General features: G+C 44.4%; 1 protein-coding gene across 2 annotated transcripts; it reads right to left on the bottom strand.

The window, feature by feature from the left end:
- Window positions 1-7900: 7900 nt before the first annotated feature.
- Window positions 7901-90548, bottom strand: PPP3CC (protein phosphatase 3 catalytic subunit gamma). Of its 2 annotated transcripts, XM_038746816.1 has the most exons (14): window positions 90434-90548; window positions 46573-46770; window positions 45620-45744; window positions 35450-35561; window positions 31461-31606; window positions 28986-29125; window positions 27084-27161; window positions 26887-26981; window positions 20077-20202; window positions 19041-19118; window positions 16943-17024; window positions 16414-16511; window positions 12941-12970; window positions 7901-11618 (listed from the first exon to the last, which is right to left on the bottom strand). In XM_038746816.1, exons 1-14 carry the CDS (start codon window positions 90483-90485, stop codon window positions 11440-11442), a joined length of 1539 nt encoding a protein of 512 aa, XP_038602744.1. In that variant the 5' UTR covers window positions 90486-90548; the 3' UTR covers window positions 7901-11439. The 2 variants fall into 2 exon arrangements, with proteins under 2 accessions (XP_038602744.1, XP_038602746.1); XM_038746818.1 differs by lacking the exon at window positions 12941-12970.
- Window positions 90549-117181: the final 26633 nt, after the last annotated feature.

The following is a 117181-nucleotide window of genomic DNA, read 5'->3' as shown; positions in this document are numbered from 1 at the left end:
CCCCGCCACTTGTCTGCTGTGTGACCTCGGGCAAATCACTTCACTTCTCCGTGCCTCAGTTACCTCAGCTGTAAAATGGGGATTGAGACTGGGAGCCCCATGTGGGACAGGGACGGATTTGCTCGTATTCACCCCAGCACTTAGTGCCCGGCCCACAGTAAGCGCTTAACAAAAACCACAGTTAGTATTCTCATAATACAACGGAGTTAGCGGACACGTTTCCTGCCCACAATGATCTTATAATCTGGAACAACAACTTCCTCTGCCACTGGTCCCTTTGTGGTGCCGTGGGATTCCCACAGGCCTGGTAGATACTTATCCCACCCACTGCCAGGGGCTGCCCTGCCTGCCTCCGGGGCCTCTCCTGAAATCACCACTTACATAACCCGTTCTATTTCTGCTTGGCTACTTGATCCCACAGTCACAGGTGCCCTTCTCTCCCCCGTCCCCACCCCTTTCCCAACCCCATGGCTTTCTTTTCTGCTGATTGTCCCTGAGATAGCATGTGTGTAAACAGAAGTTTGACTCCTCCTATCTGTCCTTCCCCCACAACCAGGGGTCAACGGAGAAACATCGTACCCGACTGGCACTGAGAGACTTTTGAGGCCATAAATAGGGGGATGACAGCTATAGCGAGCTGGAGCAGAAGGGGAGGCGGGCACGGGCGAGAAGCTGATCATACGGGAATAACAGGTCGCCCTGAAAACCAACCTCTGCGACCACAGGGAAGGAAGTATGGAAAGAGGACGTAATAAATGGCATTTCATTACAATAGGGCTGGTGAAAGGGAGTGCAGAAGCTCTTTCCTGGGGTTGGGCTAGGGAAGGGGGTGACGGGGCTGTTGTTAACCCGGACTTCAGGATCTGCTTTCTGGTTTGGGAAGAGTGTGCTTATCCTAGCTAGGAGCCTGTTGGGAGCCTCCCAGGAGTTTCCTTGCTCCAGAAGTGTTTCCCTCTGGAGAAGGTGGGAAGGGATGGGCACTCAGGTGAGTCCCACTGGAATCCTGGGGTAGGACTAGGAGAGAGCTTCCCCCGGCATTCTCAATCAATCGATTGTATTTATTGAGCGCTTACTGTGTGCAGAGCACTGTACTAAGCGCTTGGAAAGTCTCAGTCAGGAGCTGGGCTCTGCTCCCACAGTGACCTCCCCGTGGGCTCGGGAGCCGGGGGAGGGCCGTCCCATCCATCACTTGGCCAATGTGAGGAATGTTCAGGAATGGAAACTTGTTTGGATGGGAGCTAGTCAGATTGATAACTGAGGCCCAGAGAAGTGAAGTGACTTGGAAAGAAGACTGAGCCCATTGTTGGGTAAGGACCATCTCTATATGTTGCCGACTTGTACTTCCCAAGCGCTTAGTACAGTGCTCTGCACACAGTAAGTGCTCAATAAATACGATTGAATGAATGGGAACCCACATCACCAACCCCCTCTCTGATCCAGGGGCTTCTTTGACTTTTCTTCCCAAATCTGCCCAGGGGTAGTTTCTGGCCATACCCTTGTAATAATATTAATGATATTTGTTAAGCGCTTACTATGAGCCAAGCACTGAACTAAGCTCTGGGGCAGGTACAAAATAATCAGGTCCCACATGGGGCTCATGGTCTAATTAGAAAGGAGAATCGGTATTGAATCTCTAATTTGCAGAGGAGAGAACAGGCACAGATAAATTAATGATAATATTGACGGTATTTGTTAAGGAGTTACTGTGTGCCAGGCACTGCTCTAGGTCACGTGACTTGTCCAAGGTCACACAACAGATAAGTGGCAGAGCCAGGATTAGAAACCAGGTCCTGACTGCCAAGTCCATGCTCTTTCCACTAGGCCAGGCTGCTTCTCAACGTGTCCACCTCGGCAGCAGAGGAAAGAGAAGGGGAGAGCAAATCAATCAATGGTATCTATTAAGAGTTAGTAGACATGATTTCTGCCTTTCAGAAGCTTACAATCTGTCGGGGGAGAAAGATGTTAAAATAAAGTACAGATAGAAGGAAGAGGTGGGAATAGGTACGCGAGTTAATGTTTAAATAATAGTGTTTTATGAAATGTATACAAGTGCTATAGGAGGTGGAGAGTATGTATGTGGTTAAGATGGCACAAAAAGGCTGAACTGGAAGTGTGGAGGGGTATAACTTGGGAGATTGCAAATCATTTGAGGAGGGTCTCCTGAAGAAAATGTAATTTCAGACTGGCTTTAAGATATGGAGACCCGGTGGTCTGTTGGATAGGAGCAGGGAAGAAATTCCTGCAGCAGGGACCTAATTTACCAAACTTCCATCTCAACACCAGGCACAGATTTCATTTTCAAAGACAAGCAGTTAATTCACTGGTTAGAAATCTGTAAGGTGATAACTTGAGGAGAGGGGCACCCTGAGGGTCTCCCAAAAAGCCCAAGTGTGCTTTTCGGTTAAGGATGGTGAGCAACAGAACTTGGCAGCTGGGGTGAGTGAAATTCATGGGGTTGTAATATTATTATTATTATTATTTTTATTATTGTGGCATTTGTTAAATGCTTTTCTTTTGTGCCAAGCACTGTACCAAGCAGATACAAGACAATCAGGTGGGATACAGTCCGTGTCTCATAAGGAGCTAACAGTCAAAGTAGAAGGGAGCACAAGTATTAAATCCCACTTTGCAGATAATAATAATAATAATAATGGTATTTGTTAAGCGCTATGTGCAAAGCACTGTTCTAAGCACTGGGGGGATACAAGGTGATCAGGTTGTCCCATGTGGGGCTCACAGACTTAATCCCCATTTTACAGATGAGGTAACTGAGGCACAGAGAAGTCAAGTGGCTTGCCCAAGGTCACACAGCTGACAAGTGAGCCCACTGTTGGGTAGGGACTGTCTCTATATGTTGCCAATTTGTACTTCCCAAGCGCTTAGTACAGTGCTCTACACATACTAAGCGCTCAATAAAAATGATTGATGATGATGAAGTGGCTGAGCGGGGATTCAAACCCATGACCTCTGACTCCCAAGCCCACGCTCTTTCCACTGAGCCACACTGCTTCTCTGTTTCCCTCAGGTGGGAAACTGAGGCACAGAAGCACTCAGGCCTGAGAGTCAGAGGACCTGGTTTCTAATCCCAGCTCCACCAACTTGTCTGCTGTGTGACCTCAGGCAAGTTGCTTAACTTCTCTATGCCCAGGTTCCCTAATCTACAAAACAGGGATTCAATACCTGTTCTCCCTCCTTAGACTGTGAGGCCCACGCAGGACCTGATTATCTTGTGTCTACCCTTTTCTTAGTACAGGGATGGGCAGATAGTGCTTAAATGCTATTATTATTATTGTTGACCGGCCCAAGGTCACTGCAGGCAAGTGGCAGAGGCAGGATTGGAATCCATGTCCTGACACCCTAGGCCTTTGCTCTTTCCACTAGGCCACCATGCAAACTGTTTAAAAATGAACAGATATTTGACTGGGAATAATGACAATCTTTTCCTTCCCCCCCTTAAGAAATGGTAGCATGAGAGAATGCGGGATAATACAGCCTTGTGCTTTCTCCAGCCTCTCTCCAATCCCGCCTCTGCACCGACAACCTCGTTCACCCTCACCCCACATTAGCGAGGCTTGTGACTAACTAGTTCTTCGTTTTTTTTTTTTTTCTTTTTACAAATGGAGAAACAAGCACAGAGGAATAAAGCAACTTTGATCAACCGGGCCGGAGACGATGTCCTCCGCACAGACCTCACTCGGTGCTCCTGAGCTCTAGAGAAAGTAACAGGGTGAATGCAGCCGGGCTCACACGCTGAGCCGTATTCAGAAACGAGAGAATGGAACGGGTGACATCAGCGGGGAAAACTGTAAGTTATCTCAGCTGCGAAGGAGGAAGCAAGAAGGTTTTGAGAATAGTGTCAACCTTCTCTTCTAGCTCAGACGAGTGGGGATCAGATAAGGAGCAGATCTGTTGGACAGTAGCAGGATGAGCTACAAAGAGTTGCTATTTAGCTCACATGACATCGCATATGGATCGGAATCGGACAATCTGCAAAATGGCCTAACCTCACTACACCTGGTCACCCTCCTTTGACTTCACCTTCATTCGCCAACATTAAAAATCGATTAATCTCGTTGGCAATTGTTTCCAAACCTAACAAGTTGCACCACACAGATGAACACCACCTTAAGAGGGAGTTGAGATAAATTTCAGCAACCCTCTCCTATGTAGCGCAATTGGGAGTGATGAGTGAGAAGCAGTCTGGCGTAATGGAAAGAGAATGGGCCGAACTGGGTTCTAGTCCCTGCTCCACCGCTTGTCTGCTGTGTGATCTCGGGCAAGTCACAACTTCTCTGTGCCTCAGTATCTCATCTGTAAAATGCAGATTAAGAGACTCACGTGGGACACGGACTGTGTCCAACCTGATTAGTTTGTATTTCCCCCGGTGCTTAGTGTCTGGCACACAATAAGCACTTAAGCAATGCCATCAAAACAAGATTAAGCTCGTTGCGGGCAGGAATGTGTCTCTTGTTACGTTGTACTCTCCCAAGCACTTAGTACAGTAAGTGCTCAATAAATGATGAATAATAATAAAGTATTTAAAAACCTAGGGAAGAATGACCCCATTGGTTCTCAACTCCTTTTAATAAATAAATAAATATTACTCTAATTTGTACATATTTATTCTATTTTGTTAATGTTTTGTTGTCTGTCTCCCCCTTCTACACTGTAAGCCTGCTGTTGGGTAGGGACTGTCTCTATATGTTGCCGACTTGTGCTTCCCAAGCGCTTAGTACAGTGCTCTGCACACAGTGAGTGCTCAATAAATACGATCGCATGAATGAATGAATCTCCGGGCCCCTGGCAACCTACGGAAGCAATGTGAACTGACAATTCTTTGGGGTGGGGCAAATGTGACACACATTTTACCACCGGGGAGAATGAATGTCATCAAGGAGCCGTGCAGTCCACCCAAGACCGCACAATGGTCCAGTGATGGGGGTCAGGACTTGAACCCAACTCCGGCACGGCACTGCTGTCCACTGCGCTTACTAATCCCTTAACATCCGGTCCGGCTTCACTGTTACGAGGCTGCAATAGTTAAAAAAACCCACCAGCAAAAAACCGACCACATTCAACCAAGACTTTCCTGCTTTTTGCACCGGGGCTGAGGCCCGTAAGTTTATTTCTCTTGTTCTAAGAGCAGCCTCTGCTGGACAAGCTACAAAACGGGCTTGGCACGAGTCCCTGAGGGCTGGGGCAATGTGCCAGCTGAAAAACTAGGACGGGCACGGCGGGGTGGAAAGGGAATAGACCCTTGAAAAATAAAGGGCCAGGTGAAGGAAAAGAGGCTGTGGTGGCAACCTTTAGTTGCGTAAAGCTGGGGATCCCATTCCTCAGGGGTATTTCTGATCCACAGGGTCCCGCGGGGTTTAGGAAGGTCAAGTGTGAAGGGAATCCCCTGCCTTCCCTCCCTCAGAGCGCAGGCCAACTCCCAGACAACACAGGCCGGGCTGCTCCTCCAGTCCCTCAATTCCACGACAAGGCAAACCTCAATACCTCCACCACCAGGGAGTAATAAAGACACCGGGAAGCCAATAGAGTTGTCATTTAATTGTAAGGTTTTTTTTTTTTTTCCGTTTTTCCTTAAAGATGACTTCCAATTTACAGAAAGACAATTCTAACAAATTCATTCCTTTTTCACAAAAAAAGAGAAATTATATTAAATAATTTCTGCCAATAAATAACATTTTGTCACCATGTTCTGTAACATAACTAAAAGCAAGAAAAAGGAGGCAGTCTCTAGGCAACAGGCATGTAACCCAACATTCAGGAGAACCTAAAAATCACACACCACTACCTAGTCTCGTGTGTTCTCACCGCCTCGTGCAGGCAGGTCAACCCCGAGGGCGGGATGGGGTCTCATTTAGGAAAATTACCCCATGGGTCATGGGGCACTGAGAAAAGGGTAAGAGAAGTGTTCACGATGGCACCACCATAAAGGTTCTCTGACAGAAGGCGGATGCACCTTTGTCCCCCACACCATAAACCCATTGCAGGCTCCCTCCTTATTACATGCACCTTGCTATAACATGCAGAGACGGGTCGCTGGGGTAGCTTTGCGGAGAGAGGGAAGAGGGCAGGACACGCTGCCATGTGTTGGGTGGAGTTGCGTGAACAGACGGCGCTCCTTGGCTCTGTGCGTTTTGTGAATGTGATATTCAGCACAGGTGCACACGTCTCATGTCCTCTGTAGCTGGGCAGTCAATGGGGGTGTATTGGAGGAGGAGGAGGAGGAGGAGGGGAAGGAGAAGAGGGGACTGGAGAGCTGGCTTCATCCCAGTCTGAAACAAAATGGTGAGAGGCGAAGCTTAGGCTTCTTCTGGGAAACACTAAAGCAGTAAAAGCAGGCAATATGTACGTCGCCTTCACATTTGTGACGGGAGCGGGGGAAACCACACTGCACCTTCCATGCTCTGACAAACCAATTTGCCCCTCACTCTCTTGTTGGCTAAGCACGGGTGGGTCACGTCTCCCAAAGGATGAGTGAGCCTTCTTTCTACATCGCGTTGGTGGTAAAATGTCCTATTGTAAATAAAGTCCTTTGTGCTCGCCAGAGGCAGATGGCAATAAGAAGCCTGTGCTCTAATCAATCAATCAATCGTATTTATTGAGCGCTTACTATGTGCAGAGCACTGTACTAAGCGCTTGGGAAGTACAAATTGGCATCACATAGAGACAGTCCCTACCCGATAGTGGGCTCACAGTCTAAAATCTCTAATCTCTCCCACTCCCTTCCAACCTCTTTCCAGCTCTCCCCAGAGAGGGTTTGAGGACAGCAGGAAAGGGGCGAAGAGGCTACAACCTATATGCTTCCACTGGGGCTGCCGGGTAACCAGATTCCTGCCCTGCTTACTTCACAGAAAGCAGCAGCATGAATATATTTAGGAAACCACCGTAAGGGTACAGAATAAAACAGTTCTTCTGATCCCTAAGTCTTCTAGTACGCCTTACTCCACTCTTAGACGGGCACTTAATTTTCCCTGGACAGCTTTAATTCTGGGTAAGGGGCACTGACCAAATCCCAGGCAAAGTTAGGGCCTAGGGTTACCAACGGAGGTAACGCCAAGAAAATGAAGTCTCCTGTGTGTTTAGAGGGAAGACTGATGCATACTGGGCCGAGACAGAGCAGAAACTCCTTTCTCTGTTTCCACAGCAACTGGAAGCACGGTTGGGGACATTAGGATGTTATCTCAACAGACCTGTGGGGGGACAGGGAATACATTTCCATCACAAATCACGGGAAACAGGGAAAGACCTGGTCACTCGCACATGGGAAAGCCATGAGTCAGTCAGACTTCCGCTCCCAGGGTAGCCCGTTGAATCGGCATCTGCTTTCAAATGACCTCCAGCTTCTCGGCTAAAACTTCTTCCAACAGTTTGGTGATTCCTAACTTGGCAACGGGCAGGACTGTTTTTTCCCTATTCGAGAAAGACACAACTCAACAAGTCCTACTTCCACGAGCAAGGAAGAGTTCAAATTAGCTGCGACTCTTCATTAATGTGAGGGAAAGGGCAGGGGAGCTATAATAATTCTATTGGCACTGGGCCTTGAGAGGTGGCAGTGTATGGGGAACATGAAATGCACCGCCACCCTAACATTAAATAAGGTCTGTGACTTTCCTTGTTACCCCGTGGTACTCTCCCGGTATCGTGGTAGTAACTGCCTTCTTCACTTGTTCCTGGAATTGCCCAGAAAGGGTTTGCCAAAATTGCTGGGCTCCCAAATTGGCCTATTTATATACTTAAAAAACAAAACAAAAAACCCCAACAAAAGACAAAAAACCCTCCCAAGGCCAGGGCCAGATAATGCTGTCTGCCAAAATAAATGCCTTTCTTGTTTTAAAATGGGCCAGGAAACCAGCCCTCATGATTAAGACAAGAATACGAGAATACACGCTGAAGGGAAGCAGGACTTTATTATAACATCCCAGTGTTTAATGGGCATGTAGAATACACATGGGTGGAAAAATACTGGAATTTGACAGCCCTGTCCCCTACTCCCTGAGAAAGGAGCCACCAAAACCATAGAGCATTAAGCAACCCAAAGCTAATGCCCATCTTGGCCAGAGGCCTTCTGGGCAGAAGACACAAGAGGGAATCAGTAATGAGGGATTCTAGTGGAAACGTTTCTACAAGGTAAAGAAAAAGATTTGCTGAGAAGAGAACAGCTTTCTCTTCCTAAAAGTGGAAGTTAGTTTTAAAACTAACAAGGGCCCTCTTTCAAAGTAAATGACATGATTGAGGGGGCTCTCACTTTGATAAGAAACTCCGTTTGCCAAATGATTTAATGAGGAAAAAATGGAGTCACACCCTTCCACTCCCCAAACTTTCGGAAAGTCAAAATACAAAGTTGGGTGGGGTTTTTTTCAGTAGGCTGATAATTTAAAAAAAAAAATCCACTAGTTCAATGTTTCATCTGAAGTGAGACAAATTCTGAAATTGTAGTGCATGTAATGCATCATTTTAAAGGGACATTTCAAAAACGGTGGGGTGTATTGTTTTGTTCTGCTTTACAGGTACAAGTAAACGCTTTGTGTGGTGGGGCTAGAAGTAGCAATTCGTACCAGGTGGAGAAAGGAACCACAAGAGAAAGGAAATCCCCTTTGGACTATACAGAGGGAGGGAGAGGTATTACTCTCATTACCCTCAGAGGGAGGTATTACTTGGCACATTCAGAGTGGAGAATGGTTTTCAGGCAAGCAAAGGGAGACTCGAGCCCGTTCTCCCAAGGCTGCTGAGACGGGCAAAAGGGAAACCCTGGTGTATGTGGGAAATTCAGCACATGACACCTTTCCGTTGGGGGACCGTGACTTGGATAGATGAGACTTAGAAGTGACGTGGAGGATGAAAGGGGGACTTTCTGAGCCGAAATTCTCCCAGAGAAATGGAAATTTCCAAGACTGGATGGAATCAAACATGGAAGGGCTTTTATAAAATACGAGTATCTTAGATCTCAACTTCTAGGTGCTACCCAATGTTTTTTCTTCCAAAAATGAATGATTTCTCCAGAACTTCAGGAGGTAAACTGCCAAAACATCTTTAACTAAAGCAACGTCTTTCAATTTCCAACGACCCTTAAGATTCCACCGTCAACTTCTCAAAGCTGACTTCGCCTAAGACCCAATCTCCTGTCTGCACAGGCCCCCTGACAAAACCACCGCCGACAGCTCAGAAACGAGATAACTCTGCACATCAGTTCCCCTACCACGACTCCCAGGGCCAAACCGCTACCAGAATTACTTCCAAGTCACTGCTTGAAGGCAACAGCACCACTTCTTATTCTCCGCATCCTTCTTTAAAGAGCTGATGCATCATTTGAAATGGCCCTGCCCTTAAACCTGGCCTGTCTGTGGCTTGGTCTGATGAGGTCATGGCCACCGTGAACAAGAGATAGGGGAAACGATCCTTTGGCTCCATATTCTTTCTGTTGCTGGTGATTGCCTTTCTCATTACTCCAGACTCTTGGACAAGTGAGACTACCTAACACTGAAAAGATCCATTTGGAGACTGTCTAGCTGATCGGTTTCTAACATGGACACAAAAAAACAACAATATGTAATGAAACACCTAAACTATACAGTGAAAGCTTACTCGTTCCCGCTCCCCATCACCAGGTTCAAGTAAGGGAAGCAACCCACAGAACTCAATTTAAGAGATGCGCAACATACGCTTCCTGCCGGCTTTCCAAAGGCAGAAAACACCATGGCACCCAATTCCAACCACTAAACATGTCTTAATTTGCTTAGATCACCGGGTATAAAGCAGGTATAACTGGTACAACTACCATTAGGTTAAAAGAAAAAGATGCATTAAGATCTCAGACTGCTAACGGAAGCCAAGAGCCTATTTGGGAATACCTTCGGCCATCTCCTTTACAAGGAGTAACAGGTTCTGCCAAACTGAAGCAGTCAGTACTGTCTGAGATACTGCTATTAGTGCTGGAATTCCACAACTACAGGACATTGCTAGGGAAAAAGCCTGTATTTTGGGGCACTGATAAGGGTGCACCTACCAGTTGATTAAACTGATGTTTATGAGTTGGCAGATGCCTCCCCGCCGCCTGGGGAAAATAAATAAAGTGCCTTGAACTCAAGAAAAATTCAGTTAAGCAGATGGTGAGCTCGAGGTTGTGGAGTCCACGCTCAAGTCATTCGCTTGTAATTTCCGATCTCATACCCTCAAGGTTCAAACTACGGCAATCACGGTGGCTCATCTGATATTCCACATAGAGTGCTGAGAAAGGTAGGAAAACACTTTACTGGCCGAAGCAGTAAGAGGAGAAGCCTCTCTTTGGACTCGCTCAGGGGCCTTTGGCAAATATTACGTTTCACAGGGGGAAACTGACAATCAAGAATCAATTTCAATGACTCCTGCTTGGGTCTCATGATATGGAAAGACAGGGCAAAAGAGAGAGGGAGAGAAAGGAAGGAGGTGGTGGGGGAGAGAGAGTGGGAGGAGAGGGATAAAAGGCAAAGGCAGGGGAGGGAGAGAGAAAGAGAGAGAAAATGAAAAATTCAGGTTGTGGGATTTTAATTAGAGGGCACTTAGATGCACTTTCAGGACACATGGACATATGTGGCTCTTTGCAGATGGAGCAGTCGTGCAGCTCACCGGGGATATGGACAAGGAGGCAAAAGTCTCAAATGTTTCGGCAACAATTACAGCTTTTCAAGAATCACCCCCCCACCCCCCCAAAAAAACCCCTATAGGGAAGTCTTACACCAATCACATCTGTTGTTCGATTGAAAAGTTTAATTCATTCTAAGAGCATCGTTTATTCATATTACTTTTAATTTTGCTTCACTAGTACACACTTAAAGAAACTGGGAGTCTTGAAGAGAGTTGGCCATTCTGGGAAAAAAACACACCTACTGGGCTTTTTGGGGTTGGGGTTCTCCACTTGGGTTTCACCCCCTATTCAAGTCTTCCACAAGTAGAGAAATGGGCTCAGCCCACCACATCCTACCAGGTCTTCCCCAGAAACAATGGCTAAAGAAGCAGGCGCACCTACGCGGTAAGTGGAAGAAAATTCCTTCAAGTGCGGGGAGGAAGTAGCCGGTCTTAAATGAAAAAAGAAAATAGTGCCTTTCAAAAGCAGAGGACTAATGGAGCATTTGGGGCCAGATAACCAGGGCTGCGGTTTCCAGAGGCCCTCTAATTGTTGGGGGAGATCAGCCTGACGGCACAATATTTCATATATGTTCTACTGATCAGGTCGATTTCTAAAAATTTTTTTTTTTTAAAAAAGAAAAAGATGGACTTTTTTATATATTGAACATAAATAAAAAAATTTACAAAATGGTCACCTTTCTTACAGGATAAATGCAGACTGCATCATGAATGTGCCTCCAGGTTTAAGTTTGTTTTTGCTTTCCAATAATAAATAAATAAAATTCGTTTTTAAGTTTCGGATCCGTTCGTGGTGCCGCGGCAGGATTACTGGGCCTTCTTCCCAGCGCTGTTCTTGTCCGCGGAGTTTGTTGAGGTTACCAAATTCACCGGCCCGTCGGGGTGGACGTTGTCTTTGCGGGGTGGCATGCGCTCGTTGATTCGGTCTAGGCCGCGCGCCTCCTCGAAGCTGCGAATCTTATGCTGCGGCGAAAACCCTCGGATGGCTGGGGAGAGCGGGATGAGAGGGACAGAGGTTATTCCTGCTGCAGGCTCGGGAGCCGGAGAGAACGGCCTGGCGGCACACACGAAACTCCTAGAGAGCGACACACAGGTTGGCTACCGAGCACATGTCTGGTCAGAGGGAAGGGAGAGCAGTCGGCGACGGGCCCGTCTGCGATCTTTCAGCCTTGCTGGAAGTTACTGCTCCCTTAACAGGCTAAAGGGCAGATGGGCTCAGAAATGCTTTAACAAGCACCCACACCCCCCAAAACCAGAAACCCGATTCGATTAGTCGTGGCATTAGTACACCTGGGCACGGCCGACGGTCTTTTTCTACTACGTCTGGACGGGAACCAGATACGTGCTCAATGTTATCACAAGTTAAAGGAAGTACACAGTAACACCTTGAGAGCCGGAAAAAAAGGCAACACTAGAAGGATTCTGGACGAACCAAACATGGGGAGAGATCACTCTCAACACAAGCACTACACACGGCAACACAAAATGGTAAAGCGCTACTCTTGGATCAGAAAAAGAGCGTTTTATCTTGCACGACCAGGAGCTGAACACAACTTTGGCCATTTTAAATGGGGCGATCACGAGCCGCTAGTGTGGCACTTAGAGATTTCCCTCTGTTGATGCTTTTTTCTACAAAGTCAGGTTAAAAAAAAAGTCTTCACCAGGAGCTGCAGTTCCTCTCCTTGCCCCGTCCCTCCAGAGAAATAATTACCCTCCACGTTTTGATAATGTTCAAATTTATAGTTATTTTATCTCCAGAACAATTTACACCATAAACCGTCTTCCAATTTAAATCTTTTAATTGGTTATCTTTCAGAATGGAGGTAACTAAGCTCAGCTTGGTGCCATGGGACACTTCAAGAATCAATCCATCCAAATTGCCCATTTTCCCTCCTATTAACAGCTCCAGAGAAATTTGGTCCACAGGTTGATAGGCATGAATCTGATAGCACTCACTCAACAGACGAGTGCCACAAAATGGACATCTCAGGGGTCAGATGAAACACTGGAAAAAACATTTGAGGGCTCAACTCACAAAAACCACCACCTAGGCAATTAAGCCATTAGACTAACATGATACGAACCCCAGGAAAGCTGGGTTTCCCTCAGCGAGGGCTGCCTGAAACAAATTAAATGCAGATCTCCAAGAAAATGTTGGCTTGGGAGCAGGCCTAAGTAAACTCTGTCCCCTCCCCTCACTGTTCCAGTTCTGGTGATGCAACAATAAAAGATTTCAAACTGTTGATAAAGCTCTAAAAATTAGCAGACAACACAAATGATCACATCTCTTGGAAGAGTCTAGCCATACCTTCCCGTGCCTCTACCGCTTCTACTGTGGCTGTAAGACAGCAGGAGCAGTGGCATGCAAAATGAAGACAGAAAGAGAGTGAGTGAACTTTAACAGCATCGCTGCCACTTCAGAAACCTAGAGTTCCACGGCGTCCATCCCAGCCCGGCCCGTCGTTGACAAAGACCAATCGGAGGAAGAAGCGAGAGGAATAATTAAAAAAGGCTGAGCGGAGCAGCTCTACTTTCTTCACTACATCATGTCCTTGGTAATCTTTAAATTCCTCTACCGCCAATCTTATAAACTACAGTCCAACAATGGCCGGCAGCCATTTCTTGACAACCACCTTCTGTCAGATTACTTCATCAGCTAAATAACTGGCATCTGGATGAAAGGATCCCAAAATACCAATCTGCAAAGCTCAGATGGAATTAAACTGCGGGGGCCCTTGGTCCCGTCGGATCTCCTCAGCAAATGGAGGAGGAGCCTGCTGAGTCTTTGGTTCGAGGAAGATGGCGGGGAGGCAAGCCATCTAGGTGGGGCCACCTACTCTTTCATCACTAAAGTAAATGAGACCGATCTGAAGTAACGGATTAGTGTTTGGAAGGATTTGAGAAGGAGAAGAGAGGGAGAGGTTGCAAATTGAGAGCAGTTCTTTTTCTGGAAATGGAAGACTAAACTGCCTGACCACTGGGTGGTTCAACTGCTGATGCACATCCCAAATTGAGTCTGGAATTAAAAGCAGAGTTGCGGCTGACATTTCAAACTAACCTAACTTCCAGTCACTAGGGCAAGAAGGCCAACAGGACAATACGGATCACCTGAGACTCCCACTCCAGGAAAAAGGGGTGGTTAAAAATGAACCCTAACTCAAAAAACTCTCGGCATTGGGTTCTAGAGCCAGTAAACTTAAGCTAACACAAATGCACAGGGAGGTGGGGAAAAGCTTGAGGGGAGTCTCCGGGGCCTCTATCGTGCCAGTTTCTTAAGAGCAGGCACGGAACAACACCAACAAGGAAGTCATGGTCCACTGAAACCTGACACTTGGGAGATATACGGCAGAGAAATGGAGCGATCTCTCCAAAAGGACTGCAGGAATTGGGTATCCCTGGCATCAACTTATAGCATTTATTAAGTACCTATATTATAACATACAAAGAGCTTCCAAGAACATTTGGGCACAGTTCCAGTGAATCCTGGTCCTTCAATATTATCTTGCAGCAGGGTCGGTTTCTCCAATCCTCTCAATACGGAGGTCAGCTCGTTTGAAAGAGTGCACTGTGTTAATCAGAGCTGTAGAAATATTGCCACGTGGTGAGGTCCCAAGCTCCTCAGTTAAGGATGACTGTGAAAAATAATGGACTCACCCTCTGGCCAACTGCTTTAGTTTTGCAGCTGGATCTGTTGAACTGAAACGCTGCAAGTGCAGTGGATGGAACAGCCCGAGTCCTCTATTCACAAGCGAGGGAGCTAAGAAACCATGGAAATTTGCCCCAACTTTCTTCCTACTCAGTGTAACAATAGTTCACACACCATTCTTCAAAATCATACCAAATGCTGAGTAAAATACACACACTCTATGGAGGAAGTGAAAACTGGCAGGAGGTAAGGAGTACAATGAACAAAAAACCCTCCAAACTCCCAAGTTCTCTTTGACATTATAATTCACCCTTGCAGTTGGCCACTCCCAGCAGGGCCATTTGTGGGGAATAACAATTTAGATTAACTTTCTGCCTATGTATTGTCTGGGGAAAGGGTCCGTACGTCAATAAATGGTAATCTGGTTCAGCGCTTAACTTCTCAGCATTTGTTGCTGTAACTTGTTCACACTGCATTGGTGGCAAAGATTTCTCTCCTCTTCTCCCACGCCCTTCTGCGCCGCCCTGACTTACTCCCTTTACTCAACCTCCCTCCCATCCCCATGGCACATTTGTATATATCTGTAATTTAATTTATTTATTTACATTAATGTCTGTCTTCCCCTCTAGACTGTGAGTTTGTTGTGAGCAAGGAATGTGTCTGTTGCTGTACTGTACTCTCTTATGCGTTCAGTACAGTGCTTTGCACACGGTAAGCACTCAATAAATACAACCGAATGAACGAATGAAAGATTTAAAAACTACACAACTCCTCGTCTGGGAGGATAGTCCAGTCTTTCCTTTCAATCGTATTTCAAAATTAAATAAGGTTACTCCATCTAGTGAAAGAGTGTCATTTATTTTTATCCAATGATCAAGGTTCTCCCCACTCCAGTCCAGACTCCATTCTGCTCCATTCATTTTCCTTCAAAAACGTTCAGACCACGCTTCCCCGCTCCTCAAGAAACTCCAGTGGTTACCCATCCACCTCCGCATCGAACAAAAACTCCTCACCTTTGGCTTTAAAGCATTTAATCACTTTTCCCCCTTCTACAATCCAGACCGCACACTTCGTTCCTCTAATGCTTACCTTCTCACTGTACCTCAATCTCATCTGTCTTGCCGCTGACCTCTCCCCCACATCCTAGCCAGAGGTAAGCTCTGACCTCTCCCTAACAGACAGATAATTGCCCTTTCCCTTCAAAACCTTATTGAAGGCACATCTCCTCCAAGAAGCTTTCCCTGACTAAGCCCTCCTCTCTTCTCCCACACCCTTCTGAGCAGCTCTAACTTGCTCCTTCATTCATCCTCCCTCCCATCCCCACAGCACATCTATATATACCTGTAATTTATTTATCTACTCATTTATATTAATGTCTGTCTCCCCCTCTAGACTGTGAGCTCGTTGAGGGCAGGAATGTGTCTATCTGTTGTTGTACTGTACTCTCCCAAGCGCTTAGTACAGTGCATTGCACACAGTAAGTGTTCAATAAATGACTGAATGAACGAATGATCTAGGTTCTGACATTCCAGGATCAGAGTTAATAGGGAAGAATTTACAGCCATGAAAAGAAAAGTCTCTAGATAATGACATTCGGTTTGATTTTTTTTTTTCCTGTGTTCATTAATGGTGATAGCCAGAAACACAGAACATTTAGGTAGTGAGCAGGGGGTGCCTACAGGAGGCAGTGCTAGCTTAGATGAAAATCTTGATTGGAAAAGAGATGTAATAAAAAAAAAAAGGGAGACAGAACAGAACAGTGCCTGAACTGGAGATTGGACCACATTCCGTTTCAGTTCTCCCACCCTGAATTTACTGTCAGGTGACATTTTTCATCAGCCATCTCCTTCCTTCCCTGATCCCATTTTTATGCCTGCTTTCAGTAAATCAACTTCCTCCTTCCAAGACCTCCCACACCCATTCCCTGGGGACTGCCTTTAGACTGGGCGCTCTTGGCTGAGGAGGCATTTCAGGTCCTGGAGAACCTGGCTGCTCGCCAAAAAGCCCACGATCTTCAGCAGGCCACCAGGAAGGGGACGGCGGGGAGGGGGGTTGGGCCACCCAGACTGAGAAATATAGCTCTCTAGGTCTTCACAGGTGCACACCCATTCTAGGATGAGGTATTTCATACTTACCTGTCTGTAGAGTCTGCTTTCCCCCTGAGAGGACCCCCAGGGGCAGTGTACCTGTGGGAGTCAGGCCCTTGAGAGTTAACACACTTTCACTCTCCTCTCTGGAAAGGAAGAAACGGGAACTTGGTTAATTCTCCAACATCAAATGTCCAGCCCATAATAATGATGGTATTTGTTAAGCGCTTAAATAAGCACACACGTACTCAGAGGCACCCCAAAGGAGAGAAGCACATTCACCACATCACCAAGAAGGCCAGGATGCCTTCTGGTAATAGTTAGCTATCCATTCACCATCAGCAAATTGTAGGTTATTCAAACGCTCAAAGCTAATAAAGAGTGCATAAAGAGAAGCATGTTTCAATCATTTTCCTTTAAGCCTCACTGAAAAATCAACCACCTTTTCTGGTCTCAAGTTAAACTGCAATTCAAAAAAGTTTCATTTAAGTCTGCTTCGATTACATTTCAGATACAGATTACCATTAAATCGGAGCTCCCCTTTAACGGATAAAAGATCTCTGGAAAACGTTCTTACCGAAGAACCGAAAAGACACGTGCCATCTTTCCAATGGCTCTGATCTTATTTCTGATGATCTCCTTACGGACAGTTGTACCTCCTAAGGCAGGGGGGAAGAGATGACAAATGATTGGATTTTTCCATATATTTACTGTCAATGGATTGATTAAAAAAGGTCAGTATAAGTATCCTATCTTGTTTAAAAGAAACTATGAATTAAAAAATTCACAGCTTAAGTTGCTTGAAAAAAAATATCACATGGGAGGATGAGGAAAGCAAAAGCAGGAAAGATACAGGGCAAAACACAGAAGAGAAAGGGAGAAGGAAGAGGGCAAGGGTCAGAATCACAGATCCGATAGGTTTGTCTCAGGCACGAACCTTTTAACGGAACTCAGCAGAAGAATATACAGATCTGTACATCCATAAACACTCCCACACCTCAGTCATACAAAGACAGTTAACTGCTGCAAGGTCCCCTTATCTGAGTGGTGTCAAACATCTTGGAATTCAGGGTTGTGCCTGCCACGTGGCAAGTGATCAAACAGCTTTTTCGTATCTCTGTCACTCTCTCTCTCTCCCTCCCTCTCCCCACACAGAGCCTTATGGTGAATTCTTTAACTTCCACTCACAAACTGATCAGGTGTTTTCTAATACATAAATTCCGACACAGTCTACATGGTGGGAGAAAGAGTGTAGAAGGTATTTTTGAAACAAATAAAATAGGAGATGCAAGGTCTTATGTGTCCATTTCCCAACCATGATTTATGAAATGCTCCACACATTACAAGCCAAACATTATATCTCACATGCACTGAGGGTCCAGACATGCACTAGGTGACTGCATTCGGAAGTCAGAAACAGAAATGTGATTCCCTGCCCTAGAAGAACTAAATTTCCTGAAGGATCTTAGGAGGGTTCTCACATACTCAAAGCATTTGAGTTAAAACTGAAACGGGGGCAAAGGGGAATGAGGAGACTGCCTAACTTATTCAACTATTAACTGTTCAAAAAAAAATCTACCCCAGGGACGCTGGTGGTACAGGCAGCGCGTGTTAGCTTTTAGCACATTCTAGTTGGGTACCCTTCTGAAAGCTTGAAATGTAGTGATCTTCAGGGAGAAGAGACATCAAGAAACAAGAAGATGAAGGTAGAAATAGGAGAAGGGAAATTTAAGTTTTCATGGGAGGAAGAAAGAAAAGTCAAGATGAAATGCAATGGGGCAAGCAAGCTACTGCGTTTTTCAGCTCACAAAAGGACACATTTTTGCAGTACGGTGAAACAGTAAATTGCAGGCTTCTTTGCTACGTTTTCTTTGTCAAATTTTTCCTCTTGAAATTTCTCATTTCTCACTTTATCAAAAACCCATCCTCATAATCATTTCTTCTATTTTCACCCATAAAAAAAGATCACTAACCAATGCCAAAATAGGGTGTTATTCCTAATAGTAATACTGCTAGTAATCAATCAGAATCAAAGTTTACCACAAGCAAAGATTTATCTGGTGCAGTAAGCCAGAAAAAAGGTGCAAAACAAAATCCACATATTTAGTTTTATAAGGAAATTTTCCAGTTCCTTCCTTTTGCTTTAATCCAGTTTCAAGAATCCTGAGCTTTTAAGAACTAGTTTGTGAAAGAGTGGACGACAGTGGTTTGACAAGCATTTTATGATAAATAACATTGTGGGCAAGGAATGTGTCTACCAATTTTGTTGCGGTGTACTCTCTGAAGTGTTTAGTACAGTGCTCTGCACATAGTAAACACTCAATAAATACCATTGACTGATTCATTGATATATAAAAAGGTTCACTATCAAGACACCTGGTAATGATCTTGAAAGCAAATCTCGACCTAGCTCTAACAACTGAATATATGTATATATGTTTGTACATATTCATTACTCTATTTATTTTACTTGTACTATCTATTGTATTTATTTTACTTTGTTAATATGTTTGGTTCTGTTCTCTGTCTCCCCCTTCTAGACTGTGAGCCCACTGTTGGGTAGGGACTGAGAGTCTCTGTATGTTGCCAACTTGTACTTCCCAAGCGCTTAGTACAGTGCTCTGCACACAGTAAGCGCTCAATAAATACGATTGATTGAAGAAAATAGAAATTACCTTCTAATGACTCCTCACCATCTGAAATCAACTCATCATCAGAACATATGTTGAGAATGTTAACCAGCATTTCTGTGACTGTGCGATGAGATAAAAAGAATGGGGAGAGGTTATTCATTTACAGAAACATAATGTCAAAGCATTTGGGTTTTGGGGGAAACACATAGGACACTGAAATGCTACTTGGCTTACCCTTATCTAAGGGGAGCACGTACAGTTGAAATGAAAGCAAAATCTCAGACTTTGAGTGGATTTCATCCTCTCCATTAAAAATCTGGAAAAATTAATTTCTCTGGTTTTTATTATTCGTGAGAAGAATTTCTTCAAAGTTCTCACTCTCTAATGATTACAGTGTGTACATAGAAAGCACCTTTTCCCCACTTCAAGGAATATAAGCCAATAAGCCTATTTGTTTCCTTGTCTGTGTTGTTGCGGCAACGTAGTTCCGAGAACGGAATATCTTGCTTAATCATATGGGCAGTAAAAAAGTCGTTCTGGAGATCTACGTAAATGCGTGACTCAGTGGAAAGAGCCCGGGCTTTGGAGTCAGAGGTCATGGGATCAAATCCTGGCTCCGCCAACTGTCAGCTGTGTGATTTTGGGCAAGTCACTTTTAACTTCTCTGTGCCTCAGTTACCTCATCTGTAAAATGGGGATTAAAACTGTGAGGCCCCCCGTGGGACAACCTGATGACCCTGTAACCTCCCCAGCGCTTAGAACAGTGCTTTGCACATAGTAAGCACTTAACAAATCCCCCCTGCCCCCCACAAAAAAATTTTAACTTCTAGATCACAGTGGAGTGATTCCCTTAAGCATACATTTAAAATATTGAGCCTATAATATCCAAGACCATCAATTACTTATGTCTTCTGCAAAAACCTCAGAGGGAACTGGAACAAAGCTTCAAAAAATCTTTCTTCGATCCAAACTGCTTTTTTAAAAAAACATTTTTAAATTGTCAGGGGGCTCCAAGCCTATCATGCTGTGTTCAATGACTGTTCAGGCAGCGGGAAGCTTGACATCTTATTTCTCTTACCTTTCTCCCCGACAAAAGGCAACGACCACGTAAAGACATCCATAAAGTTTGGAAGCCAGTAGGGGTGAGGAGAACAGTTAAACTGCCTGATGTTCATGACATTATTTTCATACTTTAGCACAGCAGCTGGAAGAAAAAAAGCCAAGAAAATCTGAGTACACGGGAATATAACGTGGCAGCTGGCTTTAAACACCCACTACTAAGAATTCAGAAGCTTAACTACACTATTTTCTATTTGTTAACCCCAGTGTTTATGATTGGAAGGGTGGGAAATCTTATGCATTTTACAGTGGTCTATCTGCTTGAAAACTCTCCCAAGGAGCTAAATTACCTGTGGAGTTTAATATACTGAATCACAAAGCACAACAGACTCAGCTCTAAGACTTTAAAAGGTCACTGCCTAGTAACCATAAAATAGAAACCTTAGGTACCACCTAAAACCAACAATAGAGGGAAAGTTTCCCCATAATTTTCTTTTAAAGCCCGTATGGCTGAAATTATAGTTCCTTTTTTGGGGCAGCTACAGTATACTATAAGAGCTTAGTGGGGTGTGCTGATCTGCAGAAGTCTACAACAACAATTATTAAATGATAATTGGGAATTCAAACTGTTGGGTTGGAAGGAACAATTTGTAATCAATGGTTCATGTCCATTAGCCGTTTCTGCAAGCAAATGGATATAAGACCATGCCTAACTGTTCTGTACAATACTGAGTGAACTCTTGGCATGTCATAAGCATATATTACTAACAAGTTAGTGTGGTTGTGCTTAATACCCATACTTTAGTACCAAATTAAAAAGGCCTAATCTGAAAGGATTAAAATTCCAGTCAAGTCTTCCTAACCAGAAACACTGCTTTGCACAATACTTCTGACTATTCCTTATATAACCTTAATACTACGGTATAGTATGATGGTTCTCTACAAATGAAAGTTGTGATGGATTTCGCTTCTGCTGTGAGGGCCTTTCCTTGTAGTGTGTTCTTGATGATAAAATATTTTGTGTGCATGCAATTACTCAACAGTTCAATGCAACTCAGAAGATAATTTTGGCAGTTAGGCTATGCAAGGGGATATTCGCATAGCAATTTCCCTCCGGTAGAAAACACAGCCTCTTGGGAAAATTTAAGAGAAGCGACCTCTAAGAGAAGCTGAAGGCCAGATAGAAGAGAACTAGAAGATGGTAACTAGAAGCTTAGATAAGACAGTCATGGAAAAGAGGATGACTAACAATGTCAGATGTAATGGAAAGGTCTTTGTATGCCTTTTTTTGGTGAGAGTCTATCAGATATAATGGAGGGAGGAAAGGGGGAAGAATAATAGGAGGAGAGAACAGAAGACAAAGTAAAAATTAAGGAGTGTGCTCTGAACACAGTTAGTGCTCAATAAATATGACTGAATGAATGAGTGTGGGTGATAAAAAGAAAAAAAAAACAGGCCTAAGTGGTATATATGAAGTAGATCCTTAAATTATTTGTTGACGATGACAGCAATACTGCGGTAGAGAGTGGGAAGTAGCGTCCAGCAAAGGTTCCAAGAATGGGGAAGAGCAAAGTGTGCTTGAATATGAAAGGAAGACAGAGAGGGCAAATGTAAGAATCCCTTGACAGGGCCCATGGTTCACAATCCAGCTTTGCCCAGACCCAACTAGAAACACAGTACCTGGTTTGCCTGGCCCTGAAGCCTTGAGCTGGAAGCTGGCCTTTTAAATGTTTGCCCATCAGGGGTGTGCCCATATGGGCTAACCACGTTTATGGGTCTATAAAACTCCAGCTTCATGGTTCCCTCTCTTTTACCTTAAGCCCACGTCAAGTACAGACTGAAAAAAAAAAACATTTTTCCCACCCCACTGACAGCTTTCAGCAGCCTCTGCGGTGTTTAGCTAAAAGTAGTTGGTCTTTATATGCGCAGATGGGCACCTGATCCAGCATGCATTAATGGAACTTCCTGCCACATTAAGGACCACAAATTCCAATCCTTTTACAGCCCTGCTGAACTGTCTGATGCTCATTCCACCTGAGTTAATACGGGTTGCCAGAGAAAAAAATCCTGGACCGGAGAGAGCACTGGTTCCCCTGAATGACATCTCTTATGTTCTTGAGATTTGGGTATATTTTGAGATAGACCAGCTTCAGGGCAAGGCAGTTAACATAATTAGGAGGTAGAGTGAGTTCTGAAAAGAACAGGATTCTTCAGCCTGTAAAGGCGAAGGCTGAGAAGAGGTCTGACTGAAATGAAAGGTCTAGCCCAAGGGAGCCCGGAACCGTTGTTTGCCAGCTCCCACACTGCCAGCCCCCGGGGGCACTGACTGAAGCTTGAAAGTGACAAGTTCACAACAAAGAAAAAGAAATACTTCTTAATCTAGTAGGAGGAGAGTATTTGGAATTTGTTGCCAGATGAAGCTGTTAAGGACAAAAATAATAATAGGTTCAAGAAGGGTTTCAATAAATTAATGGGTGAGAGTATACGCATCAACAATATTCACTGAGTGCTGGCATAGAGTACTGGAGTAGGTGTTTGGGCAAAAAAAAGAAACACGAAAAAAAGCCCTGCCTTTGAGAAGCTTACAGACTAACGGGGAACAGAGTAGACAAATGACAACAATATACAGAAGTCACAACTGAATAACAAATAAAAATAGGAATGCTGAGATGATTGGTGGGATGACATGACTGGAAAGGGGGAGGGATTATCACAAGAATGTCTTGGAAAAACTGGGGCAGGAAGGTGTTTGAGGTAGACGGGTGAAGCCGCAAGCAATGGACTGGAAGTGGGTGTGCTGAGAGTGAGGTTGGCTTTGGAAAACTAAGGACTGGTGCTGAGGTACAGCAGGAAAAGAGAGTAGATAGGTAAAGGGTGTCAACTGATGGTCCAGAGTTTTTGTTTTACGTGAGAAATAATGAAGAGCTATGGAGATTTTTCAAGAGGGAATGTTGATTGAAATATTTGTAGCTGTACGCAAGACAAGCTGCAGAGGGGAGAGGCTAGAGCCAGAGATATCAGAGAGGAGTCTGGTACAAAAACCTATCCAGGAGGTGATGAATATGAGTACCTGGGAAGTGATCGGAAGGGTGGAAAGGGATGACCTCTCTGAAAAACAGTTCAAAAATCACGAGAGAGAGAGAGAGAGAGAGAGAGAGAGAGACAGAGAGACAGAGAGACAGACTTTGGAAGGTAAGTGAGAAAGAGGAGCTAAAGATACCATTAAGATTGTTGGGCTGTTGGACAGGAGGGTTGTGATGTCAATGAAGATGGAAAAATCAGGATGAGAAAAAGGTTAATGGAGGGAAGAGGAGGAGTTCAGTTTAAATTTAACATGGTGCAGGTCATCCAAATGGAGATGATCCAAAGGCAGAAGGAAACAGAGATGAGAACTCTGGTCTAAAACCACAGATTACAGATTGAGAGCATCTGCAAAGAGGGGACAGTTGAAATCACGCAAGCAGATGAGTTTCCCAAGAGAATGAGTGTAAAGTGAAAAGGATCTAAGATTCAGAAATGAAACTAGTGGGATATGCACAGGGTAAGGGGGAGAAGAGGCAGTGAAAGAAACTGAGGAGATATTGGAGAGGTATTACGAAACCCAGCAGAATACTGAGTCTCAAGGAGAAGAGGATAATCCCAGGCAAAAGTGGAAGAGGTTAATGAAGATTATGACAGAAAAGAGATTCTGCCGCTGGAAACTTTGAGGAGTGGGGTCTCAGTTGTGGCGGATGGGGTGGGGGGTGGGGTCTAAGAAGCAATGGAGGCAGTGGAAGCATACCACTCGGGTATGAGTGGGAAGAGACTAAATAAATAAATAAATGGGAAGAGACATTAGGGAGGACATTTAGGGATGTTAAAGGGTAAAGAAACCTAAGAAATTAGAAGGTTCAAGGAGGATTTAGAAAGATTCACGGACAACAGATTCACAATAGGCTATCAGATATAAGGGAGTCAACTATCACACTGGTCTTTCAAGTATCCTTTGGTATTACTGAGGGGGACAGACTGGACTGGAGAGATTGTTGGTCTGATCAATATGGCATTTCTTCCGCTGTACGAATTGGGAGATCAAACTAAATCTGGCCCAGATTTAGTCATCGTCATCATCAGTGGTATTTATTGAGTGCTTACCGTGTGCAGAGCACTGCACGCTTGGGAGAGTACAACACAACAGTTGGCAGGCACATTCCCTGCCCACAATGAGCTTACAGTCTACAGAGGGGGAGACGGACAACAATACAAACGAATGAAATTATAGATATGTACATAAATGCTTTGGGGCTGGAAGGGGAGAAGAGCAAAGGGAGCAGAAGGGAGTGGGAGATGAGAAAAAGAGAGGCTTAGAGACTAAGAGAGGTTTAGTCTGGGAAGACCTCTTGGAGGAGATGTGCCTTCAATAAGACTTTAAACAGGGGGAAAGTAATTGTCTGTCGGATTTGAGGAAGAAGGTCATTGCAGGCCAGAGGCAGGGTGCGGACTGGGGTGAGTGGCGAGACAAGTGCGATTGAGGCAAAGTGAGAAGGTTAGCACTAGAGGAGCGAAGAGTGTGGGCTGGGTTGCAGAAGGAGAGAAGCAAGGTGAGGTATGAAAATAATCTGGACAGCAGAGTGAACAATAATAATAATAATTATGGTATTTGTTAAGCGCTTACTTTGTGCCAAGCACTGTTCTAAGCACCAGGGTAGATACAAGGTAATCAGGTTGTCCCAAATGAGGTTTACAGCCTTAATCCCCATTTTACAGATGAGATCACTGAGGCACAGAGAATTTAAGTGGCTTGCCCAAGGTCACATAGCAGACAAGTGGTGGGGCCAGGATTAGAACCACATCCTCTGACTCCCAAGCCCATTCTCTTTCCACCAATGGACTGGAGGGGGGACAGACAGGAGGCTGGGAGGTCAGCAAGGAGGCTGATGCGGTAAGCAAGGCGGGATAGGATCAGTGACTGCATTAACATGGTAGCAGTTTGTATGAAGAGGAAAGGGCGGATTTTAGTTAGGTTGTGAAGGTGGGACCGACTGGGTTGAATGAGAGGGAGAAGTCAAGGATAAACTCCAAGATTACGGGCTTGTGAGTCAGGAAGGATAGTGGTGCTGTCTACAGTGATGGGAGAGTCAATGGGAAGATAAGGAGGTCTGTTTTGGACACGGTAAGTTTGAGGTGATGGAAGGACATCCACGCAGAGGTGTCTTGAAGGCTGGAGGACATGCGATACTGGAAAGAGGGAGTGAGATCAGGACTGGAGATGTACATTTGTGCATCATCCACACAGAGGTGGTAGTTGAAACCATGGGAGCAAATGAGTTCTCCAAGGGAGCGGGTGTAGATGGAGCATAGATGGTGTTCGGCGGCGAGATAAGCAAGATCAGGGCACAGTCAGTACGCTGGAGCTAGAAGAATGAAGTCTGAAGGCCAGAGTGGAGATAGGATGGGACAAGCTGACTGAGTGCTTTAAAAGCCAATGGTAAGGAGTTTCTGTTTAATGCGGAGGTGGATGGGCAACCATTGGAGGTTCTTGAAGAGTGGGGATTTGGGGACAGAACTTTTATAGAAAAATGATCCATGCAGCAGAGTGAAGTGGGAGAAGACAGGTGGCTGGGAGGTCAGCAGGGAGGCAGATGCGATGGTCAAGGTGGGGAAAGATCAGCAGTTAGGACGGAGAGGAAAGGGCGGATTTTAGCAATGTTGTGAAGGAAGAACTGACAGGACTTGGCAAGAGATTGAATAGGTGGGTTGAATGAGAAAAAGGAGTTGAGTACAACACCAACGTTATGAGCAGGTGAAATAGGTAAGATAGTGGTAGCATTTACATTGATGGGAAAGACAAGGGGAAGACAGGGTCTGCGTGAGATGATAAAGAATTCTGTTTTGGATACGTTTGAAGTATCAGTTAGTCTTTTTTTAGTTTTTGGCAACATGAGTCCAAACAAAAGAAGAAAAAGAGTATTCTGGTTCTGGTGTACTCTCCCAAAAATGTAGTGCAGTACTCGGCCTTCAGTCGGTGTTCAATAAATGCCACTGGTAGAGTAACTTTGGAGTGGTTTGCGGTTTCGAAAACTTGGGGGCCAAAGAGGAGGCAGAACGACCAAAAATATGGAGTTTATGTGGCTAGTAGATGTGCCTCTGAATATTTAGAATTAGGAGGGAGAAAGGAAGAGGGAAAGATTAGAAAGAGCACTAACAAGCAAAGAACTCTGACTCAAGGAAAGGGTTCAGTTTGAAAATAAAAAGTGAACCAATAAATTCTGAATAGATGCCAAAGTACTTCAACGCTTAATCCAGTTGAGCCCCTCCTAAATGACAAATGACACTGCCTCTGGCAATGCTTTTCAACCTCACAGCTGAAAAGTGCTCTCAAACTTTACAGTGTTAATTTAATTTAATTGCATTAAGTTATATTATGGACTACCCTTACACTATTCCTCCTCAATGGCATACTGCATACACCATTCAAGTTCACAAAAGTCACTGTTCTGGTTTAATGGAAGTGAAATATCACCCATCATTCCTCAGAAAAGTCAATCACAGTCAGGTATTTAGAAGTATTAAAATGTCACTGGCTACTTCTTTAGCCTTTTAACAATTATAAAAGGTGAAATTAAATACAGTAAGTTATGTTTCAATTCTATAACGGCACAAATGGTACACAGAGTACTAAACTTCCTCCTCATCCTGTTCTGAGAGCCTGGCAATCAATTAAATCTATGTTCTTTAGTGTAATGTAGTTTTAATGAAAACTTTTGCTTATTTTTCTTTTTAGATTGAATACATTAGCACTGCAGTTTACATACAATTCCAAAGACTTAGCACTCTTGGGTTCTCTTACCTTTGTTGTTATAGACATCTAGGTAATTTGGGGCAGAGAAAATGGTAATAAGTGACGGAAAACCCGTTGTCTGGCTCTTCCTGTACATTCGATACCTGGAAGACAGAAGGCAGCTCATCCGTCTCATCATTAAGCACATCGTAAAGGACATTAATTCACTCTTCACAGACTTTTGGGGCAGTTCTAACATCACTTACCCGGCATCTTGGGCTTCATGGGCTCTGATTACTGATAACAAACTATTGTTTTGCAAAAATTCGCAAACAGCAGGGTAACTGAAAAATAGTTCAAAAAAATACACCATATTAATTCAAAACTAAAGCAATTCTTTCAAAAGGTGGGACTGCAAAAACATTTGTTTGGACTTGACCTGCTTCGGTCTCTTAAATTGTGAAAAAAAAACCAAACCCCAACATAGTAAATATTCAAGTAACACTCTTACTTGAGGTTAAAGTTCTACACACAAATATAAGCTCCAGCTGAAACCTTGAAAGTGATCTTTTTTATAGCTTACTGGATCTACCCCAAGTCAAACCTCAAATCGGAGGAAAGCTGAGGAGAGAACCACAGTCGCCTCCATTTGGTTATAAACCAAACACTCCGCAGGGAGCCTGTGACTTTAGATCAGGTTTTACCTTTTCCTACCCACTATCAGCAATACTGAAATAAGAAAACAAAATCTTAAGCTGCATTCTTTGCCATAATAAAAAGAATGGGCATAAGGATAGAATACAGCACTGCATAAGGCATTCATTCATTCAATCGTATTTATTGAGTGCTTACTGTGTGCAGAGCACTGTACTAAGCGCTTGGGCAGTGTAGTACCTATTGGTTTAGGTATACTTGAATGGCAAAAGGGAATACTTTTGCTGGAGGCGCACAGGGGCTTCCTGAGAAGCACAATTAAGGGAATTCTAACCAAGCCTTGCTGCTGAGTCCAGCAAAAATATAGATCCCAGCTCTGGGAACCAGGATGCCTATGTATTAATCCTGATTCTGCCTGCTGGGACGAGGCTGTGAGTGGCAAAGGTTTCTGAGCCAGGGCTTTCTGTGACAACCGACAGAGGCAACAGAAATCTTGAAATCCTGAAAAATAGCCTGCCACTGGGGCCAGCAGAGAACACTTGGAGTTTGGTGTAAAACCAAAATGGATGAGACTGTGGCTCTCTCCTCAACATTCCTCCGATTTGAGGTCTGCCTTGGGATATATCCAATATGCTATAAAACAGAGAAGATCATTTTCAAGGCACCAAGGCAACCGTCTGTCAGGCTGTGGTGCTTCGGCAGAGCATCGGGGCATTCTGCTGCATTTCTTTTGTCCGTAAGTGGATTCTGCATGTAGCCAATTTTCATATGCGCTTTAAGCGTGGGAGCCTGACTTGTAGGGAAGAGAGACCGTGAGAGCTACTGCTGTGCAAACCACTAGCACGGCAATTCCTCCGCGCTGGTTCTCAGTCTTGAAGTCTAGGGACTGAGGCTCAACTGTGGTTCCTAACTGTAGACTCCATCAACTATAGTCAGCTTATCATCTTTGGGGCTTCTCTTCCACCCTCCTCTATGCTGCTCATCTTTTGGGCATTTCCCAGGCTGTAATTACGTACTACCACTTAGATGGAGCGAAAAAGAAACTCAGCCAGGACCCTTTTTTTCCACCTGCTAGCCCCTCTGGTGGGGAGGATGGCTGAAACTGCTAATTTAAAGGTGGCTTTTCAAATCTGCATGCGTTCATTTTACCTATACTTTACTGCTCTTCAGAAGAGGACAGGTGAGTAAGTTAACAGTGTATCTGGTTAGTCCTTAATAATAATAATGATGATGGTATTTGTTAAGCGCTTACTATGTGCAAAGCACTGTTCTAATCCGGTCTTACCTCCCCTAATGTCTGAATCCTTTCTGACTTACTTTCAAAGCTAATTTAGAGCATTTTTTTTAATGCCCAGGATACAAATTTTAAGGGGTGAAGGCTTTGTAGAGGGGCAGCGAATTAGGAGCCAAAATTAGCCCATTTGGAAATCGATATAGTAGATACAGAATTAATGAAGATGAAACCATTAAAACACAACTATTCCCATTACCTGATCCACTCAAAACCCGCTCACCTGTAAAAGTAGGAGCACCCTCGGACAGTATTGTGGGTGAAGTGCTCCAAGGTCTTCTCATTGCCATAATCCTCTGAGGGATCAGACCAGAGTAGGTCACACATTGGGCCAAAGGCTGGAGGTTCTTTAAACCTGTCTAACTGGAAAGGCACACAAAAAGCAAAAGAAAATTGTGGTGGCAAAACGGCTCTTGGTAATCGGTAGGGGCCAAGAACCTACCTCATCCTCCAACCTGAGTCTAGCAGGGCAGAGAAACAGAACAACTTCAAGCAAGCTTCACCTGCAAGAGGAGGAGGAGCACCGTACGACTTTTGAAAACCCATTTAGAAGTAACAGTGAAATAAAACTGTACACTGCCCCTTTATTTGCTTCCTATTGCCTGAGTAGCTTGGTAACACAGCACTGCAAGGGCAGAATCTCTAAACTCCCAATCATTTTTAAGACCAACTATGGAAACTGGAGGGGATCACTTTCATTCAGAACAAGTAAAATGCAAACCGACAACTTTCTAGTTTTAGTTATAGGGAAAAGCAGAGTACACATAATTCTCTCATCAACAGAGGGGTTGTGCCCTTGCCCAACTCACAGCGCAGTACTTCCCCCATGTCCAATGCCCTAACCACTTCTATTGACAGAACGACATGCTCCATCCACACACATGTTGTCAGAAGAACACCCCTAGTCTTGCCCTCACATTCTAGCCAAAATGCACAGTGGAAACACGAGTTCTACCAAAACTGAGTGTTTTGGGGGGAAGGCAGAGCATTAACGTCTTTGTTTAGAGAACTCTAATGTTTACCAGTCAATCAATGGTATCTACCAAGCATCTTATGTGTGCACAGCACTGCACTAAGCCCTTGGTTGAGTACTCTGAAGCAACAGACATGGCCCCTACCCTCTAAGGAACTGCACACTAATTGGAGAGTCTTATAGCGAAAGTTGGATTTTAGGGGATTATATCATTCCCTCTCTCTGCAGTTGAGACATTTTAGAGTAGCACCACAATTTAAGGCTTCCACTAATTGCCAAGTTTTGATCACTTGTGTGAAAATCAATGGAAGACACATTAAAAAGTTGTAGCCCTACAAAATGACTAAGCTTTATGGCAAACAATTGATCTCAGCCATTCCACTGAGTCGGGGCTCAAATATTAGACTGATTTGAAAAATGACAAGGAGTCCAGCCTGTAACAATTTAAACTGCACATTTTCTGTTACTTGAAAATAAGTCATGAAATGGCCCTCTTTAAGGTCACCAATGACTTCCTTCTTGCCAAATCCAATGATGTCTACTCCATCCTAATCCTTCTCAACCTTTCTGCTGCCTTTGACACCGTGGACCACCCCCTTCTCCTCAAAACATTATTTTTAATCTTGGCTTCCCTGACACACTGTCCTCTCCTGGATCTCCTCTTGCCTCTCCGGTTGCTCCTTCTCAACCTCTTTTGCAGGTTCCTCCTCTACCTCCCACTTTCTGAATGTGGGGTCCTCAAGATTCAGTTCTGGGTTCCCTGTTAGTCTCCATCTACACCTACTCCCTTGGAGAACTCATTAGCTCCCATGGCTTCAACTACCACCTCTATGTAGATGCTGCCAAATCTACATCTCCAGGCCTGATCTCTCTCCTCTGCAGTCTCTCCTAAAAATCACATTCCCTCCAAGAGGTCTTCCTTGACTAAGCCTCACTTCTCCTATTTGCCCTCCCCTCTGCATCACCTATGCACTTGAGTCTGTAACCTTTAAGCACTTGATAGTCACCTCACCCCTTCTCCCACAACATTAATGAACATATCCTTTACTCAGCCACATCCGTCGTTTATATCAATACCTGGATCCCCTCCTAGACTCTCCCTTCTAAGCTCCTTGTGCAAGGGGTGGGGGGGTGGGGGGAGGGGGTGTCTCCCAACTCGATTGTATTGTACCTTCCCAAATGCTTACTATGGTGCTTTTCACTCAATAAGTGCTCCATTAATACCATTGATTGGTTGGGCTGGAAATCACACCAAAAGCTTCTTCAAACATTGCCAAGAAGCCGATACATAAGCAGTAGCAAAAAAAGTATAGGAAGGTACTTTTAAATATTCCCATTTGTGTGACTTATTAGAATTCATTAGCTCTGTGGACTGTAGAATCAGCATCTTTTTCAACATTTCGTACATGCGAATGAGAGGCTTTTATGGTAGAGAAACGATTATAGCAATAAATGGGGTGGGGGAAAGCAAAGGGCAAAAGAAAGGTGAAATGGGTCAAAGCTGTACCCAGTTCTCAAAATCTGGGAACTTATGAGGAATATCAGCCAACTTGTCTTATATATATTAATATACTGGCAGGACCTGGCGGCATCTTGTGAGACAATCCGAATAACGGAGCCCGAAATGTAAAATGATTTACAGTTTCAAAATTGTTAATATCTTCTTTGACAATGGGCTGAAATGTGTGTGTGTGAGGGAATGCAAGTGAAAGAAAGATTACTTACTTTCCTAATGTCATCTAGGCATGTGATTTCTGGAGAAAGCCCTCCATGTACACACAGAAACTGCTGGTTTAGGAGGGCAGCAAGAGGAAGACAGTCAAAGGTATCCATACATGCATCATACACCCGCTCAGAATATTTGATTCGACCTATTGAGGAAGATTAGGAGAAAGGGAACACGGAAGAAGAAAAAGTTTACCATGTCTGCCAAGTGGGCTTGTCAAAGGTAATCTGAAACTATTTTACGTTCATTTGTTTCAGTCTCTTTATAGGTAAAAGATGACTTATGGCCACTTAAATGAAAGCGTGTCACATAAAAGCAGAGTTCGGACATCTCATATATGACCTAACAATGGGTTTGTTTGTTTGCTTCTTTGCATTTCTAAAGTAGATCCGGCACTTGAAAGTCTGTTAGAGAAAAAACTTTAAAACTTTGGTTTCTGTTCAACTTTCTTCCATGAGGACCCCGGAACCACGATTCCTTCTGCTGATCAGGCCTAAATCAACAATCAAAAAAAAATCCCCTTAACATGCCAACATTCAGGAACTTGGGTTAGTCAGTTAAGTATGCACTGCTCATGATTTAGAACAAATCCCTTACATTTACATAGAGCCTTTCAGAAATAAGGATTCCAAAATTAACCTATGAATTTCAAAAACTGGTGCTTTGGCATACTCTCAAAATACGGGCATATCCTGGGTGAAAAGTGACAACTAACAAACGATAGCCTCTGTCAGTCTGGAAAAGATACCAAAGAATACTTTGCTTCCACTAAAGGTGAAGGGGGGAATGAGGTAGGTACAATATAATGAATGAAAGTGACGACTTAGAGCAAGTCACAACTTCTCTGTGCCTCTGTTTCCTCAACTGTAATATGTGGAATCAATACCTGCATTCCCTCTTACTTGGATCGTGGGCCTCATATGGGAGAGGGACCGCGTCCGACTTGATTGATTTGTATATATCCTAGAGCTTAGAAAAGAACCTGATATATAGTAAGTGCTTACCAAATACCATTAAAAAAAAAAAGGTCAGTGAAGGACACAGAGCTTTACTAACCTTATTAGAAGTCTCTATGCATTCACAAGTTCCAATCAGTTAATCATATTTATTGGGCATTGACTGTTTGCACAGCAGTGCACTAAACACTTGGGAGAGTACAAGATAACCAAGTTGGTAGACATGTTCCCTGCCACAGTGAGCTTATAGTCTAGGCTGAAGGAGTCAAGGTTCAGTTTTACGTTTCCCAGGAAATAATCTTTCCAATACCAAAGGTCCTTAATGCATAACGGTGAAACAGGTCATTCTTGACAGACCACGTAGGACCCATCCAAACACTAATCCAGCCATCTTCCTTGGATGGACACAGCATGACTCCTTTGAAAAAATATCGTAAACGCTTCAACAAGATGGGTTCACTTAGGAACCTGTAACAGTTTCTACTTCAACAAAAGCTTTCAAGCTTTTACAGAGTTCTTTGAAGGATAAAGAGTTCCACCTGCAATTAGTAACATCTGTGAAAACTATCATCGGGTATTGTCAATGACTAGAATGATATTTGAGTTTATTCATCTTAAACGTCATTGTCTTGGCCAGTAAAACCCACAAACAGATAAAGGTTTCCCTTAAGCAGCAGTCATGACGTTTCAATTCCAAATACCGTTAGATTTGAGAGTGAATAATCAGTCTGCATTACAGATAGGAAATTTGGACAGTATTATAAAAGTGCTTGGCTTCCTGGTTTTCAGATGCAGAAACGGGCAAAAGGACGATTTTTATTCTGAAGACAAAGAGGGGAAATAAAAATAAAAATTTCATTCTGCTTTTCTTCAAAAAAGTCATTGGTTGCTGGAAAAGACAAAGGATGAGAATATTTTTTTTAAAGTTCCTAAAATGCAAAGCATTCCCTACTCAAAGTACTAATGGGGAGAAAATCCTTTATTTTCTTTAAACTGTTACCAGATTCCAGCTGCACAATCTGGAATTAAGCATCACTTGGCAGTAATTACAGGGTCCTGGATCTAAAAAGTCAGGATGTCCCTTTAAGAGAAAGCAGCTTGTCAGTGAAGAGCAGCCATGAAGAACTCCACGCACATCCCTCTTTCAGGAATGAGACAAATGACTGTACTTGAATGCAGACATGCTTTCTAGGATTTATTCACATTTTCACTCCAGTCCTGAGAGGTGTTGAAGAAACAACTTAACTGACATCGGAAAAAGGAACTTAACCTACTTGCATATTTCTCCCAAATATAGGGGTCTCAAACATTCAGAAGTGTACATTAGATATTTATCACTCACCATCTTCTCAAAACAAGACTCTTCACCACAGTTTACATTAATTTTGAGGTGAAACGATTCCAAAAGGAGAAAGATCCTAGGTAAACTCTAGCCCTAAATGACAAAACGCAACTTTATTCTATTTAGAGTTCTCTCAGTAAGGGAACTAGAGAGCCTTTACATCGCTCCACTGGCTGTTCATCCACAGCTCACTCCCAGGTACTCCAGAAATGGAACCCAGACAATTTGTCTGTCCACTAGTTAAATTTTAGCCTGGATAATGACCAGATATAGGAACCATCATATAAATTACTAGGAACAGAGTATTTTCGCAATTGGTAATTACTCTGGGACAACGAATCTGATCATTTTCAATTGACTTTTTTTTTTAGAGGTGTAGCCTTCTTGTGATGTAGAGATCATGTCTACCAATTCCATTGCATTGCCTTTCCCAAGTGCTTAGTACAGTGCTCTGCACATACTGACTGATTTTGAAGATACTGAGTGAAACCTGATCTGGGGCTATATCACTGAAGGTAAGACAATACTAAAGAAATATAAAGGTGTGTTTTCCAGATCCTGCATTTAGAGTAAGCCTGGTTTTATATTCGTATTTTTTAAAAAACAAAAAACTGCAAAAAAAATCCGTGCAGGACTACTATATTCATTTTCATAAAAATATGGCTGTGTATCCCTTACAAAAACAGTATATCTAAACATACAATAAAACAGAGTTATTCTTTACATTCAAAACATGACGCTACTGATAAGTAATAATTACCTACATGGGTCATATGGCCGGAAAATACATAAATATATATGTATATATATATCTCCAGCCATATGACCCATGTAAGTACTGATTATATATACAGTATTTGTTAAGTGCTTACTAAGTGCCAGGCACTTTACTAAGTCCTGGGGTAGATACATGATAATCAGGTTGGAGACAATCCAATATAGAGCTCACAGTCTGAGTCCCCATGTTTAGTGTGTGCCACTAGGCAACACTATTTCTCTATTATATGTGATTAATAGTCCTTTGTCCCACACTTTACACAAGTAAAGATTGTTCTTTGGTTTGTGGCTACACTCCTATGTGTAACATTAATAATAATGACGGCATTTGTTAAGCGCTTACTATGTGCCAAGCACTGTTCTAAGCACTAGAAGGGCAGTGTGGTCTAGTGGAAAGAGCACAGGCCGGAGAGTCAGAGGACTTGAGTACTAATCCCGGCTCTGCCATCTGTCTGCTGCGTGGCCTTGGGCAACTCACTTCTCTTCTCTGTACCTCAGTTACTTCATCTGTAAAATGGGGATTACGACTGTGGGCCCGATGTGGGACATGGACTGTGTCCAACCTGATTATCTTTTTTCTACCCCAGGGTTTAGTACAGTGGCTGGCATATAGTAAAGTGCTTAACAAATACTATTAAAAAACAAACAAAAAATTGGCACTGTTTTCAATTCTGCTTCACTAGAAACACAGTTTATGAGCGTCGAAGACATATGGGAATATATTAGTCTTCCTACACCCTAAATCTTCAAGTCCTTCAACAGAAGTGATGGGAACAAAGAGTATCTGAAAGCCCAGGAAGTTTCTTTTTTTAGACTGCGTACTGTATTTTCTTCACACCACTGTCATTTTGGTCAGGCTAAAGTACCACACTACTAAGGCCCTTCCGGAGGGAACTGTTAGGACTATACTTACATTCTTGTTTGAAGGTGAAGTATTCTGTCAGGTGCCTGCATTCATGATTTCCTCGAAGCAGAAACAGAGTTTTGGGGTGATTAATCTTTAAACTCCATAAGTACAGCACACACTACAAAGGAAATTCAAGGACACAATTACCCTCTATAAACTGGAGCGAGAGAACACTATATGACCATGAAGGAGGGCTGGGGGTGGGGAACACTGCCGGAATTCTACACAAAACGCCCGGCTCCCGGGGCAAAACCCATAGACGGATCAGGCAACCGAGACGCAAAGTCGTCAAGTGATTTACTCAAGGGCAAATAGTGAGTCAGTACTGGCGCTGGATTGGGATTCAAGTTCCCTAACCCCCAGCCATGTGTTTTGAGCACTACCAGCAGATTGGATCAGGGCCCCCCTCTCGGCAGCATCAGGACTTATCTTGGCTGGGTTTCTGCGCAACACTGGAAGGGGCAAAACAAATTGCAAATCTCTCTATATTAGGCTTGAGTTGCAAATAGCTGCCAGATGGTATCTCCTCCAACCGAAACTGGGCTCATGGTACGTGGTGGGGCAGATTTCCTTCCTCCTTTAGTAACAAAAAAGCGGCCTGATTTTCAGGGAGGCTTCTAGTTTTACATCGGTTTGTCCGGCGGGGTCAACAAAAGCTGACAGAAACTCAACAGTAAAACAATCTCATCGGCTTTTCAATAGGATGTGTGAATAAAAAGCACGGAAGAGTTTTGCTTTTCGGGGATAATCGAGACAAGTGACAACTCTACACACCTCTCAAGAATACTGAAAAATTTCAGGGACCTATTAAACTAAAGTTCATCAGTCACATGTAGGGTGGTCTAGCGCTGACACAGGCCTAGCCTTCTGGGGCCAGTTTGGGGACTGCTTTTGGTATGAGCTGCACTAGACTCCACACCGCCTTGGGAAGGGGGATACAAAGGCTCTGGAGTAAACAGGGAGTGGTGGAAGGAGGAGGTGTTCAGGAATCCCCCTCACCCAGGGGAGAAACGCTCAAGGTTTATGTGAATGCTTCTGGAAAATGGTCCCGGCGACCCTCGGGGTCATGCTTGCATGCCCACCCCATCTAACACATGTGTTACGTGCAACCCCGTATCTGGTATCCAGGAGAGCCTCCAGCAGCTACTGGAGGTATATCAGTAGGGTACACAAGTAATGCTCACAGCTTATTGTCCCAATTAGAATTTCACTTTCCATTATAATTGGTGGGTAATCTTTGTAACAGCAGCAGAGGGATGTGCAAGTTGTCTACCTTATTAAATGGGGCTTATTTAAAATGAGCTGCCTTGGGTGGTGACTACACTACAATAAATGGCACCACCAGAAAGCCCCAGTTCATTTTTCACACATTTCCACAGGTCAGGTCTTAACCCTCATATTTTAGTGAAGTAAAAGATGTGTTGAAGTCACGTTTATAATCCACTGGATTACAAGCTCCTTGTGGGCAGGAATCATGTCCACCTACTTAATTATACTGTCTTAAGTGCTCTGCGCCCATTAAATGCTCAACAGTTGGTAGGACTGCTTGAATCTTCCTATTTATGCCTAAAGTAGCAATGCCGAAAGAATTGGTCACATACTCATTTAGTGAAATAGGAGGCATTTGGAAACACCGGGGGGGGGTCTGAAAAGCTTGAGCCAAGTAAACAAATCTGAGCCAAGAATAAGCAAGGCCTTCGGAAGGTAAATGCGTCTTCCAATTTATACGCTGCAGATCTAGGGCTTCACAGTTCCCAATAATACAAGATCAGAAGACGGTGACCGCTTTTAGTTCAAGGGACACTGTCATACTTGACATTTTAACCTCCAATCGATCGTATTTGAGTGCTCATTGTGTGCAGAGCACTGTACTAAGAGCTTGGGAGAGCACGGCACAAGAATATAACAGACACAGTCCCTGTTCACAACGAGCTCTCACAGTATAAAGGGGGGAAAAGGCATTAATATAAATAAATTACAGACATGTACATAACTGCTGTGGGACTGGGAGGGGGGATGAATAAAGGGAGTAAGTCAGGGCGACACAGAGGGGAGTGGGAGAAGAGGAAATGAAGTCTTAGGGAAGGCCTTTTGAAGGAGAAGTGACTTCAAAAAGGCTATGAAAGTGAGGAGAGCGATTGTCAGATATGAAGAGGGATGGTGGTTCCAAGCCAGAGGCAGGATCTGGGCAAGAAGATGGGGGCAAGATAGATGAGATCGAGGTACCAGTGAGTAGGTTGGCATTAGAGGAGTGAAGTGTAAGGCTAGGTTATAGTAGGAGAGTAGCGAGGTGAGGTGAGGTGAGGGCAAGGTGATTCCTTTAAAGATGTTGGAAAGGAGTTTCTGTCTGATGTGGAGGTGGATGGGCAACCACTGGAGGTTCCTGAGGAGTGGGGAAATATGTACTGAACGTTTCTGTAGAAAAATGATCTGGCAGCAGAGTGAAATACAGACTGGAGTGGGGAGAGAAGCGGCAGGGAGGTCAGCAAGGAGGCTGACAGTCATCAAGGTGGGATAGGATAAGTGTTTGAATTAATATTTCAAAGGGTGAAATGGTGAATGGTGAGGAAAGGGTGAATTTTAGCCATGATTTCTCTGGTAAAGGTAATTTTTCAGAAGTAATGACTTCTCCCATATTTTCTCTAAAATGAACTGCACTGAGAAAAAAAGCCACCACTCTTTCCAGAAAGCTTCAACTTATAGCATTCCTACTATAATGACAGCACACACTTGAAACACTAACAGTAGCTATAGAAAATCCTAACTTCACAGTGGTAGTGAGTCCACATGAAATAATGAGATCATCCAAGAGGACTACATCCTCTTCTGGAAAAAAAGTTTGCTAGGGAAGATGAGGGTTGGTTTTTGGGTTTTTTTACACAATGTTTATTCTAGGGGTACATTTTCCACTATTTATCTGACATAACTAACGTGACGGTAAATTTGCCTTTTTGATAACTTAAATTTGAAAAAAACCAGCATGATTTTTGGATCTTTTTTCTTCTTTACTTTAATAAGCACTTACCCATCAAGCTGATACGCTATAGAACTGAACACTTTGTTCCACCAAATAAAAAAATGGGAATTTACATCAGAACACATCAATTATACAATGAAAACAGGGTATCTTTTATTGGTATTTTAAAGAGTTCAAGAAATAGTGCTTGTGTTATAAAAATTGTAATCTCAAATCTGACATAAATAGGCTTTAACATTCATCTTTAATACAAAGGTGAAAATAAAGCCATTTAAGCATTGTATATCGAGTTCAGTATTGCTCATTTGAAAGACCGATATCACCAGAAAAACGGATTTGACTTTGCTTTACATAATGAATATTTCCGGAGTCCTTTGTCCCTCCAAATTACAATGCATTAATCTCTCTGCATGAAAAATATTTCAAAGAAAAATACACTTGCAAATAGCAATCATCTTGAAGAGTAGGAGTTGATATTAAAAAGGCATCTGACAATGGGCCTGAGGTAAAGGAAGCTAACAATATAAATGATACTCAAAAGATTAAAATCGACTTTCACATTCCCGAGATCAAAATGTTGGTAGGTTTTAGTCTTACAATCACTTTAAGACCATTCACTGAACGTCACCTTTGTATGGTCAGGAATTGGGAAAAGATCTAACTAACTGCAACTCCTTCACTACCAATCAGCTCAGTTTGGAGGGTGGGAAAATTGGGGAAAAACTAAATAAGAAGATTTCTACAGCTGCCACTTATCCTTAAAGAGGATTATGAGATGGTTTTTCTTTATCAATTTATATTTGGGCAGAAGAGGATGGGGGACATGAAGGGCCTTTTTCCTACTCTGCAGGACAGTCTCGTGTCTCCCTGCCATGGCATAGTTGAACCTCGACTCACAGACAGCCTTTATCAAAATATTTTTCTATAGAAGCATCTTGAAGTATTCGATCAAGGAGTCAGATTATTTCTGGCCGAGGTTTTAAGGGCTGTAAATTTAGATATACTAGCACTCAAGGGATGAGTGCATATTTAATTTCTTCCAAAGTGACAACCACCACATATCCTCTCACCAGTAACACATTTCAAGAGAGCATCCACAAATTACTACATCTAATCTTAGTGACACATTCCCCCACAGAGCAAATCTCCTTCTGGGATGACCACCTCCTGAATCGTACCTTTGGCTTTTCTGATTTTTCTCTGTGATTTCAAGAAAAGCCCGAGGTTTTGCATTACAGGTGTTTTTTTTCCCCCATCATCACCCAAATGAAGGTTTGAAAGAAATATTAAAAATGAGATCTTAATCTTTTTCTTTTTCGAAGACTTTATACTGCCCTTTAAAGGCTGCTGTTTACTGTGTATTCATTACCCATTCTGTGACCCTAGCTGGGTAACTAAGGCATATACTATTAAGAGCATCTTTGCTTCACTAGCCAAAACTCAAAATTATATAGCATTGGTATTTTTTCCCCCCAGAAGCATTAAGTCTAAAGCTTACAGAAACCTACCTATTCAAACACATGCCTGCAAACCAAAACGAAGCTACTAGGTCTAATTTTAGGCTTAGCAGCCTTGACAGTGTCACTTTAATATTTAATTGAGCTGGATAAAATAACAGCACATTATGGCTCTGCAGAACTACTGTAAGTTTGATTCCATAATTAGAGAACTACAACATAGGGCCCTGAAGTAATATAACACTGCAAATTAGTCTGGCAAGCCCTCCACCAATGTCGCCCCTTCTTCATCAAATGAGAAAACACATTTCAGAAGCTCTTATTTACTGAAAGAGTAAAAAGGGGTAAGCACTTTTTAAAAAGTGTTAAGCTCACAACCGCTGGACTCGGGGGAAGAAAAAGAGCACAGAAGCCTTCAGGACTGGCATCTTTGAAGTGGAATACAGTGGGAGAGGAAAATATGAGAAACCACGGGGTCAGGCACAGACAAGGAAGCACTAAGCGGTATCATTAGTAGACCAGAACAACACAACAAGCAATCGGACTGTTGACACTGACTGGTTTTCAGAAATTGTTTCATTTCTCCTATTGCTTCTCTCTGTGCATCCTCAGATTTTCTCTCCTATCTTCTTTCTTGATGCCTTCACTCTCCCTCTATTTTATTATTATTATTATTATTATTATTATTATTTTGTTGCTGTATTTCAGTGCTTATTAGGTGCTCAGCACTGTTCTACATGATTGGATAGATACCAGTTAATCAAGATAGGCACAGTCCCTATGTTCCACATAAGGGCTCACAGTCTCAGTAGAACAGAGAATAGATATTAAATTCCCACATTACAGTTGAGGAAACTGAGGTTCAGAGAAGTTAAGAGACCTGCCCAGAGACACACAGCAGGCAAGAGTCAAATCGGAATTAGAACCCAGGTCCTCTAATTCCCAGGCCTGTACTCTTTCCACTAGACCATGCTGCTTCCCGGTTTCTACATTCTAATCAATTAAGAGTACATACTGGGCACTTATTCTGTGCAAAGCACTGTACAAAGCATTTGGTAGTACTACCGTTAGTAAACATGATCCCTGCCTACAATCAAGTGTGGGGAGAAGATACTAAAATAAACTGCAGGTAAGGAGAAGTAACAGAATACACAGATAAGTACATCAATGCAATGGAGTGGAGGGACGGATGAATACCCAACTGCTTAGGTGGTTCAGAAGGGCTGAAGTCGCAATGCGATGAGAAGAAGAGATTAATCAAGGAGGGCCTCCTGGGGGAGAGATGATTTCAGAAGGGCCAACAGGATGGGGAGAGCAGTGGTCTGCCGGATGACAATGGGCAGGGAATTCCAGGTAGAGTGGAGTGTGTGAGCAATAGGACGGTAGTGAGAGAGACGAGAATGAGGTTGGCTTGAGATGAAAAGTAGGTTGGCTTGAGAGGAGAAAATCATGCAGGCTGGGCTGGAGTGAAAAAGCAAGGATAAGCAGTCTGCAAGCTAGTAGACTGTAAGCATGTGACAAACAGGGAATGTGTCTGTTTACTGTTGTACTGTACTCTCCCAAGCACTCAGTACAGTACTCTACACACAGTAAGCACTCAATAAATCCGACTGAATGAATAAGTAGATAGGAAAGCCAACTGCCAGAGTTTCTGTTTGATGCTGAGAGAAATGGTCAATCACTGCAGCTGTTTACTCTCGGTCTCCTTCGCGGGCTCCTCCTCTTCCTCCCACCCCCCAACTGCGACGGTTCCTCAAGGTTCAGTTCTGGGTCCCCTTCTATTCTCCACCTACACCCATTCCTTTGGCGAACTCATTCGCTCCCATGGCTTCAACTGCCATCTCTACGCCGATGATTCGCAAATCTACATCTCCAGCCCTGATCTCTCCCTCTCTCTAGTCTCACATTTCCCCCTGCCTTCAAGACATCTATACTTGGATGTCCTGCCATCACCTCCAACTTAACATATCCAAAACAGAACTCCTTATCGTCCCACTTAAACCCTGTGCTTCCCCTACCTTCCCATCCCTGAAGACGGAAGAACCATCCTTCCTGTCTCACAAGCCTGTTACCTTGGTGTTATCCTTGACTCCTCTCTCTCATTCAACCCACATATTGAATCCATCACTAAATCATGTCGGTTCAGCCTTCACAACATTGCTAGAATCCGTTCTTTCCTCTCCAAGCCGCTACCATATTCATCCAATTCATTCTATATTGCCTTGATTACTGTATCAACCTCCTTGCTGACCTCCCTGCCTCCTGTCTCTCTCCATTCCAGTCCACTAAGCCCTCCTTTCCTCTTCTCCCACTCCCTTCTGCATCACCCTGATTTGTTCCCTTTTTTCATTCCACCTCCCAGCCCTACAACACTTATATACATATCTGTGATTTATTTTTTCAATATTAATGACTACTACAACCCAGCCCTCACACTTTACTCCTCTAATGCCAACCTACTCACTGTACCTCAATCTCATCTATCCGGCCCACATCCTGCCTCTGGCCTGGAACATCATATCTGACAGATGATCACTCTCACCACCTCCACAGCCTTCCTGAAGGCACAGTTCCTCCAAAAGGCCTTCCTTAAAACCTCATTTCCTCTTCTCCCACTCCCCTCTGCATCATCCTGACTTTATTCATCCCTTTATTCATCCCCCCTCCCAGCTCACAGCACTTATGTATACATCTGTAATTGATTTACACTAACATCTGCCTCCCCCGCTATACTGTAAGCTTGTTGTGAACAGGGAATGTGTCTGCTATATTCTTGTGTCATACTCTCCCAAATGCTTAGTACAGAGCTCTGCTCACAATAAGCACTCAAATATGATTGACTGCAGGTTTTTGACATGTACAGGCCAATATTTTAGGAAAACGATTAGGGGAGCAGAGTAAAAAATGGCTGGAGAGGGGAGAAGTTGGAGGCAGGGAGGCCTGAGAGAAGATTGATGCAGTGGTCAGGTCAGGACATAAAGTCTTGGTTGAGCTTAGTGCCAATCTGGATTCTAAAATTGAAAAAGACTGTGAGCCTGTTGTTGGGTAGGGACCATCTCTATGTGTTGCCTATTTGTACTTCCCAAGCGTTTAGTACAGTGCTCTACACACAGTAAGCGCTCAATAAATACAATTGAATGAATGAATAAAATACGGATTTACTGATCTCTCATCATTCAGCATTTACTAAGCACTTTCTAGGTGCACCGTGTTGTTCTAGGGGCAAGTCTGTTTATATGTTCTCTAATCAGGAGTTTGCCCCAAAGAACTTGAATGAATAAAAGAATTCCAAAATCCCAGGATCCTCTCTAAAGGCAGTTGGTAAATAATAAAATTGTTCTGGGAGCCAAATAATCACCTGAGTGTTATTTAGGGCATTTATGGGAAAAGATACTGCAGATGCCTGAGGAAACTAATGTGGAATATGATCTGTGGGCTTTAAACTTTAATACTTTTTTAGATTTTATACTCATATTATATTTATATTATAAAAATAATGATTATATCATCATATTCATATTATATTTATATTATTATTTTATATATTTTTTCTATTCATGGGAACAAATCACTTCAAAGAACAATTTGTATTCACAACCAGAAATATAATTTTGTCCTAACACCTCCTCTGCCCCCTATTTCAAGTTCTGTTTTCTGACTACGCATCAGGATGCAATTAAGCAATTACCTCTATTTCATTCAATTAAAAGATCCTGATTATCAGCAGCTCCGTGCAGACACTCAATAACTTCCCCTCCACTGTACACTCAAGCTTTCTCCATGACTCATGAAGGATCTACACAGATTAACATGTCTCTCTTTTTTGATATCAAACACAGTAAAACACTGAATTCTTTACAAGTGGAATCAATGTGTATCAAGCTTTAGCACTGTCTTCCAATGTGGCCTAATAATCTGTTAGCCTGATACATGTAATTACCACTGTGGGAGTCGGCGTTCTGTGCTCTCAAAGAGCATACACCAAAACACAATTTATTTTTCAAGGCACTCAGTTTCCCGATTTAAGGATGTTCTGCCTCATTACCGCCATCTGATCCTAAAATGAACATTACCAGATTTCATTACAGCAAACCAAAATGCAGCCCCTCTAAGCACACAGACAGTACTTTACAGTAGGAATCGGAAAAGGAGGAAAGCCCATCAATAAGCACAAAGGACAGAAAATATTTCCTCTTCCATTTTATCGGTGACAATTGGATTCTACCTCGTGTGTGCACTGATCAAAGTCTACCGTGATTCATGGGAGATCAATGCTTGCCCTATGGAGAGAGAATGCATTATGGTAGGAGTGCTTCTCTACAGATTCAAGGGGGTGAAAGCAATGCAAAAAGAGGGAAGGAGAAATAAGGTCATGAAAGGGTCTCACTGCGAGCACACAAACAACCAACCGAGACATCACACTCATAATTTACAAGTGTGAGCCAAACCTCCCACTTGAATAAGATGGAGAAATATTTCTCTATTCATTCAATGACTCAACAGTGAACAGCAGCACCCTCACCCTGGGCTCTGACTTAATTCTGTTGTCAAGCTGTTCAAGTAAAACACTTGAAAGTTTCTGCCTTCTTCCATTGACATACTGATGCTCAGTCTCCGGGAACATTGCACTGACCTCCTAACAATGCCAATGTAATCAAACAACCAAGAAGTGAACATTCAGCATGCTGTCTCTCAAAGAGCCACTTGCTCACAATGTGGGCACCTGCCTGGTCTTGGCTCAACTGTTTCGGCTTCGCACACATTGAATATCAGGATGGTTAGTCTGAGGAGTATCTGCTAATATTGCCATCCACTTCAAATACCCATTTTCATTAGTTGAAGCTTTACTGACCTCAGTATTTACCGATGAGCTGAAATGAAAAGTGAGGTCATATGCCTAATTCCAACTCCATTAGGTCTACATAAATATAAACAGCTTTGGAGCATTTATTCTCTTTCACAACTTCATGTGTTTCAATGAAGTGATTTTTAAACTCTTTGCTACCTGTCTAGTCATTTCCTCACTAACTTTAGCATATATAATTTCACATATATCCTATAGCATTTGTTCACATAAATTACTTGCATAGCTTCAAAGGAATAACCTTCTCTGGTCAACTTCAATTCCAGAGAAATTTACAGTCTCGAGATATTTTCTAAGGAATATTACCATCTTGCTTCACTACTGAAAAGCTAAGACCTTTACGCAAGCCAATGAATTGGGAAAAAACTGAGGTGTAATCAAAGACTACTACTCATCCAGCTACTTGCCACTGGGACACCACAGTTTATGCCAGTCAAGTGACACCATTATGTCAGTGAATGCTGACTGACATAAATATTGCCCGTGTACTGTCCTTTTGGAGGCCAGGCCAGTAAATAATTTGTAAGGGCTAGTTAATTTTTTATGTTTACAAAACTGAGCTAATCAATCCCTATCAACTCCAATACTATTACTGCAGAACAGGGTCTAAAATTCCAAACTAGATCACCTTAAATCTATTTTTCCTTTCATTCATTCATTCAATCGCATTTATTGAGCATTTACTGCGTGCAGAGCACTGTACTAAGCGCTTGGGAAGTACAAGTTGGCAACATATAGAGACGGTCCCTAACATACTGCAGTTACTTCACTGAATCAGGGCAGTGGGTGGGTAAATGGGAAGAAGCGATGAGGGGAAGTGGAGAGCATTATATGGTAAAATCTTGTGGGTAAACCAAGAGGCCACATTAAGTTTTCACCTCTATGCTGAAGTAGCCTCTGTCCACATAGTCACCCAGGAAGAGGTAGCGAGTGTTGTTGGGAGATCCTCCAACTTCAAACAATTTCATCAGGTCAAAGAACTGCCCATGGATGTCACCACACACTAGGAGAGAGAGAATGGGGGTAGGGGAAAAAAAAAAAAAAAAGAATGAAAGCCCGAGAAGAAAATAGGCATAACACCAACAGGAATCATGGGGGTTTCAACTACTAATCTAAAAATCATTTCAGTTCTACTAGAATCATCTTCTCCAAAATTTTACTTATAACTAAATGTCCTCCTAGAAATACTAATAACAATAATGATGGCATTTATTAAGCACTTACTATGTGCAAAGCACTGTTCTAAGTGCTGGGGTAGATACAAGGTAATCAAGTCATCCCACGTGGGGCTCACAGACTTAATCCCCATTTTACAGATGAGGTAACTGAGGCCCAGAGAAGTGAAGTGACTTGCCCAAAGTCAGGCAGCTGACAAGTGGCGGAGCCGGGATTTGAACCCATGACCTCTGACTCCAAAGCCCGAGCTCTTTCCACTGAGCCACGCTGCTTCTGCAACGCCAACTCTATCTGACGAATACAATGTTGTAAGTGATTCTAGCAACATCTCAGTATCTGATATCAAACTGACAGCACAGTTTTACCCACCAACTACCTGTGATTTGAAATTTCCTGACAACCCTCCCACCTTTCCGGTCGCATGCTCTCGTTGGCTAACAGATAGAATTTATCTATTTACATATAGAGAGATTTGCTATGTGTGCTTATATTTGCTATGTATACGTCTACAACTCCTCAAGAGCAGGGGTCACATATTTTTTTGTGGTTGCGTATTTCCCAAGTACATAGTGCATTGCTCCGCAACAGAAGGCACTCAATCCTCAGCATTAGCCTAGTCTAAATATAAGTCTCATCCCAGAGACACTACTCAAACCTGTGATTGGGGCCTCCACTTCTATCATTGTCTTTTCATGTCTCAGGATAGCTGCTCCATCATTGATAATCTTCAAAGCCGCATCCTCTTCCAGCCGCCCTTCCTTCACCAAGTGGCTTTTCAAGACATCAAGCTTGGGCTTCCCATCCTCAAATACTTCCTTCAGTGTGAGTCGCTGCGTCGGAGGAAATGGGACGGCTGAAAATAAATTTAAGAATTTGTAAACAGGGATTCCTTAATGTGTTTCAGAGAGAGCAGAGCATTACAATATTCATTTTGAATAATTCAATCTATTCAAATGACCATTCTGTAATCCTAGCCTCAAGGTACTTGAGCTATATATATTTACATTGTATATATGTAGACATCTATACTTATATCTATTTATTAATTTCAAGGCACCATTACTAATTTTAGGAGAAATGACTAACTTCTTACCAGTTCAAAGGGTACAGATAATATACTACTGTAAATGTGATGTACCACAGCTGAGCAAAATGCATACCCTCACGCCTCCGGCCCTCCAACTGTGTACAGCTGAGGAACCCCCTGCCTGCCCCGGGCATGACCTGTGCTTGCCAGACTGGGCATAAAAGCCATTGTTCTGCCTTGTCAGACTCTCTTCACCTCCAACCACATGAAACATCTGGTAATTGCAACCTCGCCTTCCTGCATGTCCTCAGCCCTCCTCCACCATGGCTGAGGAACTCTGCGCCTGCTCCCGATCTGCTCTGGGCACCAGCCACGTTTCCTCCCTGAGAGCTGGCACCAGTTCTCCCCTGCACCATCGAGGAGTCCCCAACTCGTCCTGCTTTCCATCACCCCATGGGAAAGAAAACAGCACCTGCAGCATGAGGCCTCCTTCACCAAAACCACGGGAAAGCTGGTTGGCCACGTTAATAATAATAATAATAATAATATTAAGGTATCTGTTACGCACTTACTGTACTAAGCGATGGTAGCCACGGCTGTGGGGTTTGGACATGCTGTGGACTCCGAATCACGAGAAGCCTGAAATTCCACTCTTCTAGCAACAGGCCCCTAATGACTTTTCTTTTTATTTGTTTTATTTTATATTGTACATTTGACCTTGTCTCTCATGTTGCTTTAAGGTTTTATTGTTTCTTTGCTCCCAATGTGTCTGACTCAAGTCCCCTACCTGACGTTTACTTACAGCCCCTCAAAAGATGAAGCCGAGTCTAATGCCCACCTGTAGTATACTCTTTCCCAGAACTTGGTACAATGCTCTGCACCCAGAAAGCTCTCAATACCATTGACTGATAAACACCACTACTATTACGCACGGCCATGTAAAGCTTTTAACACTCAATCCATGGATGAAAGGGAAATTACAACAGTCTGAGGACATGAATTTAGAGGACTTCCCTAAAAATATGTATAGATTTTTATGCAACTTGTTTTAGCTTATAGAAAGGCAGACTGAAACATAACAGAAGGAAAAGCACAAAGAAAAAAATTCAAATTATTAAACCATACTTCTTCCATAAAGATGTCCCAAAGAAACATTGCCAACAGTATTTCTTTGAATTTTAATTTGACTTAAATTAGGAGAACAATGCAGTGGAATTCCATAATCCATATCTGATTTTCAAACGAGTTTGTGTTTTACGACTGACAGTATCAAGGACACTAATAATCTGGTGGAGCATAATTTTCTATTTTGATGAGAACAAACTTGAGAAGAGAAGAATATGGAAAATATAGTAGAGCTTTGCTTTTTAATGACCACGGATGCCAATGTTAATCTGGAAAAGGGATAATTTGCTTCAATCGCCCGTTTGGTATCAAGTCTGTACTAGTAGTAAACACTGAATCAGCAATCTTGCTTGAAAGACATTTGACATTTAAAATTAGATATTATCTCAGCAGTTAAATACAGTGACAAGCTCAGTGGACTGAATTTCACTGTAGCAATCTATCCAGCAAAAGTGACGTGGTGGAACACACTGGATTTGTCTCATGCTAGGGTTCTCCTTCAGTCATAAAGAGTAAACAGACTCTTAATGGTTGAAGACACCCCTGCCGTGGTTCCCCTGCCCGCCCAAAAAACCTTTTTCTAGCCACAATGCACTCTCCGTCATTTTAAAACCTAGAAACATTTTCTTTTTGACAACCCGTCACACGGCTTCCACCCAATTTCTCCCTGACTATTCAAAAAGCACCTTGGGAATTAGTCATTAAAACTGTAAAACAACAGTACCCCTACATTTTGGGGTGTCCTTGCATGCACAAAAATGCATGCAAGTATGTACAATACACAAAAATATGTATGTATAAAAATAACATGGCACTTTAATCACTGAGAAATGCATCTCTAAGGCAAAAATGAGATTCATTCATTCATTCAATCGTATTTATTGAGCGCAAAATGTGTGCAGAGCACTGTACTAAGCGCTTGGGAAGTACAAGTTGGCAACATATAGAGACGGTCCCTACCCAACAGCGGGCTCACAGTCTAGAAGGGGGGAGACAGATAACAAAACATATTAACAAAATAAAATAAATAGAATAAATATGTTCAAGTACATATGTACACAAGTACATGTACATATGTACAATATGTACAAGTAAAATAGAGTAAAAAATATGTACAAACATATGTACATGTATACAAGAGATCCTCCGGACAGATCAAGTATTTGCTCAAGAATAACAGGTAAGCCTTGGAGGGACGGTTTCCCAATGAAACGCCCTGAACTCTCTTGGTTCCTGTGTGGAAAAGGCTGTTGTCCTAAAATTTGATCAAAATATATCAAAATTATGGAAGCAGTGTGCTCAAATGGAAAAATGGTGGGAGTGCAAGTAAGGTGACCTGAATTCTAGTCCTGACTCCGTCACCTGCCTGCTATGCAACAGTGGACAAGTCACTTAATTTCTCTGTGCCTCAGATGCCACATCTGTATGATGGGGATAACCGGTCTCCTTCCCTCACACCGTGTACCCCAATTGAACAGGGACCGTGTCTGATCTGATCATCTTCTACCTATCTCTACAGCATATGCACTTAATACTGCTACGGTTATTATTATTTTATCCACTCTAAGTGCTCAATAAAGGCCATTGTTATTATTAGGAATGCTTGGCTTCTCTGACCTCAAAGACTCATAAATATAACCAACTAAAGATTCAAGGCACTTAAAAAAATTGAATACAGATACATCTCGAGTATCATACCAATCGTAGTGAAAGTTGAGAAAGGCTCTGGATTTCCATATTGCTAATTCTGGTTTCAGAACCCTTGTTCACTGGTTGGCTTAAGGGCCAGGCTCAAAAATGCCCATTCTGGACCAGCCTTCCTGTTCCTAGAATAACCTGGGACTAAAGCAAAACTCACTGGGCCTGCACAATTTCCCGACATAACCTCCCTTTAGGGCTCTTTCACGGACTGGGCTGTGGCAACTTGACTTTTGTGTATGTGCAATTAGCTGTCTCCCATACAAGCACGAGACATGCAAAAATGATAGAAAGCACCAAGAGTCTCCCACCCCTCAGGATCAGTCACTACAGCAGAACTCTTCCAAAACTGAGTTCCAGACTCATTTCTGACAAGCTCAAGGTTCCTGAGGGAAAGAGGAAGCACAGAACATTCCTTGCTTCTCCAGTCCCAAACTATTTTAATCTCCAGTTTTCCCAGATAGCTTTCTGTGACTGACTCCAAACTCCTGGAACAGAAGTCTATTCAAAAATGGTGTGCAGGAACTTTCAGGCCCTCCTCTCCAACTTCCACTTCCCATCTCCCAAGCTCGATCTTCATGGGGGTGGGGGGAATAGGGTAGCAGAAAAGAGGATAGACCACGGGAGACTTGCTTTGCCTGCATGATCATACCCCAGCTCTGATTTCTCAGTGATTAGAGCAGATTTAAAAACTAATTCCCAGAAGCATATGTCCGTCCTTTGCAGATGCAACATAGTGGGGAGGAATGGGTTGCAAATGTCGGTTTTTGGGGCCAGAAGTGGCCCAAAAGCTGGGGACGGATGCCGGGACAGCAGTCGGTACAAATCAAGCATCTTATTTTTTTCCCCGCTCAAAACCAAAGCATCTAATTATGATGAAAAGTATGCATTTCCTACAGTTTTAACCACCCTATTTCCCCCTCCCTATGTCACCCACGCATTTGAGTCGGTACCCACTGAACACTTAGGTACCCCTGATTCTCCACAGCACTTACACACAAATCCTTATACTCCACTGCTTCCCCTACCTGTAATTTATTTTAATGTCTGTCTCCCATACTACATCAGAAGTTCCTTAAAGGCAGGGGTTGTGTATACTAAGCCTACTGTCTCTCCCAAACTCTTAATACAGTGTTCTGCACACAGTAAGTGATCATAAAATGATTGGTGGACAGGTGAAAAGGTTCAAAAAGATCCAGCTGAATGTGTTTATGAAACACAATGATTACCTCTCGACACACAGAGAGTGCTCAATAAATACAATTGAATGAATTTAGAAGAGGTCCCTCCACTACATTTAAAGAAGGTGTATGATGATTACATTTGATATGAGATCTCTAGATATTGGTCAGAATGTTTTAAAAGTGGAGGAAAAAAATAGTGATAGCAGCCTCATGGGGGTCGGTGTGTAACAGCAGTGACAGAAAATAAGTCAGGCCAATTTTCTCATTAAACAGGACGGCCACACCACAACACCTGGGCTGGATGAAGCAGTAGCTATCTGAAGACAAGCCTACACAAACAACATACAGGAGGGCAGATATATCCTACAAATTGAACATGGGGAATCCCGAGAATGTTCAAAGGTGAGCCACAAAAGCCCATGGAACGGAAACTTTTATATCCTTTTAAAATCAAAGGGAAATCTATGTAACAAACTTCTTTTTATATTCTTTTAAAATCAAAGGTAAGGAACTTCTATTAAATATTATTCAAGGCATCAAGCAAAAGGTTCATTATTGTGACCTGAAAACCAAGCAGTAGTAGTAGAAAAAGTCATGGGCAATGGACTATACTAAGCACTTGGAAAAGTCGTATGACATTCCCTGCCCACAAGGAGGTTACATTCTAATGGAGGAGGCAGATATAAAAGTGTTTCAAAATGGGATATTCAGAATACGTATGTACACAAGTGATGAGGAAAGGTACAGAGAAATATCTAAGTGTCAGGGATGGCGACTGAATTGATGCAACTTTGGGTTTGGGGGTTTTTAGGGAAGGCTTGTTGGAGGAGGTGGGATTTTAAGGATGGCTTTGAAGATGGGAAGGGCTGGGATTGGCTGGAAGAGTTCAGGGAAACTGCTCCAAGCTGGTGGAACAGTTTGAGCGAGGGTACAGATGGGGAAGAGCAGAGAACAAGGTTCAGCTAGAAGGTTGACTTGAGAGGAACAAAGACAGCAAGCTACAGTGGGAGGTGGCATGGCCTAGTGGAAAGAGCACGGGCTTGGGAATCAGAGGACCAGGGTTCTAATCCTGGTTCCGCCATTTGTCTGCTGTGTGACCATAGGCAAGCCACTTGACTTCTCTGTGCCTCAGTTAACTCATCTGCAAAATGGCGATTAAGACTTTTGAGCCCTGTGTGGGACAGAGTCTGGGCCCAACCTGAATAACCTGTACCTTTGGCACTACTTAGGACAGTGCCCTGCACATAGTAAGCACTTAACAAATGCTTTTTAAAAAAAAAGCACTTAAAAACTCTCCTGGAACAACTAGGAAAAGGAAGGCGGCCAATAATCTGAATATTAAAATCTTAAAAATCCAACCAAACCAAAATTTATATTTATAATCATAATAATAAGTATGGTGCTTGTTAAGCGCTTACTATGTGACAGTCTCAGCCATAAAAAGTGATGAGGGTAAGTACTTAGTAATTAGTGTTGTCAAAGCAAGTAATCCTCTTAGCCAATATAACTTCTACAGCGAATTTAATCAACTCCATAGAATTAATTATCCTCAATCATTTTCGTATTTTCATCTTTTTCTCTTTTCATATGAATATCATACTGAATTCTCCCCACTATGCTCACTGTCTCAACACTTTTAGAGTAACATAATAATAATAATGGGTACTTGTTAAGTGTTACGTGCCAAGCACTGTTCTAAGCGCTGGGTAACAAAATGGGCATTATCAAGAACTAGCAACAGACAATTTCAGTGCAGAAAAATCAAGCCCGTGCTTAAGTAGTCTACCTCCCAATCGGTAGACACCTTGTGACTAAAAGTTACTTATGGAATAGAAAGCCGAATGAGGACATACTTCCAGAATGTGCTCAGCCAGATGTCCAGCGGCTAAAATATAAGATTCACCAAATTCTCCCGATAAAAATTGCATTGTCTGTGCCGACCCACTGCCCTAAACAACTCTGTTCGCTACATCTCCACACCTTGGAATGTGTAAATTCACACAAAATGGATTACAGAAATAGGATCTTGAGATATATGCATAACTAGATACACAGATGCATAAATTAATTTTGGGGCCAAAATTAAGTGCTGTTAATTTCAGCTATTTAATCCTGACAATTTTCCACCACTTCCTGCTACATATCTTGGTTGTTTCTCAAGCTCCCACTATTTGTACTTGATTTGAGACTGTTTGTTTCCAGCACAAGTGTACTCTTCCAAGCACTTATTATACTTGGTGTTCAGTACATACCACTGATTAATTGATTGGCTGGTGAAACCTGGTGCCTTCTTGGATACGAACTTGCGTCAATGATTTGAAATATTTACTATTTTCTGTATTTTAATTCCATAGCTCAACATTCATGTTTCCACTCAAGTCTCTCTACAAGGCAGACACTCATGCTGCAATGTGCATTTCACTTTAGTCTCTGAAATTAAAGACCTTTACCCAGTAATAATAATTGTGATATTTGCTAAGCACTTACTATGAGCCAAGCACTGTTCTAAGCGCTGGAGAGAAGTGACGTGACTTGCCCAAGTTCACAGAACAGAGGCTGAGCCGGGATTAAAACCCAGGTTCTTCTCACTCCCAGTCCCATGCTCAATCCACTAGGCAACACAGTTTCCCAAAAGACACAAGGCCCATAAATACTACCTAAAGCTTAAAACAAAAATTCTTGCCCAGGATACATTACTGGATAATTTCATGTTGAAATATACTAGTGGTTTCTTTCTTGCCACCCCCCCACCAAAAAAAACTGAGGCATACAAAGCCTATAGCCCACACTGGTAGGAGTTTTGATGACTTTATGACCAATGTCTTCATAGGTTGTGGTACATGGAAGCCACTTTATATTAATATCGGACTTTCAGCAGTGGAGAAAGCACAGGCATGGCAGTGGACTGGCTTCCAATCCCAGTTCTGCCACTTGTCTGCTGTGTGATTTTCGGCAAGCCATTTAGCTTCTCTGTGCCTCAGTTATCTGTAAAATTGGGATTAAGGCTGTAAACCCCATGTGGGATATGGACTATGTCCACCCTGACTAGCTTGTATCTATCCCAGCACTTAGCAAAGTGCCTCACACATAGTAAGCGCTTTAATACCGTAAAAATAGTTTAGCCTAACATAAAAAATGCAGTGAATAATAATAGTAATAATAATTATGGCATTTGTTAAGCACTTACTATGTGCCAAGCACTGTTCTAAGCGCTGGGGTAGACACATGGTAATCAGGCTGTCCCACAGGGGGCTCACAGTCTTCACCCCCATTTTACAGATGAGGTAACTGAGGCACCAAGAAGTGACTTGCCCAAAGTCACACAGTGGACAAGTGGCGGAGTTGGGATTAGATCCCATTACCTCTGACTCCCAAGCCTGTGGTCTTTCCACCGAGCCACGCTGCTTCTGTGAATTGTTACTGGAGAAAAGGCTTAAAAACACAGCTTTCTTTTACCATAGTTTTTCCAACCAAAGTTTTAGGTATTCATGACAAATATTTTGCATACCATTTGGGTTACCATGGTATACACTGATGTAACCACAGTTTGTTGTGTCCAGCCAATTTGAACTGCCTGCTCTCTTGCTCTCCATCAATGGAACATTCACAGCAAAGATCAGAAAGACACGCGGGGGTCTTTTTGTCCCACTCTCATTTGTGATTGTGTTTCACACCACTATTATCCCCTTGCAGGGCTCCACATTTTTCTCCCAACTTCATTTTATGGTTCGCATTTTTGTCTTTGACTGTGGCCTCGAAGGGAAGAATGGGCAATTTGTGAAGAGGGCAAGCCAAAGTTACACTTACTTAAGCTAACTGTAATTTTTCTAGAATAATTGGTACTTTGTATGAGACCAAGCAGTATCAGAGAAAAATGCAGTTGTTTTTACACATTGTATCTTCCTTGTTACTTATATTTAACGAGCTTAGTATCGGCTTAAAATTCTTACTTTTGATTGTCACCAACCTTTATGAACTTTGCCCATTATGATTCAAATGTATGAAACCCAAAAGTCCATTTGCCCAAACTTATGATGACCAGCCTGGCTAGGGGCAGGGCCAGAGATGGGAGATTAGAAAAGGGGAGAAAGGGGGAAAGGGGAGAAAGGGGAAAGGAGGAGAAAGGGGGAAGGGGGAAAATGGGAACAGAAGAAGTCAATCAATAGCATCTGAGTGCTTACTGGGTGCACAGCACTGTACTAAGTGCTTGGAAGACTACAATATAACAGAGTTGGTTCATTCATCTATTCAATCGTATTTATTGAGCACTTACTGTGTGCAAAACACACTGTTCTAAGTGCGTGGGAGAGCACAACAACAGGCATTCCCTGCCCACAACAAGCTCACAGTCTGGAGACATCAATAAACACAAATAAATAAATTACAGCTATATACATATGTGCTGTGGAGGATGAATGAAGGGAGAAAATCAGGGCAATACAGAAGGGAGTGGGAGAAGAAGACTCAGTTAGGGAAAGACTTAAGGCTTTGAAGTGGGAGAGAACAATTATCTGTCTGATACGAGGAGGGAGGGTGTTCCAAGATAGAGGTAGGATGTGGGCGAGAGGTAGGTGGCAAGACAGACGGGATCGAGGTACAGTGAGAAGGGTAGTATTAGAGGAACGAAGTGGGTGGGCTGGGTTATATTAGGAAAGTAGCAAGGTGAGGAAGGGGGGGGGGCAAGTGATTAAGTGCTTTAAGGCCAATGATGAGGAGTTTTTGTTTGGTGTGGACGTGGATGGGCAACCACTGGAGTTTCTGGAGGAATGGGAAAAAATGGTCTGAATGTTTTTGAAAGAAAATGATCTGGGCAGCAGAATGGAATATAGACTGGAGTGGGAAGAGACAGGAGGCAGGGAGGTCAGCAAGGAGGCTGATACAATAATAATACAATAATCAAGTTGGTAGATGTGTTCCCTCCACAAGGAACTTAGAGTCTAGAGGGGGAGACAGACATTAACATAAATTATGAATATGAATATAAGTGCTGTGGGGCTGTAAGTTGGGTGAATATCAATTGGTACAGATCGAAGTGTCCAGACAACGCGGAAGGGAGAGGAAGCAGGGGAAAGGGGGAAGCAGCACAGTCTAGTGGAAAGCACATGGGCTTGAGACTCAGAGAAACGGGACCTAGTCCTGACTCCGCCACATGTCTGCTTTATGACCCTGGGAAAGTCAGTTAACTTCTCCGTGCCTCAGTTTCTTCATTTGGATTCCTTCCTCATGGGGATTAAACTCTACTCCCTCCTACTTAGATTGTGAGCCCCATGTCGAACAGGAAGAGTCCAATCTGATTATTTTGTATCTACTCCAGCGTTAGCACAGTGCTTGGCTCATACTAAGCGATTAACATGTATCATTAAAAAAAAAAGGAAGGTCTCTTGGAGGAGCTGTGATTTTAATAAGGCTGTGAAGGTGGGGAGAGTGGTGGCCTGCTATATCAATGGCATTTATTGAGTATTTATTGTATGTAGAGCGCTGTACAAAGCACTTGGTAGAGTACAATATAATAGTTGGAACACATGTTGCCTGCCCACAATGATCTCACCAACTAGAGGGGGAGAAATACATTAATATAAATAAATGATGCATGTAAGTGCCACGAGGCTGAGGGTGGGGTGAACAGCAAGGCCTTAAAGGGTACAGATCCAATGCAGAAGGGAGAAGGAGTCGGGAAAAGAGGGAGGACGTTTCTTGGAGGAGATGGGAGCTTAATAAGGTATTTAAGGTGGTGTAAGGTAATAAGGTGTAATAAGATATAAACATTCAACTTTATACAGAACTTGGCCATTACATACAGACTCTGTGCAGATATACCTGGTATATCTTCATTTTTGAAAGGACCGCATGGCTTGAGATTCATTCATTCATTCATTCAATCGTATTTATTGAGCGCTTACTGTGTGCACAGCACTGTACTAAGCACTTGGGAAGTACAAGTTGGCAACATATAGAGACGGTCCCTACCCAACAACGGGGAAATAAAACATCACACCTGACTCTTTTTAGATGTGGGCTCTTAAGCGAAGGAGGAACCTGGAAGCATGGGTGACACCATTAGCTCAGCCTCTACAGTCAAAACCCTCGCAGAAAGCTGGGCAGGAAATAGCTGGGCCACCCCCCCCGCCCCCTTGGAGCCAGAAAAAGGCTGAGGGGGAGCTGAGATGGCAACTTCACGCCTCACCGGACAGACAGCACAGTGAGTTCCAGCAGCTCTCATCCACCTCTCCACCCAGTTTCTCTTGATGATGCTAAAGCGGGCCCCAGGGGATGGGCAGAAGCTAGAACAGGGGCAGGTGCTGGGGTGGGGGGCCATGATACGGCCTCTCCCTCCCTCGCCCCGGTTCAACGGTTTTTCAGAGCACAGGTGGGATGGGGAATTTGAGGGGCTGCCGGCAGTATCGGGAATAAGGGACAAAGACTGGCAGAAAACGGCCTGAGCATGTAAGATGCCTTCCCAGACTGAGCCCCCTCCTCCCCCTCCCCATCCCCCCCGCCTTACCTCCTTCCCCTCCCCACACCACCTGTATATATATATATTTGCACGTATTTATTACTCTATTTTATTTGTACATATTTATTCTATTTATTTTATTTTGTTACTATGTTTTGTTTTGTTGTCTGTCTCCCCCTTCTAGACTTTGAGCCCACTGTTGGGTAGGGACCGTCTCTACATGTTGCCAACTTGTACTTCCCAAGTGCTTAGTACAGTGCTCTGCACACAGTAAGCGCTCAATAAATATGACTGAATGAATGAATGAAAGAGGACCTGGGATGGAGTCAGGGGAAAGGAAGGTTCCACTCCCCATCACCGATGTGCGGGGCTGAAACTCCCTCCTTGGACGTATCTGGACGAGGATGCTACAGTAATCTGGGCCCTGGGAAACACGCAATCCCCAAGGTGGGGGACCAGGTCTGTGGCCTTCTGAGGGTCGGGATCCCCCAACCCGTGCTGGTAGGTGCTTCCGGGGGGCTATCTGGGGCTGATTCCCCCTCCTTACATCTCCTCCATCCCCCAACTCTTCTCTTCTCTCCCCTCTCTCCCTAATGATGTCACGTGTCATGTCAGGGACCATAAATTGTATGGCTTTTTGCGCAACTGCTTCAAGGTCTGATTTTGCTTGGCCCTACGGCAAAATAGGTTTCTGAACTTGCTAGTATAGGAATCACTACTGTACAACAGTTGCATAGAAAAAAACTTTTTCAGTATTTTGAATAGTTGGGGGAGTACCATATAACACAGTTGGTAGAGACACAATCCCTACCCACAGCGACTGGGTCTGTTCCTAGTTCTCCAAGGCCAGATTTCTTTTCTGACTAGACAGAAGGCAGAGGAGATGATAGCAAACCGGACTCTTCCACCACTAGTTCTCATGTATGGAGAAGCAGCGTGGCTCAGTGGAAAGAGCCCGGGCTTTGGAGTCAGAGGTCATGGGTTCAAATCCCAGCTCTGCCAATTGTCAGCTGTGTGACTTTGGGCAAGTCACTTAACTTCTCTGTGCCTGAGTTACCTCATCTGTAAAATGGGGGCTAAGACTGTGAGCCCCCTGTGGGACAACCTGATTACCATGTAACCTCCCCAGCGCTTAGAACAGTGCTTTGCACATAGTAAGCACTTAACAAATGCCATTATTATTATTATTATTATTATTAGCCTTCCACCTTTCTCTACACCTCCCATGGGCCAGCACTCTCAATAATCAATTGATCAACAGGCTTTATTGCGTACTTACTGTGTGTACAGCCCTGTACTAAGTGCTCTGGAGAGTACAGTAGAATTAGAAGGACTAAGTGCTCGGGAGAGTACAGTAGAATTAGAAGACACGCTCCTTGCCCTCGAGGAGCTTACAATCTAGCCAGGGAGACTGACGCTAAAATAAATTACAGTTAGGAAGCTGTAATGGGGTACAAATATCCGTACATAGGGGCCACAGTGGGGATGGATGTAATAAAGTACCTAAGTGTGGCGGAAGGGTTGAAATGGCAAGTAGGGATGTAGAGTTGGGGAGACTAGTAATCAGTCTGATAACGGCCTCCTAAATACGTGATTTCAGAAGGCTTTTGAAGATGGGGAGAGCAGTGGACTTTCGGATATGAAGAGGGAGGGAGTTCCAGACCTTAGGAGGGAGGGCGTGAGCATCAGGTCAGCAGTGGGAGAGAATAGAATGAGGCACAGTGAATGGGTTAGATGGAGAGGAACAGAGAGTAAACTGGGGTAGTAGGGAGAGATCTGATTGAATGCTCTAAAGTCAATGGTCAGGAAGGTCTGATTGTCGTAGAATGGAATGAGCAAAAACCAGAGGTTTTTGAGGACTGGGGGAGACTTGTGCAGAACACTTCAGAAAAATGGTCTGGGTAGCAGAGTGAAGTCTGGACTGGAAGCCAGATCAGTAAGGAGGCTGATGAGGTAGCAGAGTCGTGAAATGACAAGTGTCTGTGCCAGCATGGAGGTTGTATGGACAGAGAAGAAGGGGAGGCTTCTGGAAGTATTGTGGAGGAAGAACTGGAAGGATTTAGCAACAGACTGAATATGGGATTGAGGGAGGCATTAGGGGTAAAGCCAATGTTACAGACTTCAGAGATGGGGCAGATGTGGCGCTGTCAACTCCAACAGAGAAGTCAGATGGAGGGGAGGATTTGGGAGGGAAGATGAGGAGACTGAGGTGCACAAAGATGTACTGGAGGCAGAAGGAAATGCAAGTTTGCAGGGAGGGTGAAAGGCCTGGGCCAGTGGGGTAGATTTAGGTATCATTTGTTTAGAGATGGGAGTTGATGGTGTGGGACAGTGAGGGTAGATTGAGAAAAGCTGGGGACCCAGAACTGAGTCTTCAAGGTCACCCACGTTTCGAGGCAAGAGGCAGAGAATGAGGTGGTCGAAGACACTGAGACAGAAGGGCGAGAGAGGAAGGAAAGAAACCAGAAAAGAACTGTCAGAAAAAAAAACACGGTTGGTGTTTCCAGGAGAAAGGCATTGCCTCCAGGGTGGAAGGCAGCTGGGAGGTCGAGGAAGGAGACAAGTCCTTTGTTTTAGACATGGAGGTTATTGCTGACCTTGGAGACAGCAGTTTCAGGGGAGTGAAGGGGGTGAAAAAATGGAGTAGAGAGAGCCAGGAAGAGAGCTGGAGGAGACGTGGTGGAGGAAGTGGGTGTACACAACTGGTTCGAAAGTTTAGGCAAGAATACGGGGAGGGAGATGGAGCGAGAGCAGCAAGTCCAGAGATTGTTATTAAGAATAGGGGAGACACGGGTGTGCCTAAAGGCACCTCCCTGGCCACCTCTCCTGCTGTCTCTGTTACCCCAACTTGTTCCTGCTGTTCTCATCATTTGATCAGGATTTGTTTTCAGTAAAGGCACATGTTAAGTGACAGACAGAAATATGCTGTACTGTTTAGCTAATAAGTCAAGATGGATTACTACCACACATCTAAAGCTTAGTATTACTGTACTGTGTCATCATGAGAAAGCATTTTGGGGAAAAAAATGAAGAAAAATTTTTTGGTCCTGTCAATATGTGCATGAACTGAACATGTGACCCTTTAATACTTAAATATAATTGCTCAAATTCAAACCTACGTGTTTAAAATTAAAAGGAAAATAATTCCTCCTTGAAAAAAAACACTTTAAAACATTTATGGTCATGATTCTCCCCCATCCCCAAATTCTTAATTCACATAGAGCAGATTAAAACTGGATTGTTTTTCAATCTTAGAAGTTACCTCCACGGTGGCTCTGCATGGATTCCTAACACAATCTGAAAGAAATCTGTTTGCAGTTGATCCTAACTCTTCAAAGTCTGAATCAACACGACAAATAAAATTAGTAATAATTCAGCCTAACACAACTGCCAGGGATTTAAGAGACTAATGTGAATGTTGAAGGAAAAAGCCAAGAAAACGTACACAATTCAATTAAACAAGAATGATGAAAATGGAGTTGAAACAATAAAATAACAGAAGGCAGACATCCCCTTGTCACTGAACCCAGAAATAAATCAGCTTGATAAGAAGCCCCAAATCAAGCCAATTGATTTCATTATCTGGTTCACTCTAAACCTCTTGTAAATAACTACTTGTCTTCTGTAATGTAATTTTATTGTAAAATGCTTTCTACTTTTGCCCAAGAAAAACTAATTTGTTTTCCGTTAACACATCTACATCACCAAATGCAGTAGTAGTAGCAGCATTTACTGAGCACAACTGGGTGCAATGTATTATAAGCACTTGAAAAGTACACGACAAGTAACATTCCCAGACTACAAGGAGCTTACACACTAATGGGGGAGACGGGCACAAAAGTATTTACAACAAAGTAATCCACTGAATGTACAATTGATAAAGTACACACATACACAAGTGCTAAGGATGGGTATAAGTAAAAACTTAAGGGCTAGAGATATCTGATGGTTTTCTATGACTTCAGATTCTTTGGGGAACGCTTTATTGAAGGAAGGGGTTTTTAGGGAGGCTTTGAATATGGGGAGGGCTGGGATCTGTGGGATTTGGGGAAGGAAAAAGTTCCAAGCCAAGGGAATAGCATGAGTGAGGAGAGTCAAGAGCAAGGTACAACTAGAAAGTTAGCTTGGAAGGCATGAAGAGAGCGGGTGAGGAGTAGCAGGCAAAAAGAGCAATCAGTCAATGAACAGCATTTATTGAGCATTTAACAGTGTGCAGAGTATAGGACTAAGGGCTTGGGAAGGTACAATATAACAAACTTAGCAGAAGCAATCCCTGACCACAAGGCACTTACAGTCTACAAAGCAGGGCAGATATGTAAAGTAGGGTGGCTGGTGTAGACTCACCCCCCCCACCTCACTCCAAAAGTGGAAGCAAATCTGTTAGGCCTCTTCTGAGCAACTCATAAGCAACAGGAAGGACATGGGTACGGAAGGAGAGGCTAGGAGGTTCAATGCAAATGAATGGCCTGGGGGAAAAAAAAACCTAAAGAAAAAAAAAGAACAGAGGCAGAAAAGTAAGCAGCAAGAGAATTAGGCCAAGAGAAGACTGAACCAAAGGGCCCAGGAGAAACATGGGACTGCAGAGACTACAGTTTAGGGCTCTGTCTTAACCCTCTTCAGAAGCAAGCAGCATTTACTGGGTACCAACTTGGTGCAGTGCACTGTGCTAGACACCTGGAAAGCAAGAAATGGGAGTGATGCATTCCCTATGCTTAAGGAGCTTAACTGTAACCAGGGAGACAGAGTGGTCCAAGTTAAGAAACTAAGTGGACATAAATACACAATTTTGCTAAGGGGGGGTGTAAATAAATTCATTATGTCAGAGTTGACTGTGAGGCTGATATGGCTCGGAGCGCTGGGATACTAATTGGGGAAAGCCTGTTGAAGGAACTGGGATTTTAAAAGGAATCTGAATGTGGAGCAAGCTGTGGTCTGTCTGATGTGAGAAGGGAGAGAGGAAGGAAAGGAGGGAGGGAGAGAAAGAAGGGGGAGAGGGAAAAGAGGGAGAGAGAGAGAGAGGCAGGAAGGGAGGGTGTTCCAACCCAGGGGAAACAGTGCAAGCCAATGTTGGCTAGAAGGTTTGTTTTGGAGGAGCAAAGATAGTGAGTTGTGGAATAAGTGGGAGAAAAGAGCAGATAGGTGAGGTGGGGCCAGGTGGCAGAGAGCCTTGAAGCCAATCGTGAGTTTTTGTTTGGCGGGGAGAGACGTAGGAAGCCAGTGGAAGGTTTTAAGGAGAGGAGAGATGTGGCCCAAGGAATTCTTCGGGAAGATGATCTGTGCAGCACGGTGCAGTGTAAATTAGAGTGGGGAGAGGCTGGAGGCTAAGAGACCAGAAAGGAGGCTGATGCAATAGCCTAGCACGAGAAGACCACGGCTTGCACCAGTTTGGGTTGAGGGGTAGGGGCAGGTCTGGGAGATGGTACACAGGAAAAAAATGTTACGATTTGGCAGTAGACTGCAAGTGAGATTGTCTTGTTACAACTGCCTGGCCTGCTCAAGTCCAAAGTTTTAAGACTTACCAGGCTGGGGTGGCATAACTGACTTAAAGAGAAGCAGCGTGGCTTAGTGGAAAGAACACGGGCTAGGGAGTCAGAGGTCATGGGTTCTAATCCCAGCTCTGCCACTTATCAGCCGTGTGACTTTGGGCAAGTCACTTAACTTCTTTATGCCTCAGTTACCTCATCTGTAAAATGGGGATTAAGACCGTGAGCCCCATGTGGGACAACCTGATTACCTTGTATCTACCCCAGCGCTTAGAACAGTGCTTGGCACATAGTAAGCACTTAAAATATTATTATTATTATTATTATTATTATTATTATTATTATTATTATTATTATTATTATTATTATTCAGACCCTTTGAAAGCCTGCCAGGTAGCTCTTCCGGCTGGACACATAAACCACCTAAGACTTGTGAATCAGTCTTTTTACCGGCCTCCTGCTTCCAGCCTCTTCCCACTTCAGGTCTGTATTCCACTCTGCGGCATGAATTATCTTTCTGAAGGGTCACTAGGTACACTTCACTCCTCAGACATTTTCTGTGACTACACATCTCCGACTACACCAAGCAGAAACACCTCATTGGTTTCAAGACTCTCCTTCGGCTTTCTCCACCTTACACATCAGCTCTCTTTGGCTGATTTGCCTTCTCTGACCCTCCCAAGCTCCCTTTATAACTTGTTCACCTCTCTCACCAACTCCTTCGCTCATGCCAATCCCCTGGCCTGGAATTTCATTCCCTCCAAATCACAGCTCTCCCTAGCTTACAAAACCCTCCTAAAATGTCACTCCTCAGGAAGCCTTCCCTGATTAATTCACAGCACTCCAGGCACACCAATCCAACACTACTACCTTAGAAAGAAGAGAAAAGAAAACATGAAAAGCTCAAGCAAGTTTGAAAGGCTGGGGGTTGGAGATTAGCAGATGCCAGGCTGGAAGCAAGTGAGTGGAGATGTGGGATGAGGGAGGGGAGTAGGAATAGAGCTGTTTCTGCTCTGCCAGTGTTTTCAGGGAAGCAACTTGGACTGTAACGACATTTAGTTTTGACATCCTCAGGTGTATTGAATAATCTGTGGGAAAAAACACCCCCTCCAAATCGAGGAATCCTGAGCCCATAAACTGAAGTCAGAAATAAAATCTGCACAAAATAGACAGTCCATATAAAATGGATGACTTTTTTTTTTTTTCAAATTTTTCATTTTCTACTGTTAAGCAAAGCAGATGGTAGTATCTGGTCTAGCCCACCAAACCAAATGAAAAGCAGGCCTTGGAGTTTCCCCTCACAAATAGAGAAGATCGAGGCTGTCATTCCCAAGCCTCAGAAAAGCGGCTCAAGCAGAGCAGAAACGGCAGAGATGAAGGCAGTCAAACCAGCTATGTTCCCCTGCCATCACAAAGACTGGTATACTGCTATTACACTGCAGCCACCGCCTTTAGTGAACCTTAAAAATAAGACATTTTAAATCGGCCACTGTCATATCTGACAATCCACCATTCTCCCCCCACATTCAAAATTCTCCTAAAACCACATCTCTTCCAAGAGAGCTTTCATAAGTAAGCCCTCCATGCCGACTATGAACTGGGCTGTGTACCTCTCTGTGCCTCAGTTCCACCATCTGTAAAATGGGGATTAAGACTGTGAGCCCTATGTGGGACAGGGCAGTGTCCAATCCGATTATCTTGCATCTACCCCAGCGCTTAGTACAGGGTCTGGCACATAGAAAGCACTTAACAAATATGACTATTATTATTATTCTTAAGCACCTTAATATACACCCCAGCCCTATACTACTTATGTAAACATTCTTATCCTCTATTTTCCCTTTCTCTAATATACAGCAATGTCCCTCTCCTGCTTCAGAATGTAATTTACTTGTGGGCAGGGAGAGTGTCTACTGACCCTGTTTTACTGTACTTTCCCAAGTGCGTAATTATAGTACTCTGCACACGGTAAGTGCTCAATAAATACCACTTATTGATTGATTGAGGTACATGTATTTCTAAGTGTTCCAGAAACACCCTAGATCATTTCCTGGAAGCTCTCAATTTATCAGCTGCTACACCATGATTTTTTTTTTCTTTCTATAAATAGTTGTAAAAAGGATGGAAAATCAAGAACAGGTAGAAAAAAGTGATGCTGGCAGTTAGATCTGGGAACATAGAAATGTCATCTTCCATGTGTTCACTTGCATCTAAAAATAACGTACCTTAACCCATTTTCGGTCAAGTATTTTAGGGATTCTCTCTTGCTAATCTGTGGGACATCTGTAAAACCTCCAGAGGTCCCATACTTATTTAACGAAGCATATTTTAATATACAAAATCTGCTTTGAATGAACAACCAAGTCCTGTTTGCACTACTGGTATGTATCCTAAGAATTGTTATTTTACTATGTACACTTAGTCCCAAAAGCATCCTTCACACATTGAAGGATGTGTGACCCCAAACTGACCCCAAAACTATCCATTACCAATAGATTTAGAAATTACTTCTCAAATATGACCTGCAACTGTAAATAAATTCACTGGGAAACAGCATGGAGGAAAGTCTGTGGCTAATACTTCAAGAGGGGTCTGAGATGTTGTTTGGCATTTTTAACCCTAAACACCATCGATCAATCCAGTCAATAGTATTTATTGAGCCCTTACTGTACACACAGCAATCTTTCAACATTCACATTAAGCATACTCTTCTACCATAGACCGATCTATCAACAGTAACACCAAACAGCATAAAATTTGACAGTCTCTTCATTAATTCTACCAAGCTGTACATTCTCATCGACTGATTTGGGAGAAGGATGGAGACAGACCCTGGCTAAAATTGGAGGAGGAAAAAAAAAATAAGAGACAGAGAGAGACACAGAGAGAGAGGGAGAGAGAGATGTGCTCACAGTTGCTACTTCACTGAAAAAAAAAAACCAAAAAAAAAACACACCAAGGAATAGAACCACCACTCCTCCAAGTAGCCAAAGAATATTCCTAGATGTCAGCAAGCAGGGAAACTCACCACCTGTTTTCACAAGGTTAGCAAGCGGGCAGCCAGTCCACTAATAGATCATTAATATATAAACACCAGGGTCTTTGTGTCAAAAACAAATTCTCCACCTGTTTGTAAATGTAAATCTGATCCTCTTGGTAGTAAATGGGGCTGAGGACTTTATATTTACATTAAACAAACAGTTGTGAATATAGAGTTCTCTTAAAAATTAGAATTTAGAAAGGCATTTTGTAGACCAGAGATGCATTTCTACATAGGAATTATAAACGCTTGAAGTTATTTCTCATTACCCTTTTTTAATTTCAGCAATGATACTTTTTAATTTCAGCAATTATAGAGGGCCTTTCAAACCTTTTTTGTCAACAGATCAATAATTTTACGGGATCAAACCAAATTACATTGTCCAAAAAGTTTAAATTATTGTACTGTAATCGCATTTCTACCACAGTTATGAGCTATAACTCATCTGCACACTTCCCTTGCCGCTCTTCCTCAACTGTGCCCTGGTGGTAGTGGTGGATGGCTAGAGTGGGTGTGGGTGCATTGGGGTGCTGATAGGAACCACTTCAGCACTTATTACATATTTTAAAATTATACTATAAATTATTTATTTATATTAATGTCTGTCTCCCCCTGTACACTGTACACTTGTGGGTAGGGAACATGTCTGCTAACACTGTTGTACTGTACTCTCCCAAGTGCTCAGAACAGTGCTCTATGCCCAGTAAGCGCTCAATAAATACCACTGATTAAGGGTAACGATGACTTCCATTTGCCTTCCACATCTGCCTCCTGTTCTTCCTTTGCACCTCAAATTTAAGCAGAGACATATGCAAGAGGGAGTAGACACAAAAGCACATCTTCTTTCTTCTCCCTCCTTCCCACTAAGGTATGTGATAATCATAAAGGGCGCCATAACTTAAGTGTGGCTGTGCAGTTTTCTCCAGGATCAGAGGAGACCGGGGGAAATGGTCTTCATTCATCTCCCTCTTTTTATGTGCACAACTGACTATAACCCCAAACTGTCAATTTTAATTACCTATTCAAAACTCTTTACAAATATGAAATCTCCATTGCTATATTCTGCCAAGAGACTACGAAATCCATTTTAACCCACCCAGTAGGCTTCAACATTGACAAGCCTCTACCTGAAATCCCCTAGGGAATGATTACAAGTGTACTGCATTATTTTATTTACTATTTAGACTGTAAGGTACTTGTGGGCAAGGAATGTGTCTACCAACTCTGCTATATTGGACTCTTCCAAGCCCTTAGTACAGTGGTCTGTATACAGTACACACTGTACAGTACACACTCAATACAGTACACCCCCTTTTAGACTGTGAGCCCCCCTTTTAGACTGTGAGCCCACTGTTGGGTAGAGACTGTCTCTATATGTTGCCAATTTGTACTTCCCAAGCGCTTAGTACAGTGCTCTGCACACAGTAAGCACTCAATAAATACGATTGATGATGATGATGATGAATAAATACTACTGATTAACTCATTTTTTATTTCCTTTTTAACTTATTCCCTTTTCCGCTATAGCTTTCCCTTGCCAACCACTGAGGTTAGGTCTTTAAAGTCACCATGGTTGGTAAAACTGAGCGACAAGGGATATGAGGGTCATGACTGCGCTCTTTCTGAGCAGCCTCACCTTTCTTATTTAACGGTTCTCACAATGGACTCCAGGCCAAAATGTTCCCTCACAAATTTCAGGTCCTCCCTGCAGGCTAAATGACTTTAAAATGCCACTTTTTCATTCATATATTCATTCAATCGCATTTACTGAGTGCCTGCTGTATGCAGAACACTATAATAAGCGCTACAACAAGCTAACAGTTTAGAGGGGAAGACAGACATTACTATATAAAAAGAAAAATTACAGGGATGTATGTAAGTGCTGTGGGACTGGGAGGGGGAGGATGAATAAAGGGAGCAATTCAGTATGATGCAGAAGGGACTGGAAGAAGAGGAAAGGAGAGCTTAGCCAGGGAAGGCCTCTTGGAAGAGATGTGCCTTCAAAAAGGCTTTGAAGCAGGGGAGAGTATGGCGATCGATTGATCGGTTTCCTTTCTTTTCACAAAGTGTTGACTCCTTTTTGCTTAATGTCCATGATTAAGGGCAATGAAATTTGAAGAAAAACGCAGAGCACTGTGACTGAACCTGGTCGCCCTGAAGCAGAACAGGGTAACAATGTTGGGATGAGGAGTGAGAGTGCTGATGATGTGAAATGGCAGGCACCAGGAAAACGGTGATTACTCAAAACTAGATGGATAGGCAAAGTAGAATTCAGAATACAAAGGAAACTCAGCACTGAGGCTGAAGAGGGAAACCTGAGGTTTGAAAAGTATGCCGCCTGAGTCTAACCAGTGGCAATTAAAGTCATCACTGATTCTCTCATGGTAAAAAAAAAAACCCCAAGAGTTTAGACTAAATTCATCATTTCATCCTACTCTCTCGGCAACGCTAGCTTTGTATTTGCTGGGGGAGGTTTTACAGAGCACATGTAATTATTCATTGCCAACCCTTTAAAAACTGCAATTTTTTTCTTTACTTCAACCGAAAAACAAACCATTCCGTAGTTGCAAGGATTCAAGTTTCCAGAGCCTAAAATACAAACTTGGAGTGCCATATAATCAGTCTCCCTTCTGGCTGTAGGTTACTAAACACAGCATAAATTCTAAAACCTACTGGGGCAGTGAGAATGTATTCACATGAGTCACAGAGAAAAATGTTATGAGGAACTGACATTATTTATTACTAATATTTGTGGGGCATCTACTCTATGCACATTTCTACACTAGGTGCTTAAGAAAAAAATGTACATATATATGTATATATATATATATATATACATATATATATATATATCCAGGTGCTTCTCACTCCCAGGCCCCTGCTCTAACCATTAGACTCTGAGACTATCTTCAGTTTATTTATTTAAATATATATATAAATATATATATATTTATATATATATATATATATATAAATAAACTGAAGATAGTCTCAGAATCTATATATGTATATATATAAACTGAAGAAAGTCTCAGAGTCTAATGGTTAGAGCAGGGTCCTGGGAGTGAGAAGCACCTGGATTCTAATTCAGGCTCTGCCGCTTTTCTGCTGAGTGATCGCAGACGAGTCACTTCTCTGTGCCTCGGTTACCTCATCTGTAAAAGGGGGATTAATGGGGCCCAGGTGGGACATGGACTGTGTCCAATCTGACCAGCCTGTATCTACCCCAGCGTTTAATACAGTGTCTGGCACATAGTGTGTGCTTAACAAATACCCACAAAAAAAGTCTCACAAAAAAAGCTTACGATCTGCGAGAATGACTCCAGTAACAGTGAAATCCTCCATGTTGTCAATATTTTTAAAAGTCAGTCATGTTTACTGAGCGCTTACTGGGTGCAGAGCACAGTACTAAGCACTTGGGAGAGTACAACATAACAATATAACAGACACATTCCCTTCCCACGACGAGTTTACAGTCTCAGGGGGTGAGGGGAGCTGCTTTGTCCCCACTTTGCTCCTGGGGAGGGACAGGGCTTGAATACCCCGAGTGGGAGGTGTTCGTGGGAGAGTGACCTGAGGCCCCAAACCTGCCTTACCCCCACCGTGACCTGTTTCCAAAGGTAGAGGACTCAAGCCCCATTTCCTGCTTCCCTCACTTCTGTTCCAATAAGACTGCAGAGACCACGGGCTTGCAGCCAGTCCTCTGCGAGCATTTCCTTGCCAGCATAGTCTTTTAAAATCATCCTCTGAGAATAAAATGCCTGAAGCCTGGCCCTTCAGTCTAGGAGCTTGGTCACAGTCTAAAACCCAACAGAAGAAAATGCTTACCAAGCTTCCCACCTATTCATACTAGGACATTCTTATTAATTTGTGAAAGGCCTTTCATCTTGGAGTAACAGCCACCGGCTTGATTCCCTTGGGCTACTCGCTGTTTCTTAAATATGGAGCCCATGCTATTTAATGGCAGGACGCTCCTCTACCCCTCCATTGGGAAGCTTTGGCCAGACTCCTAAATCAGGCTACAAAAGACCAAACCCGAAATCGAATACTTTCGGTATCAAAGAGTAGTAATAAATACAGTATGAAACCCGGATTCTACACTGTTACACGTTGAGGAAATATTACATTACTCAGGCCTTTTTTTTAAGAATTTCTACACTATCTGAGAGCAGTTACTGCTCAGTACTGCTACCAAACATATCTAGGATGGTAAGTAGATATGCATAAAACATATGTAGTTTTACTAAGGATGACTTCTGGAATCCAATAAGAAGAGTTAGAGATAAACCTAAACAGTTATTGGCCTACAAGCTATTATCTTTAGATTAGCATGTGACCCTACCCTCACAGAGACTCCAGGATTTACCTAAATAGCTCTGTTCATCGCAAACAAACCTATTTTAAGCCAGCACCCTGTCCTACTTCTCGTAGACTCATTTCTTAATCAAGGATCCTTTGTCAATAATAAAATCGGCTAAACAATGAAAGGTGATTTTACATAATACTGCTGAGTAGCACCACCACCCAAATACTTTTACAATTCCCCCTCCCCACCAATTTAAATTACTGTGCCAGATTATATTACTGGTCTTGAAATTGGAAGTCATTCATTCCTTTCAAGTAAACTAAGGAACTTGGTTGGAACCATCCTCCCTTGGAGGTGTGGATTAAACCCTTGGCATCAGTGACACCAGGGCATGAGATTTTTAAAAATTACATTAGGTACAAAACACCTACGAAAACACTTGCCTCCATGATGGACAGATTCCCTACCTCCTCATCTTTACAAGCTACATTTACAGTTCATCAGCGTGTCATCTGTATTTTCCGAAAACCACAAGTCGAAACTCTTTATTATAGGGTTTTACTTCCACAAAGCTTTTGCAACACAATTTCTAATGAGGCGCTTTCAAGCAATATTGTGTCTTCTTCAAACCAGAGCCTCTGGCCCGAATTCAGAGACCCCAGGAAAAATCACGATTAATATGAATCAAAACAAAGCACATATGTACAGTAGGCAAATCTTACTTCTCAGAACTCTTACCACATTCAAGGTTCATTCATTAACAGTTGCTTAATGGTAATGGCTGCTAATTTATAAGACTGTGCTGCAGACATTTCATGCCAGATGAAGTCTACAGCTCAGTCTTCTGGTCTTCCGTAGGCTCTTAGAGGGAGTTCCTCAGCCTGAGCTGTATTTTTCAGTTTGCAGTTCTTTGGGAAAGAGCATCTCACATGCTATGACAGTCTGAGCTCTGTCCAGGTTCAGGGCACAATTCAAGGCTTGACATGAAATAATTACAATTAAATATGGTATCTGTTATGTGCTTACTGAGTGCCAGGCACTGTACTAAGCGCTAGGGTGGATACAAGTGAATTGGGTTCAACACAGTCCCTATCCCACATAGGGGTCACAGTCTCAATCTCCATGTTATAGATGAGGTAACTGAAGCCCACAGAAGTGAAGTGACTTGCCCAGGGTCACAAAGCAGACAAGTGGCAGAGCCGGGATTAGAACCCATGACCTTCTCACTCCCAGGCCCGTGCTCCGTCCACTACGCCATGCTGCTTTCCACAGTATAAAAATAAATTCCCAATGTAAAAACTATAGAGTATCCAAGTACCGGGAAGCATTAAAATGCAAAAAAGAAGAAGAGTAATTTACCAAATGAATTACTCATAGGTTGTACTATATGACACCTCAAATAATCCCAGCTCAGCTGTTGCATTACTATTTTCTGATCCTTGTTTTCACTTTGTGTGTCAGAGGAGGCGTTTCAACAGCTAAGCAGAGTATTTCAAGTTGTACTTCAAAGATGTACATATTCTTGAATCTTCATCCCTTCTCCAGCGTTCCGGAGATGGGGTGACTGTTACTTGACTAGCTTCTAGGGGGTTAAGAGCCTGCTGTTGCATGTCTGTATTAAAAGCCTTGCTATTCCTTCTATGTGCCAAATCCACTCAAAAATGTATTTCGTCCACCGACTCATTCAGTCCATCAAATCAACCAATAGTATTTATTGAGTGCCGCTTACTCTGTGCAGAACATGAATACTAAGAAACTTGGGGGAGTACAACCGAGTTAGCAGACATGTTCCCTGCCCTCAAGGAGCTTATGATCTAGCTGGGGAATCAGACGCTACAATAAATTACAGGTAAGGGGATGCAAAAGACTTTAAAGATACGTTCATTAGTGTTTCTCCACCAAATCCTTATCCGGGCTTTAACACTTCTCTTCTCACCATCGATTTTCTCTATTTCCCCATCTCTGAGTTGATTCAAAATAATCTTCCTCTCTCATTGCTGAAATTACTGCAAATCTCTCCAGTGGCTTCCCACTGTTTTATGGATCCAATTTAGAGCTTCTAATTCTGACCTTCATCACCAGAAGGCTCTTGTCTACCTCTCAATCAAACGCACTGTGTCTGACCCTTTCACTTTCTTTTTATACCACTACCTTTACTTTTTCTCCCAAGTCATGATATTTAGAAGCCAAGCATGGCCTAGTGGATAAGACCACGGGCTGGGCATCAGCCTGACCACTTATCTGCTGAGTGACCCTGGGCAAGTCACTTAACTTCTCTGTGCCTCAGTTACCTTGGCTGTAAAATGAGGATTAAGACGGTGAGCCCCATGTGGGGACAGGGCCTGTGTCCAGACCAATTTGCTGGGATCCACCCCAGTGCTTAGAAGAGTGCCTGGCACATAGCAAGCACTTAGCAAATGCTGCAATTATTATTAAGGCCAAATAATCAAGCACCTCCTTGCTCCTACAAAAAAGCCCTCCCTAGACTCATTTCTCAAAGCTTTCCTGGTCTTCCAAAGATGCTGGACATTCTCTGCTTTTTTTTTTATGGTATTTGTTGGACACAGTCAATGTCCCACCTGGGGCTCCCAGTCTTAATCCTCATTTTACATATGTGGTAACTGAGGCACAGAGAAGTTAAGTGACTTACCCAAGGCCACACAGCACACAGATGGCAGAGCCAGAATTTAAACCCAAGTCCTGACCCCCAGGCCTGGGTTCTTTTCTTTAGGCCACACTGCTTCTCTAGTCTCAAGTTAACGTGAGGTCACATCCCTACCACTCCAAATGCATTTACTACTACTAGGCATCTAACTTCGTGTCCAGAACATCACATTATATGCTGATGGCATTCAATAAACCTTTTCTACATGCAACAGTAGAGTTTATCTCTTTGGCCACTTTAGGTTGTCTTACTACTATCTAGTCCCAATTGACGAACTCGACTGCCTACCTTGCAACATGGATGTGTCTGCTAATTCTGTTGTGCTGTACTCTCCCAAGCGCTAGGCACAGTGTTCTGCCCATAGTAAGTGCTCAATAAATACCACTGAATGATATATGCATATTGTCAGAGACGACAAAGATGACACAGAACTGGGATTAGGAAGGAGGCTGCACAACAAAAATCAGTTTCCAAGAAGACGATTCTCATCTAGGGAACTAAAGGCTCCTCATCCATATTTCTGAACCACTGTGTGATTTTCCAGACAGAGTTACCCAAGTCAGATACTGTTGGGAGCAGGCAGGCCTGGAGCCTATAGCTCCCATTCAGTCAGCCTGTCGATCATATTTATTGAGCGCTTACTGTGAGCAGACCACTGTACTAAGTGCTGGGGAGAGTATAACAGAACAATATATCAGACGGATTCCTTGACCACAATGAGCTTACAGTCTACAGCTCTTATTCTGGAAATACGGTAGTTAGCAATCAGGTATTAAAATGTAAGGAGATTGGGAAGCATGAGAACAATGATTCTTTAAATGTCAAAGTCCTGTGCTTAATTAGAAAATCTCCTTGCAGAATTGCCAGACATGCAATCATTAGTTCGTTAAAATAAGCAGCCCCCGCCCCCACCAAAAAAGGAACAAAAAAACAATACCAGCATCATTAATGGAGTTTGGTACCTCAAAATTCCATAATCTTTACAGACTGGGAATCAAAAGTGTGCCCATGTTATCCTTTACCTGGAAAAATCACTCATCGCAGGACGTTCGTTCTGCTCTTTAAGCCACTGGGCACATTTAAAAGCTTAGCCAAATCCAAGCAGGGCTACCCAACCCCCAGTCTCCACATCACCAGTGCTCCTCAGGAACAGTATGCAATCCACTGCAAATCACTACTTCATAATTTCAGAAAGGATTGCTTCTAAAGGCTCTTTTTAATTTCTACCAGCAAATTAGCTGTCATGAGGGTTTTTTCCAGATATTATCTCTCATTTTATAGCCAAAAGTTGAACCTCTGGAATTTAGGAGGGCAGCAACTTCACTACTACCTATCAATTCAATTAAATCGTATTTATTTAGCGTTTACTGGATGATCAGAAAATGATGAAAAATTCCCCAATTAAACTGAATAACTCATTACTAAAGTCCTATTTATCTGTGGAAGCAGTATGCACTAATTCATCCTTCAACCCAAGTTTTTATACTCTCAAGAGATCAGTTACAGTTTGAACCAAAACTCATTTCCCCAGAGTTCTTCACATCTGGAAGATAGTGTAAACATCTAATGCTTTCCTGGATTTCTAAAAGAGAGAGCTCATTATGCTATTACATTAAAAAAAAATCAAAAATACCAGAATTGGCCTTTCAAAACCTATAAAATCTTTACGTTTAAGACAAAATGTATCTTTTTAAAAAAACTATTGATAGTCCTAAACAGACACACCCACTTTGGGCCCTGTCCACACTGTGACCTACACTTGAAAATAAAGAGGTGTTTCTTTGCTTCCTGTTGGTAGTATGCCAGACAGACCAGAAATAAAAAGAGCCAATGTCAAAATGTAAGCCAGTCCAAAGCTTGTTTTCACACTATTTGCAGCTATCCAAAAAGCTAATATTTTAAAAGGGTGAAATTACAATAAATCTATACTAAAGCAGAAAGAAGACATTTTAGCAGGAAGGAAAAATGTGTCGGTGTATGGGTACCAATTTCACTTCTGGTTTAAAATGCAGATGTTAATAATTCTATTTCTTAAGCTTTATATGTATATATACATAAATTAGAGGATGGGATGCATCTGGTATGGGCATATGAGACTTGGTATCTAGACAAATCCCAATTTTTAAACTACTTGAAATTTGAAAATTCTGATCTTTTACAGAGAGTGAAGAGGAAAAAAAATAGGGTGATCATGTCAGTTCCACATGCCTCAAAGAAGCTGATCAAGGACAAATCTAAAACTAAGATTTTCTAAATTTCATCTCTGTTAAAGCCCACAACTATCCTCTTCACTTTTATTATTCTGTATTCGCTATAACTGATCCATTTTATATGTATGTGTTCTGTCATTTTATTTTGTTGTCTTACATACAAGAATTCAGCCCCAGGGCATACATAACCACCTAGCACCCAGGTAGGTTGCCCCTAAGTGTTTTATTTTTCATAATTTCATGAACCAAATTGGAAAAAAGAATTTAACCTCACAACCTCCACTTGTCTAATTCACACATTACCAAGCAGTGAATTTGAACTCTTTGTAAGTACAAAAAATACAAAAAATTCAGTGTAGCCAAGTTCTCCAACCACACGACGTTTTAAAAGATTATGATCAACACCTTCAATTGCATGAGGAGAAGCCAGGGGCTAGTGGGTTATCAGCCACTGGTATAATTAATAGCCTCCTCGCAGATTCTTTACGTGAGCTGTAGCATTTTAAACCTGCAGCAAATCAGTCTCTATGGACAGTTCTGGGTACAGGCTAAAGGGGAGATGATCAAGGCAAGTAGAATTGGGAAAATTTCAATTTCCTAAAAAAGTACGAGGTCCATTTCCAGGGTAAATGCAGACTGGGGCCAACAATGACTTTTTCAAATAGGACCCTCCAGACATTAATAGAGACTGACTAAGCCCTTGTTTTGCCTACTCCCTCACCCTTCTTCAACACCCTTGAACTTGGATTTGTGCAGCCTTTATCCCCAGACACCCAGCCCCTTAGTATTTGTGGACACTGCCATAATTTATTGATTCAAAATCTGTCTACCCCTCTAGACTGTAAGCTCCTTGTGGGGAGGGAATCTGTCTACCCAACTCCGTTACACTACACTTTCCCGAGTGCTTACTACAGTGCTCTTCGCACAGTAGGCGCTCAATGAATACCACTGATTGACTGATCGCCACCTCTCACTCGCCAAGTTTACCTGTGTCTTAAAATGGCAGAATCAAGTTATTTTGTGTCCATGTCCATTTTTAAAACGCCAAGCTCAACACTTACTGTTCTACTGCTTTTTCTTCTGAAAATGATTACGCAGTCAATGGTATTTATTGAGCATTTGCTGTGTGCAGAGCGTCATACTAAACATCTGGGAAAGTTCAACACAATAGAGTTGGTAGACATGATCCCATCAAGCAGAGATTTTACAGACTAGAGTCAATCACTTTTTGGGCGTCCTGCTCAAATGCCAACAAGAAAAACTCACGCCAAATCCCCTCCCAAACTTTAACTCACAAGGGCCACCAACAGTGAAGGAAGCCATTGCATAAGGCCTACATATTCTGCCCCTCCTATGTTAAGTCTTTGAAAATTCCTAAATTTTGTTACCTAAGCATAACGAGAACGGTTGTCTGTAATGGATACCTGAATACGTAAAGATTTATTATTAATAGTAATAATAACTGTGGTACCTGTCAGGCACTTACTAGGTGCCAGCTGCCGTACTAAATGTTGGGGGTGGATACAAGCAAATCGGGTTGGACACAGTCCCCGTGCCACATGGGACTCAAAATCTTACTCCCCATTTTACGGATGAGGGAACTGAGGCACCGAGAAGTTAAGCGACTCGCCCAAGGTCACACAGCAGCGAAGCGGCGGGGCCGGGATCGGAACCCAGGTCCTTCCGACTCCCGGGCCCCCGATTCTCCACGAATTTAACAAAATCTTTTTAAGTAATTTACGACCAAAGTCCAGGTTCCATATGAATTCAAAAACGAACTGCGGTGCCTTGTTTTATCTAGTATTTGTAGTACAGAAATGTTTGCCTTGGGTGACTACTCAGATCGGTAAACATCACTCAGGATCTGTCACAGAGGCTGGATGACTAATAGGGGAGGCCAAAGCAAAAAACAACCGACATGTTGTTACAAAGGGCCTACTTCCGATGAGAGATGTGCATTCACCAGAAGTCAGGGGTCATGGGTTCAAATCCCGGCTCCGCCAGCTGTCAGCTGTGTGACTCTGGGCAAGTCACTTCACTTCTCTGGGCCTCAGTTACCTCATCTGTAAAATGGGGATTAAGACTGTGAGCCCCCCCATGGGACAACCTGATCACCTTGTAACCTCCCCAGCGCTTAGAACAGTGCTTTGCACATAGTAAGCGCTTAACAAATGCCATCATTATTATTATTACTCATCAGAGGCATTTTTTTTGAGGGGCGGGGGGATGCAATAAGGTATCAGAGTGGAATGGGAGTAGGGGCGGAAGGGATGACTGGGGCTATTTTGGAGCATCTGTATATATGTATATATATTTGTACATATTTATTACTCTATTTATTTTACTTGTACATATCCATTCTATTCATTTTATTTTGTTAATATGTTTGGTTTTGTTCTCTGTCTCCCGCTTCTAGACTGTGAGCCCACTGTTGGGTAGGGACCGTCTCTATGTGTTGCCAACTTGTACTTCCCAAGCGCTTAGTACGGTGCTCTGCACACAGTAAGCGCTCAATAAATACGATTGATTGACTGATTGATTGATCCCTTGAAACTGCAACGCCCAGAGAGGTTTCATCTTATTCCCCTGTGTTGGGGGGGGGGGGGGAATTTAGCGGAACAGCAATCAATGGTATTGATCCAGCGCTTCCAACAGTGGTCAGCGCTTGGCATATAGTAAGCGCTTAACAAATACCATTAGTATTGGGCGCCCCATAAGCACTATACTAAGCACCTGGGCCTTACTAAGGCGATCGCCTGTACTAAGCAATCTACTCATTCATTCAACCATCTGTATTGAGCGCTGACTGTGTGCAGAGCACTGCACTAAGCGCTTGGGAAGTACAAACCGGCAACAGAGACGGTCCCTGCCCAACCCGAATTAATTAATTAATTCATTCATTCATTCCATCGTATTTACTGAGCGCTGACTGTGGGCACAGCACTGTACTAAGTGCTTGGGAAGTACAAGTTGGCAACATAGAGGGCCGGTCCCTGCCCAGCAATGGGCTTACAGGTTAGATGCCTGTCAGGTAGGGGGAAGGGTGAGGGGGCACAGTCTGATGCCCATCAGACGGGGGTAAGGGTGAGGGGATTTATTCATTCAATCAATCGTATTTATTGAGCGCTGACTGTGTGCAGAGCACTGTACTAAGCGCTTGGGAAGTACAAGTGGGCAACATAGAGAGACGGTCCGTGCCCAGCAACGGGCTCACAGGTTAGATGCCCACCAGGTAGGGGGAAGGGTGAGGGGGCACAGTTTGATGCCCGTCAGGTGGGGGGGAAGGGTGAGGGGATTCATTCATTCATTCAATTGTATTTATTGAGCGCTGTGTGCAGAGCACTGGACTAAGCGCTTGGGAAGGACAAGTTGGCAACATAATATTTGCTAAGCGCTTACTATGTGCCAAGCACTGTTCTAAGCAAAGATAAGGGGGACACAGGGGGACGAGAGGGCCCTGCTGCTCCCGACTGGGACCCCACTGTTGGGTAGGGACCGTCTCTCTATACTGCCAACTTGTACTTCCCAAGTGCTTAGCCCAGTGCTCTGCACACAGTCAGCGCTCAATAAATACGACTGAATGAATGAATGAACGTACTTCCCAAGCGCTTAGCCCAGTGCTCCGCACACAGTCAGCGCTCAATAAATACGACTGAATGAATGAATGAACGTACTTCCCAAGCGCTTAGTCCAATGCTGTGCACAGTCAGCGCTCAATAAATACTATGGAATGAATGAATGAACGTCCTTCCCAAGCGCTTAGTCGTGCTCTGCGCATAGTGAGTGCTCAATAAATACGATGAAATGAATGAATGAACGTACCTCCCAAGCGCTTAGCCCGGTGTTCTGCGCATAGTAAGTGCTCAATAACTACGATGAAATGAATGAACGTCCTTCCCAAGCGCTTAGTCGTGTTCTGTGCACAGTCAGCGCTCGATAAACACGATGAAATGAATGAACGAATGAACGTACTTCCCAAGCACTTAGCCCAGTGTTCTGCGCACAGTAAGCGCTCAATAAACACGATGAAATGAATGAACAAATGAACGCACTTCCCAAGCGCTTAGCCCAGTACTCTGCGCATAGTCAGCGCTCAAAACGATGAAACGAATGAGTGAACGTACTTCCCAAGCGCTTAAGCCCAGTGTTCTGCGCGTAGTCAGCGCTCGATAACTACGATGAAATGAATGAATGAACGTACTTCCCAAGCGCTCAGTGCAGTGTTTTGCGCTTAGTAAGCGCTCAATACGATGAAATGAATGAATGAACGTACTTCCCAAGCACTTAGTCCAGTGTTCTGCGCATAGTAAGCGCTCACTAAATACGATGGAATGAATGAATGAATGAACGAACGTACTTCCCAAGAGCTTAGCCCAGTGCTCTGCACATAGTAAGTGCTCAATACGATGAAATGAATGAATGAATGAATGAATGGACATACTTCCCAAGCGCTTAGCCCAGTGTTCTGAGCATAGTCAGCGCTCAATGAATACGATGAAATGAATGAATGAACCAATCAACGTACTTCCCAAGAGCTTACTCGTGTTCTGCGCACAGTAAGCGCTCAATAAATACGATGAAATGAACGCACTTCCCAAGCGCTTAGCCCAGTGTTCTGCGCATAGTCAGTGCTCAATAAATACTACTGAACGAATGAATGAACGTACTTCCCAAGCGCTTAGCCCGGTGATTCTGCGCATAGTCTGCGCTCAACAACTACGATGAAATGAATGAATGAATGAACGTCCTTCCCAAGCGCTCAGCGCAGTGTTCTACGCATAGTAAGCGCTCAAAACTATGAAACGAATGAATGAACGTACTTCCCAAGCGCTTAAGCCCAGTGTTCTGCGCATAGTCAGCGCTCAATAACTACGATGGAATGAATGAATGAATGAATGTCCTTCCCAAGTGCTCAGCGCAGTGTTCTACGCATAGTAAGCGCTCAAAACGATTAAACAAATGAATGAACGTACTTCTCAAGCGCTTTGCCCAGTGTTCTCCGCATAGTCAGTGCTCAATGACTATGATGAAATGAATGAATGAACGTACTTCCCAAGCACTCGGCGCAGTATTCTGCGCATGGTAAGCGCTCAAAACGATGAAACGAATGAATGAACGTACTTCCCAAGCGCTTAGTCGTGTTCTGCGCATAGTAAGCGCTCGATAAATACGATGAAATGAATGAATGAATGAACGTACCTCCCAAGCGCTTAGCCCGGTGTTCTGCGCATAGCAAGCGCTCAATAACTACGATGAAATGAATGAACGAATGAACGTCCTTCCCAAGCGCTTAGTCGTGTTCTGCGCACAGTCAGCGCTTAACAAACACGATGAAATGAATGAAGGAATGACCGTCCTTCCCAAGCGCTCAGCGCAGCGTTCTATGCATAGTAAGCGCTCAAAACGATGAAACGAATGAATGAACGTGCTTCCCAAGCGCTTAGCCCGGTGCTCTGCGCATAGTCAGCGCTCAATAAATACTGTTGAATGAATGAACGTACTTCCCAAGCGCTTAGTCCAGTGTTTTGCGCATAGTAAGCGCTCAATACGATGAAATGAATGAATGAACGAATGAATGAACGTCCTTCCCAAGCGCTTAGCCCAGTGTTCTGCGCAGTCAGCGCTCAATAAACACGATGAAATGAATGAATGAATGAACATCCTTCCCAAGCGCTCAGCGCAGCGTTCTACGCATAGTAAACGCTCAGAACGATGAAACGAATGAATGAACGCGCTTCCCAAGCGCTTAGCCCGGTGCTCTGCGCATAGTCAGCGCTCAATACTGTTGAATGAATGAATGAACGTCCTTCCCAAGCGCTTAGCCCAATGTTTTGCGCACAGTAAGCGCTCAATACGATGAAATGAATGAACGAATGAACGTCCTTCCCAAGCGCTTAGCCCAGTGTTCTGCGCACAGTCAGCGCTCAATAAACACGATGAAATGAATGAATGAATGAACGTCCTTCCCAAGCGCTCAGCGCAGCGTTCTACGCATAGTAAACGCTCAGAACGATGAAACGAAAGAATGAACGTGCTTCCGAAGCGCTTAGCCCGGTGCTCTGCGCATAGCGCTCAGTAAATACTGTTGAATGAATGAATGAACGGCCTTCCCAAGCGCTTAGCCCAGTGTTTTGCGCATAGTAAGCGCTCAATACGATGAAATGAACGAATGAACGAATGAATGACCGTCCTTCCCAAGCGCTCAGCGCAGCGTTCTACGCATAGTAAGCGCTCAAAACGATGAAACGAATGAATGAACGTGCTTCCCAAGCGCTTAGCCCGGTGCTCTGCGCGTAGTCAGCGCTCAGTAAATACTGTTGAATGAATGAATGAACATCCTTCCCAAGCGCTTAGCCCGGTGCTCTGCGCATAGTCAGCGCTCAATAAATACTACTGAATGAATGAATGTACTTCCCAAGCGCTTAGTCCAGTGCTCTGCGCATAGTAAGCGCTCAATAAATACTACTGAATGAATGAATGAACGTCCTTCCCAAGCGCTTAGCCCAGTTTTCTGCGCATAGTCAGCGCTCAATACGACTGAATGAATGAACGTCCTTCCCAAGCGCTTAGCCCAGTGCTCTGCGCATAGTCAGCGCTCAATAAATACGACTGAATGAATGAATGTACTTCCCAAGCGCTTAGTCCGGTGCTCTGCGCATAGTAAGCGCTCAATAAATACTACTGGATGAATGAATGAATGTCCTTCCCAAGCGCTTAGCCCGGTTTTCTGCGCATAGTCAGCGCTCAATACGACTGAATGAATGAATGTACTTCCCAAGCGCTTAGTCCAGTGCTCTGCGCATAGTCAGCGCTCAATAAATACTACTGGATGAATGAATGAACGTCCTCCCCAAGTGCTTAGCCCGGTGCTCTGCGCATAGTCAGCGCTCAATAAATACTACTGAATGAATGAATGTACTTCCCAAGCGCTTAGTCCAGTGCTCTGCGCATAGTAAGCGCTCAATAAATACTACTGAATGAATGAATGAATGAATGAACGTCCTTCCCAAGCGCTTAGCCCAGTGTTTTGCGCATAGTAAGCGCTCAATACGATGAAATGAATGAATGACCGTACTTCCCAAGCGCTTAGCCCGGTGCTCTGCGCATAGTCAGCGCTCGGTAAATACTGTTGAATGAATGAATGAACATCCTTCCCAAGCGCTTAGTCAGCGCTCAATACTACTGAACGAATGAATGAACGTCCTTCCCAAGCGCTTAGTCAGCGCTCAATACTACTGAATGAATGAATGAACGTCCTTCCCAAGCGCTTAGCCCAGTTTTCTGCGCATAGTCAGCGCTCAATACGACTGAATGAATGAATGTACTTCCCAAGCGCTTAGTCCAGTGCTCTGCGCATAGTAAGCTCTCAATAAATACTACTGAATGAATGAATGAACGTCCTTCCCAAGCGCTTAGCCCAGTTTTCTGCGCATAGTCAGCGCTCAATACGACTGAATGAATGAATGTACTTCCCAAGCGCTTAGTCCAGTGCTCTGCGCATAGTAAGCGCTCAATAAATACTACTGAATGAATGAATGAACGTCCTTCCCAAGCGCTTAGCCCGGTGCTCTGAGCATAGTCACCGCTCAATAAATACTACTGAATGAATGAACGTACTTCCCAAGCGCTTAGTCCAGTGCTCTGCGCATAGTCAGCGCTCAATAAATACTACTGGATGAATGAATGAACGTCCTCCCCAAGCGCTTAGCCCGGTGCTCTGCGCATAGTCAGCGCTCAATAAATACTACTGAATGAATGAATGTACTTCCCAAGTGCTTAGTCCAGTGCTCTACGCATAGTCAGCGCTCAATAAATACTACTGGATGAATGAATGAACGTCCTCCCCAAGCGCTTAGCCAGCGCTCAATACTACTGAATGAATGAATGAACGTCCTTCCCAAGCGCTTAGTCAGCGCTCAATACTACTGAATGAATGAATGAACGTCCTTCCCAAGCGCTTAGCCCGGTTTTCTGCGCATAGTCAGCGCTCAATACGACTGAATGAATGAATGTACTTCCCAAGCGCTTAGTCCAGTGCTCTGCGCATAGTAAGCGCTCAATAAATACTACTGAATGAATGAATGAACGTCCTTCCCAAGCGCTTAGCCCGGTGCTCTGAGCATAGTCACCGCTCAATAAATACTACTGAATGAATGAACGTACTTCCCAAGCGCTTAGTCCAGTGCTCTGCGCATAGTCAGCGCTCAATAAATACTACTGGATGGATGAATGAATGAACGTCCTCCCCAAGCGCTTAGCCCGGTGCTCTGCGCATAGTCAGCGCTCAATAAATACTACTGAATGAATGAATGTACTTCCCAAGTGCTTGGTCCAGTGCTCTACGCATAGTCAGCGCTCAATAAATACTACTGGATGAATGAATGAACGTCCTCCCCAAGCGCTTAGCCCGGTGCTCTGCGCATAGTCAGCGCTCAATAAATACTGCTGAATGAATGAATGTAGTTCCCAAGCGCTTAGTCCAGTGCTCTGCGCATAGTAAGCGCTCAATAAATACTACTGGATGAATGAATGAACGTCCTTCCCAAGCGCTTAGCCCGGTTTTCTGCGCTTAGTCAGCGCTCAATACGACTGAATGAATGAATGTACTTCCCAAGCGCTTAGTCCAGTGCTCTGCGCATAGTAAGCGCTCAATAAATACTACTGGATGAATGAATGAACGTCCTTCCCAAGCGCTTAGCCCAGTTTTCTGCGCATAGTCAGCGCTCAATACGACTGAATAAATGAACGTCCTTCCCAAGCGCTTAGCCCGGTGCTCTGCGCATAGTCAGCGCTCAGTAAATACTGCTGAATGAATGAATGACCGTCCTTCCCAAGCGCTTAGCCCGGTGCTCTGCGCATAGTCAGCGCTCGGTAAATACTGTTGAATGAATGAATGAACGAACGTCCTTCCCAAGCGCTTAGTCAGCGCTCAATACTACTGAATGAATGAATGAACGTCCTTCCCAAGCGCTTAGTCCGGTGCTCTGCGCATAGTCAGCGCTCAATAAATACTGTTGGATGAATGAATGAACGTCCTTCCCAAGCGCTTAGTCCAGTGCTCTGCGCATAGTCAGCGCTCAACAAATATCACTGAATGAATGAATGAACGTCCTTCCCAAGCGCTTAGCCCGGTGCTCTGCGCATAGTCAGCGCTCAATAAATCAATCAATCGTATTTATTGAGCGCTTACTAGGCGCAGAGCACTGGACTAAGCGCTTAGTACTAAATACTACTGAATGAATGAATGAACGTCGTTCCCAAGCGCTTAGCCGTGTTCTGCGCACGGTCAGCGCTCGATAAACACGATGAACTGAATGAAGGCGCTTCCCAGGTGAGAAACAGATGAAGGAACACAGTCGGCGGTCAAGACGACGAAGCGACTGAATGAATGAATGAATGAACGTCCTTCCCAAGCGCTTAGTCCAGTGTTTTGCGCATAGTAAGCGCTCAATAAATACGATGGTATGAATGAATGAACGAACGTACTTCCCAAGCGCTTAGTCGTGTTCTGCGCACAGTCAGCGCTCAGTAAACACGATGAAATGAACGGATGAACGTCCTTCCCAAGCGCTCAGCACAGCATTCTGCGCATAGTGAGCGCTCAAAACTTTGAAACGAATGAATGAACGTGCTTCCCAAGCGCTTAGCCCGGTGCTCTGCGCGTAGTCAGCGCTCAGTAAATACTGTTGAATGAATGAATGAATGAATGAACGTCCTTCCCAAGCGCTTAGTCCAGTGCTCTGCGCATAGTCAGCGCTCAATAAATACTACTGAATGAATGAATGTAGTTCCCAAGCGCTTAGTCCAGTGCTCTGCGCATAGTCAGCGCTCAATAAAAACTACTGAATGAATGAACGTACTTCCCAAGCGCTTAAGTCCAGTGCTCTGCGCATAGTCAGCGCTCAATACTACTGAATGAATGAATGTACTTCCCAAGCACTTAGTCCAGTGCTCTGCGCATAGTAAGCGCTCAATAAATACTACTGAATGAATGAATGAACGTCCTTCCCAAGCGCTTAGCCCGGTGCTCTGCGCATAGTCAGCGCTCAATAAATACTGCTGAATGAATGAATGAACGTCCTTCCCAAGCGCTTAGCCCGGTGCTCTGCGCATAGTCAGCGCTCAATAAATACTGCTGAATGAATGAATGAACGTCCTTCCCAAGCGCTTAGCCCGGTGCTCTGCACATAGTCAGCGCTCAATAAATACTACTGAATGAATGAATGACCGTCCTTCCCAAGCGCTTAGCCCGGTGCTCTGCGCATAGTCAGCGCTCGGTAAATACTGTTGAATGAATGAATGAACGAACGTCCTTCCCAAGCGCTTAGTCAGCGCTCAATACTACTGAACGAATGAATGAACGTCCTTCCCAAGCGCTTAGTCAGCGCTCAATACTACTGAATGAATGAATGAACGTCCTTCCCAAGCGCTTAGCCCAGTTTTCTGCGCATAGTCAGCGCTCAATACGACTGAATGAATGAATGTACTTCCCAAGCGCTTAGTCCAGTGCTCTGCGCATAGTAAGCTCTCAATAAATACTACTGAATGAATGAATGAACGTCCTTCCCAAGCGCTTAGCCCGGTGCTCTGAGCATAGTCACCGCTCAATAAATACTACTGAATGAATGAACGTACTTCCCAAGCGCTTAGTCCAGTGCTCTGCGCATAGTCAGCGCTCAATAAATACTACTGAATGAATGAATGAACGTACTTCCCAAGCGCTTAGCCCGGTGCTCTGCGCATAGTAAGCGCTCAATAAATACTACTGAATGAATGAACGTCCTTCCCAAGCGCTTAGCCCAGTGCTCTGCGCATAGTCAGCGCTCAATACTACTGAATGAATGAACGTCCTTCCCAAGCGCTTAGCCCAGTGTTTTGCGCATAGTAAGCGCTCAATACGATGAAATGAATGAATGACCGTCCTTCCCAAGCGCTTAGCCCGGTGCTCTGTGCATAGTCAGCGCTCGGTAAATACTGTTGAATGAATGAATGAACGAACGTCCTTCCCAAGCGCTTAGTCAGCGCTCAATACTACTGAATGAATGAATGAACGTCCTTCCCAAGCGCTTAGTCAGCGCTCAATACTACTGAATGAATGAATGAACGTCCTTCCCAAGCGCTTAGTCCGGTGCTCTGCGCATAGTCAGTGCTCAATAAATACTGTTGGATGAATGAATGAACGTCCTTCCCAAGCGCTTAGTCCAGTGCTCTGCGCATAGTCAGCGCTCAATAAATACGACTGGATGAATGAATGAACGTCCTTCCCAAGCGCTTAGCCCGGTGCCCTGCGCATAGTCAGCGCTCAATAAATCAATCAATCGTATTTATTGAGCGCTTACTGGGCGCAGAGCACTGGACTAAGCGCTTAGTACTAAATACTACTGAATGAATGAATGAACGTCGTTCCCAAGCGCTTAGCCGTGTTCTGCGCACGGTCAGCGCTCGATAAACACGATGAACTGAATGAGGGCGCTTCCCAGGTGAGAAACGGATGAAGGAACACAGTCGGCGGTCAAGACGACGAAGCGACTGAATGAATGAATGAATGAACGTCCTTCCCAAGCGCTTAGTCCAGTGTTTTGCGCATAGTAAGCGCTCAATAAATACGATGGTATGAATGAATGAACGAACGTACTTCCCAAGCGCTTAGTCGTGTTCTGCGCACAGTCAGCGCTCAGTAAACACGATGAAATGAACGGATGAACGTCCTTCCCAAGCGCTCAGCACAGCGTTCTGCGCATAGTGAGCGCTCAAAACTTTGAAACGAATGAATGAACGTGCTTCCCAAGCGCTTAGCCCGGTGCTCTGCGCGTAGTCAGCGCTCAGTAAATACTGTTGAATGAATGAATGAATGAATGAACGTCCTTCCCAAGCGCTTAGTCCAGTGCTCTGCGCATAGTCAGCGCTCAATAAATACTACTGAATGAATGAATGTACTTCCCAAGCGCTTAGTCCAGTGCTCTGCGCATAGTCAGCGCTCAATAAATACTACTGAATGAATGAATGAACGTACTTCCCAAGCGCTTAAGTCCAGTGCTCTGCGCATAGTCAGCGCTCAATACTACTGAATGAATGAATGTACTTCCCAAGCGCTTAGTCCAGTGCTCTGCGCATAGTCAGCGCTCAATAAATACTACTGAATGAATGAACTTCCCAAGCGCTTAGTCCAGTGCTCTGCACATAGTAAGCGCTCAATAAATACTACTGAATGAATGAATGAACGTCCTTCCCAAGCGCTTAGCCCGGTGCTCTGCGCATAGTCAGCGCTCAATAAATACTACTGAATGAATGAATGAAATGAACGTCCTTCCCAAGCGCTTAGCCCGGTGCTCTGCGCATAGTCAGCGCTCGGTAAATACTGTTGAATGAATGAATGAATGAACGTCCTTCCCAAGCGCTTAGTCAGCGCTCAATACTACTGAATGAATGAATGAACGTCCTTCCCAAGCGCTTAGTCAGCGCTCAACACTACTGAATGAATGAATGAACGTCCTTCCCAAGCGCTTAGTCCGGTGCTCTGCGCATAGTCAGCGCTCAATAAATACTGTTGGATGAATGAATGAACGTCCTTCCCAAGCGCTTAGCCCGGTGCTCTGCGCATAGTCAGCGCTCAATAAATACTACTGGATGAATGAATGAACGTCCTTCCCAAGCGCTTAGCCCGGTGCTCTGCGCATAGTCAGCGCTCAATAAATCAATCAATCGTATTTATTGAGCGCTTACTGGGCGCAGAGCACTGGACTAAGCGCTTAGTACTAAATACTACTGAATGAATGAATGAACGTCGTTCCCAAGCGCTTAGCCGTGTTCTGCGCACGGTCAGCACTCGATAAACACGATGAACTGAATGAAGGCGCTTCCCAGGTGAGAAACGGATGAAGGAACACAGTCGGCGGTCAAGACGACGAAGCGACTGAATGAATGAATGAATGAACGTCCTTCCCAAGCGCTTAGTCCAGTGTTTTGCGCATAGTAAGCGCTCAATAAATACGATGGTATGAATGAATGAACGAACGTACTTCCCAAGCGCTTAGTCGTGTTCTGCGCACAGTCAGCGCTCAGTAAACACGATGAAATGAACGGATGAACGTCCTTCCCAAGCGCTCAGCACAGCGTTCTGCGCATAGTGAGCGCTCAAAACTTTGAAACGAATGAATGAACGTGCTTCCCAAGCGCTTAGCCCGGTGCTCTGCGCATAGTCAGCGCTCAGTAAATACTGTTGAATGAATGAATGAATGAATGAACGTCCTTCCCAAGCGCTTAGTCCAGTGCTCTGCGCATAGTCAGCGCTCAATAAATACTACTGAATGAATGAATGTAGTTCCCAAGCGCTTAGTCCAGTGCTCTGCGCATAGTCAGCGCTCAATAAAAACTACTGAATGAATGAACGTACTTCCCAAGCGCTTAAGTCCAGTGCTCTGCGCATAGTCAGCGCTCAATACTACTGAATGAATGAATGTACTTCCCAAGCACTTAGTCCAGTGCTCTGCGCATAGTAAGCGCTCAATAAATACTACTGAATGAATGAATGAACGTCCTTCCCAAGCGCTTAGCCCGGTGCTCTGCGCATAGTCAGCGCTCAATAAATACTGCTGAATGAATGAATGAACGTCCTTCCCAAGCGCTTAGCCCGGTGCTCTGCGCATAGTCAGCGCTCAATAAATACTGCTGAATGAATGAATGAACGTCCTTCCCAAGCGCTTAGCCCGGTGCTCTGCACATAGTCAGCGCTCAATAAATACTACTGAATGAATGAATGACCGTCCTTCCCAAGCGCTTAGCCCGGTGCTCTGCGCATAGTCAGCGCTCGGTAAATACTGTTGAATGAATGAATGAACGAACGTCCTTCCCAAGCGCTTAGTCAGCGCTCAATACTACTGAACGAATGAATGAACGTCCTTCCCAAGCGCTTAGTCAGCGCTCAATACTACTGAATGAATGAATGAACGTCCTTCCCAAGCGCTTAGCCCAGTTTTCTGCGCATAGTCAGCGCTCAATACGACTGAATGAATGAATGTACTTCCCAAGCGCTTAGTCCAGTGCTCTGCGCATAGTAAGCTCTCAATAAATACTACTGAATGAATGAATGAACGTCCTTCCCAAGCGCTTAGCCCGGTGCTCTGAGCATAGTCACCGCTCAATAAATACTACTGAATGAATGAACGTACTTCCCAAGCGCTTAGTCCAGTGCTCTGCGCATAGTCAGCGCTCAATAAATACTACTGAATGAATGAATGAACGTACTTCCCAAGCGCTTAGCCCGGTGCTCTGCGCATAGTAAGCGCTCAATAAATACTACTGAATGAATGAACGTCCTTCCCAAGCGCTTAGCCCAGTGCTCTGCGCATAGTAAGCGCTCAATACTACTGAATGAATGAATGAACGTCCTTCCCAAGCGCTTAGCCCAGTGTTTTGCGCATAGTAAGCGCTCAATACGATGAAATGAATGAATGACCGTCCTTCCCAAGCGCTTAGCCCGGTGCTCTGCGCATAGTCAGCGCTCGGTAAATACTGTTGAATGAATGAATGAACGAACGTCCTTCCCAAGCGCTTAGTCAGCGCTCAATACTACTGAATGAATGAATGAACGTCCTTCCCAAGCGCTTAGTCAGCGCTCAACACTACTGAATGAATGAATGAACGTCCTTCCCAAGCGCTTAGTCAGCTGCTCTGCGCATAGTCAGCGCTCAATAAATACTGTTGGATGAATGAATGAACGTCCTTCCCAAGCGCTTAGTCCAGTGCTCTGCGCATAGTCAGCGCTCAATAAATACTGTTGGATGAATGAATGAACGTCCTTCCCAAGCGCTTAGCCCGGTGCCCTGCGCATAGTCAGCGCTCAATAAATCAACCAATCGTATTTATTGAGCGCTTACTAGGCGCAGAGCACTGGACTAAGCGCTTAGTACTAAATACTACTGAATGAATGAATGAACGTCCTTCCCAAGCGCTTAGTCAGCGCTCAATACTACTGAATGAATGAATGAACGTCCTTCCCAAGCGCTTAGTCCAGTGCTCTGCGCACGGTCAGCGCTCGATAAACACGATGAACTGAATGAAGGCGCTTCCCAGGTGAGAAACGGATGAAGGAACACAGTCGGCGGTCAAGACGACGAAGCGACTGAATGAATGAATGAATGAATGAATGAATGAACGTCCTTCCCAAGCGCTGAGGCCGGTGCCCCGCGCCTAGCAAAGCCCTCAGGAACACGAATGAATGACTGACTGACTGACGGCTGACTGACTGACTGAAAGCGGAGCCCCTCAGCCGCTCCCGCCCCCCGGCCCAACCTTCGGGCCCTCGAAGGCCCGGCCCCCCGTTACCTTTGATGATCCTGTCGGTGGTGGAGAGCTTGTTGGGGCCCCTCCCGGACATGGTCCCCGGGGCCCCGCTCAGGGCTCCCGCCCCTCAGCCGCCGCCGCCGCCGCCGCCGCCGCCGGACAACCTCCGCCACGGCAACGGCGGCGCCTCGCGACCCGGCCCCGCGCGCGCGCGCACGCGCACCTGCATCCCCCCCCGCGCCCCCCCTCCCGGGAGCGCGCGTCACGACGCGCCCGCCAATCGGCGCGGGCGGCTCGGCCCCCCGTCGGGCCCCCGCCTTCGGGCCGCGCACGCGCGGTCGACGTCCTTCGGCCCCCCCCCCCCCTCGCGTCTTCGGGCCGCGCACGCGCGGTCGACGTTCTTCGGCCCCTCTTTCGCGCGTGCGCGGGAGACGTCCTTCGGCCCCCCCCCCCCTCTTTCGCGCGTGCGCGGTCGACGTCCTTCGGCCCCCTCGCGTCTTCGGGCCGCGCACGCGCGGTCGACGTCCTTCGGCCCCTCGCGCCTTCAGGCTGCGCACGCGCAGTCGACGTTCTTCAGCCCCGCCCGTCTTCGGGCCGCGCACGCGCGGTCGACGTCCTTCGGCCCCTCTCGTCTTCAGGCCGCGCACGCGCGGTCGACGTCCTTCGGCCCCTCGCGTCTTAAGGCCGCGCACGCGCAGTCGGCGTTCTTCAGCCCCTCTCGTCTTCGGGCCGCGCACGCGCGGTCGACGTCCTTCGTCCCCTGTCGTCTGCAGGCCGCGCACGCGCGGTCGACGTCCTTCAGCCCTTCTCGTTTTCGGGCCGCGCACGCGCGGTCGACGTCCTTCGGCCCCTCTTTGGGCCGCGCATGCGCGATGACGTCCCTCGGCCCCTCCAGGCGCGCGCCCCGGCGGTTACTCTCCCTCGCGCCAGGCGGCGGAGCCGCCCCTCACGAGCGCCCGCCATCTTTTATTCATTCATTCATTCCTTCCATCGTATTTATTGAGCGCTTACTGTGTGCAGAGCACTGTACTAAGCGCTTGGGAAGTCCAAGTTGGCCACATAGACGGTCCCCACCCAACAGTGTGTCACTTTGGGCAAGTCACTCACTCCTCTGGGCCTCGGATACCTCATCTGTAAAATGGGGGTTGAGCCTGTGAGCCTCAAATGGGACAGGGATTGTGTCCAACACAATTTGCTTGTATTCATTCATTCATTCATTCATTCATTCATTCACTCATTCACTCATTCATTCATTCAATCGTATTTATTGAGCGCTGACTGTGTGCAGAGCACTGTACTAAGCGCTTGGGAAGTACAAGTTGGCAACATAGAGAGACGGTCCCCACCCAACAGCGGGCTCACAGTCTAGAAGGGGGAGACAGACAACAAAACATATTAGCAAAATGAAATAAATGGAATAAATATGCACAAATAAAACGAATAAATAGAGTAATAAAATAAATAAATAAATAGAGTAATAAAGGCCTCTCGCTTCCTCACACAGGGTTTTCCCTCCCCGGCCCCCACAGGCCTCTTGGGTAGCTGCTTTTCAATCAATCAATCAATCAATCAGTCGTATTTATTGAGCGCTTACTGTGTGCAGTTCACTGTACTAAGCTCTTGGGAAGTACAAGTTGGCAACATATAGAGACAGTCCCTACCCAACATTGGGCTCACAGTCTAAAAGGGGGAGACGGAGAACAAAGCCAAACATACTAACAAAATAGAATAGATATGTACAAGTAAAATAAATAAATAGAGTAATAAATATGTACAAACATATATACATATATACAGGTGCTGTGGGGAAGGGAAGGAGGTAAGATCAGGGGGGATGGAGAGGGGGACGAGGGGGAGAGGAAGGAAGGGGCTCAGTCTGGGAAGGCCTCCTGGAGGAGGTGAGCTCTCAGTAGGGCCTTGAAGGGTGGAAGAGAGCTAGCTTGGCTAATCCGGGCAGAAGCGTGAAGTATGGATTGAAGTGGGGAGAGACACGAGGATGGGAGATCAGAGAGAAGGCTGATGCAGTAGTCCAGATGGGATAGGATGAGAGCTTGAACGAGCAGGGTAGCGGTATGGATGGAGAGGAAAGGGCGGATCTTGGCAATGTTGCGGAGCTGAGACCGGCAGGTTTTGGTGACGGCTTGGATGTGAGGGGTGAACGACAGAGCGGAGTTGAGGATGACACCAAGGTTGCGGGCCTGTGAGACGGGAAGGATGGTAGTGCCGTCAACAGAGATGGGAAAGTCAAGGAGAGGGCAGGGTTTGGGAGGGAAGACAAGGAGTTCAGTCTCGGACATGTTGAGTTTTAGGTGGCGGGCAGACATCTAGATGATGTCCTGAAGGCAGGAGGAGACCCGAGCCTGAAGGGAGGGAGAGCTAGCAGGGGCAGAGATCTAGATTTGGGTGTCAACAGCGTAGAGATGATAGTTGAAGCCGTGGGCGCGAATGAGTTCACCAAGGGAGTGAGTGTAGATTGAGAACAGAAGGGGACCAAGAACTGACCCTTGAGGAAGCCCTACAGTAAGGAGATGGGAGGGGGAGGAGGAGCCCGCAAAGGAGACAGAGAATGAACGGCCGGAGAGATAAGAGGAGAACCAGGAGAGGACGGAGTCTGTAAAGCCGAGGTTGGATAGCGTGTTGAGGAGAAGGTGGTGGTCCACAGTGTCGAAGGCAGCTGAGAGGTTGAGGAGGATTAGGACAGAGTAGGAGCCATTGGATTTGGCAAGCAGGAGGTCATTGGTGACCTTTGAGAGGGCAGTTTCTGTGGAATGTAGGGGATGGAGGCCAGACTGGAGGGGGTCGAGGAGAGGGTTGGTGTTGAGGAATTCGGGGCAGCGTGTGTAGGCAGCCCGTTCAAGGAGTTTGGAAAGGAATGGTAGGAGGGAGATGGGACGGTAACTAGAAGGTGAGGTGGGGTCAAGAGAGGGTTTTTTTAGGATGGGAGAGACAAGAGCATGTTTGAAGGCAGAGGGGAAGGAACCAGTGGAGAGTGAGTGGTTGAAGATGGAAGTTAAAGAGGGGAGAAGGGATGGAGCGAGAGATTTCATGAGATGGGAGGGAATGGGGTCAGAAGCACAGGTGGCCGAGTAGCACTTGAGAGGAGGGAGGAGAGCTCCTCCGAGGATACTGCTGGGAAGGATGGGAGAGTAGCAGAGAGTGTTGAGAGCCGGGAGGTTGGAGAAGGGGGGGAAGTGACACTGGGGAGGTCGGACCTGATGGATTTAATTTTGTTAATGAAGTGGGAGGCCAGATCGTTGGGGGTGAGGGAAGGAGGAGGGGGAGGAACTGGGGGCCTGAGAAGGGAGTTGAATGTACAGAAGAGCTAGCGGGGGTGATGGGCATGGGTGTCAATAAAGGAGGAGAAATAGTTTTGTTTTCGGCCCTCGCATAATAATAATAATAATAACAACAATAATAATGGCATTTATTAAGCGCTTACTATGTGTGACACACTGTTCTAAGCGCTGGGGAGGTTACAAGGTGACCAAGTTGTCCCACAGGGGGCTCACAGTCTTCATCCCCATTTTACAGATGAGGTGACTGAGGCCCAGAGAAGTGAAGTGCCTTGCCCAAAGTCACACAGCTGACAAGTGATGGGGCCGAGATTTGAACCCATGACCTCTGACTCCAGAGCCCGTGCTCTTTCCATTGAGCCACACTGCTTCTCTCGTATAATAATAATAATGATGGCATTTATTAAGTGCTTACTATGTGCAAAGCACTGTTCTAAGAGCTGGGGAGGTTACAAGGTGATCAGGTTGTCCCACGGGGGGCTCACAGTCTTATTCCCCATTTTACAGATGAGGGAACTGAGGCCCAGAGAATGATGATGATGATGATGGTATTTGTTAAGCGCTTATTATGTGCGACACACTGTTCTGAGCGCTGGGGAGGTTACAACGTGATCAGGTTGTCCCATGGGGGGCTCACAATCTTATTCCCCATTTTACAGATGAGGGAACTGAGGCCCAGAGGATGATGATGATGGTATTTATTAAGCACTTACTATGTGCGACACACTGTTCTAAGCGCTGGGTAGGTTACAAGGTGATCAGGTTGTCCCACGGGGGGCTCACAATCTTATTCCCCATTTTACAGATGAGGGAACTGAGGCCCAGAGAATGATGATGATGATGATGGTATTTATTAAGCACTTACTATGTGCAAAGCACTGTTCTAAGTGCCAGGGAGGTTACAAGGTGATCAGGTTGTCCCACAGGGGGCTCAAAGTCTTCATCCCCATTTTACAGATGAGGTGACTGAGGCACAGAGGAGTGAAGTGACTTGCCCAAACTCACACAGCTGAGAAGTGGCGGGGCTGGGCTTTGAACCCATGACCTCTGACTTCAAAGTCCGTGTTCTTTCCACTGAGCCACGCTGCTCCATACCTCTATATGTTGCCAACTTGTACTTCCCAAGCGCTTAGTACAGTGTTCTGCACACAGTAAGTCCTCAATAAATATGATTGAATGAATGAATAATAATAATAATGGTGGTATTTGTTAAGCGCTTACTATGTGCGACACTGTTCTAAACGCTGGGGAGGTTACAAGGTAATCAGGTTGTCCCACGGGGGGCTCACAGTCTTATTCCCCATTTTACAGATGAGGTCACTGAGGCCCAGAGAAGTGAAGTGGCTTGCCCAAAGTCACGCAGCTAAGTGGCCGGCCCGGAATTTGAACCCATGACCTCTGACTCCAAATCCCGTGCTCTTTCCATCGAGCCACGCTGCACCCTGGGTTTTTTTTTTTTAATGCTATTTGTTAAGCGCTTACTATGGGCCAAGTACCGGGGATAACTGAGCTTACATTCATTCATTCATTCAATCGTATTTATTGAGCGCTTACTGTGTGCAGAGCACTGTACTAAGCGCTTGGGAAGTACAAATCGGCAACACACAGAGACGGTCCCTACCCAACAACAGGCTCACAGTCTAGAAGGGGGAGACACACAACAAAGTAAGTAGACAAGTGTCAATACTATCAGAATAAATACAATTATAGCTGTAAATTACATCATTACTATATACACAAAACATCATTACGTACAGAAGCAGCGTGGCTCAATGGAAAGAGCCAGGGTTTGGGAGTCGGAGGTCCTGGGTTCTAATCACAGTTCCGTCACTTGTCGGCTGTGTGACCTTGGGCAAGTCACTTCACTTCTCTGTCCCTCAGTTACCTCATCCGTCACGTTGCTCTCCTGCTTACAGTTTGCCATCCGTGGCTGTTTCAGTTCAATATGTATGGAGCAGCGTGGCTCAGTGGAAAGAACACGGACTTTGGAGTCAGAGGTCATGGGTTCAAATCCCGGCCCCGCCACTTGTCAGCTGTGGGACTTTGGGCAAGTCACTTCGCTTCTCTGGGCCTCAGTCACCTCATCTGTAAAATGGGGATGAAGACTGTGAGCCCCACATGGGACAACCTGATCACCTTGCATCCTCCCCAGCGCTTAGAACAGTGCTTTGCACATAGTAAGCGCTCAACAAATACCACCATTATTATCATTATTATTATTCATTCATTCAATCGTATTTATTGAGCACTTACTGTGTGCAGAACTCTGTACTAAGCACTTGGGAAGTACAAGTTGGCAACGTATAGAGGTATGGAACAGCGTGGCTCAGTGGAAAGAACACGGACTTTGGAGTCAGAGGTCATGGGTTCAAATCCCGGCCCCGCCACTTGTCAGCTGTGGGACTTTGGGCAAGCCACTTCGCTTCTCTGGGCCTCAGTTCCCTCATCTGTAAAATGGGGATTAAGACTGTGAGCCCCCCGTGGGACAACCTGATCACCTTGTAACCTCTCCAGTGCTTAGAACAGTGCATTGCACATACTAAGCGCTTAATAAATGCCATTATTTTTTTCCACCTGTCTGCATGTTTTGTTTTGTTGTCTGTCTCCCCCTTCTAGACTGTGAGCCCGCTGTTGGGTAGGGACCGTCTCTATATGTTGCCAACTTGTACTTCCCAAGCGCTTAGTACAGTGCTTTGCACACAGTAAGTGCTCAATAAATACGATTGAATGAATGAATGAATGCTCTGCACACAGTAAGCACTCAATAAATACGATTGAATAAATGTGCAAGACGCTCCAGCAGAGCCACCTCAAAGTATCTCTAACTACTAGAGGAAGTATGAGAAGGAATTTGAAGACCAGAAGGGATGTGCTGGGGCATTTCAAAGTTCGCTAGGGACGGCGGCAAAGTCATACTTTAATAATAATAATAATGATGGCATTTTGCTTTGCACATAGTAAGCGCTTAACAAATGCCATCATCATCATTTATTAAGCGCTTACTATGTGCAAAGCACTGTTCTAAGCGCTGGAGAGGTTACAGAGTGATCAGGCCGTCCCACAGGCGGCTCACAGTCTTCATCCCCATTTTACAGATGAGGTAACAGGCCCAGAGAAGTGAAGTGACTTGCCCAAAGTCACACAGCTGACAGTTGGCGGAGCCAGGATTTGAACCCATGACCTCTGACTCCAAAGCCCATGCTCTTTCCACTGAGCCACGCTGCTTCTCAGCCAATTTAGCCAGTTGGACTTAAGCCAATTAGACCTGTCCCTAGGGTGGCAAATCTCCCCCTTCTAGACTGTGAGCCCGTTGTGGGCAGGGATTGTCTCTTTTTGTTGCTGAATTATACCTTCCAATAGCTTAATCCAGTGCTTTATTGAGCAGTTATCATGTGCAGAGCACTGTGCTAAGCGCTTGGGAGAGTACAATTCGGTAACAGATACAGTCCCTACCCAACAACGGGCTCACAGTCTAGAAGAGGGAGACGGACAACAAAACAAGTAGGTGTCAATACCATCAGAATAGATGATGGAATTGTAGATCTATACACACCATTAATAAAATAAATAGAGCAATAAATATGTACAAATATTCACCGGTGCTGTGGGGAGGGGAAGGGGGTAGGGCAAAGGGAGGGGAGGAGGAGGAGAGGAAATATGTGTTGCCAACTTGTACTTCCCAAGCGCTTAGTACAGTGCTCTGCACACAGTAAGCGCTCAATAAATATGATTGATTGATTGATTGAAGCGGGGAGAGACAGGAGGATCAAAAGGAGGCTGATGCAGTAATCCAGTCAGGTAGGCTGAGAGATTGAACGAACAAGGTAGTGGTTTGGATGGAGAGGAAAGGTCCTGAAAGGTTGTCTATTCCCACCTGCTCCCTTTACCGCCCGGCCAGTTTGCCACCACCCAATTGAACGGTTATGTTGTAAGAGCAGCCGGAAAGCAATAGAGGATATGCCAAGGGACACGGATGACTTCCCACCCGCACACCCTGCCCTGCTAAATATTCCGAGGTGGCACAGAATCCACGACCGGTGCAGAACTGCCTGGCCGGTTTCTGTGCCTTTCAATCTTGGCTTTAGGAGCTGGGACAGTGGTGGATTTCGGAAGCTCCCCCCTAAATTCATCATTAGGTCCACAAATGGTCCATAATTGGCTTAGTCATTTACACCGGGGGATGTCGATGTTATTCATTCATTCCTTCAATCGTATTTATTGAGTGCTTACCGTGCAGAGCACTGTATTAGGCTCTTGGAAGGTATAATTCAGCGACAAAGAGAGACAATCCCTGCCCACGACGGGCTGACAGTCTGTCGCTTCAGAGATGGCAGCCCTGAGGTCATGCAGTGTGGGCCTTGTGGTGGCTCTGATAACATTCCCGGAGACGGAGGAGGAGCGAGTTCCTGCTGCTGGAAGCCGTAGTCTCCTGGAATTTCAGCAGTTGCGGGAAGTGAGGAAGAGAGTGGAAGTCATCTTTGGCACCTTCAGATTTGCCGCCTCAGGCGCAGGTCTAATTGGCGAAAGTATGATTTTGCCACCGTCCCTAACGAACTTTGAAATTCATTCATTCATTTGTATTTATTGAGCGCTTACTGGGTGCAGAGCACTTTGGTAGAGGAAGTGTGAGAAGGAATTTGAAGACCAGAAGGGATGTGTTTGGGCATCATCCATTCATTCAATCATATTTATCGAGCGCTTACTGGGTGCAGAGCACTGTACTAAGCGCTTGGGAAGTCCAAGTTGGCAACATCTAGAGACGGTCCCTACCCAACAGCGGGCTCACAGTCTAGAAGGGGGAGACAGACGACGAAACATATAAACCAAATAAAATAAATAGAATAAATATGTACAAGTAAAATAAATAAATAAATAGGGTAATAAATATGTACAAACATATATACATATATACAGGTGCTGTGGGGAAGGGAAAGAGGTAAGGTGGGGGGGGAGTCAACGAAACATACAACAGACAACGAAACATATAAACCAAATAAAATAAATAGAATAAATATGTACAAGTAAAATAAATAAATAAATAGGGTAATAAATATGTACAAACATATATACATATATACAGGTGCTGTGGGGAGGGGAAGGAGGTAAGGAGGGGGAGTCTTCTAGACTGTGAGCCCACTGTTGGGTAGGGACCGTCTCCGTATGTTGCCAACTTGTACTTCCCAAGCGCTTAGCACAGTGCTCTGCACACAGTAAGTGCTTAATAAATACGATTGAATGAATGAATGATGCCCAAACACATCCCTTCTGGTCTTCAAATTCCTTCTCACACTCCCTGTACCAAAGTCCTCTAGGTCACCTGCCCCATCCCACCAACACCTCCCTCAACTATATCCACTTAAAATGTATTTCTGCCTTTACCTGGAGACGCGTTTTTCTGTTCAAAAGCAACACTGCTGGCGATGAGTCTCCATAATTGGGAGCGTTATTGAGAGAGACTCTCGCACACTTTGGCCAAGAAAATACATCTGGGGCGGGAGGGTTCTTTATCCGGCTGCTTGCCGTTTGGAATGAGCTTTGCTAAGGCAGCACCTTTGGGGTCTTGATGTCACTGCTGTCACTCAGCAAGAGATTTGTCTGCAGCTACCTATGTTTCAGAAGACTTTAGTTTAAGATTGGGAGAAGGGAGAGGTAAAATTTAGTGGCTGGCAGCCCTTTGCTTCTCTCTGAATCAATCTGTCCCCTTGACCTGAGTGGGCAGACTTTTGCAGGTGTGTAAAAATAGAGTCTGAATAGAGGCCTGGGCAGGCGGGTTCGTAATTGTTTAAAGCTAAACTGCATGTACTCCCTGGTAGATTTCCTCACGGAACTTAAAGCGCTTCACACTTTCTCATCAATTAACGATCGGCCTCTCTGAGGGAGGCGATAATTAAGAACTTTTAATTTCACAAAAATCAGGGAATCATGTTTTCTCCTGCAAAAGGAACTTGACACCGATCTTAATCTAGATGAAGTTAGTTATGAGATTACTTACATCCAAGACAGGAGAGTGGAGTGTTACTCGTGTAGTAAAAGGGAGCAAAATCCTGTGATGGGAAAAATGATTAGTTTCCAATTTCTGATATTTGATGCATTGCAATGGAGTTCGGTGTGATTAATAGTCATTTCAGCTTGCTGAAACTGTTGGTTTTTTATGCATCTTTGATAGGGAAGTAGCGTGGTCTAGTGGATAGATTATAGACCTGGGAGTCAGAAGGACCTGGGTTCTAATCCCGCCTCTACCATGAGTCTGCTCTGTGACCTTGGGTCAGTCACTTTACTTCTCTGTGCCTCAGTTACCTCATCTGTAAAATGAGGATTGAGCCTGTGCGCTCCATGTGGGACAGGGACTGTGTCCAACCCAATTACCCAGTTACTTCCATCTTCAACCACTCACTCTCCACTGGTTCCTTCCCCTCTGCCTTCAAACATACCCACATTTCCCCCGTCCTAAAAAAACCCTCTCTTGACCCCACCTCCCCTTCTAGTTATCGCCCTATCTCCCTCCTACCCTTCCTTTCCAAACTCCTAGAACGAGTCGTCTACACGCGCTGCCTCGAATTCCTCAATACCAACTCTCTCCTCGACCCCCTCCAATCTGGCTTCCGTCCCCTACACGCCACCGAGACTGCCCTCTCAAAGGTCACCAATGACCTCCTTCTTGCCAAATCCAACGGCTCCTACTCTATCCTAATCCTCCTCGACCTCTCAGCTGCCTTCGACATTGTGGACCACCCCCTTCTCCTCAACACGCTATGCAACCTTGGCTTCACAGACTCCATCCTCTCCTGGTTCTCCTCTTATCTCTCCGGCCGTTCATTCTCTGTCTCCTTTGCGGGCTCCTCCTCCCCCTCCCATCCCCTTACTGTAGGGCTTCCTCAAGGGTCAGTTCTTGGTCCCCTTCTGTTCTCGATCTACACTCACTCCCTTGGTGAACTCATTCGCGCCCACGGCTTCAACTATCATCTCTACGCTGTTGACACCCAAATCTAGATCTCTGCCCCTGCTAGCTCTCCCTCCCTTCAGGCTCAGGTCTCCTCCTGCCTTCAGGACATCTCCATCTAGATGTCGGCCCACCATCTAAAATTCAATATGTCCAAGACTGAACTCCTCATCTTTCCTCCCAAACCCTGCCCTCTCCCTGACTTTCCCGTCACTGTAGACAGTACTACCATCCTTCCCGTCTCACAAGCCCGCAAACTTGGTGTCATCCTCGACTCCGCTCTCTTGTTCACCCCGCACATCCAATCCGTCACCCAAACCTGCCGGTCTCCCCTCCGCAACATCGCCAAGATCCGCCCTTTCCTCTCCATCCCAACCGCTACCCTGCTCATTCAAGTTCTCATCCTATCCCGTCTGGACTGCTACATCAGCCTCTTCTCTGATCTCCCATCCTTGTGTCTCTCCCCACTTCAATCCATACTTCACGCCACTGCCCGGCTTGTCTCTGTCCAGAAATGCTCTGGGCATGTTACTCCCCTCCTCAAAAATCTCCAGTGGCTACCAATCAATCTGTGCATCAGGCAGAAACTCCTCACCCTGGGCTTCAAGGCTGTCCATCACCTCGCCCCCTCCTACCTCACCTCCCTTCTCTCCTTCTACAGCCCAGCCCGCACCCTCCGCTCCTCCGCCGCTGATCTCCTCACCGTACCTAGTTCTCGCCTGTCCCGCCATCGACCCCCGGCCCACGCCATCCCCCGGGCCTGGAATGCCCTCCCCTCCCCACATCCGCCAAACTGGCTCTCTTCCTCCCTTCAAGGCCCTACTGAGAGCTCACCTCCTCCAGGAGGCCTTTCCAGACTGAGCCCCCTTTTTCCTCTCCTCCTCCCCACTCCCCAGCCCTACCTCCTTCCCCTCCCCAAAGCACATGTATATATATTTGTACAGATTTATTACTCTATTTATTTTACTTGTACATATTTACTATTCTATTTATTTTGTTAATGGTGTGCATATAGCTTTAATTCTATTTGTTCTGACGATTTTGACACCTGCCTACATGTTTTGTTTTGTTGTCTGTCTCCCCCTTCTAGACTGTGAGCCCATTGTTGGGTGGGGACCGTCTCTATATGTTGCCGACTTGTACTTCCCAAGCGCTTAGTCCAGTGCTCTGCACACAGTAAGTGCTCAATAAATATGATTGAATGACTGAATGAGTTACCTTGTATGTACCCCAGAGCTTAGTACAGTGTCTGACGCATAGTAAGCACTTAACAAATACCATAATTATTAATTATTATTATTATTCTAAGAAAAGGCAATTTGGGATTGGGGCAGCCACCAAAACTACCCGATCTGATTTCAGCCTTGTTATCTCTTTAAGCTTCCACTGCTTTGGGGTATAAATGGAAAAGGGAATTAATGGGAAGTGAAACCCACATAAATGTCAACTTTAACAGCAGGAGAATAAACAACCACCCTAGGAGAAGGTTATAAATGAAAAAGGAGTGTTTTTACAAAGGCCTCCCTGCCTCTGGGAAAACCAAATACCTGTTTAGAGCTCTCCAACTCTGTTATTCGGGGCTTACATTTTTGAGGGGTTTTACCCCTCTCTTACAGCCAAATTCAGACCCAGAAGTCAACAGTCCCAGGCCTTAAGAACGCTGCCATTTATAAGAAGCAGCGTCGCTCAGTGGAAAGAACACGGACTTTGGAGTCAGAGGTCATGGGTTCAAATCCCCGCCCCACCACTTGTCAGCTGTGTGACTTTGGGCCAGTCACTTCACTTCTCTGGGCCTCAGTTCCCTCATCTGTAAAATGGGGATTAAGACTGTGAGCCCCCCGTGGGACAACCTGATCACCTTGTAACCTCCCCAGCGCTTAGAACAGTGCGTCGCACATAGTAAACGCTTAATAAATATTATTATTATTATTGTTATTGTTATTATTATTATTATTGTTGTTATTAAAAGGAAGTGAGAAAAAGTGCCCATGGACAAATTAGTAAGAAAGGGTAGGTGGTAAAGAACAGAGAAAGGGGAAGCACAACTTAACCTCTAGGCTTATTGATTGTAGAAGGACTTTGGTACAGTATTACCTTTTTATTGAAGGTATTGAAGTATTACCTTTTTATTGCCTAGTGGAAAGAGCTTGGTCAGGGGAGACAGAAGATCTGAGCTCTCGCTCCAGTTCCGCCAACTGCCCGGCTGGGTGACTTGGCACAATCAATCGATCAATCAATAAGTGGTATTTATTGAGCACTTCCTGAGGGCAGAGTATGGTACTGAGGGGTTGGGAGAATACCCTGCAACAGAGTTGGTAGATACATTCCCTACTCACAACGAGCTTACAGCCCAGAGTGAGGGAAAAGTCACAACCTCCCTGTGCCTCCGTTCCCTTATCTGCAAAATTAGGAGAACATCTGCCTTTCCCCTATCTCACCACGATGTTATAAAGATAAGATGGGATCATTGATGGGGAACGCGCTTTAGAAATATGAAAGAGCTAAACAAATTCAAAGTATTATAATAATGAGAAGGAAAGCATGTCTTCAAAGGTTGTGAAAATAATGTTTCTGGCATTTTCCTTCTCAATTCCCCCATTGTAAAACAACATAATGGCGGAATTTAATTAATTAATTCATTCATTCAATCATATTTATTGAGCGCTTACTGTGTGCAGAGCAGATTTAAACCTCCTGAAAGAATGTCATTTTTAAAGCAAGTAATCGACATTGTTTAGTAACCTAAATACGGAAGGTCTATGACTCCTACCACTACGCACGCAAATTAGCACAGGCTTAGTTTGAAATAAATTCAGATGTAGACAAAATAAGATTTTTAACCAAATATGACTTTGACCAAACTTTAACCCGTATTTAACCGAATACTGACCATCAGGTATGTTATCACTAGGACACTGGTAAACTTGGCAAGGGTGGGGAACAACCTTCAGAAGTGGGTATGTGTTTTGAAGAACTGATAGGTTTCTTTAAAAACTGTAATTTTGAATTAAGCCTGCCTCTACCGAAGCCCATATTTTAAACTTTAGAACAGTTCACCCTGCCCTTCTTTAGATGAAACTATTCCACTGATTTTGCCAAAGTGATTAACGTAATCCTTTCTTTGTAAGGAAATCTTCTTGACATTTTTCTAAAAGGGTTTTGAAGGAGAAAATGACTTTATATAGGGAGTTAGGATCTTGATTTTTTTTAATGGTATTTGTTAAGTGCTTACTATGTGCCAGGCACTGTGCTAAGCACTGGGGTAGATACAAACCAATCAGATTAGATGCAGTCCATGTCTCAAGTGGAGCTCATAATCTTAATTCCCATTTTACTGATGAGGTAACAGAGGCACAGAGAAGTAAAGTGACTTGCCCAAGGTCGCAGAGCGGAAAAGGGATAGAGACAAGACTAGAACTCAGGTCCTCTAACTCCCAGGTTCATCCTTGCTCTTTTCCACTAGACCACGCTGCTTCCCGCGCATTTACAAACTGTGCAAATTTTAACAATGTAGGATATTCCTTTAAGGACCATTTCATTAATTAATTAATTAATTAATTAATTAATTCATTCATTCATTCAATCGTATTTATTGAGCACTTACTGTGTGCAGAGCACTGTACTAAGCACTTCAGAAGTCCAAGTTGGCAACATATAGAGATGATCCCTACCCAACAGTGGGCTCACAGTCTAGAAGGAGGAGACAGACAACAAAACATATTAACAAAATAAAATAAATAGTAGTAGTAGAATTTCAGCAGACTTCATTCAGACAACTGATTCGGGAGAGTTTTGATTGCTTCAAGATCATTTAGGCTGTAAGCTCATTGTGGCAGGAAATGCGCTTATTGTTATATCGTACTCTCCCAAGGCCTCGCATTCAGTCAGTGCTCAATAAATATGATTGAATGAATGAATTTAGAGTTGAAGGGGGCATGCTATTGAAAAGCATTTTCTACTCCGGGAGGGGAATGAATTGAATAGACCTTTTATCTTTCCCTTTCCAGCGCCAGATTTTCTCTAATCGGATCTTATCCGCCTTTAGGTTAGCTATTGCTCACCGGATCCCATTTCTAAAAGCGTGCGGCGTAGTGGAAAGAGCCCAGGTTTGGAGTCAGAGGACTTGGGTTCTCTTTCCGGCTCCGTCATTTGCCTGCTGGGTCACCTCGGGCAAGTCACGTGACCTATCTTTGCCTCAGTCTCCTCACCTGTAAAATGGGAACGATACAGCTGCTTAGATGAGAGCCTCATGTCGGGCGGGGATTCTGTCCAACACTGTATCTGCCCCAGCATTTAGTATCAATCACTTAGTCGTTTTTATTGAGCAGCTACTGTGTATAGCCCCCTCTCCATCCCCCCCTTCTTACCTCCTTCCCTTCTCCACAGCACCTGCATATATGTTTGTACATATTTATTACTCTATTTATTTATTTATCTTGTACATATCTATTCTATTTATTTTATTTTGTTAGTATGTTTGGTTTTGTTCTCTGTCTCCCCCTTTTAGACTGTGAGCCCACTGTTGGGTAGGGACCGTCTCTATATGTTGCCAATTTGTACTTCCCAAGCGCTTAGTCCAGTGCTCTGCACATAGTAAGCGCTCAATAAATACGATTGATGATGATGATGATATAGAGCACAGTACTAAGCCTGAGGGAAAGTACAGTATAACAGAATTGGTAGGCATGTTTGCTGCCCACAAGGAGTCTAGAGGGAGAGACAGACATTAAAATAAATCCCAGATATGTTCATCAGCGCTGTGAGGCTGAGGGTGGGGTGAACACCAAGTGCTTAAAGGGTATAAATCCAAATGCAAGGCCAACACGGAAAGGAGAGTGAATAAAGGAAGGGAGCATTTACTGGGATATCTTGAAGGAGATATCATTTTAATAAGACTTTGAAGGCAGGAAGAGTGATGGTCTGTCAGATATGAAGGCAGAGGGAGTTCCAGGCCAGAGGCAGGATGTGGGCGAGGGGTCAGTGAAGAGATAGATGAGACTGAGGTACAGTAAGTTGGCATTAGAAGCAGCGTGGCTCAGTGAAAAGAGCCCGGGCTTTGGAGTCAGGGGTCATGGGTTCAAATCCCGGTCAGCTGTGTGACTTTGAACAAGTCACTTCACTTCTCTGGGCCTCAGTTCCCTCATCTGGAAAATGGGGATTAAGACCGTGAGCCTCCTGTGGGGCAACCTGATCACCTTGTAACCTCCCCAGTGCTTAGAACAGTGCTTTGCACATAGTAAGTGCTATTATTATTATTATTCAAATCCCGGCACTGCCAATTGTCAGCTGTGTGACTTTGGGCAAGTCACTTAACTTCTCTGTGCCTGTTACCTCATCTGTAAAATGGGGATGAAGACTGTGAGCCCCACGTGGGACAACCTGACGGCCCTGTAACCTCCCCAGCGCTTAGAACAGTGCTTTGCACATAGTAAGTGCTTAATAAATGCCATTATTATTATTAGAGGACTAAAGTGTGAAGGCTGGGTTATAGTAGGATATCAGTCAGTCAGTCAATTGTATTTATTGAGCGCTTATTGTGTGCAGAGCACTTCTTCATGCTGGGTAGAGTACAATATAATAATAAACAGACACATTCCCTGCCCACAATGAGCTTACAGTCTAAAGGACTTCTCGGTGAGATAAGGTGGGGGGCAAGGTGACTGAGCGCTTTAAAGCCAATGGTAACGAGTTTCTGTTTGTTGCAGAGGAGGATGGGCAGCCGCCTGTCTTACTGTGTGCCGAGGTAGAGCTCTTGGCACACAGTAAGCTCCTGACATATACCACAATTATCATTACAATGCTCAGAACACATCTTTTTCATTCTTCATTCACCTTCAAAGATGCCTGTCTCCCTCCTCATCAAACAAAAACTCACAAGACTCTCCAGCAGCTTTTTCCATCTCACAGAGCAGCTCTACACTCTAGCTACACTTTTCCTTCCCCTTAAGCTTCCCTCCTAACTTTCCATCTTTTCACCTCCAGTCCTCTCACTCATGCAGCTCCCCCTGCTCGGGACTCCCTTCCCCTTCCCAGTCTTCCTGATCATAGCCCTCCCAGTCCAAAAAATTTCCACCTTCTCCAGGAAGCTTTCCCTGTTCAATTCACACCACCGTAATTGCCTCAACCAAGTAGCCACCATCAGCACTTATGTATGTAACTTCCATCCTTAGCACTTGGAGAAGCAGCATGGCCTAGTGGAAAGAGCTTGGTCTTGGAAGGCAGAGGTCTTGGGTTCTAATCTCGGCTCTGTCTCTTGTCTGCTGTGTGACTTGGGCAAGTAACTTCACTTCTCGGTGAAGTTGGGAAAATGGGAAAATTTTCAGGAAGCAGCTCAATGTCCCATTTCACCTCAAATGACCCCCACGAACTCTCTGTGACCCCACTCATGTCCTCAGATGACCCTATGAACTCTCTGTGACCCCATTAGCGTCCTCAGATGACCCCGCGTTCACTTATCAAATAGGAAAAAATTTCAGAAAGCAGCTTAATGTCCCTTTTCACCTCAAATGACCCAATGGTCTCTCTGTGACCCCATTAGTGTCCTCAGATGACCCCACTTTCGCTCGTCCACTGTGTGACCTTGGGCAAGTCACATTGCTTCTCTGGGCCTCAGTTCCCTCATCTGGAAAATGGGGATGAAGAACTGGGAACCCCATGGGGGACAGGGACCGTGTCCAACCCGCTTAACCTGTAACCACCCTGGCGCTTAGGACGGTGCCAGAGACATAGTAAGCGCCTAACAAACACTGTCGTCGTGGTTGTAGGGACTGTCTCTATATGTTGCCAATTTGTACTTCCCAAACGCTTAGTACAGTGCTCTGCACACAGTAAGCGCTCAATAAATACGATTGATGATGATGATGATGATGATTGTCGTTACCTTTAGGATTAGGGCCCCACCAACGGCAGCTGGGAACCGTCGCTGCCCTCGTCCCGCTTTCCGCCTCATCCGCACCCCGTTCTTGGGCCGGGGGCCGAGCCTCCTCCTCTCTCCCCTCGTCCCCGTCCACCACAGCCAACAAGACGTCAATCAATCAATCAATCGTATTTATTGAGCGCTTACTGTGTGCACAGCACTGGACTAAGCGCTTGGGAAGTACAAGTTGGCAACATATAGAGACAATCCCTACCCAACAGTGGGTTCACAGTCTAAAAGACGTCGGGCGACGCCGTCAAGTTCACCTTATTTCTTCTTCTCCCACTCCCTCCTGCATTGCCCTGATTAGCTCCCTTTATTCACCAACCAGCCCCACAGCACTTATGTCCATATCCATAATTTATTTATTTATATTAATGTCCGTCTCCCCCTCTAGACTGTAAGCTCATTGTGGGCAGGGAACGTGTCTGTTTTATTATTGTTTTATATTCTACCAGATGCTCAGTACAGTGCCCTGCACCCAGTAAGCTCTCCAAAAATACCACCGATTGACAGTAGAATGATTTATCCCCTTGTCACTCATTATTAAATGATCGTTAAACACTGTAAAGATGCAAAGACCGTGAAGAAACACAGATTAACGAAGAGTGCAGAACAGGAAGTCTGTGGTAGAGACTGGGAAGCAGAGCAGTATCACACCTAGACAATTCATTCATTCAACCGTATTTATTGAGCGCTTACTGTGTGCAGAGCACTGTACTAAGCGCTTGGGAAGTACAAGTCGGCAACATCTAGAGACGGTCCCTACCCAACAGCGGGCTCACAGTCTAGAAGGGGGAGACAGACAACAAAACAAAACATTTTAACAAAATAAAATAAATAGAATAGTAAATACGTACCAGTAAAATAGAGTAATAAATAATAATAATAATAATAAATAATAGAGTAAATAATCCTACTAATACAACCTCTCATTAGAACCAACAAAATCATCATCAATCGTATTTATTGAGCGCTTACTATGTGCAGAGCACTGTACTAAGCGCTTGGGAAGTACAAATGGGCAACATATAGAGACAGTCCCTACCCAACAGTGGGCTCACAGTCTAACAACAAAATGAAAATAATTTCAAAGCATCAGTGGTTTTGGGCACCCCAGGCACCACAAGTAACCCCTGAAAAAAGGTTAAAAAATAATTATATGCCTAAGAACTGTATTAGGTACTGGTTCTTTCATTCATTCAATCGTATTTATTGAGCGCTTACTGTGTGCAGAGCACTGTACTAAGCACTTGGGAAGTACAAGTCCACAACATATCGAGACGGTCCCTACCCAACAACGGGCTCACAGTCTAGGCAATGCCACACACATGCACACAACCAATCGATCAATCAATCAGTCGTATTTATTGAGCGCTTACTGTGTGCAGAGCACTGTACTAAGCGCTTGGGAAGTACAAGTTGGCAACATATAGAGACGGCCCCTACCCAACCACTTCTTTGCACGCCAAATCTACTTGTGGCTAGTGTTACACCCAGAACAGACTTGTGTTGTGGGGAGATTGTTCCTCCATATCCTTCAAGCTTTATCTGAATTGTGTAATGAAAGAATGAGTTAAAGGAGAAGGGGACTATTTTAATTTTCCAAAAGACAGAAGCCGCCTCAAAAGAGTCTGCGGCCTCACTAGAAGCTTCCCAAGGGAGTCAGAGGATTCGGGCTCTCATCCCGGCGCTGCTACTCATCTATTGTGACCTTGGGCAAGTCACTTCACTTCTCTGTGCCTCAGTTTCCTCATAATAATAATTCTGGTATTTGTAAAGAATTTACTCTGTGCCCAGTACTGTTCTAAGTGCTAGGGTAGATACAAGGTAATTGGGTGGACTGTGATCCACGTAGGGATCACAGTCTTAATTCCCATTTTAGAGATGAGGTAACTGAGGCCCAGAGAAGTTAAGTGACTTGCCCGAAGTCACACAGCAGACAAGTGGCAGAGACGGGATTAGAACCCAGGTCCTTCTGACTTTACTAGGCCACGCGCCTTATCAGTACATAGCTAAGCAGTGTGGCTCAGTGGAAACAGCGCGGGCTTTGGGGTCAGAGGTCATGGGTTCAAATCCCGGCTCCGCCACTTGTCAGCTGGGTGACTTTGGGCAAGTCACTTCACTTCTCTGGGCCTCAGTTCCCTCATCTGTAAAATGGGGATTAAGACTGTGAGGCCCCCGTGGGACAACCTGATCACCTTGTAACCTCCCCAGCGCTTAGAACAGCGCTTTGCACATAGTAAGCGCTTAATAAATGCCATCATCATTATTATTATCTGCACGTCGTAGTGAATACAGCATGGACCTGGATGTCATGGGTTCTAATCTTGACCCTGCCACTTGTCTGCTGTGTGACCTCGGGTAAGTCACTTCACTTCTCTGGGCCTCCGTTACCTCCTCTGTCAAATGGGGGTTGAGACTGGGAGCCCCATATGGGACAGGGATTGGGCCCAACCTGATTAACTCGCATCTACCCGAGCACTTAGGACAGTGTTTGGCACATAATAAGTGCTTAACAAGTAGCAGAATTATTATTATTATCGCTGTTGTACTCTCCCAAAACCCTCATTACAGTGTTCTGCACCTAACAAACGCTCAATAAATACAATTGTATGAACGAGCGAACAAATCTCTAAACTGGGGATTAAGCCCTAAGTGGGGCAGGGATTGTGTCCAACCCGATTAGCTTGCATCTACTCCGCTTAGTAGAGTGCCTGGAGCATAGTAACCATTTAACGAATACGGCTATTATTATTAAGGGCCGCATTCAGGTATGTTAAATAGGGCCAGATTTTGATTTGCTTTGAAGATCATTTTCATTTGCTCTTCTCTGGAAGTTGAAAAACTGCAATATTATTACTACCCTGAAAACCGTTCTTTTTTCCTTTTTCTCTTCTCTGTTCTGTCCAGGGCTTGCCAGGAATACCACGGCAAATGCCAGAGAAGCCACCACCATGCCGCTGCTGCCCTTGAATCCGGTTATCCTCTCCCCACCGCCTCCCTCCCTCCTGGTTCTGCTGCAGGTGAGGAAAGGGGAAAAGATGGGCCACGGTCCAAAATAACTTTTGTTCCCAGAGGAGAAGGAGCAGGGAGGACGCTGCGCTTAAGAGGCCTTTGAATCTTTTCCATTAAAACGCTTTTCTTTAAAAAAGAGTTTTCATCTGAAAGCCTTTTACCGTGAATGGAAGGGAATTCAGGCTATTCTGGGAGGATAAAAGGGAGCGGCAATACCGCTGGGATTGGAACCTGTGATTCTAAGAAGGCTGGTTATTTCAGCCCGGACAATTAGGAGCGCAGAGCCGGCTGGCTTTGAAAATGGGTTAGAGGTTTCTATTTTTCTTTGAATTAAAGTTCTGTGAACATTCGGAGTCTTGCTCGGATTTCTGAATGGTTTCTGGATGGAACAAGCCTCAGGTCTCCCAGAGAGCAGGGAGGAGAGTGGGCACCAGAAAGGGCTACAAAGTTTTGAGCCTGCTTGACTTGACCATGGTCTAGTTGCATCAGTTGGTGAAAAATACTACTAATTTCTAGACCACTGGACACGGTACACAGTTTCTACGGCGCACAACTAAAATTCTACACTCTCAAGTTCAACTTTCAAATGGCCTCATGTAGGCAGACGCAGCATGGCCTAGGGGGAAGGGCTTGGAGGACGTGGTCCAAATCATCATCATCATCAATCGTATTGATTGAGCGCTTACTGTGTGCAGAGCACTGTACTAAGCACTTGGGAAGTACAAGTTGGCAACATATAGAAACAGTCCAAATGACCGCTGTGTGACCTTGAGCAAGTCCCTTAACTTCTCTGAGCCTCCGTTCCCTCGTCTGTAAAATGGGAATAAAGTCTTTGAGCTCCATGAGGATTACCTTGTATCTATGCCAGTGCTTACAACGGTGTTTGGCACATAGGAAGCACTTCACAAATACCGGACTTATTATTATGACGTTGCTGGGAGTTTGTCTCTAAACACATCCAATTCTCCTATAACATAGGGGTTGGGTCCTTACAAAACCCTGCGTTTGACACCGTCCAAAAACACACCTTCCGACGCCACAGAGCACTGAATCCAAATCAGCTTCATCATCATCAATCATATTTATTGAGTGCTTACTGTGTGCAGAGCACCGTACTAAGCGCTTGGGAAGTACAAGTTGGCAACATCTAGAGACAGTCCCTACCCAACAGTGGGCTCACAGTCTAAAAGGGGGAGACAGAGAACAAAACCAAACATACTAACAAAATAAAATAAATAGAATAGACATGTAGAAGTAAAATAAATAGAGTAATAAATATGAACAAACATATATACAGGTGCTGTGGGGAAGGGAAGGTCACTGATAGGCCTCTTCGATAACTGACACTCCCACTTCCCACTCGCTCCAAAGTGACAATGTTCCTCTCCCAGGTGTCTGTGAACAGCAGGAGTAGAGGAGGGAAACTTGAGTGCTTCAAATAAAAATACTGGACGGCAGCAGCACGGTCTGGCAGATAGAGCACGGGGCTGGGAGCCGGAGGACATGGGTTCTAAACCTGGCTTTGTCACTCACCTGCTGTGTGACCTTCTCGGTGCTTCCATTTCCTTCACTGCAGAATGGGGATTAACTGTTCTCTCCCGTTCATTCAATCGTATTTATTGAGCGCTTGAGAAGTACAAGTCGGCAATATAGAGAGACAGTCCGTACCCAACAACGGGCTCACAGTCTAGAAGGGGGAGATGGACAACAAAACACGTAGACAGGTGTCAAAATCATCCGAACAAATAGAATTAAAGCTATAATATGCACACACGTGCGCAAGCTCCACAGCAAGAGACAGCCAGGGGAGAAGAACCAAAGTTTGGCCACCCCTGCTGTAGACATTCATTTTCTCTCAGTGAAGATGGCCAAAATTGGCAGTTTTTTGACACCTTTTGTCTTTCCTTTTAGGATTTCAAACCCAACTAGAGTGAAGGAAACAAAAAAACAAAAAACCCACATTTTAAGGTCATGGAGAGGAAAATCAAACCAGGAGAATCAGGGTACACCTACTTGACTGAGCCTCACGTATGGCAGAGACTGTATCTGACCTGATTAATTTGTTGTATCTACCTCAGTGCTTAGAACAGTGCTTGACACATAGTAAGCCCCTTAATACCACAAAAAAAGCAAAAAAAAAAAGTGTCCAGTGCCATTTTCTTTACCAGACAGGCAAAAGAACGGCTGAAAGCCAGATTGATTGGATGGCTAACGACGTTTCAATATAAACATGTCATGAAAACACAAGTTATAATAATAATAATAGTAATAATGATGGTATTTGTTAAGTGCTGACTGTGTGCAAACCACTGTTCTAAGCGCTGGGGAGGTTACAAGGCGATCAGGTTGTCCCACGGGGGGGCTCACAGTTTTAATCCCCATTTTACAGATGAGGTAACCGAGGCACAGAGAAGTGAAGCGACTTGCCCCAAGTCACACAGCTGACAGTTGGCCGAGCCGGGATTTGAACCCATGACCTCCGACTCCAAAGCCCGGGCTCCTTCCACTGAGCCACGCTGCTTCTCCAAGATATGGGGGAATAGCGTGTACTCGATATTTGGTTTTAAGACGCCGAAAGGATGATGAGCAACAGCAGCGGGCCGCTTGAAAGGCGGGATTTTTTCAAATGTGATCGCTCCCTGTCCAAGTTGGATTGCAGATAAACCGTTTCAGCCTACAATGAGAATTTAAAAAATACTGATTAGGAGGCAAAACGAGGCCGGTTTGGGAAGTGCTCCATCTCCTTTCTGCGTCACCCTCGTGCCTGGATTATTTTTACCCTTTGCTCACCCCAACTTCAGCCCCAGAGCACTTAGGGAGAGATCCCTAATTGATTTACTTTAATTCTTTTTGTTCTGACGACTTGACACCTGCCCACATGTTTTGTTTTGTTGTCTGGTCTCCCCCTTCTAATCAATCAATCGTATTTATTGAGCGCTTACTGTGTGCAGAGCACTGTACTAAGTGCTTGGGAAGTACAAGTTGGCAACTTGTTGGGTAGGGACCGTCTCTAGATAATAATAATAATGGTATTTGTTAAGCGCTTACTATGTGCAAAGCACTGTTCTAAGCGCTGGGGAGGTTACAAGGTGATCAGGTTGTCCCACGGGGGGCTCACAGCCTTAATCCCCATTTTACAGATGAGGTAACTGAGGCCCAGAGAAGTGAAGTGACTTGCCCGAAGTCACACAGCTGACAAGTGGCGGAGTCAAGATTTGAACCCATGACCTCCGACTCCAAAGCCCGGGCTCTTTCCACTGAGCCACGCTGCTTCTCTAGATGTTGCCGACTTGGACTTCCCAAGCGTTTAGTCCAGTGCTCTGCACACAGTAAGCGCTCAATCAATACGATTGAATGAATGAATGAAATTTACAGTGACGGGTCCTCCAACAGTCACTGGAGGTTATTTAAAATGAGCAAACGCTGTGAGATTTGGGTGTGTGGGTTATTACTCTATTTATTTATTTTACTTGTACATATCTATTCTATTTATTTTATTTTGTTAGTATGTTTGGTTTTGTTCTCTGTCTCCCCCTTTTAGACTGTGAGCCCACTGTTGGGTAGGGACCGTCTCTATGTGTTGCCAAATTGGACTTCCCAAGCGCTTAGTACAGCGCTCTGCACACAGTAAGCGCTCAATAAATACGATTGATGATCACGATGATGATGATGATAAAACACGGGGTGAGGGAGGGCTTTTCTGGGGATCGTTACATCTTCTCACCCGCCAATGCAGGGAAATTAAAAAAGTAGTGAGCAATGGAAGTGAAGAATGAAGAGTGTACTTGTTCCCTCCCCCTATCAAGACTGTGAGCCCGATGAGAGACAGGGAGTAGATCCAATCTGGTTATCTTTTATAATAATAATGATAATTGTGGTATTTTTTTAGCTTTTACTATGTACCAGGCACCGTGATAAGCGCTGGGATAGATACAAGTTAATCAGGTTGGACACAGTCCCCGTCCCACTTGGGGCTGACACTCTTAATCCCCATTTTGCAGATGAGGGGACTGAGGCCCAGAGAAGTAAAGCGACTTGCCCAAGGTCACAACAGTAGACATGCGGCAGAGCTGAGATTAGAACTCAGGTCCTTCTGACTCTCAGGCCTGTGATCTTTTGGTTTTATTTTGTTAATATGTTTTGTTGTCTGTCTCCCCCTTCTAGACTGTGAGCCCATTCATTCATTCATTCATTCATTCATTCATTCAGTCGTATTTATTGAGCGCTTACTGTGTGCAGAGCACTGTACTAAGCGCTTGGGAAGTCCAAGTTGGCAACATAGAGAGACGGTCCCTACTCAACAGCGGGCTCACAGTCTAGAAGGGGGAGACAGACAACAAAACAAAACCTGTGGACAGGTGTCATCAGAATAAACAGAAGTAAACACTCTCTGGGCCTCAGTGACCTCATCTGTCAAATGGGGATGAAGACTGGGAGCCCCCCGTGGGACAACCTGATCACCTTGTATCAACCCCAGTGCTTAGAACAGTGCTTGGCACATAGCAGCATGGCTCAGTGGAAAGAGCACCGGCTTTGGAATCAGAGGTCATGGTTTTTTATCCCAGCTCTGCCAATTGTCAGCTGTGTGACTTTGGGCAAGTCACTTCACTTCTCTGGGCCTCAGTTCCCTCATCTGTAAAATGGGGATGAAGACTGGGAGCCCCATGTGGGACAACTCGATCACCTTGTACCCTCTCCAGCACTTGGAATAGTGCTTTGCACATAGTAAGTGCTTAATAAATGCCATTATTATTATTATTAAAATGGGGATGAAGACTGTGAGCCCCACGTGGGACAACCTGATCACATTGTATCCTCCCCAGCGTTTAGAACAGTGCTTTGTACATAGTAAGCGCTTAATAGATGCCATTATTATTATTATTATTAAAATGGGGATGAAGCCTGTGAGCCCCACGTGGGACAACTTGATCACCCTGTATCCTCCCCAGCGCTTAGAACAGTGCTTGGCACATAGTAAGCGCTTAATAAATACCATTATCATAATTATTATTATTAAAATGGGGATGAAGACTGTGAGCCCCAAGTGGGACAACCTGATCACCTCGTATCCTCCCCAGCGCTTAGAACAGTGCTTGGCACATAGTAAGCGCTTAATACCATTATTATAATTATTATTATTAAAATGGGGATGAAGCCTGTGAGCCCCACGTGGGACAACCTGATCACCTTGTATCCTCCCCAGCACTTAGAACAGTGCTTGGCACATAGTAAGCGCTTAATAAACACCATTATTATAATTATTATTATTAAAATGGGGATGAAGCCTGTGAGCCCCATGTGGGACAACTTGATCACCTTGTATCCTCCCCAGCGCTTAGAACAGTGCTTGGCACATAGTAAGCGCTTAATAAATACCACTATTATTATTATTAAAATGGGGATGAAGCCTGTGAGCCCCACGTGGGACAACTTGATCACCTTATATCCTCCCCAGCGCTTAGAACAGCACTCTGCACATAGTAAACGTTTAGTAGATGCCATTATTATTATTATTATTAAAATGGGGATGAAGACTGTGAGCCCCCCGTGGGACAATCTGATCACCTTGTATCCTCCCCAGTGCTTAGAACAGTGCTTGGCACATAGTAAGTGCTTAATAAATACCATTATTATAATTATTAAAATGGGGATGAAGACTGTGAGCCCCACGTGGGACAACTTGATCACCTTGTATCCTCCCCAGTGCTTAGAACAGTGCCTGGCACACAGTAAGCGCTTAATACCATTATTACAATTATTAAAATGGGGATGAAGCCTGTGAGCCCCACATGGGACAACTTGATCACCTTGTATCCTCCCCAGCACTTAGAACAGTGCTTGACACATAGTAAGTGCTTAATAAACACCATTATTATAATTATTATTATTAAAATGGGGATGAAGACTGTGAGCCCCACCTGGGACAACTTGATCACCTTGTATCCTCCCCAGCGCTTAGAACAGCGCTCTGCACATAGTAAACGTTTAATAGATGCCATTATTATTATTATTATTAAAATGGGGATGAAGCCTGTGAGCCCCCCGTGGGACAATCTGATCACCTTGTATCCTCCCCAGCGCTTAGAACAGTGCTTGACACACAGTAAGCGCTTAATACCATTATTATAATTATTATTATTAAAATGGGGTTGAAGCCCGTGAGCCCCACATGGGACAACTTGATCACCTTGTATCCTCCCCAGCGCTTAGAACAGTACTTGGCACATAGTAAGCACTTAATAAATACCACTATTATAATTATTATTATTAAAATGGGGATGAAGCCTGTGAGCCCCACGTGGGACAACTTGATCACCTTGTATCCTCCCTAGTGCTTAGAACAGTGCTTGGCACATAGTAAGTGCTTAATAAATACCATTATTATAATTATTATTATTAAAATGGGGACAAAGCCTGTGAGCCCCACGTGGGACAACTTGATCACCTTGTATCCTCCCCAGCGCTTAGAACAGTGGTTGGCACACAGTAAGCACTTAATAAATACCATTATTATAATTATTACTATTAAAATGGGGATGAAGCCTGTGAGCCCCACGTGGGACAACTTGATCACCTTGTATCCTCCCCAGCGCTTAGAACAGTGCTTGGCACATAGTAAGCGC

This window comes from Tachyglossus aculeatus, chromosome 5, assembly GCF_015852505.1.
Source record: "Tachyglossus aculeatus isolate mTacAcu1 chromosome 5, mTacAcu1.pri, whole genome shotgun sequence".
Taxonomy (NCBI): Eukaryota; Metazoa; Chordata; class Mammalia; order Monotremata; family Tachyglossidae; genus Tachyglossus; species Tachyglossus aculeatus.
The sequence above is the reverse complement of the archived record's forward strand: the minus strand, read 5'-3'. Positions and strand labels throughout refer to the sequence as shown.

What these genes read in the sequence shown, in the direction of transcription:
- PPP3CC (XM_038746816.1), bottom strand. Translation starts at nt 90,485, where the DNA reads ATGTCCGGGAGGGGCCCCAACAAGCTCTCCACCACCGACAGGATCATC. An exon ending in CGTGTCTTTTCGGTTCTTCG is followed by an intron (nt 16,512 to 16,942) that starts GTAAGAACGTTT and finishes CTTCCTTTCCAG; the next exon opens with AGAGGAGAGTGAAAGTGTGT. An exon ending in AGCGGTAGAGGCACGGGAAG is followed by an intron (nt 11,619 to 12,940) that starts GTATGGCTAGAC and finishes CGCTCTCCCCAG; the next exon opens with CCATCCGAGGGTTTTCGCCG.